Raw genomic sequence first — 144179 nt, 5'->3', positions numbered from 1 at the left:
TTCCCGGGTGGCCAGCTCTAGGAAGACTCTTGGTGGTTACAAACTTCCTCAATTTATGAATTATGAAGGCCACTGTGTTCTTGGGGATCTTCAATGCTGCAGACATTTTTGGTACCCTTCCCTAGATCTGTGCCTCGAAACAATCCTGTCTCAGAGCTCTACGGACAATTCCTTCAACCTCAAAGCTAGGTTTTTGCTTTGACAGGTGTGTGCCTTTCCGAATCATGTCCAATCAGTTGAATTTACCACAGATGGACACCAATCAAGCTGTAGAGACATCTCAAGGATGATCTATGGAAACAGGATGCACCTGAGCTCAATTTCGAGTCTCATAGCAAAGGGTCTGAGTACTTACGTAAATAAGGTATTTCTGTTTTATACTTAATACATTTGCAAACATTTCTAAGAAAACTGTTTTTGCTTTGTCAATATGGGGTATTGTGAGTAGATTGATGAGAAAAATATATACAAAAGCTTTAGAACACCTATTCATTCAAGGGTTTTTCTTTATTTGGACTATTTTCTACATTGTAGAATAATAGTGAAGATTATCAAAACTATGAAATAACACATATTGAATCATGTCGTAACCAAAAAACTGTTAAACAAATCAAATATATAGTTTTATATTGGAGATTCTTCAAATAGCCACCCTTTGCCTTGATGACAGTTTTGCACACTCTTGGCATTCGTTCAACCAGCTTCATGAGCTAGTCACCTGGAATACATTTCAATTAACAGGTGTGCCTTCTTAAAAGTGCATTTGTGGAATTTCTTTCCTTAATATGTTTGAGCCAATCAGCTGTGTTGTGATAAGGTATCGGGGAGTATACAGAAGATAGCCCGGTTTGGTAAAAGACCAAGTCCATATTATGGCAAGAACAGCTCAAAAAAGCAAAGAGAAACCACAGTCCAACATTACTTCAAGACATGAATGTCAGTCAGTCAATCAGGAAACTTTCAAGAATATTGAAAATGTCTTCAAGTGCAGTCGCAAAAAACATCATGCGCTATGATGTAACTGGCTCTCATGTGGACCACCACAGGAAAGGAAGACCCAGAGTTACCTCTGCTGTAGAGGATAAGTTAATGAGGGTTACCAGTTTTAGAAATTGCGGACCAAATAAATGCTTCACAGAGTTCAAGTAACAGACACATCTCAACATCAACTGTTCAGAGGAGACTGCGTGAATCAATACATACCAATAATAAGAAGAGACTTGCTTGGGCCAAGAAACACGAGAAATGGACATTAGACCGGTGGAAATTTGTCCATTGTTCTGGAGTCCAAATTTGAGATTTCTGGTTCCAACCGCTGTGTCTTTGTGAGACATGGTGTGGATGAACAGATGATCTCCACATGTGTTTTTCCCACAGTAGAGCATGGAGGAGGAGGTGAGATGGAGTGGGGGTGCTTTGCTCGTGACACTGTATGTGATTTATTTATAATTCAAGCCACACTTAATCAGCATGGCTACCACAGCATTCTGCAGCGATACACCATCCCATCGGGTTTGGGCTTAGTGGGACTATACTTTCTTTTTCAACAGGACAATGACCCAACACACCTACAGGCTGTGGAAGGGCTATTTTACCAAGAAGAAGAGTGATGGAGTGCTGCATCAGATGACCTGGCCTCCACAATCCCCCGACCTCAACCAAATTGAGATGTTTTGGGATGAGTCGGAACGTGGAGTGAATGAAAAGCAGTCAACAAGTGCTCAGCATATATGTGAACTCCATCAAGACTGTTGGAAAAGCATTCCAGGTGAAGCTGGTTGAGAGAATGCAGAGAGTGTGCAAAGCTGTCATCAAGGCAAAGGGTGGCTATTTGAAGAATCTCAAAATAAAATATACATAAAATATATTTTGATTTGTTTAACACTTTTTTGGTTACTATATGATTCCATATGTGTTATTTCATAGTTTTGATATATTTTGATACAATGTAGAGCATAGTAAAAATAAAGAAAATTCCTTGAATGAGTAGGTGTTCTAAAACTTTTGACCAGTAGTGTATAATTAGGCATATTTAAAATAAGGCTGAAACGTAACAAAATGTGGAAAAAAGTCTGAATACTTTCTGAAGTCACTGTATAGCTGGATCTACACAACCAATGGCACGGTGTGTACACTGTAAGTGCACTGTAAATGCACACCGAATGCACTGTAAGTAGAATTTCACTTGGTGACTTTCACTTTTACTTCAGTCATTGAGATAATTTACCATTTTTTCCACCACTGCCTGTTTTTAGTACTCAGTGTGGCTGTGCCTGTGTGCTGCAAGGCTAACGGCAGACCAGGGGGTATGAGAGGTAACAGTGATTAATGGCAGACCTGGTCTCAGTGTATTGATTAGGGGGAGATTATTCTTCCAGTGATTGACTCCTGAAGACCTTATTACTGAGAGGCATCGAGCCTGTCAGGCCTGTCACACGGGAGTAACTTGGCATTAGCAACTCTGGAGCTGAGTACCAGCATCATGGACAACTGAAGTCTTGAATTCCCCAGTCATGTAATGACACACCTTCTGTCTGACTTACATCATCATGACTCCAATCTGATAACTCCATTCTGATGATAGTACTTTGTGCTTTTAGAGCTGTACATTTTTTCCAGGTCGGTTACATGTTATCTGAGGTGTCAACAACATTATGGTCTACATACAGAAACTCCCATGTTGCTATAAATTGCATCCAAGTGCATGTAATGATTGAAATCTTGCAGACATTTTAATTGGATATTGACGCAAAGCCATTCCATCATAAAAATATTTTTGTTTGAATCGCAACCTGAGTAGGGGAATTTGTGTTGAGGTACAGTGACAGAGTGACACTGTGTTTACGTTTTGTTTTGTGTATTTTGAAATTGCAATGCTTTGTATTTTTAGCAAGCAAATTCTGCACGCTTTGTTAACTAGCCATGTGGCAGCATACCCAGGTCTGAAAAGGCTCTTCAGTTACTGTCTTAGCTAGCAGCACTAAGATCCACACTGTATGTTAAACGAATCGACTGATCCACAAATTATTACCTCAGTGGTTCATAAAGTCTTTGAAAAATGTCCTTTGTTCTGTGTTGTAGTTACCTCAACATTCATGACATAGCTTTTAAAACAGTACTTTTAAATTGAGCCCGAGAGGGCTTGTAAAATGGGCTTTATTTAAAGAATGTATGAGCAAAGCCCCCATTTATGGCAAGGACAAGGTTCACAAGAGCCTCTTGCCCTTTTACAGCACATGTTCACTAGAATAAATCACCAATAACAACCAATCTCGTTTTCTTTCATGATATTGTAAGGTCAGCAAAAATTCTGTTGCACACTATTATACTCCCTCTGTGACATGGGCATTTTAAGATTGTGCCACAACTCTTGGCTGACCCTAGTGTCAGAGAAAAACATGCAATAACCAAGCAGGACTGTCTTCTGTCTGGGGTTTAGGTGAATGTTGGGTACCCAGAATACATCAGTGCAAAGAGAGACACAGCAGCCAGCAGAGTTGGACAATTGCATCCTGTTCCTCCCAATTGTAAACCAAATCCTCTCTCCACCTGGACCTGGGCATTTTCATGAAATAAACCAAGACAGACAGACAGCAAAGGAAACATGCAGGGATCCAACACCCGCTGTCTGGACTCTCACTAACTCCTCTCCATCTGACCGGCATCACGGCTGCCTGAGAGTCAACACCAGGCACCGCTATATTAAATGATAGAGCTATGTGGCTCACTTCCTGCTTCCTGACAAATCCCTTTCTGCTTCCCCTGTGGCAGATGAAGGAAAGTCCTGATACAGATGTAGGATCTATGAGCCAGTTTGCTACAGCAGGAAAATCATCAAACAGGAAATTATAGTTATTATGTGAATTATAATTAATGAAATGTTTTGTAGGGGTTAATACATTTTTCATTGGGGAAATGTCAAAATGGAAATGTCAAACCTTTTTAAACTTCAAATACACTTCAAGTTTGCATTTTCTCCTGTGCAGGAAAATTCTCAGATCATACGTCTGTATATACCACCAATTCAATGCAATGTGCCAACGAACTTGAAAAAAAGCACAATGAAAATATAATTACAAATTGTCACTCTGCATGTGTTTGCCTGTCGCTCATAGTCAGAAGAGCCAGGAGGGCTTCTGGACACAGCTACTATGATTCCTGCAGTCCCGTCGGCCTAGACATGATTATAATAAATTAAGTCAGGAAGGCAGCAGGTGAATTCCAAGATTCTCTGCCAATGTGTTGTGAAAGAGGGGCCAAGTGCTGATGGGTCTACGTGGTCAAATCGGGATTTCACTCCATAAATGAGTGAAGGGAGCCCTGTGGGTGTTCAGTAATCATTATCATTCCAACGATTACAACTAGACTGGGTTTATCTGTCCTTGCTGTGACAGTGACATCACTTCAAATTACAACTTTGCTGAATAAATGTTGTGACAGTTGGCACAGGAAAAAGGACTTTTGTGTTGGTAAATTTATATTGCTTGGATAACTTTTGCCATTTTCTCTCTTTGGGTATTTGATTAAAAATGTCTCGCAAACCTCATTACTAACTTGGCCCTGTAATGAAGTGGCAGTATTGCCAGAGTTTTGACAGTTAAACTTTATATCTCTATTTCTCCTCTTTCCCCCAGAGCAGCAGTACATCAAGGAGGTGTCATGACATTGCCCTCTTTGGGTACAGTGAGCACCATCCCCCTCTCTCTGTCTCCTACAACCAGGCTGCTGTGGTCAGAGAGGTTGTAAATTCCTGGAGGAGATTATCTCCTCATGGCCACAGTATAGAGAGAGAGTGAGTTTTCATAGAGTTAAACTCCCTTTGGAGTTTAACTAAATCAGAGGACCGCCCATGAGCACAGTTATGGTCGGGCATCATGGGACAGGCCCTTTTCTGCTCTTCCGAATAAAACCCCCTCCCGGGTTTTCTATTAGTAGACCGAGCTTCCCTCAATTACGAGATGGCTAAAGGTTGCAGACGAGCTTACCTTGATAACGAGAGGGCCAAGGTTTGAGAGGAGACCATAAACCTAAGGTTTGAGTAGATGGCTGAATCTTTTAACCATACCACGTGGTTAAACTCTTAGACTATCGATACCGACAGAATAAGAAGAAGTCTTTGATTTTAATTACTAGTCTGCAGCTAGGAATTCGGTATCATTGAACGCGAAGACTGACAACCGGCAAAACATCTATTCTATAACAACATGAAAGAATGTCACTTTGAACTATCCAGATAACCAACAATTTACGACATTTGGAATGAGACTAACGTGAGGTAAATAATAATTCATTAATTTGAAGACTAATTGATCAGATATTAATATATCTGAAAGTTATATTAGGAAAATTATAACTTTGTAATCTGAATATTTTCCTTGGTGCCCCGACTTCCTAGTTAATTACAGTTACATGATTAATCAGTTTAATCGCGTAATAATAATAATTACAGAGAGTTATTTGATAAATAAGTCTTCAGTTTTAATGATGTCAAAGACACGACAGAGGAAAATGTGAGAAAGTTTCTGAATGATCCTTTGATAGAAACAAATGTTGATCCCCATCCAGGGCCAGGCAGAAAATAACCTCTATCCACATCCAGGATCAGGTTACTGAACGGGCACGCAGGGAATGTGCCCCGGGCCCACTGTCACACCCTGATCTGTTTCACCTGTCCTTGTGATTGTCTCCACCCCCCTCCAGGTGTCGCCCATCTTCCCCATCATCCCCTGTGTATTTATACCTGTTTTCTCTGTTTAGCTGTTGCCAGTTTGTATTGTTTGTTTGTGTCAACCAGCTTTTTGTGTCTCAGCTCCTGCATTTTCTAGTCTCTCTTTTCTTTCCCTCACGATTTTGACCCTTGCCTGTCCTGACACTGAGCTCGCCTGCCGACCTGTACCTCTGCCCTCTTCTGGATTACCGACCACTGCCTGCCTTGACCTGTCTACTGCTTGCCTCTGTTGGAACATTAAACCATTGTTTATTCGATGTGGACTGCATCTTGGTCTTCCCTTCATACCTGATACCCCCAATCAAAATGTATTTTTGTATTTTATTTTTGGGCGGGTTATGGGCCCCTTGGAGGTCAGGGCCCACCCAGAGAGCATATGATTGGAAAATGTGTACAATTGCAGAAAAGTTGCTTGAGAACAGCACAAATTTCTTTCTGACCCGTGGCAAAATGTGTAGAATTGCAGGAAATTTGCTTTAAAACTACTAAGTTTTCTCATAGCCTCATGACAAAATGTGTAGAATAGCTTACATATTAACCTATATTGTCACATCAAAAGTATCCTGCAGCAACAGGATTTGAACATTTAGTTCATTGTGTTGTTTGACCAGTGGTAAGGCTATTAGCTATCTAAATGTAGGCTACATGAAAAGTGCAATGCTGTTAATAATAGTGTGTGTTAGTATGGATTTTCATTAAGCTTTGTGATTTACATAAATTAATCTGTATTTCCTGTGGTACAAGACAATTCTCAGCAACAAAAGAGTGATCAAATTAAGATCCTACACCGGAAAAGTAGACCTGGACAAGGTGATGAAGGCACTTCGATCCTGAAAACAGTAAATCCACTCCTCTGTTGTTTAGGCATTGGCAAACTCCTGTCAAAAGCTGTTATGTATGTTCCATATGTGCCATATTTTTCATGCACATGTATTGGCTGCTGATGAAAAGGAATTCCTCAGAAAGTGGGCAGAATTCTCTGCAGCCATCAACTCTCAGTGGGGCCCATCATACCTAGAGTAGCTTGAATGTACAATCTTAATAGAAGATGTGTGTGTGTGTGCGTGTATTCTCATTGTCAGTTCTTCACATTGTCTCTCATTGTAGTACAGTTCCTACAAGCAGAATGCCACAGGTGAGGCATCCCAACAATAGGCTGTGGTTGCAGGGTGACCCCCCTATTACACAGACAACTGGAGCATGTATCAGAGCTACGTCAGCACCATAACATACCCTGGGATAGACAAGCTTCTCAAGGCTTAAAGGGACATTACACTACTAAATTAGATGTCAGAGGTTCAGACTGATTCAGTCTGATTTCGAGAAGAGTTTACACCCCAAGCCATTGGTGTATATCCAGCTATACAGTGACTTCAGAAAGTATTCACACCCCTTTACTTTTTTCCACATTTTCCAAAAACTGATTAAATTGAGATTTTGTGTCACTGACCTACACACAATACCCCATAATGTCAAAGTGTAATTGTGTTTTTAGAAATGTTTAGAAATTTATAAAACAATTCAAAGCTGTGAGTATTCAACCCCTTTATTATGGCAAGTCTAAATAAGCCTAAATAAGTTCATCAGCAATCATTTGCTTAACAAGTCACATAAGATGCATGGAATCACTCTGTGTGCAATAATAGTGTTTACCATGATTTTGAATGACTACCTCATCTCTGTACCCCACAAGCATTGGAGTCAACATGGGTCAGGATCCCTGTGGAAAGCTTTCGACACCTTATAGAGTCCATGCCCCGGCGAATTGAGGATGATCTCAGGGCAAAAGAGGGTGCAACTCAATATTAGGAAGGTATTCCTAATGTTTTGTGCACTCACTGTATAAAAGTACACTAAACATGATGACAGATTCACCATGACTAAAACTAAACATGGTGACAGACTAACCAGGAAGTGAACTAGACTGAGGATAAAAGCTAAGACAACAGAGAATCTGTGTAAGCCTGTGTGAAGAGGTGTCTTTAGTGTGGACTAGAATATCTGTATGGATTGTGAGGTTCTGACATGGAGAGGGAGGGAGTTCCAGAGTTGGGGAGCTGCACTGCTAAAAGCCCCGTCTCCCTTGGAGTGGAGGCTGGTGAGAGGGAGGGTGAGGAGGCCAGTGTCAGAGGAGCGCAGTGAACAGGTGGGAGTGTAGGAGGTCAGTTTCAGAGGAGCGCAGTGAACAGGTGGGAGTGCAGGATGTGTGTAGATTGCCGAGGGGAATTTTTTTTAAAAATCCATTTTAGAATAAGGCTGTAATGTAACAACATGTGGAAAAGGGGAAGGGGTCTGAATACTTTCCACATAAACTCTACACTGGAGTTGCCTTCCAAAACAACATTGAATGTTCCTGAATGGCCTAATTGACTTAAATTGTCTTGAAAATCTAATGGCAAGACTTGAAAATGGCAGTCTACCATTGATCAACAACCAACTTGACAGAGCTTGAAGAATTGTTTAAATAATAATGTGCAAATATTGTACGATCCAGGTGTGCAAAGCTCTTAGAGACTTAGCCAGAAAGACTCTGTAATCACTGACAAAGATGATTCTGACTCAGGCGTGAATACTTATGTAAACACAAGGGAAACTAAATCAAAGCATAGATTGATGTCATACCTTGTTTAATTTTTTTTTAAATTATTCACCTTTATTTAGCCAGGTAGGCAAGTTGAGAACAAGTTCTCATTTACAACTGCGACCTGGCCAAGAATAAAGCAAAGCAGTTCGACACATACAACAACACAGAGTTACAAATGGAATAAACAAAACATACAGTCAATAATTCAGTTGAAGACAATCTATATACAGTGTGTGCAAATGAGGTAAGAAAAGGGAGGTAAGGCAACGAATAGGCAATGGTGGCGAAGTAATTACAATATACCAATTAGACACTAGAGTGATTGATGTGCAGAAGATGAATGTGCAAGTAGAGATACAGGGGTGCAAAGGAGCAAGATAAATAAATACAGGATGAGGTAGTTGGATGGGCTATTTACAGATGGGCTATGTACAGGTGCAGTGTTCTGTGAGCTGCTCAGACAGCTGGTGCTTAAAGCTAGTGAGGGCGGTAAGAGTCTCCAGCTTCAGTGATTTTTGCAATTCATTCCAGTCATTGGCAGCAGAGAACTGGAAGGAAAGGCAGCCAAATGAGGAATTGGCTGGAATTGGCTGGGGGTGACTAGAGAGATATACCTCCTCAAATCAAATCAAATTTTATTTGTCACATACACATGGTTAGCAGATGTTAATGCGAGTGTAGCGAAATGCTTGTGCTTCTAGTTCCGACAATGCAGTAATAACCAACAAGTAATCTAACTAACAATTCCAAAACTACTGTCTTATACACAGTGTAAGGGGATAAAGAATATGTACATAAGGATATATGAATGAGTGATGGTACAGAGCAGCATAGGCAAGATACAGTAGATGATATCGAGTACAGTATATACATATGAGATGAGTATGCAAACAAAGGCATAGTTAAAGTGGCTAGTGATACATGTATTACATAAGGATGCAGTCGATGATATAGAGTACAGTATATACGTATGCATATGAGATGAATAATGTAGGGTAAGTAACATTATATAAGGTAGCATTGTTTAAAGTGGCTAGTGATATATTTACATCATTTCCCATCAATTCCCATTATGAAAGTGGCTGGAGTTGAGTCAGTGTCAGTGTGTTGGCAGCAGCCACTCAATGTTAGTGGTGGCTGTTTAACAGTCTGATGGCCTTGAGATAGAAGCTGTTTTTCAGTCTCTCGGTCCCAGCTTTGATGCACCTGTACTGACCGCGCCTTCTGGATGATAGCGGGGTGAACAGGCAGTGGCTCGGGTGGTTGATGTCCTTGATGATCTTTATGGCCTTCCTGTAACATCGGGTGGTGTAGGTGTCCTGGAGGGCAGGTAGTTTGCCCCGGTGATGCGTTGTGCAGACCTCACTACCCTCTGGAGAGCCTTATGGTTGAGGGCGGAGCAGTTGCCGTACCAGGCGGTGATACAGCCCGCCAGGATGCTCTCGATTGTGCATCTGTAGAAGTTTGTGAGTGCTTTTGGTGACAAGCCGAATTTCTTCAGCCTCCTGAGGTTGAAGAGGCGCTGCTGCGCCTTCTTCACGATGCTGTCTGTGTGAGTGGACCAATTCAGTTTGTCTGTGATGTGTATGCCGAGGAACTTAAAACTTGCTACCCTCTCCACTACTGTTCCATCGATGTGGATAGGGGGGTGTTCCCTCTGCTGTTTCCTGAAGTCCACAATCATCTCCTTAGTTTTGTTGACGTTGAGTGTGAGGTTATTTTCCTGACACCACACTCCGAGGGCCCTCACCTCCTCCCTGTAGGCCGTCTCGTCGTTGTTGGTAATCAAGCCTACCACTGTTGTGTCGTCCGCAAACTTGATGATTGAGTTGGAGGCGTGCGTGGCCACGCAGTCGTGGTGGAACAGGGAGTACAGGAGAGGGCTCAGAACGCACCCTTGTGGGGCCCCAGTTTTGAGGATCAGCGGGGAGGAGATGTTGTTGCCTACCCTCACCACCTGGGGGCGGCCCGTCAGGAAGTCCAGTACCCAGTTGCACAGGGCGGGGTCGAGACCCAGGGTCTCGAGCTTGATGACGAGCTTGGAGGGTACTATGGTGTTGAATGCCGAGCTGTAGTCGATGAACAGCATTCTCACATAGGTATTCCTCTTGTCCAGATGGGTTAGGGCAGTGTGCAGTGTGGTTGAGATTGCATCGTCTGTGGACCTATTTGGGCGGTAAGCAAATTGGAGTGGGTCTAGGGTGTCAGGTAGGGTGGAGGTGATATGGTCCTTGACTAGTCTCTCAAAGCACTTCATGATGACGGATGTGAGTGCTACGGGCGGTAGTCGTTTAGCTCAGTTACCTTAGCTTTCTTGGGAACAGGAACAATGGTGGCCCTCTTGAAGCATGTGGGAACAGCAGACTGGTATAGGGATTGATTGAATATGTCCGTAAACACACCGGCCAGCTGGTCTGCGCATGCTCTGAGGGCGCGGCTGGGGATGCCGTCTGGGCCTGCAGCCTTGCGAGGGTTAACACGTTTAAATGTCTTACTCACCTCGGCTGCAGTGAAGGAGAGACCGCATGTTTTCATTGCAGGCCGTGTCAGTGGCACTGTATTGTCCTCAAAGCGGGCAAAAAAGTTATTTAGTCTGCCTGGGAGCAAGACATCCTGGTCCGTGACTGGGCTGGATTTCTTCCTGTAGTCCGTGATTGACTGTAGACCCTGCCACATGCCTCTTGTGTCTGAGCCGTTGAATTGAGATTCTACTTTGTCTCTGTACTGACGCTTAGCTTGTTTAATAGCCTTGCTGGAGCGAGTGCTACGGGTGGGTGCTGCTATGGTGACCAGTGAGCTGAGATAAGGCGGGGCCTTACCTATCAGAGACTTATAGATGACCTGAAGCCAGTGGGTTTGGCGACGAGTATGAAGTGAGGGCCAGCCAACGAGAGCGTACAGGTCGCAATGGTGGGTAGTGTATGGGGCTTTGGTGACAAAATGGATGGCACTGTGATAGACTCCATCCAATTTGTTGAGTAGAGTGTTGGGGGCTATTTTGTCAATTACATCGCCGAAGTCGAGGATCGGTAGAATGGTCAGTTTTACGAGGGTATGTTTGGCAGCATGAGTGAAGGATGCTTTGTTGCGAAATAGGAAGCCGATTCTTAATTTTGTATTGGAGATGCTTAGTGTGAGTCTGGAAGGAGAGTTTACAGTCTAACCAGAGACCTAGGTATTTGTAGTTGTCCACATATTCTAAGTCAGAACCGTCCAGAGTAGTGATGCTGGGTGGGCGGGCAGGTGTGGGCATCGATCGGTTGAAGAGCATGCATTTAGTTTTACTTGCATTTAAGAGCAGTTGGAAGCTACGGAAGAGGAGTTGTATGGCATTGAAGCTCGTCTGGAGGTTAGTTAACACAGTGTCCAAAGAAGGGCCAGAAGTATACAGAATGGTGTCGTCTGCGTAGAGGTGGATCAGAGAATCACCAGCAGCAAGAGTGACATCATTGACGTATACAGAGAAGAGAGTTGGCCCGAGAATTGAACCCTGTGGCACCCCCATAGAGACTGCCAGAGGTGCGGACAACAGGCCCTCCGATTTGACACACCAAACTCTCTCAGAGAAGTAGTTGGTGATCCAGGCGAGGCAGTCATTTGAGAAACCAAGGCTGTTGAGTCTGCCGATAAGAATCTGGTGATTGACAAAGTCTAAAGCCTTCGCCAGGTCGATGAATACGGCTGCACAGTAATGTGTCTTATCGATGGCAGTTATGATATCGTTTAGGACCTTGAGCGTGGCTGAGGTGCACCCATGACCAGCTCTGAAACCAGATTGCACAGCGGAGAAGGTACGGTGGGATTCGAAATGGTCGGAAAACTGTTTGTTAAAACCTGTTGATCCTACCCCCTACTTTTTCGAACTATCTGTTAAAAATCGCGCAACATTTCGGCGTCCTGCTACTCATGCCAGGAATATAGTATATGCATATGATTAGTATGTGTGGATAGAAAACACTCTCACGTTTCTAAAACTGGTTAAATCACGGCTGTGACTATAACAGAGCGTCTGTTTCATCGAAAAGCGCAAGAAAAACTGATCACTGAAAACTGAAAAAAATATCCATGCGCCACTTGCATGTATTGTTCAAGGGGCACGAAATTAAATGGGGCCGAGATTGCAAGTCCTACAGCTTCCACACGATGTCACCACTCTTGTCAATTGCCTTCTCGTTGTTTCTTGGTCAAGCGAGGAAGAGAGACCACTTTCCATCCGGTCTCCAACAGGAAGTTTTGGAAGTGAGTTTTCGGAAGATGATTTGAAGACGTGGAGCTATTGAATACACATCGCCTCGTGATCAATTTGATAGATTATTAACGTTTACTAATACCTAAAGTTGGATTACAAAAGTATTTCGAAGTGTTTTGTGAAAGTTTATCGTCGACTTTTTTAATTTAAAAAAATGACGTAGCGTTTCGAAACAGTGTTTTTTTCTGAATCCATAGATGGATATTTTGGGTATATATGGACCGATTTAATCGAAAAAAAGACCCAATAGTGATGTTTATGGGACATATAGGAGTGTCAACAAAGAAGCTCGTCCAAGGTAATGAAAGTTTTATATTTTATTTCTGCTATTTGTGTAGCGCCGGCTACGCTAATTCTTTTGTTTACGTCGCCTTCAGGTATTTCGGGGTGTTGCATGCTATCAGATAATAGCTTCTCATGCTTCTCATACTTTGCATGCATTTTAATAATCTGAGATTAAGTGTAGCTTTAATTCAATCTCATGCGTTTGAGTTTTCTCATATTTTTAGCGCATTTGCATTTCCAGATGCCATTTTATTAACTTGGCTTTCGAATACCTTAGAAAGGCAGGGTTGGATAGATATAGGTCTGTAGCAGTTTGGGTCTAGAGTCTCTCCCTTTGAAGAGGGGGATGACTGTGGCAGCTTTCCAATCTTTGGGAATCCCAGACGATACGAAAGAGAGGTTAAACAGGCTAGTAATAGGGGTTGCAACAATTTCGGCAGATCATTTTAGAAACAAAGGGTCCAGATAGTCTATCCCGGCTGATTTGTAGGGGTTCAGATTTTGCAGCTCTTTCAGAACATCAGCTATCTGGATTTGGGTGAAGAAGAAATGGTGGGGGCGGGTTGCTGTGGAGGGTGCCGGGCAGTTGACCGGGGTAGGGGTAGCCAGGTGGAAAGCATGGCCAGCCGTAAAGAAATGCTTATTGACATTCTCAATTATTGTGGATTTAACAGTGGTGACAGTGTTTCCTAGCCTCAGTGCAGTGGGCAGCTGAGAGGAGGTGCTCTTATTCTCCATGGACTTCACAGTGTCCCAGAACTTTTTGAGTTTGTACTACAGGATGCAAATTTCTGTTTGAAAAAGGTAGCCTTTGCTTTCCTAACTGCCATTGTATTTTGGTTCCTAACTTGCCTGAAAAGTTGCAAATCAAGGGGGCTATTCGATGCTAATGCAGAACGCCACAGGATGTTTTTGTGCTGGTCAAGAGCAGACAGGTCTGTAGTGCACCAAGGGCTATATCTATTCCTGGTTCTAAATTTTTTGAACAGAGCATGCTTATTTAAGATGGTGAGGAAGGCACTTTTAAAGAATAACCAGGCATCCTCTACTAATGGGTGAGTTCAATGAGTTCAATGTCATTGAACCAGCCAGGTCGCCAGCCAGGTCGATTATAAAGGCCTGTTCGCTGAAGTGTTTTAGGGAGCGTTTGACAGTGATGAGGGGTGGTCGTTTGACCACAGACCCGTTACGGATGCAGGCAATGAGGCAGTGATCGCTGAGATCTTGGTTGAAAACAGCAGAGGTGTATTTGGAGGGCGAGTTAGTTAGGATGATATCTATGAGGGTGCCCGTGTTTACGGATTTGGGGTTGTACCTGGTAGGTTCATTGATAATTTGTGTGAGATTGAGGGGATCATGCTTAGATTGTAGAATGGCCGGGGTGTTAAGCATGTCCCAGTTTAGGTCACCTAGCAGCACAAGCTCAGAAGATAGAAGGGGGGCAATCAATTCACATATGGTGTCCAGGGCACACCTGGGGAGGGAGGGTGGTCTATAGCAAACGGCAACGGGGAGAGACTTGTTTCTGGAAAGGTTCATTTTTACAAGTAGAAGCTCGAATTGTCCATCAACTGCTTACAGGGTAACGAAACCAATATGTCATTTGGGTGAACTATCCCCTTAACCATTTATTTGTGGATTTTGATGTGTGCTTTGGTTCATTGTCTTGCTGGAAGATCCTCTTGCGGCCATGTTTCAGCCTCCTGGCAGAAGCAACCAGGTTTTTGGCTAAAATGTCCCAGTACTGGGTAAAGTCATTGATGCCGTTGACCTTTATAAGGGCCCCATAACCAGTGGAAGCAAAACAGCCCAATAACATCAAAGATCCACCACAAGATTTTACAGTAGGTACAGTATGAAGTTTTTTTCTGCATATGCTAATTGAACTATTCTTCTATTTGTTTCAAATGCAGTAGTGTTTTACAGTGGTAAATAGGAAAATAAAAGCTCCAAATGAAGCAAACACCTCTCTTTCATGGTTTAAACCATTCATTTTTATGTGACAGCGCAGTAGGGCTGAATTTCGGGCCTCGGCTGAGATCCTTTACTCATCGATTTTCATTTGTACTTCCTCATTTTTCTATTTGTTTGCTATGCGTCCTTGTTAACAAAAACATTGCTTTTATTCCAAAACATTCAATTTATCCATTTATTTATCATTGTTTGCTTTTTCACTTGCTTGTGGGTAATGATGTTCTCCGTGCCGTCCATGGCCAGAAGTAGTAGAACCATTTATTTATCTTTATAATCTTCTAGCAATATTTGGTTTCTTTCCTTGATCAGCTGATGATGATCGACAAATGTCACTAGACAACTAGTCTACAGCTAGACACCAACGCGCACCCATCCATCCAACAAGTATACATTAATGACAGTAGGCCTATAGTTGACTCTTTCGGCTACCTGTTCTGCCTGGGCTTAGAGGGTAGGCTACCTGTTCTGCCTGGGCTTAGAGGGTAGGCTACCTGTTCTGCCTGGGCTTAGAGGGTAGGCTACCTGTTCTGCCTGGGCTTAGAGGGTAGGCTACCTGTTCTGCCTGGGCTTAGAGGGTAGGCTACCTGTTCTGCCTGGGCTTAGAGGGTAGGCTACTGGCATCGGTCTAGGACTACAGCAGGTTAAACACAATTAAACACTGTTCACCAACCCTTTTCAGAAAAATTCATTGAAAGTTTAGGGAGTGTTGCTTTTTTCACCGCGATCGGCAATCAGAGTTTACCCACCTATTTGTTTTACCGCTACTGGCTACCAGCAGGCCTATTTGAAGTGCACTGTAATACACATTGTAGCCTAGTCTAGTAAATTGACCATGTGTGTTAGGGTGACCATCCTGTTTTTTTCCCACGAGACAATTTCAGCCCGAATTCAGGTGTCCTGACATTTCAGGCTGAAACAAAAGGTACATTTGTCAGCAAGACGTATTTATGAATGTAGACCTAATCAATGGCAATCGCTGAACATCATTAGGTAGAATTTGTAGTGTTTTGTAACAGATGTCTATTTCTATTAATCAACTGGCACGAGTAAAGGCCTACATGCAGTTTGGATGGTTTAATTACTTTGGAGTGGATGAACATGCACAGGAAGACTACTATTATAAAGTAATTTGTTGGATGAAAATATCATGATTGGTTCTGTTCATGCCACATTAAAACGTAATTAATTTTAACTGTTTAAATGATGTGTAAATTATTAGACCCAATAGAGACGCCCCCCAAATGTCATGGTGTAATTTGCTACGCCTACTATGCTATGGTGTTATATTTAGTTCCGTTATCTAAATTGCCTAATGAATCATTATGTGATCTCGTGAGACATTGATTCAGCTTTGGTTTAACTTTACTAAACGAGCAACATTGTGAGAAGTGAGGAATTTCTATTTGTAATAATAATAATAATAAGTAATAAGTAGGACTATTAGGCGTAGGCAAGGGATCATTTTAAGCGATTGGAGCGCTCTTTGTGGTTCTTAAAGGATAGCTGAAGGATAGCTCTGCAATTCAGCCAATTCAGGAACAAACAACAATAATTTGCAGTAGGCCTATAGCCCATTAGGCCTACGACTACGTGGTATAGCTATTTGTAGGCTATAGTAAATATGAATACACTACCGGTCAACAGTTTTAGAACACCTACTCATTCAAAGGTTTTTCTTTATTTTTACTATTTATACATTGTAGAATAGTGAAGACATCAAGACTATGAAAAAACGGGGATATTGGAAATTTAATCAAAGTTTACTGGAGGACAACTTATTTTTAACTAAGACAAAATAATTTATAACTGAATTTTTCCAGTATAATATAGGTTCCGCAAATCCCCTTATTGTTTGGGATACCTTTAAATGTACCTTCAGGGGTCATTCAATTCAATATTCATCAATTATAAAAAAGCGGTTTCTGGCTAAAGAGACAAGAGTAACAAGGGAAATCCATGAACTAATAGTACAGGTAGATAGCAATAAAAACGATACTACAGAGATACAAAATAAGTTAGAGGAAAAACAAAAAGATCTAGAGGGACTTATTCAAGAACGATCGAATGTAATCTATTACACAAATAAAGCAAACTGGATGGAATATGGAGAAAAATGCACAAAATTCTTCCTGAATCTCCAATACAGGAACGCTCACAAAAAGAATTTGCAGAAACTCGTTACTGTAGATGGAGTCATCTATGATTCTCTGAATGATATTTTAAAAGAGGAAGCTAATTATTTTAGGTAGATGTTCTCTTTTCCGTCTCATCCTTTCCCACTGAATGAAGATTACGGTAAGGAATTCTTTCCAAATAATATAAAAAATTGAAAATTAACAAATGTACAGAAAGACCAGTGCGAAGGCCAAATTACAGAGGAACTTTTTGATGCAATTAAATCCTTTCAGTCTGGAAAAACCCAAGGACTTGATGGCATACTTGTAGAGGCATATCAAGTATTTTTTGATATACTAAAAGCTCCATTGTTAGATTGTTTTAACTACTCCTATAGAAATGGTAGTCTGTCAGGTACTCAGCAGGAAGGTCTGATTTCTCTATTATTAAAACAAGACTCAGATGGCAAATATAAAGACCCAGTCAATCTAAAAAAACTGGAGGCCTATTACACTTCAATGTTGTGATGCAAAAATACTAGCAAAATGCACAGCACCCAGAATTAAAAGGGTTTTTACCAGGTATTGCTCATCCTGATCAGACAGTTTTTTTTACATGGACGATACATTGGAGATAATATATGACAACTACTAGAAATAATAGAACATCATGATTCATCATTCACCGGACGTGCTACCTGTCCCAGACCTGCTGTTTTCAACTCTCTAGAGACAGCAGGAGTGTTAGAGATACTCTCAATGACCGGCTATGAAAAGCCAACTGACATTTACTCCTGAGGTGCTGACCTGATGCAGACAACTACTGTGATTATTATTATTTGACCATGCTGGTCATCTATGAACATTTGAACATCTTGGCCTTGTTCTGTTATAATCTCCACCCAGCACAGCCAGAAGAAGACTGGCCACCCCTCATAGTCTGATTCCTCTCTAGGTTTCTTCCTAGGTTTTGGCATTTCTAGGGAGTTTTTCCTAGCCACTGTGCTTCTACACCTGCATTGCTTGCTGTTTGGGGATTTAGGCTGGCTTTCTGTACAGCACTTTGAGATATCAGCTGATGTAAGAAGGGATATATAAATACATTTGATTTGATCATGAAACATATAAGAAGCCAGGAATAGTATTTGAAAAGGCATTTGATCAAGTAAGACTGGATTTTATTTATAAATAAATGCCTGGATTTTTTTCAATTTCGGTAATTTCCGTATAAAGAAATATTTAACATATAATGTATAGCAACCCCAGGTTTAAAATAGTAAATAATGGCTACTTCTCAGAAAGTTTTGAATTGTCAAGAGGAGTTAAACAAGGGTGTCCGCTGTCACCATATCTATTCGTTATGGCCATCGAAATGCTATTAAAATCAGATCCAGTATCAATATTAGATTATTAGAAATCAAAGGCTTAAAAACAAAGGTGTCCATGTATGGCGATGACTCAAGTTTTATGTTAAGTCCCCAAGCTAGATCCCTGCAATGTCTCATTAAAGATAACTTGTCTGTACTCTCTGGACTAAAACCTAATTCTGAAATGTACAATATTACATATTGGATCCTTAAAAAATACAACTTTTAGATTACCCTGCAGCTTACCTATAAAATGGGCTGATGGTGAAGTAGACATACTCGGTTTCCATATCACAAAAGATATAAATAAGCTCTCCACAATGAATTTCAATAGAAAACTTGGAAAATTAGACAAGATCCTACAACCATGGAGAGGTAAATACCTGTCTGTTTATGGAAAAATTGCCCTGATTAACTCCTTAGTCATATCTCAGTTTACTCACTTACTTATGGGGCTGCTTACTCCTGATGATTGGTTGTTTTTTTAATCATATGAGCAGAAAATATTTTGCTTTATCTGGGACACTAAACCAGACAAAATAAAATGAGCCTATCTATATAGTGAATATGAATTGGGTGGGTTGAGATGATTAAATATAAAAGCACTAAACCTCTCTCTAAAAGCTTCACTCATTCAAAAGTTTTATAAGAAAAGCTCATCCATTGTTTAAAAATGGCATTTTTGCCTTTGTGCATGTCTCTTTCGATTAATTGAAAATTATACTTTTTCAAAGTATCTGTCTGTTTCAAACAAGCATTGCAGAGCTGGCTACAATTTAAATTTCAATCCCCCTGACAAGATAGAACAAATATTACAACAAATATTATGGCTGAACTCAAATGAGCTGGTTGATAAAATACCTGTATTTATGGGAAAGACATTTAGAAAAGGGTATTTTGTTCTTAAATGATATTGTAAATTGTAATGGTAGAGTTATGTCCTTCATGGAGTTATCAGAATTGTACAGGAAGGTCTTCTCAATCCAAGAGTACAACCAATTGATTACAGCATTGCCCCAAAAATGGAGGAGGCGGGTGGCAGCGGGAGGAGGTAGGGAACTGGCCTGTCTGCCCAATATAAAGGATCAAAACTGTCGGAGGAATAAAAATAGCATAAATAGGAAAGTATACCAGTTTCATTTGAGGACCAGGATGTTGACAACTGTGCCATACAGATTGCAAAATAGTTGGGAAGAGATTTTTGATGTACCGATTCCATGGTACAGGGTGTATGAGTTGATATATAAAACAACGCAAGATTCAAGACTTCGTGCTTTTCAGCTGAAATTATTATATAGAATTCTTGCCACCAACAAAATGTTGAATATTTGGGGCATAAAAACATTGAAGCTCTGCAGATTTTGTTGTGAGGATACAGAATCAATAGACCATTTATTTTGCTATTGCCATCAGGTAGCCTGTTTCTGGTCTCAGGTTCAGGAATGGCTGAAAATGCATAGCATTGATCTAAAATTGACCCTAGAAATAGTACTGTTAGGAGATCTGGAAGAGACCGGGTCAGTCAATTACTAATATACTAATACTCTTAGTAAAAGTATTTATCTTCAACACGGAATCTGTAGATTCTATTCGATTAGATTAGACAAGAAGCAGTACGGCTGGTTGGGTTGTGTATCGGAGGACGCATGACTTTCAACCTTCGTCTCTCCCGAGCCCGTGCGGGAGTTGTAGCGATGAGACAAGATAGTAGCTACTACAACAATTGGATACCACGAAATTGGGGAGAAAAAAGGGGTAAAATTCAAAAACAAAAAACAAAAACAAAAAACACGAAGTGGGTGGCCAGCAGAGAGATGGGATGGGCTGAGGGAAGCTGAGGGTTGGAATGGGCTGAGGGTTGGGATGGGCTGAGGGAAGCTGAGGGTTGGTATGTGGAAATGGACTCTGACTGTGTGAGAGAGAATGATGGTCAAAAGATAAAGGGGAAAAAGTCCAAATAAAACATAATAAAAGCACATTTGAATGACAATAAGTGGCAGTGCTTTTTGGCACATTCTCATTCAAATAAACACATACAAGAACACACACATACATGTAATAGTGCCAGACCTGCACACAAACATATACAGTTGGCATTGCTGTTATGATTTCAGTTATCCTTGTTGTCCTTTGTTTAAAATGTACTATTTCAGTTTCAGTTTTTTTGCATTGTTGTTAGCTGTTTTCTTCTGTCTTTTCCTTTTTCCTCTTTTCATTCTCTTGGTTGTTGGCGCATTGGGGGTTTCTTTATGGAGGACTGTGGGAGGTGTCTTCAATGTTTGAGGGACAGCTATTGGGGAACTGTGGGGGGGATCTTGGAAGGTTTGGGTTTCACAAGATTGATCCTGAAAAAGGAAACTATGACATATATTTTATATAACTATCATGCACACGCATCCTCACACATAAGGATGGCTCTGTTGCGGAAAGACTGATACATGTTTGATACGGTCTTGAAGCTATATTGTTTTACCTTCATGTTCTAATACATTACTGATACCCCTTCCTTGTGTTTTTTGTAATACATTTTTTTTAAAGACTATGAAATAACACATATGGAATCATGTAGTAACCAAAAAAGTGTTAAACAAATCAAAATATATTTTATATTTGAGATTCTTCAAAGTAGCTGTAACGATGTGCGCTGAGAGTTTGGGAAGCAAGTTCAGGGAGTGAGTGCTTTAATAAATAAATGAAACAGTATACAAAACAAGACACACAAACAACGCACATTCTGACCGAGTGAAACAACAGCGCTATGAATTTGTACAAGTAAGCAATACTATCCTGTCATTGGTACTGTATTCCAGTGTATTGTGCTACATATTGACTGCTGGTACAGTATGTCTATTCATACTGTCATACAATAATGTTTTGTCTTGTCTGTTTCAGAGAGTTATGGAACTAGATGCTACTGCAGAGCGTCATGATTTTGTCTACGTTGATGAGGTCGGCTTTAACCGAGCCAAAACAAGACGCAGGGGAAGAAACCTTGTAGGACACTGCGCCATCGTCAATGTCCATGGACAACGTTGTGGCAACATCACAATGTGTGCAGCCATTAGTCAGAATGGTGTCCTTCATCATCATACCACTCTTGGTCCTTACAATACTGCCCACATTATCACCTTCCTTGACACCCTTCCTAATATCCTCATTCCCAATGACCAGAGGAATGGGCCAGAGCAGTCCAGGTTTGTTGCCATCTGGGACAGCGTACATTTCCACCCGGCTGCTCTGGTCCGCAATTGGTTCATTGACCATCCGCAAATTTTGATGCTTAACCTGCCACCATATTCTCTGTTTCTAAACCCAATAGAATAGTTATTTTTCAGTGTGGCGTTGGAAGGTATACGATCACCAACCCGACCAATGCATACCCCTTCACCAGGCGATGGAGGAGGCCTGTGGTGACAGAGATGAGGAGGCATGCCAGGGCTGGATAGGCCACTCCAGACGCTACTTCCCCCGCTGTTTAGCCAGCGAGAACATCGCTTATGGTGTTTATGAGGTGCTGTGGCCAGACCCAAATAGGAGACAGGGTGAACCCTAGTTGGTTTTTTCTTTATAGTAACAAACCTATTTGTTTATCTTCTACTGTATTTGTTTTGTCTGTTACTGTTCATCCTGAAATCTGGATGAAAATACAATATTTTATTTGTTTATAGTGTAAATATATATACTTAATATGCATACATACTGTATATGTTTGTGCACATACATGTACATGTGAGTGCTATGACAAAATGATGTGGACTCCACTGAACATGCCAAAACCACAAGATAGTAGTGTTTTACATTTGTCACATCCGTGTGTAGTTGGCGTGTATAAGAGCTAACCATTTGATGGTTTGTGTGCAGAATTTTGATGCAATAATCCAATTTTGAGAAGAGTTTAAATAGTTTTGAATTAAGTGTTTGGTTTTGTAAGAAATGTGTGACATTTTGCATGTGTTTTGGAGTTTTGTGTGTAGAGTCTAGAGAAAAGGACCTATAGTTTCTGAATTGATGAGTAAGCAATTGTCGAAAACTGTACTGCATTTGAGCCAATCAGTTGTGTTGTGAAAAGGTAGGGGGGTATACAGAAGATAGCCCTATTTGGTAAAAGACCAAGTCCATATTATGGCAAGAACAGCTCAAATAAGCAAAGAGAAACAACAGTCCATCATTACTTTAACACATGAAGGTCAGTCAATACAGAACATTTCAAGAACTTTGAATGTTTTTTAGGTGCAGTCGCAAAAACCATGAAGTGGTATGATGAAACTGCCTCTCATGAGGACCTCTACAGGAATGGAAGACACAGAGTTACCTCTGCTGTAGAGTACACAGCCTTAGAAATTGCAGCCCAAATAAATGCTTCACAGAGTTCAAGTAACAGACACATCTCAACATCAACTGTTCAGAGGAGACTGTGTGAATGAGGCCTTCGTGGTTGAATTTCTGCAAAGAAATCACTACGAAAGGACACCAGTAAGAAGAAGAGACTTGCTTGGGCCAAGAAACACGAGCAATGGACATTAGACCGGTGGAAATTTGTCTCCAAATTGAGGATTTTTTGTTCCAACCGCCGTGTCTTTGTGAGACATGGTGAATGGATGAGCTTCACATGTATATTTCTCACCATAATTCATGGAGAAGGTGGTGTTATGGTGGGGGTGCTTTGCTGGTGACACTGTCTGTGAATTATTTAGAATTCAATGCATACTTAACCAGCATGGCTACCACAGCATTCTGCAGTGATACACCATCCCATCTGGTTTGGGTTTAGTGGGACTATCATTTGTTTTTCAACAGGACAATGACCCAACACACCTCCAGGCTGTGTCTGGACTATTTTACCAAGGAGTGTGATGGAGTGCTGCATCAGATGACCTGGCCTCCACAATCCACCGACCTCAACCAAGTTGAGGTGGTTTGGGATGAGTCGGACCACAGAGTGAAGGAAAAGCAGTCAACAAGTGCTCAGCGTATATGGGAACTCCTTCAAGACTGTTGGAAAAGCGGCCTCCCGAGTGGTGCAGTGGCCTATGGCACAGATATTCATTGCATAAAGTCAAAATTGCAGCGCTAGCTGTGCCACTAGAGATCCTGGTTCGAGTCCAGGCTCTGTCGCAGCCGGCCATGACTGGGAGACTCATGGGGAGGAGCACAATTGGCCCAGCGCCGTCCGGGTTGTCCCATTCCGCACTAGCGACCCCTGTGGGGGCACGGGCGCAATGCACGCTGACACGGTCGCCCGGTGTACGGTGTTTCCTCCAACACATTGGTGCAGCTGGCTTCCAGGTTAAGCAAGGCGTCATGTTTGAGGGGTCACGCATGACTTGACCGTCATCTCTCCTGAGCCTGTTGGGGAGTAGCGATGAGGCAAGATCATACTCAGAAAATTATCAGAACAAATTTTCCTGCAATAGTTTTACCAGCCCCGTGCGCTCAAAATGAAAAAAGTGACGCCAAAGCCTCTGCGCTCTGGCAGCACTACACCCCTGTTTGCATGGTCAAATACCTTTTATTAGTCTCATCTGAGCATAGCACCCGGGTTCCAAAGCAAGTGCCAATGCCGTTTAGCGAACTCCAAGCGTTCACATTTGATGGTTGCTCTCAATAAAGGATTTTTCTCTTGCAACCCTTCGAAAGGGCCTATTGACATGGAGGTGGTGTCTAATTGTTGATTTGGAGACTTGGTGACCCCAACTTGCGACCAAGTTCTGTGACTCTTTCTGTGACCCTTCCAAACCATCTTTCTCACTGTGCGTAGGGACAAGATGCATGTGCGTCCTACACCAGGCAAGTTTACCACTGCTCCAGTGGTTTTAAGCTTCTAACTTATTGCCCTAATAGTGGTAAGTTGTGTATTTATTTTTGTAGCTATTTTTGGTACCCATTGCCTGATTTATGAAGGTGAACAACCATTTGTCTCTTTTCATTTATGAGTTATTTGACTTTCCCCATGGTGATGGTTGAGAATGGATTTTACATGTCTTACCTAATTTTTATACCACAGTGAAACAGGAAGTCACGGAAGGCCTTGGAAGTTCCTTATGCTGACACATCTTTACAAAAACCAAAAGTATTACTTGTTAAACTAAGTCTCTTTCTCTGAGCAATTAATTTAAAAGAGAAAATAATTGTCCAAAACTTTTTTAAATCTCCTGATTTATTTTATACAGTCGTTTTTTGCTCATCTTTATCAACGGTGTCAATAGTTTTGAAGGTGACTGTAGTTCCTGACAGGCTTGCTTTGGTAATGAGGTTTTTCATTTTCAATTTGGCTAGCTGAATATTCATAATAATCCAATTTAGCAATTCTTCAGTGATTTTAAGTCCTTGCTCTGGACATCCTGTATTGATAATGAAAGCCCAACGTTACAGCCCAGAGCAATATTCCCCACATTATATTCTGATTAGTTAGATGTTTTCCCATTTTGGAAGACAAAGCCTAGAACTGAGAGGGGAAAATAACATGGTTAGGGATGTACTATAAAATGGTATTGCATGCTGTCCCTTTCAATTCATTGACACTTACCCTGCATTATCTGTCCAGCACAAAATCAGCGTTCATTCTAGTTGACACATCTCTTTGGGGATTCCCTGAGCTCCAGTTACCCCATCACGCCTCCCACGACCCCCAGCCAACCCTGGGCCAAACAGCTGAGGCAGTTTGCTGACCTTGAATATTTACAATACCATTCATTAACTTTGATGAGGGCTGTGCTCAGAGGCCAGGGGAGAGAACATGTATGGGTTTCATTGTGAATTCAACTGGGAGAGGAGGACAGTGTGACACAATTACCAAGATTTGGATATAATCCCACAAGAGACGTATTCCAAGACGAAGAAGGCCATATGATCATATGGACCAGGGGACCATGTAAGCACCAGCCACAAGCCTGAAATAGAACTGCTTCCTAAGAGAAACTGACTGAACCAGAGGGGAGGGAAATCTCTCTAGATGTCTCACTGGCCAGCCACAGCTAGATAGATGTCGGAATGAACTACATTGTTTTCTCCTATTGCTCTGGCCATGCACAACATTACTCCTGTCCTCCAGAATCCCAAGCTCCCTCACCTTGTGCCTTTTTAACTCCCTCTGAGCATGGCTATTCATCAGTTTTCCTGCAAGTCTTCCCTCATTTTTTTATCAAGGGGCCAGCTCCCAAACTCAGTGAGGTATTCAGCCATGAACCAAGATATGAAGAGGGTGTTGTTGCTAGCGATACTGGCTGTCCCCAAATCCGCTTGTGAGGCCTTTGGAGAGGTGTGTACACATGAGGGTATTTTAATACATGTCTGTTTTACCATTTATCTGTTTACCAAGCGTATCTTCGATACAATTACTATTCTCCTCTCTCACTTAATTTTTATTACATACAGAATGATGGGTGCATGATGTAAAATGTAAATGCAATATGATATATAAAATATATATTATTATATACAGTATGATCATACATGTGCACTTTTATATCTCCCTTGCTGAAACAAGGGGGGGGTCTACTAATGTAGGCTATTTGGTTGGGAGAGTAGTTTGATCTATTTAAAAAGTGAGTACATTTCGATAGCGGCACCAATTTCCTTCTGCTCGCTGGGAATAATCATCCCCAGCTTGGAATTCATTATAGTCGACAATGAACATTGTGACCGAAACCTCCATCATGCTTGTGCATCAATGACTCCCAAGATTAACAAGTCAACCTTAAACATGTTGTCCCCTACAAATGATTTAGCGCCCCCCCTCGCAACATGTGCACCAAATTGTGTTGCAATACGAATACCCTTGACTGATTTATATGCATTTATGTGCCAGACCATGTGAATGTTTATTGGTCAATTGTGGTCATGTTGTTGTAGGTACTAGTCTGGAAAATATTGCTTTGAGAGACATTTGTCCATAGATTCCACAGATCAAGGTTTAGTGCAGATCGGTCATTCGGTGTCAGAAGAGTACCGTTTAATTTTTTTCCACAAAATTCTGAATGGGGGAAAATCCATCATGGATCCCTGAGGTAATTTTTTTCCTTGTGAGGAGAGGGACCTACAGTATGTATCAAATTTCATGACTTTAGGTCAAACGAGGGGATGCGCGTGACCTTTCAAATTTAGCATTTTCAATCTGTTGTTATAACGCCACCATCTGGTCAATCAGTGTAATTTAAAGTATAAATGCCGGATCTCTGCCAAGACGCATCATTCACCCAGGTTTCGTCAAAATCTGGCTAGTGCTCTCTGAGATATCGCGTGACTAATGAACGAACGGTAAGAAGGACGGCAGAGACAGAACCAGTCCCCTCCTCAATTTCATTTTGGGGGACAATTATCTCCCACATTGACTAAATCAGAATTGTATGATGATATTGTAATCACAATGAAATTAAAACCTGCCTCCCCTCACTTTCTCACTTTCTCCTTCTGTGGGGGAATGTTCTTGAAAAGCCATTGAAGTATCCTAGAGAGTATCCATCCCTCCTCAACTTTACCTTTCCCAAGAGCAAATGAAGCACTACTTTACCCGACCACAGTCTCAGAGCCTCATGATAACTGTATACAGTTGTCTTGATTTACAGACATACTGTAGTCACTATATCTATTTGATATTCCATACGATCAGTATAACGATGTTGCATACTGCCTGTTATTTTTGCCTCTGCAGTATAGCGTCTAGTAATCTCACTTTAATTTCTATGACACAAACAGAAGCGCTGAGTAATATAGATTACTATGGATTATCTTTCAAGCCATTGTCTCATCCATTCTGTTATATAGCAATTTTCTTCAATTAACCCCTTAGAAACGATGTCTGCGCTCCAGCAGAGATTCGGATTAGCATAATGAAAACATCTGTCTGTTTAAGATAGAGATATTTGTTTCTTTGCATGGGCTGTGTCTCAATCCACCACTTCCTCCAATGGCAGCCTTCCGCATCTGCAGTGGAACGTAGACGAACTACAGCTGTCACGCCATATAACTGATTGGAGACAGGCGCAGGAATACGTAATAGGGGGTTTTAATACTCCACCCAAAAATAAACATGCCATGAAAGGCATGTGGATGAAGCCCAAAACAAAAACCCAAACAAAAGAGCGAGGTTAAACCTCTAATAAATACACGAGACGAGACCCGTAATAACAACTGCACAACAATACACAGGACGAGACCCTTAATAGCGAGTGCACAATACACGCAGCATGAAATCCGAAACAACAAAGCACAGGTACTGACAAGACCAACGGACATGGGAACAATAACCAACAAGACAATGTTGAACAGAGGACACATATATACAATTACTAATCAGGGGAATGGAACCAGGTCTGCGTAATGAAACCGACCTAGAGGCCTGTGACTTAGACCTCCGGAACTGGTGCACGGAATGAGCAGCAGTACCGGGGGAATCCGTAACAACAGCAGTGTTTGTCACACCATAAAAATGTAAATTTTTCCATGTATGACTCTGTGATTGAATGCATTTCTATGGGCTAATAGCAGTAAGGCCAAATTCAATGTTCCATCAAATCATTTTCATACATGCCTGAACGGGTCCTAAAATTCCAAATCAGATAGCTAAGTGATCCTTGGTGTGACCATCCACAATCAACCAACATCTTCAGTTATCATATAGCATCTGGCCCGATCTTATGGTATTGTATAATGTTGTAAGTTCCAAGTAAATGTCTCTCCCCAGATTGATTAAGCCTGGCTCGTCGTCTCCAATATTTTGGTAGTATCTCTGGAAATCATCTTCTGGAGCAGACCGTTGATGTTTACTTTATTTTACACAGATCATGAAATTAAACACCTGCTGATTATTGGAAATTTAGTAAAAATGATTACTGTTGAAAATGTGCCAGAGGAAATATTGGCTAACTGACTCACTGTCTGCTGACGCAAAAATTAGTAATGATGGGAGGGAAAGTTTCAAATATATAATATAATATTTAACCTTTGAAAGGTAGTTAGAGAAAAGGGAAAAGTTCTTGAACCTATGATCTAAAAATTAAATAATTAAAATCCACTCGGGAGCCCTAAGGATCTAAAGGACATAACAGCACTGAAAGACACCCAAAAGGGACTTTCAGATTTGTATAATATAGCTTTGTGGTGAATTTCCATGAATATATGCAGTAACAACAACCACCAGTATTTATGCTATTTATCAAGCTTTTCAATATGCACAAAGTGATAGTGTTTCCATTTTCAGAACTGAGCTAAGAGAAAGGTTGTCAAACTCATTAGTTAGTGAATTTAAACTGTCTCTCCTGGCTGCATTCAAAATGTTAATGCTTGAGTGCAAATTAGTATTCCCAAACTGTATTTGAAAAAATGATACACGCTGAGCCTGTAGAGACTGTATAAGACGTGAAGCACTGCCTCTCACGCAGCGGGAGAAGAGACCTACAGTTCCAGGATGTTGATTTATTGCAGCAGGCACCATGGATTAGGTAATAGTGTTCCTCTTTATATATAGAACGCAATATGTCTGCTCCCAATATGCCGCCAATACTCTCTCAACACTCGACAGAAGCTGAGACTAACTCATTACCATTTTATTTGTCAGTTTGAATACCAATCACATTTCAAACACAGTATCATACTTCAATGCAAGAGTGTTCTCATCGTGGGTTTGTAAATATCACCGATCCCAAAATGGCAACGCTAATGAAGAATACCACTACGACATGAAAACAATATTGTTTACCTCAATGGGATATATAAATGTCTCCGTGAGCAGCACCAAGTCCTTTGATTCTTCCCAACAAACACTAACAAGCCATTCCAAGCCTCATTAATAATGACCATAGGTTTATCTCCACTTCTGGACTACAGCCACAGGGAACCAGCATTCAATGGCACAATGAGGAAGAGCCGCAACAATTGGAGCATAGACAGCTGTGGTAGGCCTGATATAGTGTGATATATCCTAGTGTTAATAGTGACAGAGGATAGACTAGCCTTAGAAATGGCCCACAGTGTCTCTGCTGTGTGAGGACATATCCTGGCCAGATCATGTATTTCGCCTGCCCCATACATTGCTTTTCTCTTAACTACCATGTAATAACTGCATTATCATGTTGGATCACAGTGCACCAGGTGATATAGGAACTCTTTCTTTGCCATCAATTCCTGTGAAAACAGAATCTTCATTATCCTTAGCCAGATCATTGCTGTAGAGTTTTGTAGGTGGCACACCAGGATTATAGCAGTACACAGTGCACAGGTGTGCATTGACCGTGAAGGGGGAAATCTCTTTAACAAACAATCATGTAATATGATGTGCCAGTGACGGTCAATTTTACTGCTGTATTCCTTGTTTTGTGGCTAAGAATGAGCCTCAAATTTGCATTGTCAATGTCATGCAAATGCTGCCATTTAAGCAATATATGAAATGTTATAGATGTTTACGAGTGAATTCACCATATGCCGGATTTCAACGTATTTGATAACCAAGAAGCACGAAGCAGAAGCGTTTCTAATGTAAAACAGTTATGACATGATACAATCTTCCACAAAAGCTACACCGATTTAACCCCCGGAAACCAAAAGCCAGCATTTAATCATTCTGACAGCTCTCTGAAAACTTTCAACTTGAAAAAGATGGCCCCTTTCATGTTGATCTGTAAAAAGGCTTGCTGGGGTTTCAAACGGGGTCTTTCTTACGTTTTTATTAATTGGGGAGGGGGATTAAATCAACCAGGAAGGAAGAGGCGATGTATCCCCATGTGTTGAAGCGTACCTGCTTTTCCAAGCATGATGACACCATCATTTAGCTTTGAAAATGCAACCCAAGGGTGCTGCTTTGTTCCTGTCACTATCTGTTAGTAAAGATGAAAAGATAGATGGAGGGCAAAAGGCCAAACCTGATTGAAATGATAGAGTATCTGCATATCATCGTAGGGGTGACTCTATGCACAAGAGAGTGGCATATGGAGTGATTGACAACAAGGATGAGAGACGCATCACACACACACAGAGAGAGAGAGAGACAGAGAGAGAGACAGAGAGACAGAGAGAGAGACAGACAGAGAGACAGAGAGAGAGAGAGAGAGAGAGAGGGGAGAGAGAGAGAGACAGAGAGAGAGAGAGAGAGAGAGAGAGGAGAGAGAGTTTTAAATCATCTTTATTGGGTCTGGGGGCCCACCACACAATAAATACTCATACAGAACCACAGTTTCACATCAATTAAAAACTCCAATTCCTCCTCCACAGTAACTAAACACAACAGCCTCTGAATACCCCATATACTCAAAAACAGATCAATATTGTTGACAAGTTTATAATAGGCAAACTCAACCCTTAGTCTCGCTGCCAACATTCCCTCCAGCATTCCCACCACATCCACAGACCCCTGTCCCCGAATACTGTTCTTTCGGGTCTTCCATATCGCTAGTTTTGCTGCCCCTAACACAAAATTAAGCAACACAACTACACCCTTTTGACTGAACCTGTACTTTGGCCCAAATATACAGTGGGGCAAAAAAGTATTTAGTCAGCCACCAATTGTGCAAGTTCTCCAGCTTACAAAGATGAGAGAGGCCTGTAATTTTCATCATAGGTGCACTTCACCTATGACAGACAAAATGAGAAAAAAAATCCAGAAAATCACATTGTAGGATTTTTAATTGAGGGAAGCGAAACGAGACGTAATCAAGACACCCTTCACTCTTTCATGCAGAAACAACCTCAGTTCATGTCTCTTGTCCTGTAGGTTCATGACTATTCCAGGGTCGTTCTGAGTGAGCAGCTTCAATTCAATAGACTTGATGTCATGTTCAAGGGCCTTGATAGTCTCTTTAACTTCAATTTGAGACAGAGCAGTATACTGTTGACAAAATACTCGTATTTGGGCCTTCCCAACCTCCCACCATTGTCTCAAGGACTCAAAATTCCCTTTTGTAACCCTCCATTTTTCCCAAAACAACAAAAAACAAAACATGACATCATGTAACAATTTAACATTAAAATACCAGTAAGGTGATGACCTTCTTGGACAGGACAAGTGAATATCAACAGTAACAATATGATGATCAGAGAAACCCACAGGAGTAATGGCACACTTCCCAACCCTACTACAGTATTGCTCAGATACATACAACCTGTCTAACCTTGCTGCACTGACACGACCTTCATAAATTTTTAGCCATGTGTACTGCCTAACTTTGGCATTCCTTACTCTCCGCACATCAGAAAGCTCAAACTCAGTTAATAGGCCAGACAGGCAAGTGGCTGACCGCAGGTGAGGTTCTTCAGCGGTGCGATCAACAGTAAAATCCACTGTACAGTTCCAGTCACCCCCTAAAACCATACACCCCTCTTGATCACACTGTCTTAAGGTTTCCTTTATTTGATCAAATATAGCAATACGCTCTGTACCCTCATTAGGAGCATAAACATAAAAATAAAAAAAATAAAAAACATAACATCCACCTTGACCAATAAAACCCGACACTTGACAATCTCTGTTGTAGATACCACAGTCACCCCTAAGCCTGAGGAAAACAAGATTGCCACCCCAGCACTGAAATTAGTACCGTGACTGAGTATATGCCCCCCCCCACCACATACCCTAGTCAACCTCATTTTCCTCATCACTATGTGTCTCCTGTAGGAAAACTACATTAAGCCTTTTCTGTTTTATTACTTCTTATACCCAAGCCCTGTTATTCCTGTCCCTTCCCCCATTAATACTGAGAGAACCTACCCTTAGTACCTCCATATAGAAAAGAGAAAAGAAAAGCAGAAGAAAGCACAGAGAAACCAATGAGAAAAAAGGGAGCCTAGCTCCACATGAACCCCCTCCTTTACACCAGCACTCGTACTGGGCACCTCCTCCACTACCTGGGAGCCTGGCTCCACATGAACCCCCTCCTTTACACCAGCACTCGTACTGGGCACCTCCTCCACTACCTGGGAGCCTAGCTCCACATGAACCCCCTCCTTTACACCAGCACTCGTACTGGGCACCTCTTCCACTACCTGGGAGCCTAGCTCCACATGAACCCCCTCCTTTACACCAGCACTCGTACTGGGCACCTCCTCCACTACCTGGGAGCCTAGCTCCACATGAACCCCCTCCTTTACACCAGCACTCGTACTGGGCACCTCCTCCACTACCTGGGAGCCTAGCTCCACATGAACCCCCTCCTTTACACCAGCACTCGTACTGGGCACCTCCTCCACTACCTGGGAGCCTAGCTCCACATGAACCCCCTCCTTTACACCAGCACTCGTACTGGGCACCTCCTCCACTACCTGGGAGCCTAGCTCCACATGAACCCCCTCCTGCACCCCGTTACTCGTAGTGGGCATCTCCTCCACTACCTGGGAGCCTAGCTCCACATGAACCCCCTCCTGCACCCCGTTACTCGTAGTGGGCATCTCCTCCACTACCTGGGAGCCTAGCTCCACATGAACCCCCTCCTTTATCCCAGCACTCGTACTGGGCACCTGCTCACCAGTCTGAGGAACTGGCTGTTCAGATCCATCCTTACCTTCTACAACAATACTTTTCTGCTGCATAGCATTCTCCTCTGGTACAAGTTGCAACTCCGTGCCCTCATCACGGATAACTTGTTCCTCAGCAACAGGTGCTTGTGGCTGCTCTACCGCTGTCGGTCCACCGCTCCCTACATCAGTGGGCCCAGGCGTTAAGAGGACCACCTGCGCCCCTCCCTCGGTCTTCTCCCTTTTTGGGCAAGCATGTCACTTATGACCAATATCCCCACACTCAAAACACCATTGACTACCCGTACTAGCATAAGCCATATACATTCTATTGTCATACTTGATTTTAAACGATAACTCAAGACACTCTTCTTTAAGAAGTACGCCATGCTCAACCATACGATCAACAAGACACTCTTCTTTAAGAAGTATGCCATGCTCAACCATCCGATCTACAAGACACTCTTCTTTAAGAAGTACGCCATGCTCAACCATACGATCTACAAGACACTCTTCTTTAAGAAGTACCACCACCTCTTTATTCATAAGCAACATTCTCATAGCCTACCTTCTCTCCTACGGCGACCAGAAACTCCTCCACCGTGACGGTAGCTTTAGTAACACACCTAAAGCCGTGCCGAAGTGACAGGGACAGCATCCGTATACGGGCTGCCATCCCCGCCAAAATCAGGGTAATATAACCTTAATCAAATAATAACCTTAATCATGCACAGAAGAAACCCCAAAAAAGCCACCAAGAAATAGAAAACCGAAAGAAAGTTGTGAATATCTAACTCGCCACAACACACGCACTCCTTCACTCATACAATTCCCAGCATGCACCAAACACTCCCAGCATGCAGGCAGAGAGAGAGAGAGAGAGAGAGAGAGAGAGAGAGAGAGAGAGAGAGAGAGAGAGAGAGAGAGAGGCTTGAGCATCCAAAGGAATAACAACTGATTTCAGGCACAATCTCTCAGTGTGTGAATAGGGTCGTCTGTTGCAAGCTAAACAAACGTGAACAAATTGAGTAGCCCATGCATTCATGGCTTTTGTTAACCTCTATAATTGATACAATTAACATCCTACACCGTACAATGATTTCATGGCTCACAACAAATTACACAGTGCCCATATCATCAGATGAAGTGGAGCAATAGACTAGATGAAAGACTATTTCAGGGATGAAAAACGCTCAACGTCTAGTTTTGATTTACATTTGGTTGAGTTGCAACTAACATTCAATGTGAAATCAACATAAAAATGTCAGATGTTTATTTGGATCCCCATTGGATATGATGAGGCGGCAGCTATTCTTCCTGGGATCCACACAAATGTTTATTTAACCAGGCAAGTCAGTTAAGAACAAATTCTTATTTTCAATGACAGCCTAGGAACAGTGGGTTAACTGCCTGTTCAGGGGCAGAAAGACAGATTTGTACTTTGTCAGCTCGGGGATTTGAACTTGCAACCTTTCGGCTGCTAGTCCAACGCTCTATAATCACTAGGCTACCCTGCAGCCCCATAAAAAACATTAGTTTTTTACAATCACTTTGACACTAATTTCGGAACCTTGATGTCATTTTTCAAAACACTAGACACAAAACTCACAACCAATGATCAGAATGCACATTTTTCAAAACTCTAACACTTTTTCCAATTGCTTGGATACAATACACATAAAGCTAAGATCATTTGTTCACTGAACTAAAACCACCTGTTCAAAATGACGCAACTTAACATCAAAGTATTACCATTTCAAAATGCTATTCACACATTACATCTGAGATGACTGTCTATTCATTTCATTGTAAAGATCTAACTATCAATTGATACAACTGCTCAAAATGATAAGTAACTGTTGCATTACTCTTAATGCATAGTTTTACGGAAACTGACAAACGATATTCCATGTTTAGATCATGAAAGTTTCAGGATAACGAGATCCATTGACACCAATTACCGTGGAATATGAACTAATTGGACTACATGATCTATGGATGTAATACTTCATCATCATTCTTTATCAGACACTGTTTCTATGGTCCCATGTACCACTTTTCCAGACCATGTTTTTAGATTTGGCATTACTGTACACTCACCGGCCACTTTAATAGGTACACCTATCTAGTACTTTTGCCTCCACAACCGCCTGAATTATTCACAGTGTTGTACGTTAAGAGATGCCCTTCTGCACACCACTGTTTTAAACAGCTGTTATTTGAACGTTTGTGGCCTTTCTGTTAGCTTGAATGAGTCTGGACATTCTCACAGAACTGCCGCACACTGAATGTGTTTTGTTCATCGCACCATTCTCTGTAAACTCTAGAGACTGTAGTGCATAAAAATCCCAGGAAGGCAGCTGTTTCTGAGATGCTGGAATCACCATGTGTGGCATCAACAATCACAACCACGGTCAAAGTTGCTTAGATTACGCATCTTACCCGTTCTAATGTTTGGTCGAACAACATCTAAAGCTCTCTACTCTATATACTCTATATATTCAGTTGCAGGCAGCCACATGATTCGCTGTTCGAATGTAACCGTCTTTGATGAGCTAAATCAGGTCTGTAGAGCTGATGGCATGACCTATGTCATTGTGTGGGATAATGTCAGGTACCACCATGCTCAAATGGTGCAAGCATGGTTTCAGGCCCATCCACAATTTACCACCCTGTGCTTACCCCCATACTCTCCTTTCCTTAACCCGATTGAGGAATTTTTCTCCACATGGAGGTGGAAGGTATGTGATAGGCGCTCTCACGAACAGGCCCGCCCTTCTCCAGGCCATGTATGACGCATGCAATGACATCACGGCAGACCAGGGTCAGGCCTGGATTCGCCATGCACGAAGATTCTTCCCAAGATGTTTGGCTAATGAAAACATCCATTGTGATGTGGATGAGAACCTGTGGCCAAATCCACAAGACAGGGTTGATGGAAATATAGAAGTAGTAATTCATCTTTTGTTTTTCTTTTTACAGTAAGCCAGGTGAGGAACACTGCAGTGATGTTTTACAGTAAGCCAGGTGAGGAACATTGCAGTGATGTTTTACAGTAAGCCAGGTGAGGAACACTGCAGTGATGTTTTACAGTAAGCCAGGTGAGGAACATTGCAGTGATGTTTTACAGTAAGCCAGGTGAGGAACACTGCAGTGATGTTTTACAGTAAGCCAGGTGAGGAACACTGCAGTGATGTTTTACAGTAAGCCAGGTGAGGAACACTGCAGTGATGTTTTACAGTAAGCCAGGTGAGGAACACTGCAGTGATGTTTTACAGTAAGCCAGGTGAGGAACACTGCAGTGATGTTTTTGAGGAACACTGCAGTGATGTTTTTAAGCCAGGTGAGGAACACTGCAGTGATGTTTTACAGTAAGCCAGGTGAGGAACACTGCAGTTGACCTTTAACTGTTTTTTCTTTTTTTGTAGCTAATTATTTTTGCTTTGATTCAAAGAAACCTATGTTGTGATTTTATTGTATTTCATCAATAAATGTAATATTTTGTTCAATGATTCTGACGAAGAGGAGTAGTAGGAAGGATCGGAGGACCAATGCGCAGCGTAAGTGTCCATAACAATACTTTATTTACATGAACACTAAACTACAAAATACCAAAGTAAAGAACCGAAACAAACTAAACAGTCCCATGTGGAACAAAGACTGACATGGAAAATAATCACCCACAACTCAAAAATGAAACCAGGCTACCTAAGTATGGTTCTCAATCAGGGACAACGAATGACAGCTGCCTCTGATTGAGAACCATACCAGGCCAAACACAGAAATCCCAAATCATAGAAAAAATAACATAGACAACCCATCCAACTCACGCCCTGACCATACTAAAAGAGATGCATTTACTTGTAGTAGCATAATGAAACAAGTATCACATATTTTGTACAACAATATTTAATGATTGTATGAACAACTACACAGTGAAACTATCTGTATCTTGTGTGTGGGTGATCTACAGGAATGTTCCTATGGTATTTCATGATAAATGAGTTATTTGACCCAATGATTCTGCAAGTGCAAGGTTTCTTTAAAGGTATGAATGCACAATGCAATGTTTTGAACATTGGACAGCCTGTGTTACAGGTGATGACCGTTTTGAGTTTTGTGTCTAGAGTTTTGAAAAAGGACCACAAGGTTCTGAAATTAGTGCCAAAGTGATTGTTAAAAACTGTAATAGACAAGGACAGTAAACACAAATGTAAAATACAACAATATACAAACAATATAAAAATATATAATTAATAAAAACAATACAACAAAAATGTGTGTGTCTATGGTGTGGCTGTGTGTGTTATTGTGTGTGTGTGTGTGTTATTGTGTGTCTATGGTGTGGCTGTGTGTGTTATGTGTGTGTGTGTGTGTGTGTCTATAGTGTGGCTGTGTGTGTTATTGTGTGTATGTGTGTTATTGTGTATCTATAGTGTGGCTGTGTGTGTCTATAGTGTGGCTGTGTGTGTTATTGTGTGTCTATGGTGTGGCTGTGTGTGTTATGTGTGTGTATGTGTGTGTGTCTATAGTATGGCTGTGTGTGTTATTGTGTGTGTGTGTGTGTGTCTATAGTGTGGCTGTGTGTGTTATTGTGTGTGTGTGTGTGTGTGTCTATAGTGTGGCTGTGTGTGTTATTGTGTGTCTATAGTGTGTCTGTGTGTGTCTTTTATTTTTTTATTTATTTAATTTCACCTTTACCTAACCAGGTAGGGTAGTTGAGAACGAGTTCTCATTTACAACTGCAACCTGGCCAAGATAAAGCAAAGCAGTGCGACACAAACAACAACACAGAGATACACATGGAATAAACAAGCATACAGTCAATAACACAATAGAAAAAAATAAAGTCTATATACAGTGTGTGCAAATGGCGTGAGGAGGTAGGCAATAGATAGGCCATAGTAGTGAAGTAATTACAATTTAGCAAATTAACACTGGAGTGATAGATGAGCAGATGATGACGTGCAAGTAGAAATACTGGTGTGCAAAAGAGCAGAAAGGTAAATAAAAACCATATGGGAATGAGGTAGGTAGATTTGGTGGGCTATTTACAGATGGGGTATAGTGTGTCTGTGTGTGTTATAGTGTGGGTGTGTGTGTTATAGTGTGGCTGTGTGTGTGTTATAGTGTGGCTGTGTGTCTTTAGTGGGGCTGTGTTTGTCTCTGGGTGTTATAGTATGTCTGTGTGTGTGTTATAGTATGTCTGTGTGTGTGTTATAGTGTGGCTGTGTGTGTGTTATAGTGTGGGTGTGGGTGTGTTATAGTGTGCTATATTGTGGCTGTGTGTGTTATAGTGTGTTATAGAGCAGAAAGGTAAATAAAAACCATATGGGAATGAGGTAGGTAGATTTGGTGGGCTATTTAGAGATGGGGTATAGTGTGTCGGTGTGTGTCTGTGTGTGTTATAGTGTGTCTGTGTGTTATAGTGTGTCTGTGTGTGTCTATAGTATGGGTGTGTGTGTGTCTATAGTATGTCTGTGTGTCTCTATAGTGTGTGTGTTTGTTATAGTGTGTCTGTGTGTTATAGTGTGTCTGTGTGTGTTATAGTGTGGATGTGTGTTATAGTGTGTTTGTGTGTGTTATAGTGTGTCTGTGTTTGTTATAGTGTGTGTGTGTGTTATAGCATGGATGTGTGTGTTATAGTGTGTCTCTGTGTGTTATAGTGTGGCTATGTGTGTCTATAGTATGTGTGTGTGTGTCTATAGTGTGTATCTGTGTGTTATAGTGTGTATGTGTGTCTCTGTGTGTTATAGTGTGTCTCTGTGTGTTATAGTGTGGCTGTGTGTGTGTGTGTCTATAGTGTGTCTCTGTGTGTTATAGTGTGGCTCTGTGTGTGTTAGTGTGTTATAGTGTGTCTGTCCCCACATAGTCCTCTCCGTTCTATGTGTGTGTTATAGTGTGTCTCTGTGTGTTACAGTGTGTCTATGTGTTTTATAGTGTGTATATATTGTGGCTCTGTGTGTGTTATAGTGTGGCTCTGTGTTTGTTATAGTGTGGCTGTGTGTGTCTCTGTGTGTGTTATATTGTGGCTCTGTGTGTGTTATAGTGTGGCTCTGTGTGTGTTATAGTGTGACTCTGTGCCCGTTATAGTGTGTGTGTGTCTATAGTGTGTCTCTGTGTGTTACAGTGTGGTTCTGTGTATGTCTATAGTGTGGCTCTGTGTGTGTGTTATAGTGTGGCTCTGTGTGTGTGTTATAGTGTGGCTCTGTGTGTGTTATAGTGTGGGTGTGTGACTTTAGTGGGGCTGTGTTTGTCTCTGTGTGTTATAGTGTGGCTGTGTGTGTTATAGTGTGCTATATTGTGGCTGTGTGTGTGTTATAGTGTGTTATAGTGTGTCTGTGTGTGTCTATAGTGTGTGTGTGTTATAGTGTGTCTGTGTGTTATAGTGTGTATGTGTGTTATAGTGTATATGTGTGTTGTAGTGTGTATGTGTGTTATAGTGTGTCACTGTTTGTTATAGTGTGTTATAGTGTGGCTGTGTGTGTGTTATAGTGTGGCTGTGTGTGTCTCTGTGTGTTATAGTGTGGCTCTGTGTGTGTTATAGTGTGACTGTGTGTGTGTTATAGTGGGGCTGTGTTTGTCTCTGTGTGTTATAGTATGGCTGTATGTGTGTTATAGTATGTCTGTGTGTGTTATAGTGTGGGTGTGTGTGTGTTATAGTGTGTCTGTGTGTGTGTGTGTGTCCTCACAGTCCTCTCCATTCCAGGAGATGTTGTTTAATATTTTTTAAGGTCATTTTGTTGTTTGGTTCAGTAATTTGAGATGGAAGGGAGTTTCATGTGATCATGGCTTTCTTTGTATGAAACTGGTGTTGCTGTGAATTTGTCTTGGATTAGGGCACTGTGAAGAGACCCCTGGTGGCATTGTGGGATATGTATGGGTGTCTAAGCTGAATGCTATTTGAATATGCAGACAATAATGTCATTGGATTTAGGTTAAAAGTTGGGTGAAAAAAATATTAAATTGCTTTACATTGATGACTTTTTGCACGTTGATTCAACGTAATCACACATGTTTTGGGATGAAATTACGTGGAAATTACATTGATTCAACCAGTTTTTTTTCCCAGTGGAAGAGAGCTGACAAACTAAAGGGGGTTGGCCAATGGATCGGCTTTGTCATCAACAACATTGCTACATTTCACACATTATCGTTGACAGCAGATTAGGGAAAAGTCACACGGGCGCGAAAACACCTCTCAGCTGGCTTTATGGAGCATTAAAGTCGTAAGGCTTGTTTTAGATGAAAGAGAGCATGGCACTCAGTGCACACAATGTACTTGTTTATCTATTGTCATTTGAATAGACTGGTCAACCTTGTAACATTTTTAGTAATTCCAGCTCAGTGTGCGTACATTTACTATGCAGGAGTTATTGTACATTGAAACATTGCATGCTATCAATACTCATGAGGAAAAGGATCATCCATGCTTCTCCAGAAACACAAGACACATTTTTTTTAACCTTTACTTAACTAGGCAAATCAGTTAGGACCAAATTTTATTTTCTATATCTCTTTCTATAGCCAGTTCAAATCCACAACAAGGTGAAAAATCTGTTGATCTGTCCTTGAGGAAGGCACTTAACCCTCATTGTGCCAGGGTCACTGTCAATAATGGCTGATGTCTTTAACCTCACTCTCGGAGGAGTTGGAAAATGAACAAAAACACATTTCCATTTCACACCTCGTACAAGTTACCCACTTGAACACCCTATTTGACCTTTTGAACTATGTATTAGAGCTGATACAGTTCCATCAATGATGTGAAGGAGGAGAGCAATATATAGGGGAAGATAGTGAAGAAGAAGAAGTTCTACTGGATGGAGTGTCATGCTGTGAGACCATACATTTCCCCCAGTAACCTGTCTTTTTAATGGTGGTGTCGTGTCTGTGACTATCATTAATGCGATGACATGCTATTTTATCAAATCGATTACCTAATGTTTAATTGATTACGTCATGCAACAATTAACTCATTGATAACCTGTGGCACCACAGGGAAGTCTTTTTAGATCTAAAAATCGTACATTTCAGTCATTAATTATTCTTTACCTTCTATCAGTCTCATCTGAACGTCGTAAAATTCTTGGTTATCTGCACGAACCCTAGTTTCCATAATGAATCAGCAATATACAAATTAACTAACACAAAAATACATAACAAACAGTAGATATTGGTTACTAACAATGATAGACAAGTCCCTAGTGGGCTAAGCCGATATGACGGCTTGGTAGACAAAGGAAAGAGAATGTGGACTGAGAGAGAGCGGGAAAGACTAAATGGATTCACTACACACTGTCTATAATTATATGAATTGAAATGCTAATCCTTTGCACATGAACGGCCGGTCATTCGAGAATAATTGCAATTTAAATATTTAAGCCCGTATGTTGTTGTCTTCTCTGTTGGAATCCTTGTTCATCCTGTAGGGTTCATCAGAGTCTCTGATTAACTTTCACAGAAGTCACAATGTCTTTTCTGGTTTTAGGTGGTTAGAATGGATACTTTAGAGTACCATTCGGAAATATTATCATAGGATAGATGCTTCGGAGGTTGTCTGTATTCTCATTCTAGACTTTCGGAATTTCTAGCTGCAGACTAGTCTAAGATATGTCTAAGATTTGCTCTTATTCTGTAGTGATCGATAGTCTCAGAGCTTAACCATTTCCAGCCGTGTAACCAATGCTCCACGTGGTATGGTCTTTTCCTTTGGAAGAGTTGTAGTGCCAATTATTTCAACATGCTGCGTCAACTGCACATTTTCTAGTCTCAGAACTTCAACCATTTGCAACCTTAGCTTACACTGTGGTTTGCATATTCTGGTGTGAATTTACATCAGGAGTGGGTTTTATACATTTCAGTAGAAAAGGGCAGTTCCATGACACTGACATAATGTCTATGCTTACGTGGGCGTGGCCACTGACTAGTTCATCTTTATTTGAAAATTCATACTCTCATTTAGAATGTTAACATCACATTACATCTTTTCACAAATAGTTTCTTGCTTAATCACATACGTTTCACAATATTCAGATGTAAACCTGACAGCTGGGAAATGTACACTTTAAGAGATACCATTATGTGTGTTTCCTGTACTTCATGAGATGTCCAAATGAAGCACACTCATCATAACTGTCCCTTAAGTGTCCACGGACCATTCCCACATTCTCAAAAGTGGAAATATTGTTTAATTCTCCCAATTTGGAGATTTAGGAGTTTTGCAAAGAGAGGTATTTGTTCTCATCGACTCTCTCAATACTGCATGGCGGTATTTATGACCTTTCGTAAAGTCATGAAACTGTGGCAAGAGAGATAGGGAGGAGGGGGCTATGATCCTCCCCCCAGGGCACATCATGACAGTGGCTTTACAATATGTAGATGATACATACATAGATTATACATACATACAGTATCCCTCACTATTGGAACAGTACTATTAACAATATTGAATTGTTCTCTCTTCGTTCTGCCTCCTCTTGAGATGCATACATTTTGCAACAACTGCTTAACTTGCAATGCTCCATCCCATATCACCTTCAATTGCCCCTGAGTGTGTCACTGGGAAAAGAGGAGAAGGACAGGACACAGTCACAGACGGACAATTTGTGTGACAGGACACAGTCACAGATGGACAGATTGTGTGACATTGTGTGACATTGCGTTCACATGTACTGCATGTGGATAAATGAAACCTCTGGAGAGAGAGATGGTTTCTGACACTGGTGAGATAGCATGTTTGGTTCCATGTGTTCAGAATTCCACTCATATCAGCTTGACTCGTTCGGCTTCGAATTGTCAAATCCGTTACGAGAATACTATTTCTCAAGATGGCTTTCTTATAAAATCAGTAAGCGTGCAGGGGGTAAAACCGGATTTAATCTCCATGTCAGTATATCTACTCTGTGCTCTGTCGTTTTAAATATACTGTGTATCATTTGTCATGCATCCAAAGCTAAATATGGTTTTGACTACCTACACCATTGGTCTACCTACACCATTAGACTACATACAGTGCCTTCAGAAATATTCACACCCCATGACTTCTTCCACATTTTGTTGTGTTACAGTCTGCATTTGTCACTGGCCTACACACAATACCCCCCCAATACCAAAGTGGAATTATGTTTATCTTTTTTTTAAACTAAATAATAAAAAATGAAAAGCTGATATGTGTTGAGTCAATAAGTATTCAACTCGTTATGGCAAGCCAAAATAATTTCAGGAGTAAAAATTTGCTTAACAAGTCATAATAAGTTGTATGGACTCACTCTGTGTGTAATAATAGTGTTTAAATAGTGATTTTTGAATGACTGCCTTATCTCTGTACCACACACATAGAATTATCTGTAAGGTCCCTCAGTAAAGCAGTGAATTTCAAACACAGATTCACAAAGACCAGGGAGCTTTTCCAATGCCTCACAAAGAAGGGCACCTATAGGTAGATGGGTAAAAAAAATGACATGGAATATCCCTTTGAGCATGGTGAAGTTATTAATTACACTTTGGATGGTATAGCAACACACCCAGTCACTACAAAGATACAGGCATCCTTCCTAACTCAGTTGCCCGAGAGGAAGGAAAGAACTCATGGATTTCACCAAAACAGTTACAGAGTATAATGGCTGTCTAGGTCCTAAAGGCTTCTTAACAGCTTCTACCCCCAAGCCATAAGACTCCAGAACAGCTAATCAAATGGCTACCCAGACTATTTGCATTGACCCCCCCACCCTCATGTTTACGCTGCTGCTACTCTCTATTTATTATCTATTCATAGTCACTTTACCTACAGCTACATGTACATATTACCTCAATTACCTTGACTAAACTGTGCCCCTGCACATACACAGGTACTCCCTGTATATAGCCTCACTACTGTTATTTTATTGTTGCTCTTTAATTATTTGTAGTTAATAGTTAAAAAATTATATTTAAAAAATGTTTTACTTCCCTTTATTTTAGTAAATGGGCTACCAAGTAGTGCAACGGTCTAAGGCATCTCAGTGCAAGAGGCGTCACTACAGTCCCTGGTTCGGATCAGGCTGTATCACATCCGGACGTGATTGGGAGTCCCATAGGGCGGCTCAGCATCGTCCGGGTTTGGACGGTGTAGGCCGTCATTGTAAATAAGAATTTGTTCTTAACTGACTTGCCTAGTTAAATAAAGATTACTTAAAAAAAATGTAAATACTTTCTTAAAACTACATTGTTGATTAAGGGCTTGTCAGTAAGCATTTCACTGTAAGGTTGTATTCGGTGCATGTGACAAATACAATCTGTTTGATTTGAATACAAAGCATTATATTTGGGGCAAATCCAACACAACACATACTGAATACCACTCCTGTCACATCTTCTTCTGCTACTCCCCTTCCGGCATACGACGTAGCCAGAATACTAACCACCTGTCCAGGGGTCCATCATTACGCACACCTGGCACTCATCATTACGGGCACCTGTTAATCATTATGATTCACACCTGGATGTCATTACCTTCATCATTTCCTCGCCTTTATGTCACTCTCTTATGTTCACTCACCAGATGGTATTATTCTTGTGTACGGTGTGTAGCCACATGGAATTGTCTCGTTGTTTATTTAAATGGTTCACATGCTTCCTACTTCCCGACTCACAGCTCCATTATTACAGAATACCAACTCCAACTATGGCAGCAGCAGGAAAGTTGGATATCTCTCAGACGGTCGAAGAACAAGGGTACCATCTACGTCAACACCATGACCAGCTGGCTCAACTGGGGACGGCCATGGAAGAGGTTCTCCGCAGTCTGCAGCATCTCAAACACCCCCACGAGACGTTGCAGCCCAGCAGTGGAGGATACTCTAGAGTCAGTTTACCCAGTGAGCCAGCGGAACGGCCCATTCAGCAACCCGCTCAGGTCAGCGATGCCCGTCTGTCCCTCCCGAAGTACGACGGTACACCATCCAAATCCTGTGGCTTCCTCCTTCAGTGCTCCCTCTATTCTTCACATCAGTTGGGAGCCCCCAACACAGAGAGGTCTAAGGTTGCCATGGCTATTTCTCTGCTGACCGGACAGGCATTGGAATTACCTACGGCCGTCTGGGAGAGACGAGAGGAGGAACTAGATTCTTATGAGAAGTTCATGGCTCTGTTTAAATGCATTTTCGATCAACACACGGAGGGCAGGGAGATAAGTGTCTGCTTCAGCTACAGCAGGGGAATCAGACGGCTGCTGAGTATGCGCTCACCTTCTGGACAGTAGCAGCTTCCAGTGGATGGAATGAGCCGGCGCTTCACACTCTATTTAGAAGAGGTCTGCGCTAGGAGGTCCAGAAGGAACTGGCCCGTCGGGACGACAACCTCACCCTGGACGCACTTATTGCGATGGCCATCTCTCTGGATAACCTTCTCCAGGAGTGTCGGCATTCTCATCGCTTCTCTCCCTCGGGATCAGAGCCTGAACCCGTGGAGGTCGAGGTCACACCTTTCCACGACAGACGGATACAGCTGGGGCTATGTCTATACTGTGGGCAAGGAGGGCACAAGCTCCAGCGGTGTCCAATATTACAGAATCCGGGATCCATTAGAGGAGAGGAACGGTCACTTGATGTTCCATCCCCTGGACCAGGAGTAAGTATTCCGGATTCAGCTCTTCCTGCTAGACTCACTGTGGCTGATTGTCCCTAATGTACTGTGTCTTTAGCTTTAGTGGATTCCGGCGCCACAGGGAACTTTATGAACCTTGTCTTCCGGCGCCGACAGAGATGGCCGCCCGCTCGCGTTCCTAGGAAACTATGCAGTTTTTTGTTTTTTTACGTGTTATTTCTTACACTAGTACCCCAGGTCATCTTAGGTTTCTTTACATACAGCCGACAAGAACTACTGAATATAAGATCAGCGTCAACTCACCATCAGTACGACCAAGAATATGTTTTTCGCGATGCGGATCCTGAGTTCTGCCTTACAACCAGTGTAACCGAGTGGATCACATGCAGCGACCAAAAAAAAAAAACGACTCAGAAAAAGAGGGAAACGAAGCGGTCTTCTGGTCAGACTCCGGAGACGGGCACATCGTGCACCACTCCCCAGCATTCTTCTTGCCAATGTCCAGTCTCTTGACAACAAGGTTGATGAAATCCGAGCAAGGGTAGCATTCCAGAGGGACATCAGAGACTGTAACGTTCTCTGCTTCACGGAAACATGGCTCACCGGAGAGACGCAATCCGAAGCGGTGCAGCCAGCGGGTTTCTCCACGCATCGCGCCGACAGAAACAAACATCTCTCTGGTAAGAAGACGGGCGGGGGCGTATGCCTTATGGCCAACGTGACATGGTGTGATGAAGGAAACATACAGGAACTCAAATCCTTCTGTTCACCTGATTTAGAATTCCTCACAATCAAATGTAGACCGCATTATCTACCAAGAGAATTCTCTTCGATTATAATCACAGCCGTATATATCCCCCCCCAAGCAGACACATCGATGGCTCTGAACGAACTTTATTTAACTCTCTGCAAACTGGAAACGATTTATCCGGAGGCTGCATTCATTGTAGCTGGGGATTTTAACAAGGCTAATCTGAAAACAAGACTCCCTAAATTTTATCAGCATATTGATTGCGCAACCAGGGGTGGAAAGACCCTGGATCATTGTTACTCTAACTTCCGCGACGCATATAAGGCCCTGCCCCGCCCCCTTTCGGAAAAGCTGACCACGACTCCATTTTGTTGATCCCTGCCTACAGACAGAAACTAAAACAAGAAGCTCCCACGCTGAGGTCTGTCCAACGCTGGTCCGACCAAGCTGACTCCACACTCCAAGACTGCTTCCATCACGTGGACTGGGAGATGTTTCGTATTGCGTCAGACAACAACATTGACGAATACGCTGATACGGTGTGCGAGTTCATTAGAACGTGCGTTGAAGATGTCGTTCCCATAGCAACGATTAAAACATTCCCTAACCAGAAACCGTGGATTGATGGCAGCATTCGTGTGAAACTGAAGGCACGAACCACTGCTTTTAATCAGGGCAAGGTGTCTGGTAACATGACTGAATACAAACAGTGCAGCTATTCCCTCCGCAAGGCTATCAAACAAGCTAAGCGCCAGTACAGAGACAAAGTAGAATCTCAATTCAACGGCTCAGACACAAGAGGTATGTGGCAGGGTCTACAGTCAATCACGGACTACAGGAAGAAACCCAGCCCAGTCACGGACCAGGATGTCTTGCTCCCAGGCAGACTAAATAACTTTTTGCCCGCTTTGAGGACAATACAGTGCCACTGACACGGCCTGCAACGGAATCATGCGGTCTCTCCTTCACTGCAGCCGAAGTGAGTAAGACATTTAAACGTGTTAACCCTCGCAAGGCTGCAGGCCCAGACGGCATCCCCAGCCGCGCCCTCAGAGCATGCGCAGACCAGCTGGCCGGTGTGTTTACGGACATATTCAACCAATCCCTATACCAGTCTGCTGTTCCCACATGCTTCAAGAGGGCCACCATTGTTCCTGTTCCCAAGAAAGCTAAGGTAACTGAGCTAAACGACTACCGCCCGTAGCACTCACATCCGTCATCATGAAGTGCTTTGAGAGACTAGTCAAGGACCATATCACCTCCACCCTACCTGACACCCTTGACCCACTCCAATTTGCTTACCGCCCAAATAGGTCCACAGACGATGCAATCTCAACCACACTGCACACTGCCCTAACCCATCTGGACAAGAGGAATACCTATGTGAGAATGCTGTTCATCGACTACAGCTCGGCATTCAACACCATAGTACCCTCCAAGCTCGTCATCAAGCTCGAGACCCTGGGTCTCGACCCCGCCCTGTGCAACTGGGTACTGGACTTCCTGACGGGCCGCCCCCAGGTGGTGAGGGTAGGCAACAACATCTCCTCCCCGCTGATCCTCAACACTGGGGCCCCACAAGGGTGCGTTCTGAGCCCCCTCCTGTACTCCCTGTTCACCCACGACTGCGTGGCCATGCACGCCTCCAACTCAATCATCAAGTTTGCGGACGACACAACAGTGGTAGGCTTGATTACCAACAACGACGAGACGGCCTACAGGGAGGAGGTGAGGGCCCTCGGAGTGTGGTGTCAGGAAAATAACCTCACACTCAACGTCAACAAAACTAAGGAGATGATTGTGGACTTCAGGAAACAGCAGAGGGAACACCCCCATCCACATCGATGGAACAGTAGTGGAGAGGGTAGCAAGTTTTAAGTTCCTCGGCATACACATCACAGACAAACTGAATTGGTCCACTCACACAGACAGCATCGTGAGGAAGGCGCAGCAGCGCCTCTTCAACCTCAGGAGGCTGAAGAAATTTGGCTTGTCACCAAAAGCACTCACAAACTTCTACAGATGCACAATCGAGAGCATCCTGGCGGGCTGTATCACCGCCTGGTATGGCAACTGCACCGCCCTCAACCGTAAGGCTCTCCAGAGGGTAGTGAGGTCTGCACAACGCATCACCGGGGGCAAACTACCTGCCCTCCAGGACACCTACACCACCCGATGCTACAGGAAGGCCATAAAGATCATCAAGGACATCAACCACCGAGCCACTGCCTGTTCACCCCGCTGTCATCCAGAAGGCGAGGTCAGTACAGGTGCATCAAAGCTGGGACCGAGAGACTGAAAAACAGCTTCTATCTCAAGGCCATCAGACTGTTAAACAGCCACCACTAACATTGAGTGGCTACTGCCAACACACTGTCAATGACACTGACTCTACTCCAGCCACTTTAATCATGGGAATTGATGGGAAATTATGTAAATATATCACTAGCCACTTTAAACAATGCTACCTTATATAATGTTACTTACCCTACATTGTTCATCTCATATGCATACGTTGATACTGTACTCTATATCATCGACTGCATCCTTATGTAATACATGTATCACTAGCCACTTTAACTATGCCACTTGGTTTACATACTTATCTCATATGTATATACTGTACTCGATATCATCTACTGTATCTTGCCTATGCTGCTCTGTACCATCACTCATTCATATATCCTTATGTACATATTCTTTATCCCCTTACACTGTGTATAAGACAGTAGTTTTTTTTTTGGAATTGTTAGTTAGATTACTTGCTCGTTATTACTGCATTGTCGGAACTAGAAGCACAAGCATTTCGCTACACTCGCATTAACATCTGCTAACCATGTGTATGTGACAAATAAAATTTGATTTGATTTGATTTGATTTGACCTTGCCTCATCCCTCAACATTAACATGTACCCGCTCTCCTTTTCCGGTTCAAGGTCTCGATTGTTGGCCATTAGGATCTGGAACAATCACACATATCACTCAACCTGAAGCTGGTTGAGAGAATGCCAAGAGTGTGCAAAGCTGTCATCAAGGCAAAGGGTGGCTACTTTAAAGAATCTCAAATATAAAATATATATATTTTTGGTTACTACATGATTCCATGTGTTATTTCATAGTTTTGATGTCTTCACTATTATTCCACAATGTAAAAAATAAAATAAAAACCTTCAATGAGTAGGTGTCCAAACTTTTGACTGGTACAATGTATATATGCATTGATTCTTGAAGAATATAACTTATAAATGCCTCATGATCTTAATTCAACTGTCACACTCCATGAGAACCCCCCCCCCCAAAAATAAATAAATATAGAAGCTTGTTTTTCTCCAATGTTTGTAAACATTGCAAATGTAAATAAACACTGTATAGCCTCATACCATGGATTTCCCTTTAAACGACTGCATATTATCAAGATATAAAAGTGTCACCAACAAAAAGGTAAACAATAGGCCTATAGCAAATGCAGCACATAGCATTCATTTTTCACATGTAAAAAGCACTTTCAGTAGCGCTCAACACATGCCATTCCATGAGCACAGCATGCATTTTTCAACTCGAATCAATGAGACCAATCAGTCCTCCATGATAACAGAGTACGGCTGGCTAATAAGTCCTTAGTTTAGCTCAGGTGAAACAATTTGGCTAATCTATACTTCCAAATTTCCAAATCCAATACTTGGGGCTCCCGAGTGGTGCAATAGTCTAAGACACTGCATCTCCATGCAAGACGTGTCACTGCAGTACCTGGTTAAAATCCAGGCTGCATCACATCCGGCTGTGATTGGGAGTCCCATAGGGCACCGCATAATTGGCCCAGCAGTCATTGTAAATAAGAATTTGTTCTTAACTGACTTGCCTAGTTAAATAAAGGTAAAAAAATATAATTGAAGTGTATAACATTTATTGGAATTCTGATAGACTTTGGTTTTAAATGTAAAGATATAAATGAATCGTATTATTATATGTACTGTAAAGTTTAAGTTGGAAATGTACATACACATTGGTTGAAGTCATTAAAACTTGTTTTTCAAACACTCCACAAATTTCTTGTTCGCAAACTATAGTTTTGGCAAGTCGGTTAGGACATCTACTTTGTGCATGACACAAGTCATTTTTCCAACAAACAGATTTTTTCACTTATAATTCACTGTATCATAATTCCAGTGGGTCAGAAGTTTACATACAGGATAATATAGGCTAATTGACATAATTTGAGCCAATTGGAGGTGTACTTGTGGATGTATTTCAAGGCCTACCTTCAAACTCAGTGCCTCTTTGCTTGACATCATGGGAAAATCAAAATAATTGTCGACCTCCACAAGTCTGGTTCATCCTTGGGAGCAGTTTCCAAACGCCTGAAGGTCAAACAATAGCATGCAAGTATAAACACCATGGGACCACGTAGCTGTCAAACCGCTCAGGAAGGAGACGCGTTCTGTCTCCTAGAGATGAACGTACTTTGGTGCGAAAAGTGCACATCAATCCCAGAACAACATCAAAGGACTTTGTGAAGATGCTGGAGGAAACAGGTACAAAAGTATCTATATCCACAGTAAAACGAGTCCTATATTGACATAACCTGAAAGGCCGCTCAGCAAGGAGGAAGCCACTGCTCCAAAACTGCCATAAAAAGCCAGACTACAGTTTGCAACTCCACATGGGGACAAATATCGTACCTTTTGGAGAAATGTCCTCTGGTCTGATGGAACAAAAATAAAACTGTTTGGCCATAATGACCATCGTTATGTTTGGAGGAAAAAGGGGGAGGCTTGCAAGCCGAACACCACCATCCCAACCGTGAAGCACGGAGGTGGCAGCAACATGTTTTGGGGCTTTGCTGCAGGAGGAAACGGTGCACTTCACAAAATAGATCATCATGAGGGTGGAAAATTAGGTGGATATATTGAAGCAACATCTCAAGACATCAGTCAGGACGTTAAAGCTTGGTCGCAAATGGGTCTTCCAAATGGACAATGACCCCAAGCATACTTCGAAAGTTGTGTATTGGAGTGGCCATCACAGAGCCCTGACCTCAAACCTGTAGAAAATTTGTGGGCAGAACTGGAAAATCGTGTGCGAGCAAGGAGGCCTACAAACCTGACTCAGTTACACCAGCTCTGTCAGGAGGAATGGGTCAAAATTCACCCAACTTATTGTGGGAAGCTTGTGGAAGGCTACCCCAAACATTTGACCCAAATGTAAAGGCAATTTAAAGGCAATGCTACAAAATACTAATTAAGTGTATGTAAACTTCTGACCCACTGGGAATGTCATGAAAGAAATAAAAGATGAAATAAATCACTCTCTACTATTATTCTGACATTTCACATTCTTAAAATAAAGTGGTGATCCGAACTGACCTAAGACAGGGAATTTTTACTAGGATTAAATGTCAGGAATTGTGAAAAACTGAGTTTAAATGTACTTGGCTAAGGTGTATGTAAACTTCCGACTTCAACTGTCGTCGAAAGTGATGGGTTAGAAGAAGCCTACATAACCAACCCATAAAGTAAAATGTAACATCCATATATGGCCCACTATGTTAACTTTAACATTGATCGATCCTGCAATAGATGTTGTTCAATTGGTAACATACATTTTTGTCTTCTTCTAATGCCTCCTAAAGGGGAAAGTCGGGTCCTTGGTCACCTCCCTGACCAAGGCACTTCTCCCCCGATTGCTCAGTTAGTCCGGGCAACTTCTTCCATTTAAGAATGATGGAGGCCACTGTGTTCTTGTAGACCGTCAATGCTGCAGAAATGTTTTGGTACTCTTCCCCAGATCTCTGCCTCGACACATCCTGTCTCAGAGCTCTACGGACAATTCCTTCAACCTCATAGCTTGGTTTTTGCTCTGACATGCACTGTCAACTGTGGGACTTTATATAGACAGGTGTGTGCCTTTCCAAATCATGTCCAATCAATTTAATTTACCACAGGTGGACTACAATCAAGTTGTAGAAACATCTCAAGGATGATCTATGGAAACATGCGGTCTCTCCTTCAATGCAGCCGAGGTGAGTAAGACATTTAAACGTGTTAACCCTCGCAAGGCTGCAGGCCCAGACGGCATCCCCAGCCGCGCCCTCAGAGCATGCGCAGACCAGCTGGCCGGTGTGTTTACGGACATATTCAATCAATCCCTATACCAGTCTGCTGTTCCCACATGCTTCAAGAGGGCCACCATTGTTCCTGTTCCCAAGAAAGCTAAGGTAACTGAGCTAAACGACTACCGCCCCGTAGCACTCACATCCGTCATCATGAAGTGCTTTGAGAGACTAGTCAAGGACCATATCACCTCCACCCTACCTGACACCCTAGACCCACTCCAATTTGCTTACCGCCCAATTAGGTCCACAGTCGATGCAATCTCAACCACACTGCACACTGCCCTAACCCATCTGGACAAGAGGAATACCTATGTGAGAATGCTGTTCATCGACTACAGCTCGGCATTCAACACCATAGTACCCTCCAAGCTCGTTATCAAGCTCGAGACACTGGGTCTCGACCCCGCCCTGTGCAACTGGGTACTGGACTTCCTGACGGGCCGCCCCCAGGTGGTGAGGGTAGGCAATAACATCTCCTCCCCGCTGATCCTCAACACTGGGGCCCCACAAGGGTGCGTTCTGAGCCCTCTCCTGTACTCCCTGTTCACCCACGACTGCGTGGCCACGCACGCCTCCAACTCAATCATCAAGTTTGCGGACGACACAACAGTGGTAGGCTTGATTACCAACAACGACGAGACGGCCTACAGGGAGGAGGTGAGGGCCCTCGGAGTGTGGTGTCAGGAAAATAACCTCACACTCAACGTCAACAAAACTAAGGAGATGATTGTGGACTTCAGGAAACAGCAGAGGGAACACCCCCATCCACATCGATGGAACAATAGTGGAGAGGGTAGCAAGTTTTAAGTTCCTCGGCATACACATCACAGACAAACTGAATTGGTCCACTCACACAGACAGCATCGTGAGGAAGGCGCAGCAGCGCCTCTTCAACCTCAGGAGGCTGAAGAAATTCGGCTTGTCACCAAAAGCACTCACAAACTTCTACAGATGCACAATCGAGAGCATCCTGGCGGGCTGTATCACCGCCTGGTATGGCAACTGCACCGCCCTCAACCGTAAGGCTCTCCAGAGGGTAGTGAGGTCTGCACAACGCATCACCGGGGCAAACTACCTGCCCTCCAGGACACCTACACCACCCAATGCTACAGGAAGGCCATAAAGATCATCAAGGACATCAACCACCGAGCCACTGCCTGTTCACCCCGCTGTCATCCAGAAGGCGAGGTCAGTACAGGTGCATCAAAGCTGGGACCGAGAGACTGAAAAACAGCTTCTATCTCAAGGCCATCAGACTGTTAAACAGCCACCACTAACATTGAGTGGCTGCTGCCAACACACTGTCAATGACACTGACTCAACTCCAGCCACTTTAATAATGGGAATTGATGGGAAATGATGTAAATATATCACTAGCCACTTTAAACAATGCTACCTTATATAATGTTACTTACCCTACATTATTCATCTCATATGCATACGTAGATACTGTACTCTATATCATCGACTGCATCCTTATGTAATACATGTATCACTAGCCACTTTAACTATGCCACTTGGTTTACATACTCATCTCATATGTATATACTGTACTCGATATCATCTACTGTATCTTGCCTATGCTGCTCTGTACCATCACTCATTCATATATCCTTATGTACATATTCTTTATCCCCTTACACTGTGTATAAGACAGTAGTTTTTTGGAATTGTTAGTTAGATTACTTGTTCGTTATTACTGCATTGTCGGAACTAGAAGCACAAGCATTTCGCTACACTCGCATTAACATCTGCTAACCATGTGTATGTGACAAATAAAATTTGATTTGATTTGATTTGAACATGATGCACCTGAGCTCTATTTGTAGTCTCATCGCTAAGGGTCTGAATACTTGTGTAAATAAGGTCATTCTGTTGTTTTTTTTAATACATTTGCAAAAACTTTTAAAAACCTGTTTTGCTTTGTCATCATGGGGATTTGTGTGTAGATTGATTATGAAAAACATATATTTAATCCATTTTAGAATAAGGCTGTAACATAACAAAATGTGGAAAACAGGTCTGAACACTTTCCGAATACACTGTATATCAAAGGTTGTTTTACTCTCCCATAACACAGTGTAGACGTTGAATATCACATTTAGCCTGCTGGGATATTGGGATACTGGGATATTGAGAAAAGACCAACAACTAATCAACATTCAGGCAGCCTTCTTTTGCCCTAAGTTGTCTGTGTGATGCCAAATACCGAGGTAACTGGCAATCAATTACAGCTGAATTTCCCCCTAGGTTTTAAGACCTGAATTATTTAAACATTGTAGATGATGTCTCAAAGGCTGTCAAATGCAGTCAATTAAATTGAATTGCTGTTTTATTGACAATTATTTATTGTATGTCACTGTGTGCTTCGTCTACTGGAAGGAATGGATAACCTCACTCAATTGAGAGCTGTGTGTGTGTGTGTGTGTGTGAGTGTGATTGTGTGTGTGTGATTGTGTGTGTGTGTGTGAGTGTGAGTGTGTGTCTGTGTGTGTGAGATTGTGTGTGTGTGTGTGTGAGTGTGTGTGTGTGTGTGTGTGTGTGTGTGTGTGTGTGTGTGTGAGTGTGAGTGTGAGTGTGATTGTGTGTGTGTGTGAGTGTGTGTAAGTGTGCGTGCGTGTGAGTGCGGCATTCATTTTCATGGTCCTTCGAGCTGGATAGAAACAATTGTTTCTGATTTAAAGATATGACCTGTAGAAAACATTATGGAAATCTTCTGTTGACAACAAATATGGCGACGTGTCATCCCAAGGAATTCATCTGAAAATGAAAGTCTCTTCTAATGCATTTAAATGGTTTTCTGTTAGACAGAACACATTTAGCCTTTTTCAAAGGCGTTATGTCCCCCACCCCCCCCAAAACCACTGTGCAATACAGGTACCTTGGATTCCCTTCTATGTATAAAGCATATCTCTAAAGTTTAATCAATGTTCTATTACTTGGTGAGACTTTTGGGTAATCAGTCAATAAAATGAAAGGGTTTTAGTAACCTGCTATGAACTAACTCCAACATCCGTTATTGTCCCCCTGTGACTTTTGTCGTCTTCTCTGACCTAATGGCATTTAATGTAATCTACTGATGTCAAAGCGACCAATATCATTCAATGAAGGACATCTTTAATTTTCCCACCTCTGATCTCTCCCACCGATTCTCTCAGTTTTCCATTTTGCACAACAAGTGTTTTCAATTGTCTCTGTTCAGGAATAAATACCTTCTCAGTATGAGAAATTTCTTCCTTAGCTTGCTATGGATTCATATCTCTGAATGCAACCTGTTTCCCAATAACTGCAAAGACACAGTATATAGTTCAATAACAGACACAAGAGGTATATTGAATTCCTTTTTATGGAGTACTAATCAAAAGGAAAACAACAATGAAGATTTCAGACATTCTTGCATCGGATATTCTTCAATTATTACTGTTTTGAAGCAGAACAAACTGTGGACGTGGTGTTTTCAAGCTGAACATTCAGCATTTCTGATTGACTATGTTTATATGAGGCTCCTCATGGTTCCGAGACACAGACAGCTGTGACACAGAAAGACTGAAAAACATGAAAGGGAGTTTGGTAACCTGCATCTTTCGTCATCGCCATGTTTTCTTATGGTTACTCCAAAGGGAACAATAGACCTATTCAGAAGGGTCTCCATGTTCTTTCCCCTGTGTGCGATGATTAAAGTCTTCCCCTGACTCCTTTGCCCTGCTCCTATAAAATGTCTCTACTGCAGTCCAATCCCAAACATACTGTACATCCTGTATGTTGGTAAATTCCACCTCAACAATTGATGTCTGTAGGGCCTTTGTCACAAAAGTGGAAAAAAGAATGCAAACATCAAAAGTTTCAGAGGCTCTCTCAAACCAACTATGAGGATATAGCAGGCTATATGCAGGAGGAATACTCTGAGGACATAGCAGGCTATATGAAGGAGGAATACTCTGAGGATATAGCAGGCTACATGCAGGAGGAATACTCTGAGGACATAGCAGGCTATATGAAGGAGGAATACTCTGAGGATATAGCAGGCAACATGAAGGAGGAATACTCTGAGGACATAGCAGGCTACATGCAAGATGAATACTCTGAGGATATAGCAGGCTACATGAAGGAGGAATACTCTGAGGATATAGCAGGCTACATGCAGGAGGAATACTCTGAGGACATAGCAGGCTATATGAAGGAGGAATACTCTGAGGATATAGCAGGCAACATGAAGGAGGAATACTCTGAGGACATAGCAGGCTACATGCAAGATGAATACTCTGAGGACATAGTACATGCAGGAGAAGTACTCTTTGTGACTCCAAAATCAGTGTTTTTTTAGGTGTGGAAATGTTTGGGGTAGGATACTACAGATTAACAGACAGATTGGAAAGATTGCTAAGATTTTTCATACTTTTGTGTTAGGGTTCTGTTATGTTGGTCAGTAGCACTGACTGAGGTGGAATGAATACAGTACACAAAAATTGGATGTACATTTCAAAATGTTGCTGTAGTACATTCCCTTAACACAAGCCCTTTTTCAGATATGTTTGGGTTGGATTTGGTCGTCCTCCACTCCCTACGTACCTCTCTGTTGTGCATCCCCAAAAAGAGTTTTGTGCTGCAACACAGCAGCTTTTATCTTGGTGAGAAATAGAGAGGAAGAAGGTAGTCTCAGGAGGGCTCTGTGTGAAACAGATAATCAGGAAAGAAGACGATCCATTGAGTTTTGGTAAAAAGCTGAAGGAGGGCCTGGAGAAATGGAACAACTCTCAAATTCATAAACAGAGTTATGGATGCAAGGACTGACCATCCATAATATAGAATTATAGTTTTAACCATGTTTTGAGGCTGTACAGTGTTTGTTTATATTTACTTTGTTTGCAAACATTGTGATAAAACAAGCTTATATTTTGGGTTCTGTCACGACTACCACCGAATTCGGCTCCCCTCCTTGTTCTGGCGGTGTTCGGCGGTCGAAGTCACAGGCCTTCTAGCCATCGCCCCTCCATTTTTCATTGTTCCATTTGTTTTGTCTTGTTCCCCGCACACCTGGTTTACATTCCCGAATCAACTGCATATATATATATTCCTCTGTTCCCCCCATGTCTTTGTGTGGGATTGTTTTGTTACGTGTTTTGTATTGACGCACCTTTTCCCCCAGGTACTATGTTTCAACCCGGAGTATGTTTAATTGGTATACATTTTTGCTTATTTGTGACTTTGTTGCGCTTTGCACTTTTGCCTTTGCCTGGAGGTTTGTTGGACACTGTTGCATCCGTCTGTTGTTTGCTTCTGCCGAATAAAGTGTGCGCCTGATCACAACTCTCTGCTCTCCTGCACCTGACTTCTACTCCAGTAGATCACAACTCTCTGCTCTCCTGCACCTGACTTCAACACCAGTAGATCACAACTCTCTGCTCTCCTGCACCTGACTTCAACACCAGTAGATTACAACTCTCTGCTTTCCTGCACCTGACTTCTACACCAGTAGATCACAACTCTCTGCTCTCCTGCACCTGACTTCAACACCAGTAGATCACAACTCTCTGCTCTCCTGCACCTGACTTCAACACCAGTAGATCACAACTCTCTGCTCTCCTGCACCTGACTTCAACACCAGTAGATCACAACTCTCTGCTCTCCTGCACCTGACTTCTACACCAGTAGATCAGAACTCTCTGCTCTCCTGCACCTGACTTCAACACCAGTAGATCACAACTCTCTGCTCTCCTGCACCTGACTTCTACACCAGTAGATCATGACTCTCTGCTCTCCTGCACCTGACTTCAACACCAGTAGATCACAACTCTTTGCTCTCCTGCACCTGAGTTCTACACCAGTAGATCACAACTCTCTGCTCTCCTGCACCTGACTTCAACACCAGTAGATCACAACTCTCTGCTCTCCTGCACCTGACTTCTACACCAGTAGATCATGACTCTCTGCTCTCCTGCACCTGAATTCAACACCAGTAGATCACAACTCTCTGCTCTCCTGCACCTGACTTCTACACCAGTAGATCACAACTCTCTGCTCTCCTGCACCTGACTTCAACACCAGTAGATCACAACTCTCTGCTCTCCTGCACCTGACTTCAACACCAGTAGATCACAACTCTCTGCTCTCCTGCACCTGACTTCTACACCAGTAGATCAGAACTCTCTGCTCTCCTGCACCTGACTTCAACACCAGTAGATCACAACTCTCTGCTCTCCTGCACCTGACTTCTACACCAGTAGATCATGACTCTCTGCTCTCCTGCACCTGACTTCAACACCAGTAGATCACAACTCTTTGCTCTCCTGCACCTGACTTCTACACCAGTAGATCACAACTCTCTGCTCTCCTGCACCTGACTTCAACACCAGTAGCGCATATGCTGACAGGTTCTGATGGGGTATGACAGTTAAACTATGCTCATGAGAAAATGTGTAAGTTATTTTTTTCAAAAATCAAGGGGTACATATTAATTTACGCATCCAAAAATGGATGTAGCAGCTGCAGATTTCCCCTTCCAACTACTGTGTGTGGTGGGTACGTTTGTGTGTTTTTTGGCTGTGGTCCACCACAACAACATCCATATGGAAGAGATGAGAATATAATGTTCCTATCTGAGTTTGGGTTTGTTTGTTAATTTATTAATCCAACTCGGTGAAATGCAGGAGGTGTGATACCAGAGAGAATGTAGTTAAAATAAACCTGAGTTTTCTTTTGCTCTGTCTCTTCTCTCCTGGAGTCTTGTAAGGGTAGTAATAGTCTGTCTTCATTCTCATCATGTAACCCCACTCTCCCAGACACTCCCTCTGGACGTGAGTGGCATTTAAGCTCTGTAGAAACGGATGGGATCCGAAGAACTGAAATGACTGCCGAGATGCTGCAGTGAGGGAGCCAATGGCTCTGTGTCTGGGGAGAACTCATGTCGCTATTGGACAGTCATCTGATTAGCTCATCCTTTGCGCCTCGCTCCAACCTCATCCACCTCTCCCAAAACACTGTCTTACAGGCAGTGTGATCAAACATGCACTGATTACCTCTATTCTCCTCAGATGACTGAACATGTACCCAGGGTGAACAGACACAGTTTGATGCTGTTTTACTGGGGGTCAAACTGATACATTGTTAGGAACAGAGGCTGCGTTTAGACAGGCAATCCAATTCTGATATTTTTTCAGTAATTGGTCTTTTGACCAATCAGATCAGCTCTGAAAACGATCTGATGTGATTGGTCAAAAGATCAATGTGGGGAAAAAAATCTGAATTTGGCTGCCTGTCTAAACCCAGCCTTCATGGTCTGTTTCTTTTTCCCTAATTGGTTTCTCCTGCAGTCGCACCATTGTGCACACAAGCCAAACACAGTCAGAAGAAACATTAAAAAGGTCCCTAGGTCTTTGTTCCCAACTTCACATACTACATCGGAGTCCTAAGGACTCCCTAATGACAGAACTTAGCTCCGTACACAGACAGTTGCGTCAGACCATCCATTCCTCCACCGAAGTCACTCAAATGTGATTGCAAATACTGCCTCTGAAGGAAGCTTTAGCTTTTTACCATGCCTCTCTTTTCTCCCAGCAGACCTAGTGGCAGTAATATATGTGCATTACTCATAGAGCCGTTACATTAAGTAATATTGAATGTGCCAATGTGCAAAGCTACTTTGACTTCTCGCCGGCTAATTCACCCTCAAGGGAGATTGAGTTTTTCCCTAATAAAAGAGCACTAGAGATGTGGGGCAAAAGGACTGAGGGGTCTGGAAAGGGGTGTTTTACTAAGGAATCATGAATACAATTCTGAGCTAGTCACACATTCTTAGGGCTCTGTGAGCACTTCAAGTCCCTGTGGAAGACTGGGAAAATATATCTCTCCAATTTGGCTGGGGTGTATTGCATTTTGCGAAGAGGTATTTCAACCAAATTACAATACAATATCACCTTATCTTATGGATATCTTATTCATATCCTTCCTCAATCTAAGCAGTCTTACTATTAGTCAACACATCAAATTGTGACTTTGTTAGTCAAAACATTGGTGCATACAGTGCCTTTGGAAAGTATTCAGACCCCATCCCTTTTTACACATTTTGTTACGTTACAGCCTTATTCTAAAATGGAGTAAATAAATGTTTTGCCTCATCAATCAACACACAATACCCCATAATGACAAAGAGAAAACATTTACATACGTATTCAGACCATTTGCTATGAGACTCAAAATTGGGCTTGGGTCCATTCTGTTTCCATTGATCCTCCTTGAGACGTTTCTACAACTTGATTGGAGTCCACCTGTGGTAAATTCAATTGATTGGAGATTATTTGGAAAGGCACACACCTGCCTATAAGGTCCCACAGTTGACAGTGCATGTCAGAGCAAAAACCAAGCCATGAGGTCGAAGGAATTGTCTGTAGAGCTCCGAGACAGGATTGTGTCAAGGCATAGATTGGGGAAGGGTACCAAAACATGTCTGCAGCATTGATAGTCCCCAAGAACACAGCGGCCTCCATCATTCTTAAATGGAATAAGTTTGGAACCACCAAGACTCTTCCTAGAGCTGGCCGCCCAGCCAAACTGAGCAATCGGAGGAGAAGGGCCTTGGTCAGGGAGGTGACCAAGAACCCAATGTTCACTCTGACAGAGCTCAAGAGTTCCTCTGTGGAGATGGGAGAACCTTCCAGAAGGACAACCATCTCTGCAGCCCTCCACCAATCAGGCCTTTATGGTAGAGTGGCCAGACAGAAGCCACTCCTCAGTAAAAGGCACATGACCGCCTGTTTGGAGTTTGCCAAAAGGCACCTAAAGGACTCTCAGACCATAAGAAACAAGATTCTCTGGTCTGATGAAACGAAGATTGAACTCTGGCCTGAATGCTAAGCATCAAGTCTGGAGGAAACCTGTCACCATCCCTATGGGGAAGCATGGTGGCGGCAGCATCATGCTGTGGGGATGTTTTTGAGGAGCAAGGACTGAGACGAGTCAGAGATCCTGGATGAAAACCTTCTCCAGAGCGCTCAGGACCTCAGACTGGGGTGAAGGTTCACCTTCCAAAAGGACAACGACCATAAGAGCACAGCCAAGACAACGCAGGAGTGGCATCGGGACAAATCTCTGAATGTCCTTGAATGGCCCAAACAAAGCCCGACTTGAACCCGATCTAACATCTCTGGAGAGACCTGAAAATAGCTGTGCATCGAGGCTCCCCATCCAACCTGACAGAGCTTGAAGAATGTGAGAAACTCCCCAAATACAGGTGTGCCAAGCTTGTAGCGCCATACCCAAGAAGGTGCAAGGCTGTAATCGTTGCCAAAGGTGCTTTCACAAATTACTGAGTGGGTCTAAGGGTCTGAATACTTATGTTTTTTATTTTTTTTAATAAAAACTTGTTTTTGCTTTGTCATTATGGGGTATTGTGTGTAGATTGATGAGGGAAAAAACGACTGAATCATTTTAAGAATAAGGCTGTAACATAACAAAATGGGGGAAAGTCAAGGAGTCTGAATACTTTCTGAATGGACTCTAGTAACTAGCAACTTGACTTTTTTCCAGCCAGGTGGACGGTCCAGTGAGTGTCACCTCTAATCCATGCCAGCCAGGTCTGTTGTGACTCCCCGGGACAGTTGGCCACTGGAGCGTGAATGCTGTGCCCACTTGAACGCCTTTCAGAGCCCAAGAGACGCCATCACATTTGTGCACTGAACCGCTGCCCGCTCGCCTGTGTGCCATAGAACTAGGGGGCCGAATGTCGTCTGAGGTTCCATGATTCTGTCAGCCTGCCACAGATCATCTAGACTCTAGAACATCCCCCCCACCCCCTTGCCCATTCACCCTCTGAATGGCACACATACACAATCCATTTCTCAGGGCTTACAAATAGTTTTTTTACCTGTAACCCTCCTCTTCATCTAAACTGACTGTAGTGGATTTACCATGTGACATCAATAAGGGATCACAGCTTTCACCTGGATTCACCTGGTCAGTCTATGTCATGGAAAGAGCAAGTGTCCTTAATGTTTTGTACACTCTGTGTATGTCAAGTAAGTTCTTTGTAAATATCCTCTTCCCAGCTTGAATCATCTCACCCTAGAATGACTGCGTTACATTCAATTAGGTCCATTTTTATTTGTGAATGTTTCAATTGTGCAAGCTACAAACAGATAACAGTTTTAAGCACTATGTAACTATAGGTAACCACAGTGGTGGAAAAAGTACCCAATTGTCATACTTGAGTAAAAGTAAAGATACCTTAATAATGGCTCAAGTAAAGGTGAAAGTCACCAAGTAAAATATTACCTGAGTAAAAGTCTAAAAGTATTTTGTTTTACATATACTTTTTACATATCTAAGTTTGACATATATAAATGTAAATAGCTAAAAGATACTTAAGTATCAAAAGGAAAAGTATAAATCATTTCAAATTCCTTATATTAAGCAAACCAGAAGGCACCATTTTCTTGTTTTTTAAATTTATGGATAGCCAGGGCCACACTCCAACACTCAGACATAATTTACAAATGATGCATGTGTGTTTTGTGAGTCTGCCAGATAAGAGTCAGTGGGGATGTTCTCTTGATAAGTGCGTGAATTGGATCATTTTCCTGTCCTGCTATGCATTCAAAATGTAATGAGTACTTTTGGGTGTCAGGAAAAATATATGGAGTAAAAAGTACATCATTTTCTTTAGGAATGTAGTGAAGTAAAAGTAAAAGTAGTCAAAATATAAATAGTCAAGTGAAGTATAGATACTCCAAAAAACAACTTTAGTACTTTTAAGTATTTTTACTTAAGTACTTTACACCACTGGGTAACCACTCTGTAGTTTCAATGTAGCCTACCTGCCTATGTAATTACTATGTAAGTACATGTGTTTTTCCCCCGGTTCATTGTAAAGTGGGACCAACTTTTCCCCCAAAAACACCTTTTGACACGTACCAGATTTCAGATTTGAGTGTATATTTATCAACTGGAAATCTTACCATCTGCCAAAGAGAGGAACAGTGAACAGGAACCTGAATGTGAGAAATTCGTGACTGTTTTTTTGAACAGCTAGACACTTCTCAGAAACAGACGTCCACAAGCTCCATCGGCTTAGTCGTCCTTATTATTAAAATGCTCCAACTCTCATCCGAGAGTGAGCACTTCTCTTTTTATTAACAAGAAAATAGAGAAGGAGAGAGAGTTACTCTCCCCTCTTTGCAAATATGTCAGACAAAATGTGGTCTTATTTGATGAGGTACCATAAGGATATTTCTTCCTGTGACCTATGGAAATGCCTGCAGGAAGAACCGGCAGAGAAGCAAAAAGGGTAGTTGGATGTCCGACTGTTTTGGTGCGTGCAGCTGGGCTATTGTTGAGGAGGTGTTTTTGTGAGCACAGCTTTACCTTTATTAAGTTTGACTGCGGTTTCACCTCCCCTGAGTAATAATGGTAAGCAATAATATAATCCAGTTTGTTTGGAGTAAGCCAGGCTTTGGTGTTCACTTTAACAAAGGGAGGTAATTGGCAGTTTCGTCATTGGAGGTTGATAAGTGCCCGAGTGAACATACATCACTCACACCTGGGAGTCTGGCAGAATGGAGATGTGACTGAGCATTAGGCTCATTGGTCCCTTCAAGTCCTGCATTCATAAGAGCTACCTACACAAATGGTATAGAAACTCGGCTGAGTGCTCACAAAACACACTCTCTCGGGTACGCTGTACTGTATATTGGTGAAGGGTTAAATTGGATGAATATGAGCAGAACAGAGTCCAACAGTCCCTGGTTATTGTACCATTGTAGTGGCCATAGAATGCAACATAATCAACAGCTATTGTTATATTCTCATCACGGACATACAGTATATGGTACTGTCATCACTTCAGTGCTGAGCTGGGAGGCCTTACTATAGTTTGGAGAGGATTCTTGACTCAACTTTACTGGAGATTAAAAAAAACTTTAAAAAAACAATAGCCTCAGAAAAGAGACGGAAAAACTCATTAGTCTTTCCTGATGTTCGTCATTCATTTGCGGCTCAAGAGCTTCCACCTCTCTTGCCCCAGGTCACCTTGTTGCCTCCTTAAATGACAAGCTCCTCGCTACAAATACCTGTCACATCATTTGATCCATGTTCTTATTGCTGAACTTACCATCGAATCATACTACAGTCACCTGAGCACTCAAAATCCTCGAAATCCATACATTGAATAAAAAGAGTTAGAGCAGGTTTTCAATGTAATCCTTCAAGATTGATGTCAATGTTGAGTCACCCCTCCAAACAAGGTGCTATCTACCATATCTCCTGTATGGCCCTGATTATGCTAATGATGATTGCTCCAACTGTCAGTTTCGGGCCCCCTGAAAGCTCCAAAATGGCCACCCTACAGTTTCCTTGATAGCTGTGGTTAACTCTGCCATTGTGTGCTCAGCGGCCCAGGGTTGGCTCTGCTCATTTGGGCACTGTCATTAGTTCACCCCGTGTGTTGTCTCTGTGGTGAAACCCAGAAGACCACAGTGACCCCAAGACGTGAAGAAGAAGACTCCTCTCTGCCACCATTTTAACAAGGACGAGGGAAAAAAAATACATCTGAGAGCGCAAACATTTAGTCCCCCTAGATAACACTGTTTGAGTTGGACCAGCTCTCCAGTAGCCAATTAAAATCTACAAGAAAAACATTGATGGTGATATATAGTTTGTTTACTAAACTTATGCTAAATGAATGCAATGGTCCAGAAACCATTTTCACCACTGGCAATTTATTTAAATATATTCAAATATTATATTAGCACTCCACACCATGTTTAAAATTGATATTATTAATTATTCACTCCTCTTAGGGTCTGAGCTGTGTCTCAGTCATTACTTTTAATTAAGCCCAGCATCTGTAAACACTAAAGAGTTGCTAATCGAAAATCCACAACGCAGCCAAGCGCCAAAATGTAGCATATGCCAGGATTTCTTCTGGATATGGTTCAAATGTGCTGGATCTCACACTTCACGTATCCCACTTCTAAACAACTCTCCCACTATACAAAGTATTGGAAATGCTGCTTTCGCCTCCAGCTTTTGAACTAAGTAAGTGAATCCAGCCAGTGGACTGGATATTGATTGCAGTTACAGCTGAATGTGAGGGAGAACCTCGAGGTAGGTTAGAGGTGAAAACAGATGGTGTGAAGTGGAGAAGTACATCGTCCCTCAAAGTCTGCATGTTACACCTTATGAATTCAGATGAGTATGTTTATGCTATTATACTATATGGTCAGCCAAACATGCAAGATGTACTCTTTTCCCTTTGTTGGCAGCAGTGGTCTGAGCAGAGCTCAGGCTAAGAGAAACTTTTGCAGTTTTAGAGCTAATGTAATTCTAATGCTTTTTTATGGTTTATGACGTATTCATTTTCTATCATTTTCTATCTGGGGGGCATGACCTCAGAGGAGACCCCAGTGGCTGTAGTCAAAACCAATTTATGTGTTTTTTATTTAACCTTTATTTAACTAGGCAAGTCAGTTAATAATCTACAGATCCGTGTCCCACCCTCGGGACGGTTGAGCTAATGTGCGCTAATGTGATTAGCATGACGTTGTAAGTAACAAGAACATTTCCCAGAACATAGATATATCTTATATGAGCAGAAAGCTAAAATGCTTGTTAATCTAACTTCACTGTCCAATTTACAGTAGCTATTACAGTGAAAACATACCATGCTATTGTTTGAAGAGAGTGCACAGTTATGTACTTGAAAATGTATATATTGACCAATTAGGCACATTTGGGCAGATTTGATACAACATTTTGAACATAAATACAATAGTTCATTGGATCAGTCTAAAACTTTGGACATACACTGCTGCCTTCTAGTGGCCAAAATCTAAACTGCACCTAGATTCCTAGGTCAGATAATGGCCTTTCTCTTGCATTTCAAAGATGATGGAACAAAAAAAATATACAGAAATCTTTGTATTACCTTTTACCAGATCTAATGTCTTATATTCTCCTACATTAATTTCACATTTCCACAAACTTCAAAGTGTTTCCTTTCAAATCGTATCAAGAATATGCATATCCTTGCTTCAGGTCCTGAGCTACAGCCAGTTAGATTTGGGTACGTCATTTTAGGCAAAAATTGAAAAAAGGGTCCGATAACAAATTCTTATTTACAATGACGGCCTACCCCGGCCAAACCCTAACCTGACTACACTGGGCCAATTGTGTGCCACCCTATGGAACTCCCAATCACGGCTGGTTATGATACAGCCTGGAATTGAAACAGGGTCTGTAGTGACGCCTCTAACCATGAGATGCAGTGCCTTAGACCACTGCGCCACTCGGGAGCACCAACAATGAGTTAGCGTACCAAATCAAGTTGGACAAACAAGCTCACACTTGGAACAAACACACACACTCACTCTCCTTTAGCTCTCTTACATCCCACCTCGTATTTGCAGTAGTTTTAAAAGATTTATAGCGTGTAAAAACAAAACAAGGAATATGCTGTGTTGAAGGTTTGTGTTGAGGTTGATGCTTTTTGACTGTTGATAGCAGACTTCCTATTTGCGATGTGGCATGAGCTGGGAACTATGACAGCTATTGACCCAAACAATATGCCCTAAGCATTCTGGACAGGCAGCACATTTATTTGTTGAGGGTCACAGAACACACACACACACACTCCTAGGAAGTTGCCGTGAAACTACAAGAGGAGGCTGACGAGCTTGAGATCAGAGGATATAGAAAAAAATATGAATCAACACGTCAAGCCACCTTGGTGTGGAAACGGTTATTGTGCCATGGCCTTTAACTGTGACAGCAAACATTTTCCCCTGGCGCTGACCTGATTACATCATCCCCATCCTACAGGTGGCCCTCCTCACTACAGGTGCCCCTCCTCACTACAGTTGTTGAGCCACAGGTGTTTGCTGTGTCTTGACAGAAGCATGGGAGAAAACCAACAGGCTTATTATCGTAATTGTAACCTGTTGCAAATGTCAATATTTCCAGGGTGAACAAGAGGAGTATTAAAATGACATATTCATATTCATACACAATTCCTTCGGGAAGTATTCAGACCCCTTGACGTTTTCCACATTTGGTACGTTACAGCCTTATTCTAAAATTGATTAATAAATCAAATTAATAATAAATTGATTAATTCATTTAAAAAATCCTCAGCAATCTACACATAATACCCCATAATAAGAAACAGAAATACCTTATTTACATAAGTATTCAGACCCTTTGCTCTGAGAATCGAAATTGAGCTCAGGTGCATCCTTTTTCCATAGATCATCCTTGAGCTGTTTCTACAACTTGATTGTAGTCCACCTGTGGTAAATTCAACTGATTGGACATGATTTGGAAAGGCACACAGCTGTCTATATAAGGTCCCACATTTCACGGTGCATGTCAGAGCAAAAACCAAGCGATGAGATTGAAGGAATTGTCTGTAGAGCTCCGAGACAGGATTGCCTTGAGGCAGAGATCTGGGGATGGGTACCAAAACATTTATGCAGCATTGAAGATCCCAGGAACACAGTGGCCTCCATCACTCTTAAATGGAAGAAATTTGGAACCACCAAGACTCTTCCTATAGCTGGTCGTCCAGCCAAATTTAGCAATCGGAGGAGAAGGGCCTTGGTCAGGGAGGTGACCAAGAACCCGATGGTCACTCTGACAGAGCTCAAGAGTTCCTCTGTGGAGATGGGAGAAACTTCCAGAAGGACAGCCATCTTTGCAACAGTCCACAAGTCAGGCCTTTATGGTAGAGTCGCCAGACAGAAGCCACTCCTCAGTAAAAGGCACATGACAGCCCGTTTTGAGTTTGCCAAAAGGCACCTAAAGACTCTCAAACCATGAGAAACAAGATTCTCTGGTCTGATGAAACCAAGATTGAACTCTTTGGCCTGAATGCCAAGCATCACTTCTGGAGGAAACCTGGCACCATCCCTACGGTGAAGCATGGTGGGGGCAGCATCATGCTGTGGGGATGTTTTTTGACGGAAGGGACTGGGAGACTAGTCAGGATCAAGGCAAAGGTGAACGAAGCAAAGTACAGAGAGATCCTGGATGGAAATCTGCTCAAGAGCACTCAGGACCTCAGACTGGAGCGAAGGTTCACCTTCACACAGGACAATGACCCTAAGCACACAGCCAAGACAACGCAGGAGTGGCTTCGGGACAAGTCTCTGAATGTCCTTGAGTGGCCCAGCCAGAGTCGGGACTGGAACCCAATCAACAATTTCTGAAGAGAAATGAAAATAGCTGTGTACCTGAAATTAGCTGCGCAGCGACGCTCCCCATCCAACCCAACAGCGCTTGAGAGGATCTGCAGAGAAGAATGGGAAAAACTCCCTGAAATTGTGTGTAGATTGATGAGGGGGAAAAACTATTAAATCAATTTTAGAATAAGGCTGTAAGCTAACAAAATGTGGAAAAAGTCAAGGGGTCTGAATACTTACCGAAGGCACTTGTATGAAGTCTTTACTGTCCCTAATCATTGACAATCCTATCCCCCCATATTTACCCTGTGCACATTTTTGTTGAATAATCAAGTTGGCAGTGCAAATGTGTAAATAAAAGAAAATCGATGCGGCACAATGAACCTGGGCCATTATAAACCAAGTCTGAGTACAAACAGTCATTTCTGTTTCATTTTCACTGCAGCCACGTTTTTGTCATTAGAATTTCTCAAAACACCCAAAAAGCCTTGTAGCAAAGCAACTGTTTATAGGTCATGCATGTTTTACAATCACCAATACCCCACGCTCTCGACTTCTCCTTGCGCCACATAACCAGCTTGCAGATTCATTATTCCCAGACAGGCATTAGAATCGACTCCAGTTTCTTTCATAAATACCAGCTTGACACTAGGCAGAACTGAGCAGTGCTTGGACTGTCAAGATGCTGTGCTGTGCACTGCCACTGTGTGTATCACCCCTGTCAATCAATGTGGAATTGAGAGTCGCTACATGGAATCCAACAAGAAAAATCATAAAATGATAAGTCATATTAGCTAGCTAGCGATCAGTCACTACTCTCATTAACATAATAACATTATCAGAGTCACACCCAGTACCTCAAAAAGTATATATAAAATAGAGAGTAAAATGTTACTCTCAATTTGCCAATGAACCTGTTTTCCCCAAAAAGGTAGCTGTTGCATTAGGCCAGGGAGTGGACGCGGACCAGCAGAGAATATTAATTATACGATTTAAGACTTACAAAGTGTTCAGCCGCACCAAGCAGCCAAACACTCTGCTGACTGATGCATGACAAGAAAGAGAAAACATTCTGAGTGCCTAATGAACCCAATTAAAACACAACTCAGCCTTAGCATATGCTGCTTTAATGAGCCTAATTGGGATCTGGGTTAAAACAATAGGGAGGTGGTTGTCTATTGATGTTTTAGGTTGCATCAGATGCCATTGCTGCTATTTATAGACTCATGATAAAGTTAGACATGTAGGCCTAGCAATTTACCATGGCAATGCTTTCCTCTTCCAATCCTAACAATGTTGCCAATGAATGTAACAACATTGCCCTTGTGGGCACAAGACTGTGTTAGCCCACTGAGATAAAGCCTAGGCATTCACTCAGGAAGCTAACACAAGTCTTCAAGTCTCAGGCAGAGTTACTCATCATACAAGTGTGGTTTAGAGAACCATGTCCCGTTACACCTCACTACTAGTTTGCAAATTTGATGATATCCAATACTGCCCCAGTGAATCTCTCTCCCTAATCACTGACTGACCACCAAGAGGTTTGTTTATGCCAGAGTCTGAGATCTCTCATGCAGAAACTTAAAAAAACACATGATTAAAAACCAAGTTCAAGAAAAGCTAAAATATCCTGTTGAGAGACTAAATCAAAATCCACAGTGAGAGAACATGGTAAGCATGCAACTTAACCTGCTGCAGTAGATTTTATTTTTTGATTGCTTTGAATTAATGTGCCAAAACGCATCACCTACTTGAATTTTAAGTTTATTTCTTAAATCATGGCCTTCCTTTCTAAGCTACCACATGAGCCTCCACATGCATGCTCATTAAAAGAGCATCTCTGGACAGACGAAAATAGTCTGCCAACTATTGAGATTATTAAGGGGATGGAGAAGGATCAACCCCCCCCCCATTCTACCCTAGTGTGAACTGTCCCATCATCACTGTACAGTCGTGGCCAAAAGTGTTGAGAATGACACAAATATTAATTTCCACAAAGTTTGCTGCTTCAGTGTCTTGAGATATTTTTGTCAGATGTTACTATGGAATACTGAAGTATAATTACAAGCATTTCATAAGTGTCAAAGGCTTTTATTGACAATTACATGAAATTGATGCAAAGAGTCTATATTTGCAGTGTTGACCCTTCTTTTTCAAGACCTCTGCAATCCGCCCTGGCATGCTGTCAATTAACTTCTGGGTCACATCCTGACTGATGGCAGCCCATTCTTGCAAGTTCACAAGTTCTCAATGGGATTAAGGTCTGGGGAGTTTCCTGGCCATGGACCCAAAATATTGATGTTTTCTTGCCCGAGCCACTTAGTTTTCACTTTTGCCGGAAAAGGCATTGTTCATCACCAAACTGTTCCTGGATGGTTGGGAGAAGTTGCTCTCGGAGGATGTGTTGGTACCATTCTTTATTCATGGCTGTGTTCTTAGGCAAAATTGTGAGTGAGCCACTCCCTTGGCTGATAAACAACCCCACACATGAATGGTCTCAGGATGCTTTACTGTTGGCATGACACAGGACTGATCGTAGAGCTCACCTTGTCTTCTCTGGACAAGCTTTTTTCCAGATGACCCAAACAATCGGAAAGGGGATTCATCAGAGAAAATGACTTTACCCCAGTCCTGAGCAGTCCAATCCCTGTACCTTTTGCAGAATATCAGTCTGTCCCTGATGTTTTTCCTGGAGAGAAGTGTCTTCTGTGCTGCCCTTCTTGACACCAGGCCATCCCGCAAAAGCCTTTGCCTCACTGTGCGTGCAGATGCACTCACACCTGCCTGCTGCCATTCCTGAGCAAGCTCTGTACTGGTGGTGCCCCGATCCCGCAGCTGAATCAACTTTAGGAGACGGTCCTGGCGCTTGCTGGACTTTTTTGAAGCCTTCTTCACAACAATTGAACCGCAGCAATTCAAGTTTTTAATGATCCAATAAATGGTTGATTTAGGTGCAATCTTACTGGCATCAATACCCTTGCCTGTGAAGCCCTTTTTGTGCAAAGCAATGATGAGGGCACGTGTTTCCTTGCAGGTAACCATGATTGACAGAGGGAGAACAATGATTCCAAGCACCACCCTCCTTTTGAAGCTTCCAGTCTGTTATTCGAACTCAATCAGCATGACAGAGTGATCTCCATCCTTATTCTTGTCAACACTCACACATGTGTTAATGAGAGAATCACTGACATGCTGGTCCTTTTGTGGCTTGGCTGAAATGCAGTGGAAATGTTTTTTTTTTGTAGATTCAGTTCATTTGCATGGCAAAGAGAGACTTTGCAATTAATTGCAATTCATCTTATCACTCTTCATAACATTCTGGAGTATATGCAAATTGCCATCATACAAACTAAGGCAGCAGACTTTGTGAAAATTAATATTTGTGTCATTCTCAAAACTTTTGGCCACGACTGTACTGCCTAATACCTGTGAAATTAGCCCTCCATTCACCACTCTGACAAGAGGCAGGGCCATATCTTGCCATGTAAGACATAGCTCTTATTGCTCAAATTCTAATAATCTTGAGTAAATATTGATATGTGACATTTGTGCATTGTGGCTCAATATGTTTTCAATACATCAACAGTATAATATACTGAGATATCAGCCATATATCCCACCTATAGTTTACTATGGTGCACCCCACTCTATTTTAATATGAGAGCTTTCAATATGCAAACTTCAATAGAAATACAATAACACTTGAAACCATAGGAAAATACAACCCAATTCACAAATATTGACTTATAAACCACTATGAGATTGAATCAAATGTGAGTCAATAAACACTGTAAGGTGTTTAAATGTGGTAGGTTCTTATGACAGTCCCACTGAAATGCATGGTGCAATGATGTCTTGCAACAAATAATCATAGTATGGCAGTGAAAATTCAAGGTCCTCCAAGGAAAAGGCATATTTCCTTACGGATGTCCTTGGTTCGGGCAGCTCGCCATCCTTGGTGGAACAAAATCCCCAAAACCTGACCTGTTTTACAAACAGGATCACACAATATATATACCATGAGTATCTTTTCACATAAATATTAATATAGTGCTTAGCTTTAATCTCTTACAGGAATAAGAAAATAAAACGTAGTCAAAATGCTTTACACTTTAACTACAGCACCAGGCTCAATAGACAAGACAATAGACTAGCCCGGGCAAATGGTAAATACTAGTGCTTACAGCTATACACCATTTCTTATAAAGTAATTTATGATAATAGCTAATCACATTTTATAAAAGTATGAAGACTAAAATAGTTTGTCATGCATGATCACTAACGTTTGCTATTTCAATTGACCGATAGCTAAGGTAGCCTAAATGTTAACAGCTTGTACTTATGCTTGGTTCAGTATGAACACGCACAAATTGCTAGCAATAGCTTAGCTAGCCGAATTGCTAGCAGCTCGTTCTCCTTATGAAAACTCACCAAATCCTGGCTTCAATCTTTCCCTCAACCCCTTCACATCATGTTCAGATATATAAGTGAGTGTTAATATCCAGTTTTCTCTTTTTAGTTAAGTTTTATACAACTTCTCATGACGATTTGAAAGTTCGTTTTTCGTCCATAGAATGGCGGTAGCTCTTCACGTTCCGTTCCAGCTCCTTTTCAACATGTTGGCGCCCACTGGTGTACAACGTGAGGTTAGGAGAGAGACTAACAGAATATAAACTGCTTTTCGTGCAGCTTCTGACAACTGATTTGTAATAGCTGTCAACTTTTAAACATATCACTATATAATATAATATGATTGGTTACTGGAATCTCACTAGTAACGATTAGTATTCAACATTAGTTGACCTGCGCTACCTGCTGTTTGGGGTTGTAGGCTGGGTTTCTGTATAAACACTTTGTGATATCTGCTGATGTAAAAAGGGCTTTATAAATAAATGTGATTTGATTTGAGAAAGAGAGACAACACTGTAAATAACCAATAATATAATATTTGAAATGTCTATATAATTTTGAAACTTTTGTGAGTGTTCTGTTTACTGTTAATTTCTGGTTGTTTATTTTTTGGCATTGCTTTGGCAATGTAAACATTCCTATGCCAATAAATCTTTTTAAATTGAGAGAGAGAAAGAGAAGAGAGAGAAAGAGAGAGAGAGAGAGAGAGAGAGAAAGAGAGAGAAAGAGAGAAACAGAGAGAGACAGAGAAGAGAGAGAAAGAGAGAAAGAGAAAGAGAGAGAGAGAAAGAGAGAGAGAGAAAGACAGAGAGAGAGAGACGGAGAGAGAGAGAGAGATGTTTATCTCCAGTATTATGATTGCTTGTCTGGATTCCTGGCTCCTGGCCATTGCCGATTTAAATTTGTGACCTTCTGGACAATACTTAGTAAAAAAACAATATCCCACATCAGCACATCCTACGACTACGTTGGTTGGCCTAAGCATGTGACTAAGGATGACAATATTGAAGTCACTCACCTATGTTCTAATTCTATAATTCTAAATCATAATTCCATTTTGGAATATGACGATCAGATGAGCTACATAATCATTCAGACTTGGTCATGAAAATGCATAAACCCTCACATGAACACATGAATGTCATGCATGGTCTTGCATCAACACCTTAAGCAAGGCTGTGGAATGAACAGTGTGTGTGTCTTGCTGTCTGGGTTGCAGATACTGCAGAAAGAGAAGGCTGAGATTAATGTATTTCCTTAGTTAGCCACTGAAGGTAATGAGCCATGTGAATGACAGAGAAGAGGGGGTATATTTACAATGTTTTAGACTGGTAGGGATGGTCTCAGATTCTATGTGAGGTGAGAACGCAGCTCTGAAGCTGTCTGAATGAATCCACCTATGGAAAAACAAAGAAGATGATGACTCAACAATCAATACCCAGATGGGCTGACTAAAGAGCCTTTCAGCCTAAAAGAGACAGAACTATGGATTCAGGACCTCTGTAGCTCAGTTGGTAGAGCATGCCAGGATAGCGGGTATGATTCCCAGGACATATGCACATATGACAGTACGTCGCTTTGGATAAAAGCATCTGCTAAATGGCACATCATATTAGGACTGAGGAGTTGGCTCATTGCCATATGCCACGCCTTCGAGATATTGGCTTGAGTCGTTCTCCACTCCAGCAGAAGCCAATTGCTTTTCTCTTTCAGTGTTGGTCAACTTATAAATTGGTTTTGTTTCAGTATCCACATCTCTTAGACTGACGTTTGTCAGTGGTGGTGAGAAGACTTGGTTTTTACAGTCTGTGTTATCTCAATACTCTGCATTTGTCATGGAAACTGTCTGATACAAGGTGCATGCAGTTGAAGTCAAAGTTTACATTCACCTTAGCCAAATACATTTTCAGTTCTGCCCACAAATTTTCTATAGGACTGAGGGTCAGGGCTTTGCGATGGTCACTCCAATACCTTGACTTTGTTGTCCTTAAGCCATTTTGCCACATCTTTGGAAGTATGCTTGGGGTCATTGTCCATTTGGAAGACCCATTTGCAACCAATCTTTAACTTTCTGACTGATGTCTTGAGATGTTGCTTCAATATGTCCACATAATTTTCCTTCTCATGATGCCATCCATTTTGTGAAGTGCACCATTCCCTCCTGCAGCAAAGCACCCCCACAACATGATGCTGCCACCCTCGTGCTTCACGGTTGGGATGGTGTTCTTCGGCTTGCAAGCTTCCCCTTTTTCCTCCAAACATAACAATGGTTATTATGGCCAAACAGCTCTATTTTTGTTCCATCAGACCAGAGGACATTTCTCCTAAAAGTACGATCTTTGTCCCCCTGTGCAGTTGCAAACCGTCGTCTGGCTTTTTATGGTAGTTTTGGAGCAGTGGCTTCCTCTTTGCTGAGCGGCCTTTCAGGTTATATCGATATAGGACTTGTTTTACTGTGGATATAGCTACTTTTGTACCTGTTTCCTACAGCATCTTCACAAGGTCCTCTGCTGTTGTTCTGGGATTGATTTGCACTTTTTGCACAAAAGTAATTTCATCTCTAGGAGACAGTACGCGTCTCCTTCCTGAGCGGTTTGACAGCTACGTGGTCCCATGGTGTTTATACTTACATACTATTGTTTGTACAGATGAACGTGGTACCTTCAGGCATTTGGAAATTGCTCCCAAGGATGAACCAGACTTGTGGAGATCTACAATTGTTTTCTGAGGTCTTGGCTGATTTCTTTTGAATTTCCCATAATGTCAAGCAAAGAGGCACTGAGTTTGAAGGTAGGCCTTGAAATACATCCACAGGTACACCTCCAATTGACCCAATTGACATAAATCATAAGATTCTAAAGCCATGACATCATTTTCTGGAATTTTCCAGGCTGTTCAAAGCCACAGTCTACTTAGTGTATGTAAACTTCTGACCCACTGGAATTGTCATACAGTGAATTATAAGTGAAATAATCGGTCTGTATACAATTGTTGGAAAAATGACTTGTGTCATGCACAAAGTAGATGTCCTAACCGACTTGCCAAAACTATAGTTTGTTCACAAGATATTTGAAAAACAAGTTTTAATGATTCCAACCTAAGTGTATGTAAACTTCCGACTTCAACTGTAAGTGAGAACTGCCTCTGTAACTACTTTAAAACCCATTACATAAGAGGTGATTATGGGAACACCCAAAACCCTGAATTGTGGCAAAATTGGCATTGGTTGACCTTTGGTATGAAACATAGTGATTTGTAAAATAAAAAATAAAAGCTGGACATCTGACAATAACATTTCAGATCACTGGGGGCCTGATGGGTTAGATAAATGAGTTGTTTACCAGGCCAACTGCAGCATGCTTACTACTACAAATGTCACAACGTTATTAATGGCATTGTTCAGTGTAAGCATGCTCTCATTCCTCTTATGATGTGTGGGAATAGTTAGGCTGCCCTGCTCTTGAACCTATATAAATACAAAGACATGGGACTGAAAATCTTTAACACAAAACCTTGGGAGGAAGATCCATGCATCTACTATATAAGAGTCAAGTCAACAAGAATGGCTTCTATCTTCAAGTACAATTGAGTAGTTTTGGAAATAGGCTTCTCTCACATTCAATTTTGCTCAAGTTGTTAATGCGGTGTTGGAGGTGCCAAATGGGTTGTCTGACATACCTCAAGCCACTTCTTATCGTGTCCCTGTGTACTCAAATATCTCTTTCATACAGACTAAAATCCCACTCATTTACCATGCCTGCTCTTTTATACCAGCTTTTTCATATATCTGAAAGGGGTAGGAGGTTAAAAAAACAACATGGTAAATTAAAAGCCACCTAAAGACCTAAACGGTCTGTGAACATTTTGTATCTTCTTTTTTTGCAGGTAAATTCATTAACACTTCCATTGTTTAACACCACCCTAATTTGAAATGCAAATAGCCCCCATGGTTTAAACGCTCCCCCACAACCCTCCCAATTTGCCAGTTACCCACTGACATGTATAAAATATGACTTCCACATGTTGTTGTGTCACAGCATTAATTTAAAAATGATTAAATTGAGATTTGGTGTCACTGATCTAGACACAATAACCCATACTGGATTTGTTTTTTGAAATGTTTTACAAATTTATTTAAAAAATAAAGCCTAAATAAGTACAGGTGTAAAAACTTGCTTAACATGTCGAATAGTAGTGGTTAACATGATTTTTGAATGACTACCCGATCTCTGTACCACACACATACAATAATCTAAAAGGTACCTCATTTGCGAAGTGAATTTCAAGCACAGATTCAACCAGGTAATATAGCACATATAGCACATCTTCTGTCTGAAATGGGTAAAATTGTTGAAACTTTCTGTACTATTCAAAGCGTTTGCATTTTTTTTAACAGACTAAGCTATTTGTTTTGAAAGCATTTGTCTGTATTATGTCACATGTTTTGCAGTTTTATCTTTTTGAGGCATCAGTGGCTTCCTGCCCCTCGGGTGTCACAGGCCACTGGGTGTCTGTAGCCACACCATCACCCTGGTAGTAGTCTCCTCCATAGTAGTAGTTGTAATAATCCGTTTCTGATGCCTCGCGAAAGACACCTATTAGAAGATGGGTGAAGATGAAAAAAAGTCAGACACTGAATACCCCTTTGTGCATGGTGAAGTTATCAATTAAGTGTGTGATGGTGTATCAATACACCCAGTCACTACAAAGATACTGCAAAAAAATTTGCCAAATAAATGTACTTTTTGCCCTGAATACAAAAAGTTATGTTTGGAGCAAATCTAACACAACACAACAGAGTACCACTCTTAATATTTTCAAGCATGGTGGTAGCTGCATCATGGCATGGGTATGCTTGTCATCGACAAGTTATTTAGGATAAAAATAAATGTAATAGCGCTAAGCACAGGCAAAATCAGCTTTCCAACAGACAAATTCACCTTTCAGCAGGACAATAACCTAATACTCAAAGCCAAATGTACTCTGGAGTTGCTTACCAAGACGTCATTGAATGTTCCTGAGTGGTCTAGTAACAGTTTTGACTTAAATCTGCTTGAAAAATCTATGGCAAAACTGTCAAGCAATGATCAACAACCAACTTGACAGAACTTGAAGAATCTTTAAAAGAACAATGGGCAAAGATTGTCCATCCAGGTATCCAGGTCTTGAGACTTACCCAAAAACACTCACAGCTGTAAATCCCTGCCAAATACCATTATAACGTATTGACTCAGGGGGTTGAATCAAGATATATGCAATGCGTGTGGATCATTGACAAAAAAGGACAAATAAATCCATTTCAATCCCACTTTGCAACAAAACGTGTAAAAAGTAAAGGGCCATGAATACTTTCTGAAGGCAAGAAAGTGGTAAATAAGGGGCTGTTTGAAAGGGGGTCATATGAACATTGCCTTATATGTTTTACAGGTAATATAGCACATCTTCTGTCTGAAATGGGTAAAATTCTTGAAACTTTCTGTGCTATTCAAAGCGTTCGCATGCTGGACTTAATATATTGTACAAGCACTGAAGTCTGACATTCAATTTCTCTCAACTTGTTCATGCGGTATTGGAGGTACCAAATTGTGTTATGGCTGACATACTGTACCTCAAGCCACTTCATATCGTGTCCCTGCGTATTCAAATAGTTTAAACTTCATTGTACAACAACAAGCACTGAAACCATATTTTTACGTGACTCACTTTTACAGTATCCCTCCATCATTGAGGGACTGACTGTCCCGACTTCCGCCAAGTCGGCTCCTCTCCTTGTTCGGGCTCCTCTCCTTGTTCAGGCGGCGTTCGACGTCACCGGCTTTCTAGCCATCGCCGCTCCATTGTCATGTATCCATTTGTTTTGTTCCCTGAACACCTGGTTTTCATTCCCCAGTCAATCTACATGTATTTATTCCTCTGTTCCCCTTCATGTCTTTGTGTAAGATTGTTTGTGTTACGTGTGTATTGTTGACGTGCCAAACTGGCTTGTTTTTTCACAAAGATGTTTATTGTTAAACAAAATTCTTGTGACTGTTTTGCACTTTTGCCTAAATAAAGTGTGCGTGCACCTGTTCAAAAATCTCTGCTCTCCTGCACCTGACTTCGCTACCAGTACGCACACAGCTGACACTGACCCAACTCTAATTCCAGGAGGGGCGGGCTGTGATTGTTTAGACCATCATAGTCTGGCCTGGAGGAGACACTCATACACTCCATGGTCTTTTCAATCTTTCTCCAGTGGTAGCCTTTGGTCAGAGAGTTCAATAGCAACACCATCTAAAAACAAATCTTTGGAGTAATCAAGGCACTTTCTCCATCTGTTTCCTCAGATTTCCCTCTTAAGTCAGGTAGAGTTCTCCTGCTCAGATTTCTCCACTTCTGCTTTGAAGGCCTGAGCACCTGGCCACCCAGGTGTTGGCATGTGCGTCGCACACACAATCCTACACAGGCCTTAATTACAAAGACAAGTTCATGATCCAGTTGGAGCCACTTGAAATTAAAACAGTCATAAAAAAACCACACCATGCCCACACAATCTGACCCATAATCACATTAACACATAAACGCTGTGTTCCTCTCTTCTCACAGAGGCAGAGACTCAGATTTTCTGCCGTCTTTTTTTGGCAGGACATGCTCTAGGCTCTTGTCAATGTCACAAATCTAGCACAAGCCAAAAAAGATGGTGAGCTTTAAACTCTCGTGTTAATTAAGAATAAGATTTGCGTGTGCTTGTTTAAACACCAGGGGATTGAACCTCTAAAGCAAGCAAAGGACACAGGAGACCAGACTAATGTTTCATTTTTAAGCTGTTATTTGTTCAAGGTGTTTTATGCTGAAATGAGATTTGGAGGAATGAGACATAGCCACTGAAATCCGACGATCAACATCAAAAACACATTTGACTTCTTGATTCTTCATATGGCTCAAATGGTCTCAGTAAAAATAAAGCACCAGCACCATCACAAACACACCAGCACCATCACAAACACATTGGGTAACAAATCTGTACCAATTTGACTTACATTTAAGTTATTTTAGTATACTCTGGTACAGATTCCTTTTGATATTGTAGAGGGCCAGGTAAAAGTGATAGCATGAAGAAAGTACAAGCCAAGCACTTCAAAGGTGAGGTGGTCCTACTACTACTAAGAAGTATCCTCAAAAGAAGCATTATGTTCCTTCTCAAAGGGAGGCAGTGAAGTGTTTTGCTAGTCAAAGTTTATGGCCTCATTATCATCTTCAGCTGAAGGGGAGTGGTTATCTTCACTTCCCAGTAGCCAAGCACAGAGACAGCGTAAAACAATTAGGAGTGTATTACTGGTGTACTGAGATAGGAAAACAACTATTATGAATATGCTCATAACACTAAGGGTTTGGCCGTGAGTTTACTGCTCACTGTTAAAAAGAAACCGCCTAAGAGAGCAGTCTAATGACCCACTTAAGAGCCTAGTTCTAAATCTTCATTTTAACCATGGAGTCACTCATTCAATAACAAGTATTTTATAAATGGTCAAATGTTTCCTAACTGTACATTGAACACATAGTGAGGTGAAACTATTCATGTTTAAAAAAGTTCAGAAGGAAGAAAAGCTGGACCCTCCATCTCTACTACAAGCAAGTATTTCACTGCCCTCAAGTGGTAGCAAAAGGCAACTTATTTTGAGTTCAAATCAGCTCCAGACATCTATAGAACTGCCCAAAATGAAGCTAATGAACATGTTACATCAGCCTAATTCAAAGTTTGAAGCCCTTATTGGGTTGGGTAGATTTGGTATTCACTACCCAAAACAGCTGGAATACAATTACACACACTGAAATGATTCAGCAATAAACCCAGCTTAGTATCAGTCCATGTCTACTGCCTGCTGTAAGTTGCAAAATTCCCGAAACATTCATTAAATTCCCTGTTGTTCCCAAAATCCCAGTTGGAGGATTCCTGGAATCAGGAGGGAATATGCAAGAAATCCAGAATCCTCCAACCAAGATTCCTAGAAAACCAGGGAAATTATTTAAAGTTCCAGCCTTATGACTGGTCTTTGCAGTCAGATCAGTCTAGCAGTTTGTCAATAAAGTCGCACTAACATTGATGCCCGACAGATCAACCAATCTCAACTCATTAAAATGTTTCACATTACAATATTTTGAATGTGGACTGGGACATGAAGTAATAACCAAGTAGATGTAAACAGCAGGAAGTAATAACCATGTAGATACTTGTGTTTGTAATATGTAATAAAATGATAATTAAATCATAAAAGATGGTACGTCAGTACCAAATCTCAGGACATAAAATGATGCCAGGAATTCACTGAATGTTTCACCTTAAACCCTAAAATATTGGGTAATAATATGAGTTTAAATCACCATACGTGATACACAGAACAAGAACAGAGTAGACAAAAGTCAGACACAGCAGAGTTACATTTATTTTTTATTAATGAATGACTTATGGCTTTCACTCTGACTTGAATAAAAAACAGTCTCCTCTCAAACTGGACTTTGTGAGTACTGCTAAATCTGTTCAACATTTTCATGAAGGACATTCGAGTTTGGCGAGAATCGTGGGAAAGACCCCCTCCCCCACCCACCCTTCGGAAAATCAGATCACCCCTCCATTCTGCTCCCCCCCCCTGTAGGCAGAAACATAAAAAGGAAGCACCCGTGGTAAGGACTGTTCATTGGTCTGAACGATCAGAATCTATGCTTCAAAATTGTTTTGATCACGTGGACTGGGAAATGTTCCGGGTCGCCTCTGAGAATAGTATCGACGTATACAGACTCAGTGACGGGGTTCATCAGAATGTAGAGGATGTAGCTCTCACTGTGACGATTAGAACTTATCCAAACCAAAAACTGTGGATAGATGGCAGCTTTCACCCAAAACTGAAAGTGCGAACCGCCACATTTAAAGGTTCCGAACAGTCATTCTGATTCCCATGTAAAATAAGCCTTTTGACTGACTAAAATATCACCCATAATCATTTGGCATGTGTCTTGTGATGCAGTTCACAGCAGCACTGACGGATGTGTTGATATGAAAACAGCGTCAGAGTTTTGAATGACTCTTTCCCCCTTTTGTTCCATGCTGACTGAAGACCTATCTAGCCAGTAACTAGCTAACACCAAACACAGATGAAAGGCGAGACATATAATTACAGAATCTTTACCATGGATGAATAGTGTAAAATTTAAATTATATTTGTTGACACCCCACAGTGAAATTTTGGCACCAGTAGAGTAGCTATCTAGCTATATAAACCCAGACCCTCCGCAAACACACCTTCTCTGATGTTGGTTACAAGGCAGTACTTATTTAAATTAGGTAAGGGAATATCATGTCACTATTGGTGTATTAAAATGAGAGTTAGGGTGATGTCACCCTATCCCCTTAATAATCCAGCCTCCTGAATCCAAGTGTTTGACATGGGGGAGGGGACCAGTAACTTTATGATAAAACTTTATCAATGAGGAAGCAATAGTAATTTTTCATACTTTGGTCATCATACTTTATTTGATCTGGTTTCATCCAAATATCATCAAACTTCATGAAAAACACGATTTTGACTGTTCATGACCTTTAACCATGGCAGGGTGACTGGGAACATGGACGTGTACAAAAAGACTAACTACGAGCTCCATAAGGCAATCAAAGAGGCAAAACGACAGTACAGGGACAAAGTGGTTGCAATTCAACAGCTCAGACACGAGACGTATGTGGCAGGGACTCCAGTCAATCACGGATTCTAAAGGAAAAGGCAGCCACGTTGCGTTCCCTTGCCCACTTCGAGGAAAACAACATTGAGCCACCGACGCGGAGCCCTCTGATGCTGACAAGGACAGTGTGTGTTCTTAAGAGACCACTGCAAAATGATCAGTTTATCTGGTTTTACTATTTATAGGTCTGTGTTTGGGTAATATGAACATTTTTGTTTTATTCTATAAACTACTGACAGCATTTCTCCCAAATTCCAAATAAAAATATTGTCATTTAGGTCATTTATTTGCAGAAAATGACAACTGGTCAAAATAACAAAAAATATGCAGTGTTGTCAGACCTCGAATAATGCAAAGAAAATAAGTTCATATTCATTTTTAAACAACACAATACTAATGTTTTAACTTAGGAAGAGTTCAGAAATCAATATTTGTTGGAATAACCCTGATTTTCAATCACAGCTTTCATGCACCTTGGCATGGGGTTCAGGTCTGGAGACTGGGCTGGCCATGACAGGGTCTTGATCTGGTGTTCTCCATCCACACCTTGATTGACCTGGCTGTGTGGCATGGAGCATTATCCTGCTGGATCCTCCACCAAATTTCACAGTGAGTGCGAGACCTGGAGAGGCCTACAAGCCACAGTGTCTCACACCCACTGTGAAATTTGGTGGAGGATCGGTGATGACCTGTGGGTGCTTCAGCAAGACTGGAATCGGACAGATTTGTCTTTGTGAAGGACGCATGAGTCAAGCCACGTACAAGGTTGTCCTGGAAGAAATCTAGCTTCCTTCTGCTCTGACAATGTTCCCCAACTCTGAGGATGGTTTTTTCCAGAGAAACGGATCATTTTGCAGTGGTCTCTTAATTTTTTTCCAGATCTGTATTTATATTAGGATCTCTGACATTGCTCCTTCTGCTACTTTTTTATGCGTGTATCGTTGTTGTTTTTGTATTGCTAGGTATTACTGCTCTGTAGGAGATAGAAACACAAGCATTTCTCTGCACCTGCGATAACATCTGCAAATCTGTGTACGCAACCAAAAAACTTTGATTTGAGATTAATTGAACATGGCATTATCCAGGATACAATGTGTACCAGTCTATGTGGTCTAAAACTGGATTTAAAAGCTTCTGTTCCTGTTCTGGATCTGCTTCCAGCAGTTCTGACCTACATTCCTAATCTACATTTAAAGAGCTTTAATTAATGCAATTGGATTCATGCAAACCATGCAAGTCATAATTGAAATTAAATTTAAGTAATTAAAGCTGATAATGTCTCAAACATAATAATCTGATCTTCATGCACAAGTGCCATGCATGTATAGCCGTGGTAAAAATGGTAAAACTATGCAAGGGAGTTCATTTTTCCACAAGCCTTTTTCTCATGACAAATTAATTCAACTGTAAACACACTCGCTAGCTAGCATTCTCGAGCCAGTAGCACACCGGACAACTAATTGAAATGTTTAAGCCTGTCTTCTCGTCTTAACGGAAAAACACTTAAGCCTACTTGAGTTGTAAGGTAGCCTACCTAATTTGCTGAATGAAGAACTGCAAATGCCATTTGAGTTGAGCCACGACTCGTGCTACCGAAACAGGTGTGACTTTCTCATCAATAGGCCTACAACTATTCACCGTTTACTCCCTTTTAACAGGGTGTAATTGACTTAATATTGGTATTTGAGACATACAGTTCAGCATTAGAAAGGTCAAATTCTTTCCTTTTTAACTATTACATCCTCTGTGTTTGATTTGTGAGCTTAAACTTGGTATGATGGGCAGGCTTCTGTTAAACATGAAACAAAGTAGTAGACTAATGAATACGCTATTTGCCTTCATCAAAACATGATTTTTGTTGCATATTTTAGTCTGGATCTTGCCCAGGTTTAGGGGGGTTGTAACCAATGATGTATATAAACCCTAGATTGTTGATGCTATGTATTGGCCAGTGACATATACTGTATATATATTGAATTCCAGAGATTCATAGAGCAACGAATTGAATTCCAGAGAATCATAGAGCAACAAATTGAATTCCAGAGATTCATAGAGCAACAAATTGAATTCCAGAGAATCATAGAGCAACGAATTGAATTCCAGAGAATCATAGAGCAACGAATTGAATTCCAGAGAATCATAGAGCAACAAATTGAATTCCAGAGAATCATAGAGCAACAAATTGAATTCCAGAGAATCATAGAGCAACGAATTGAATTCCAGAGAATCATAGAGCAACGAATTGAATTCCAGAGAATCATAGAGCAACGAATTGAATTCCAGAGAATCATAGAGCAACAAATTGAATTCCAGAGAATCATAGAGCAACGAATTGAATTCCAGAGAATCATAGAGCAACAAATTGAATTCCAGAGAATCATAGAGCAACGAATTGAATTCCAGAGAATCATAGAGCAACAAATTGAATTCCAGAGAATCATAGAGCAATAAATGTAATTCCAGAGAGAAAAAACTCCAACACTGGGAGCTGATATGCAATTGGAGTAAGCTCTAACAGCTTCAAGCTCGACCCCAAAGCATTTATAATGGGGTCTGTAGTGCTTTAGACTAGAGACAGAGCTCTTGTTTTCACCTCTAAAAGGTAATTGCCACAGGCAGCTACTTTTGCTAATCCTTATGACACATTACATTTGATAAAAGTAGTGTTTAGAGTAAGTTTCTGTAAACTAAATGAACAGAATTACTATTTTTGGTATTCTGTATCGTATACTGTATTCGTTCTCCAAGTAACATTTCTTCCAACTCCAAAGTTAACTTCTCTAACTGTGTATTGAGGGATACAGTACTTTTCTCTCTACCTAAACTCACCCAGACACTGACGTTTTCTTTCCACATCTTAATCCCCACAGGGATTTGGTGAGACCTGAATCAGAGGGAGAGAAAGACAGTGAAAGAGAACAATGGTTTGGGAAGAAAACATCCTAAACTTACCCCGTAGTCCTTACAGCTGCCTCTGTCTGGGAGCCCCACCTAGCAAGTCCACATCGTGACAAGACTGGGTCGGGGCCACCTCGGACACGCACCCTGATAGATAAGCCAGGTGACAAAAGCAAGGAGTTAAAATACGATAGAGAAGTACCTACATCACTCCTCCTGGAAGTCATCTGAAATTAATCAGATTCTTTTGTCGATTCCTTTTTGTTTTTTGGAACCACAGGGTTGAGAATTAAAACGGTTTGGTCGTGAATTTCTAAAGTTAGGTGTAGCTAGTGCATTGGCACCATTTGGTTGTTGAATCTTTTGTAGCATGGTAATAATCTATTGTATTTGGCTTCTGGTTGAGAGATCATTTGGTTCTAATTGCAAATTTGCATTGCATTGCAAATTGAGCATAAAATATATATTCTGTATATGATGTTATCCAGTGTTTATCAATTAATTTGAAATTAGCAACATTCAGATCCTTATTCAGAGATAAGGGTGCTTGTGTGAGCCAAAGTTTGATGAATTTACATAGGACTTCCATTTCATAGTCATGTACAGCATCAACAAGACAACTCTCAAAATCTTACATACAAGAGATAACAGGGCAAAATACATGTGGAACAATATACAGAACCAGTCAAAAGTTTGGACACACCTACTCATTCAAGGTTTTTTCTTTCTACATTGTAGAATAATAGTGAAGACATCAAAACTATGAAATAACTCATATGGAATCATTGTAGTAAGCAAAAAAGTGTTAAACAAATAGCCTTGACAACAGCTTTGCACAGTCTTGGCATTCTCTCAACCAGCTTCAAGAGGAATGCTTTTCCAAGGCTTGAAGGAGTTCTCACATATGCTGAGCACTTGTTGGCTGCTTTTCTAGCTTTTCCTTCACTCTGCGGTCCAACTCATCCCAAACCATCTCAATTGGGTTGAGGTCGGGTGATTGTGGAGGCCAGATCATCTGATGCAGCACTCCATCTCTCTCCTTCTTGGTCAAATAGCCCTTACATAGCCTGGAGGTGTGTTGGATCATTTCCTGCTGAAAAACAAATGATAGTCCTACTAAACCCAAACCAGATGAGATGCCGTAACGCTGCAGAATGCTGTGGTAGCCATGCTGGTTAGTGTGCCTTGAATTCTAAATAAATCACAGACAGTGTCACCAGCAAAGCACCTCCACACCTCCTCCTCCATGCTTCACGGTGGGAACCACACATGCAGAGATCATTGGAACCAAAAATCTCAAATTTGGACTCATCAGACCAAAGGACAGATTTCCACCGGTCTAATGACCATTGCTCATGTTTCTTGATGAGCAATGTAAGGGCTATTTCCAAGCAAGTCTCTTGTTCTTATTGGTGTCGTTTATTAATGGTTTCTTTGCAGCAATTTGACCATGAAGGCCTGATTCACGCAATCTCCTCTGAACAGTTGATGTTGAGATGTGTCTGATACTTGAACTCTGTGAAGCATTTATTTGGGCTGCAATTTCTGAGGCTGGTAACTCTAATGAACTTATCCTATGCAGCATAGGTAAATCTGGGTCTTCCTTTCCTGTGGTGGTCCTCATGAGAGCCAGTTTCATCATAGCACTTGATGGTTTTTGAAAAAACTTGAAGAAACTTTCAAGGTTCTTGATATTTTCCCAATGACTGACATTCATGTCTTAAAGTAATGATGAACTGTCGTTTCTCTTTACTTATTTGAGCTGTCCTTGCCATTATATAGACTTGGTCTTTTACTAAATAGGGCTATCTTTTGTATACCATGTCACAACAAAACTAATTGGCTCAAATGGATTAAGAAGGAACAATTCCATAAATTAACTTTTAACAAGGCACACTTGTTAAAATACATTTGGATTTGTTTAACACTTTTTTGGTTACTACATGATTCCATATGTGTTATTTCATAGTGTCAATGACTTCACTATTATTCTACAATGTAGAAAAAAGTACAAATAATGAAAAACCCTTGAATGAGTGGGTGTGTCCAAACTTTTGACTGGTACTCTATAGGTATACAAATTTCACATAAAAATGCCTGGAGCCATTTGTGTGCAGGGACCATCATGTATTTCTTTTAGCATAAGATAACACTTGCGCAGACGCACATTAGGGTACGGGTCAAAACTATACGATACGGAACGGTGGAGGGCTGATATGTCAGGAATAACACTGAGTAAAAATTCAAAGCCCACTCCAGGATATGACTCAGGATATGAGAGCAGCCTGAGATCTCCATTGAAAAGATAAATAAATAAGCATATCCAATAGATTGCCTCACAGTTGAATCAAACAGCAAAAGGTACAGCAACAGGATTTACTCTGGGGTTGGGTACGGTCAGATACTTAACTACTTTTCATTTTACTTTTGAAATGTATTAGCATTGCTAGCTGTGAATGAGAGGACGTGAGTATCCAGCCTGGAGCGCTGTAAGCTGGATAATCAATTATAATAAATGTATTATGTAATATATAATACATTTCATTTTTGAACATTCAAGTCTATATTAATAATGAACAGAATGTGATTATATTATCACAGTTGGCTCTCTTATAAAAGTCAACCATCAACTGTATTAGGAGAAAAAAACTCATGCCAGACGCCATTGTATTGAAAACACTAACACATCAAATATCACTATTCACTAAACTCCAACATGGTGATAAACACTAGACAAGTGGTCCTATTCTAAACAAAAACCTATTCTGTCTATAATACAACAGTAACTGGCTTTATTCCGTCCAGCTAAATCAGCATGGAACTCTATGCCCAATAGTCTGTCAGAAAACAGCTATCTGATCAGTTAAGTAATGTGAGTGTATAAACAGATGACTTAGGGGGGGTTGTTGGTTCAACTCCAAGGCAAATTGTAATTTCTGTGCCCTTAAACTGATTATGTTTAGCAAATTTGAATAGATGTATATCTGAATAAGCCCGAGACAGGGTGCCAGAGTAGAGACAATGAACAGTGATCATGAAGTCCATATGTACTTCCAAAGATCCATTATGGGGCAACAGTATCCAATCTGTCAGTACAAACAGACTAGCCAATCGTGTGGTTCTTCCACGAGATGTTCAGTGGACATAAGATTCCAATTGCATTAGTCCTCCAGATTCCAAATGGTGAGCAGGAAAACATTTAGCTCTATCTTCAGATTTGTTTTGCCAAATTTAGACATGAGCATTTGGAACATGAGACCATGATAGGTCTATAAAGCAGGATTGTCCCAAGTGCAGGAACGCAGTTGAATGTTGGCTTTAATTCACTCTTTTCAGGTGAACCCAAACAAAAAAAATGGCTGACGCAGCACTTACACATAATCACAGGATAGTCTTTTTCATCTGCCCTCTTTTATGAATCTCATTCAGGATGGCAGTGAGCTTTTGACGTTCAACAATCAAGTGATATGCTAATACAGCATATACACACAGACTGATCCTTTTTCATCTGCCCCCTTTGTGTTTTTGTTTAGGACAGCAGTGAACTTTTGACTTTCAACAAAAGGTGACACCTAATCTGCATAACCTGTACCTACAATATGTCTTTGGTCTCTGGCAAGGTAGCCTAATAAAGGCAGCGCTAGTTTGGGGAAGCTTTGTGACTGTAGTCCTCATACGAGGAGAGCGCTATTTTCTATGTTCTGCTCAGTAAACACACCACTGCATTATCTGTGTCACGCATAAACCTCTAAGTATTTTCCATTCACCTTACCACAATTTATTTTACTAGAGGTGTTTACCAGAAAACTAATTTAGTCATTTTCAACATGAGTTAACATCAGATACCAGCTGATGTAATAAAACTGGTGGATTATTTTACTGAGCAAAACAAGTGAAGTGGGCTGAGGCCCCTCAGCAGAGGAGTGTAGCGCCAGTTTAGCGGTGAAGAGGTAAACCAGGCTCACCCTTCTTTGGGGAAGAACACAGCAGAGAATAGATGTGTTCCTCACTCACTCAACCCGCTGCCGTTCTCGCGTCTTCACCTGGGGTAATTCGGAATAAAAGGAGAAACTTAAACAAACAAAACACAAAATAAAACTGTTAAGTTGTAATAAAATGGGAGAGTAGCTAAATAAGAAATCAAAAGGATAAAATATCAGAAAAATATGCTGTACTATTTACATTGCCGGGAAATGGAGGGGCCAGGAAATAGCACATTTGCGTGAATTGCCAGGTGTACGGTGTAATTGTTTTGATGTCACTTTACACTATTTGGTGTAAAGATTCCCAAATTGGAATAGCAAAACATCAGTCAAATAACTATATGATCTTAATAAAAGCAGTTGCTTTGTGTCTTTCATAAAAAAATTCAGATCACTCACATTCAAGGCCAAACATGGAGGTCAAAATTAGTCTAATCATGACACGACTTGACACAACTGAATTTGAAATTGCTGATAATTGAATGAAGTATGGTTGAGTTTTATTGAAATGTAACAAGAACATTTTTATAAATACAAACACATCAAAGAGCAAATTGTCTTGGCGATTAAGGTTTTGCCAGACCCATTATCTAAAAGGGCAAATTTGAGAGAGCTGTAGTAATACGTTTAGAAAAACACAGTTTGTCTACTTCTACGAATGCTTAACATACAACTTTTACGTAACTATTCCGGTACATGAAAAAGTGCAATTTTCCTCTCCTTTTTCCCCCACCTCTGCAACAAAACTGAAAATAAAGCCTTCAGTTTAAAGCCTTTATGTACAAGCAAAGTCCTATGCCTACCTATCAGAAATCTGGGAGGGAAAATGTCCAATGGGGAGAGGGGTCTGGGAATGGGTTGCTGGCCAGTCACTGAACGATTCTCATGATTGCAAATGCTTTCTCAAAGAATTTTTCTCTTCTTTTTTTTATGATCGTCCAATTTTTCCTGTAAATGCCAGCTTAAAAAAGCTAAACAAAAAAATCTTAAATTTAAAAAAATAATAAAATAATGGTAAAAAATGTCCCAAGTAGCCACAAGCAAAGCAAAAAAGGATTAGCACAAATTATTAAGCAAGCTTATGTATGTACATTCATATTTTGCTCCATATTGGTACTGTAGTGCAACAAATCCATATTTCTAATGTTATTTATGCATTTTGATTCATTTTTTATTTTGTTTCTATTTCTTTTGAATGTGAAGGGCGATATATACACACAGCCAATCAAAGGTTGCTGTCAAAGCCCAATCCGTTCATGTTTTGTCTACTTCCATTGGTGCCCATAAGAATCTTGGTAAAACTCCTGGTTGTCATTATTGTAACCATAGTTACCAGAGTAGTCGCCACCTTGTTGCAGGGGTTGCTGGGCAATGGGTTGGGAGCCCCAGTTCTGGTTGTTGGTCTGCCGGCGCTTGGAGTCCGGTTGGTTGTAACCGTCAGCCTTCCTCTTCCCGCCCAAGTTGTCCCCGCGGTTTCCCCTGGCCCCTCTGATGCCGCGGCCCCTCTGCTGGGGCGGACCTCCCCGGCTCCCACGGCTTCCCCTCGGTACACCCATAGGAGCCCCCCTTTGGACGTAGCCACCTCTGCCACGAGGGGGTGGTGCTCCTCTGCCTCTAGGGGGAGGGGGGGCACCTCGACTCACCCTGCCCCCCCTTCCTCTCGGCACGTAGACGTCATCGTATCCCCCGTAGTAAGGGTCGTCGTAGCCACCTCGGTAGTCATGGTAGTCGTAACCACCCCCGTAGTAATCATCATAGTAGTCCTCGTAACCGTAGTAGTCTGGAGGGTAGGCATAGCCACCTCTCCCACCTCGGCCCCTGCCTCGCATGGGAGGCGGCATGCGTGGAGCAGGATAATAGTAGTAATCATCATATCTGTGACAACAACAAAGCAAACAGGGACATACGAAATAAGACAAATGGCAAAAAATACAGTCATACCAGCCACTCCAAGCGGACTGGGCGTGGCTAGGTGCGGTCAACCTCTACTCACCCTGTGGTCCTAGTTGGCTGTCTCTGGGCCTGCCGCTCTTTCCTCTTCCTGTCCGGAGGCTTTGCCAGAACAATCTCTATCTCCTCGCCTTCCAATTCTTTGCCATTCATTTGTTGCATTGCCTAAACAGTGATGGGTTTCCCCAAGTGAATATCCCAGAGATTCTCTACAAGCACAAGGCAAACACATAGCATGCATACTCCAAGGAGGTGTAGAAGACACCAGTACTCACCTTCACGGCAGCATCTCTGTCCTCAAAGTGAACAAAGGCATAGTCTTTCAGCTTCTTGACCCGCTCCAACTTCCCAAACTGGGAGAATGTTTTCTCTAGGAGCTCCTCTGTGACCGGTGTGGCCAGGTTCCTCACAAACAGCACCTTTACCTGGTGGAAGACCAACACAGTGAGTTTAGAAGTTGTTCTCTGGCATAGAACGGCCAGTTCTCTCAGTGTAATGTTTCTACATGACAGATATCTGGGTATTTCCTCTACTCCCCAGTATCTGTGATTTAACATCCTTTGCTGTAGTCAGACACTAGCTTGACTGGGGGGGGGATCTTCAGGACCTTACCTTTGCCATAATCTCTGGGTCCGGTTCGTCTACTGGATCTGCCCACTCAACAGTAACAGGGTTCCCCCACACCTTCACCTTGCCACTCATGAGGCGGCGACGGGCCTGGGCTGCAGTTTTGTGGTCCTCGTATTCTAAGAAGCAGAAGCCACGGTTCTTCTTCTTATCATCTGGCTGGTGGTAGAGTATCACCTCCACGAGGCCCTCTGGTGGAGGCACACATATGTGCATGGTCAAAAAGCATCACAGGAAAAGCCTCCATTACACTGATTATATAATATGAGTGTAATATGATCGACAAGGACATGAGGTCACTGGTAAGAATAGATTCATGAAATCATTTGGGATGAATGTCAGAACACACAGGGCTGCACCAACTAATATACGGTATGAAGATAGGGAAAGAATGGCAGATCTTTATATCTAGGTGGGGTAGCCAGGTATTCAAGCATGAATCAGATAACTTAATAACTTGTTGAAAATCTCTATGAAAGTATGTAAGAATCTCCAATTTCCTTGTACTTGTCAGACGATGTTTCAAATATAAAACCTTATTTAAATTGAGGGCACCAAAAAATATGATATAACAATGGTACTGATTTTCTCTAACCTGTGACTTTGCTGAAATCTTCCAATATGCTTTCTCTTGTCTTGTTCTTTGGAATTGACCCAACAAACAGCCGATTGTTTGCGACAGAGATGCAGACACCCAGGTATTTGCCCGACCGGATTTCATAGTTATCACACTAGAACAAAAATATAAACAAAAAGTCTTCTCAAAATGGACCCCCACACAGATAAGTCATGCAGTTACACTTCCCAGATAACTCTGGCATGATGAGACACAGTGACCAACCTGTCTACAACGTTCATGGCTAGCGAAGCAAACACCATAAATTACCAAGTCATGCTCTTTACTTGTGGCGATTAAAAGGGGAAATCTTACAAGCTTGACGGCCTCTAGGGCAGCATCTTTATTGCAGAAGGTGATGAAGGCGTATCCTCTGTTCTGACCCGAAAGGAGGGGGTCCATCATTAGACGCAGGTCCCAAATGGGCCCGGCTTTCTCAAACAGAGGCACCAGCTCATCCTCATACAAGTCTCTGGGGATCTTGCCAACAAATACCTGCATTGATAAGATCAAATTGGCAAATTACAAGCATACTGTGTAGCTTTGATTGTATTCAATGCATTTTTGACTTGGACAAGATGGAGCACTCTAGGAACTTAAGAGGTCGATTTGTGAAAAGGCATATTAGATAATATCATAACTTTAAAGGCTGAGTTAGATGTTTCAGAAGCTTGTAGATTCATTACTTACCAACAACAGCTGCAAATCCCAATAAAACTACATCACGTTTTAAAGTTGACTTTCCTTCCTTTGTCTACCTATACTAAAAATGTTGTGGTTCAAAGTGAGGTATTTATTTACTTCCAATAGCACCAATGTTTGCTAGCAAGTTTCTAACTGCATTGTGGCATTAACTAACCATTAATTATTTACATATAACAGATTTTAATTTGCATATATTTGTGGACGAAAATCGGACATATTGCACCTTAAAAATGTTGCATTCATTTCCATAAGGTTGCAAATGTTTTTTTCAACAGCCCAAAATTGAGAGGAGGACACCTCCTTAACAGCCAATAGCCTGCATGAGAAGACTGACAGACAATAGAAAATAGGTTGTGTTTCTTGCCTCTGTTCCGATTCCAGGCTGGGCCCCTGAGTACACCTCGTCAGGTGGAGGACCCCCATACTTCCTCTGTCCTGTGGTGACGTCCAAAGTGTAACCTGTTCTTTCCAGAAGAGCCTAAACAGTATCAACCACAGATACATTCACTCAGAGACCTTTAGAGCCTAAACAGTATCAACCACAGATACATTCACTCGGAGACCTTTAGAGCCTAAACAGTATCAACCACAGATACATTCACTCAGAGACCTTTAGAGCCTAAACAGTATCAACCACAGATACATTCACTCAGAGACCTTTAGAGCCTAAACAGTATCAACCACAGATACATTCACTCAGAGACCTTTAGAGCCTAAACAGTATCAACCACAGATACATTCACTCCTCGACTTTTAGAGCCTAAACAGTATCAACCACAGATACATTCACTCAGAGACCTTTAAAGCCTAAACAGTATCAACCACAGATACATTCACTCAGAGACCTTTAAAGCCTAAACAGTATCAACCACAGATACATTCACTCAGAGACCTTTAAAGCCTAAACAGTATCAACCACAGATACATTCACTCAGAGACCTTTAGAGCCTAAACAGTATCAACCACAGATACATTCACTCAGAGACCTTTAGAGCTTAAACAGTATCAACCACAGATACATTCATTCAGAGACCTTTAGAGCCTAAACAGTATCAACCACAGATACATTCACTCAGAGACCTTTAGAGCCTAAACAGTATCAACCACAGATATATTCACTCAGAGACCTTTAAAGCCTAAACAGTATCAACCACAGATCCATTCACTCAGAGACCTTTAGAGCCTAAACAGTATCAACCACAGATACATTCACTCAGAGACCTTTAGAGCCTAAACAGTATCAACCACAGATACATTCACTCAGAGACCTTTAGAGCCTAAACAGTATCAACCACAGATACATTCACTCAGAGACCTTTAAAGCCTAAACAGTATCAACCACAGATACATTCACTCAGAGACCTTTAGAGCCTAAACAGTATCAACCACAGATACATTCACTCAGAGACCTTTAGCGCCTAAACAGTATCAACCACAGATACATTCACTCAGAGACCTTTAAAGCCTAAACAGTATCAACCACAGATACATTCACTCAGAGACCTTTAGAGCCTAAACAGTATCAACCACAGATACATTCACTCAGAGACCTTTAAAGCCTAAACAGTATCAACCACAGATACATTCACTCAGAGACCTTTAAAGCCTAAACAGTATCAACCACAGATACATTCACTCAGAGACCTTTAGAGCCTAAACAGTATCAACCACAGATACATTCACTCAGAGACCTTTAAAGCCTAAACAGTATCAACCACAGATACATTCACTCAGAGACCTTTAAAGCCTAAACAGTATCAACCACAGATACATTCACTCAGAGACCTTTAGAGCCTAAACAGTATCAACCACAGATACATTCACTCAGAGACCTTTAGAGCCTAAACAGTATCAACCACAGATACATTCACTCAGAGACTTTTAGAGCCTAAACAGTATCAACCACAGATACATTCACTCAGAGACCTTTAAAGCCTAAACAGTATCAACCACAGATACATTCACTCAGAGACCTTTAGTCCATATGTCCATCATTGTTAAAACATAAGCTTATGGAACTTAATGAGAAAAGAAGAAACAATTTGTTCACCTTTATCTTAGTCTCATCAGGACCCTTTGTGGATTCTTGAACTTTACTTCCTTGCTTTTCTCGCTGTCGGTATGTCTTCATCACACCACAGAGAAATGCACTTTTGTTCTGAGAGAGGACCAATAGCGTTTAGTGTAAATCACTTGTATACCTTGTTGTGTCTTTGTATGACTACTCTTGAGCGACAGTGTGGACAGGTCACTCACCTGCACATGTGACAGGTCACTCTCCCTGAACTGCTGTAACACTGACAGGGCTCCCTCCTCATTGAACTCCCTCAGGGCGTCGATGGCTCTCTCATCCAGGTCAGCGTAAGCCACCAGTCCTGGGATGCACACACACGACCACACAACACACAGACAGAGAGAATTCTATTTAGGCGGAGTCTGCGGATCCGTAGGTAATCACCATGCCCCCTTGTTTTTTTTGCCCAGAGAGCTGAAGATCCAATTTACGTTCTTTCGCATGTATTAATTTACGGACACATTTTTTTTTAACATAGCTGCTTCTCAACCTCCCCCCTCACATTTCTCTCTTTCCCCACCCTCTTATGAACCCTCAACCAATTTTATCTACATGATCATGTAGGCTACGTCTCTGCCTCATATTTCTGAACATGCGGCTATTAGAATGAACTTTTTTTTTTAAATAAAAAAAGTAGGCTAATTTAGGGTGCAGGCTACAACCTTCTCTGTCTGTTGAAACTAAGGATAATGCCATAGCACAAGCAGGGGCGCAGTTTACACAACGCCTTGGGGCAAAACAATCTGCGTTTTAGTCACGCGTGTACATTTCTGATAATGTCATCTTTATAGTTATGCTTCCATAACGTAGCCTGAGAAGCTAAAAAAAAAAACACTGCTACTTTGACTGCTTGTCTGCCCCCTGCTTTGCAAATGTTTGCAGTGATGGTGAAAAAACTAACATTAAATTGCTATATAGACTGCGTGTCTGTGTCTTGCTGTCTAAATTGTCGCATGTACAGCCTCCTGAAAAAAGAACATGAAATCGTTACTTAGACTGCCTTTTTGTGTTGTGCTTATGTTTGCAATAACCTACTGTTACAACAGACAAAATGTTTTGTTGTACAATAAGTCAATCATGTCTATTGTACAACATGTCCAAGTCTGTAGAATACACCAGGCCAAGATGTCCGATCATCGACGCGGAGAGGAAGGGGCAGCGGCAACATAAAAAAAATCTACATAGAGCATCCTGTACATGCGCAGGCCCTCTCTGACCTTTAGTTGTCGGGAAGAACGGTTCAGGAAAAGTCGGATCGGCAGCCACTCTGTTCTATTTATAGGGTCACAACTAAGTCATACATTCCTGGTGAGAGTCACTGAAACATGATGATGACGCCCGGGGGAGAGGCCTCTCTCTGTAAGTCACCATTACACTGCTGTGAGCTCAATGCTCACTGACTCCTTCACTCAACGTGATTTACATCATACCGCTGACCAAGGTGGAATCTTTTGGTTGATAGTCTTCTTGAGCTTGCAGAAATATACATTATGATGTCTTAAGAAATATCATGCAATGCAATCAAGAAGTAGTGTGAACAACCCCCGCCCTTTGCACTTACCAGTCTGAAATATCTTATCCAGGCTCTCCGCCACTTTCTGTGGAAGGCCTGCGTCTATGAGTGTCTGGTAGTTCTCTGTGTGTGTTACTGTTATGTCCATTGGTTCGTCTTCCTCCTTAACTGGAGCAGAACTGCCATTCACTTCAGCTGCCATTCTCCTTTGGGTCAAATGATGTGAATCAAAAGAGATACCAGGGGACTAGACACCACATGAAGAAGCAGGCCTATACATCACCTATGCTGCGCATGCACAAACAATATGTAAGACATAATAATACAATACCAGCTACTCTACAATGAGTAGAATACTATTTACTGCCCAATTATGGATATGAACATGTTAGGTATTGGGTAAAATGCAACTGTGATGCAATAGGCCTATTTATTTGCCATTGCCACCTGACCCACCGTTAGCTAGCTAATGTCATCGTCATGCAAGAGTCCAATAAACCTCCACAGCAGGGGAAGAATTATCAAGCCTACGTCGACAGAAATTCAGTGGATACATTTTTAAATGTGAATCATAGAAATACGGAAAGTTCAGCTTGGTAATAAGTTAGCTAGCTAGCTGGCTATCTATCTACAGAGCATTGTTATAGAGCCAACCACTGATGTCTGACAGGGGGCACAGTACTGAAGCCACCAAGCAGCCATTCATACTCCTCCATTGTAAAATGTTTTTTGTTTTTGTTTTTAAATAATAGATTTTGGAAGCTATAAAGACGTGTTTATTAATGTCTACAGTCGTTTTTGCAAAGTATATTCTATTACAAACACCTTAATGCATATTTTTTTATTATATTATGTGAACTAAACAAATAAGTAAAAATAAAAAATATATATTTCAAGTAGGTTACTTTTAGTCAGTAGTTCTGAAAGTAGCACTCACGAGCCAAAAGTGGTTCCCAAAGTTGTGTACTACATCACATATGTGCATCGCAATATGTGCACATGTCATTGCTCTCTCACTCACTCTGATGTATGTGCATCTTGCTAGATGTCACTCAAATGGCGAGGGGCTGAAGCTCATTGGCTAGAACTCGAATTGCTAGGGAGCTGGCCCACGTGGGGGGAAATGTAGGAAAATGGTGCAGAGATTTTGTGGCTAATGGGGAACATGCATAAAGATGGCAAAATTCAGATATGACGTCATTGGCCTTGTTCGAGAAGACCAAAACTGTTATGTATCATGGGCAAATTGTGATTGACTGACCTACAAATAATAATGAGTAGTTATTTATGGTTCGAGGTTCTTTGTAGATCAGTCAGTCGAACAAGCTCATTGTCTTAGCACTATCTACTGAGTTTTTAAACTACTGCGCACGATATGGTTCAACGTGCCAATAAATCAGCACAATCTACATTTTAGTTTTTCCAAATTGCTGGTGTCTTGAAGCTAAAATTGAGATCATGTATACTCTAATGACCATACAAAAAAAGCACAATGGAGCAAAACGAGGAATTTGTGGTAAGTACATGGGAAACACCATCTTTATGCAACTCCGCTATTGAGGTAAAACAGTAATTCTGGTCATAGATTATGCACTCATGAACTACACATCCAGACCAAAGCGGGTGGTTTAAAAAATACTTAGTAGTCGCCAAAGTTCCGGGGGATGTCTTTAAAACTTCTTTGTGATCGGTGTCCAGTCCAGGGAACAGTTGAGCTAATGTAGGCTAATGTGATTAGCATGAGGTTGTAATAACAAGAAAATTTTCCAGGACATAGACATATCTGATATTGGCAAAAAGCTTCAATTATTGTTATTCTAATTGCACTATCCAATTTACAGTAGCTATTAAAGTGAAAGAATACCATGCTATTGTTTGAGGCGAGTGCACAGTTTTGAACATGAAAGTTATTAATAAACAAATTAGGCACATTTGGGCAGTCTTGATACAAAATTTTTAACAGAAATGCAATGGTTTATTGGATCAGTCTAAAACTTTGCACATACAGTGCTACCATCTAGTGGCCAAAATCTAAATTGCAGCTGTGCTGTAATAACACATGGCTTTTCTCTTGCATTTCAAAGATGATACCAAAAAATAAATAAAAGGTTGTTTTTTTCTTTGCATTATGTTTTACCAGATCTATTGTGTTATATTCTCCTACATTCACATTTCCACAAACTTCAAAGTGTTTCCTTTCAAATGGTTACAAGAATATGCATATCCTTGCTTCAGGGCCTGAGTTACAGGCAGTTAGATTTGGGTATGTCATTTTAGGCAAAAATGTATCCTTAAGAGATTATAGTATTTTTTTTAAGGAGTACTAATGTTACTGTACCCAGAACAACAAATACTTAAATACATGTAATTTTGTCCTTGTAACATCTGAACTACTGTGGAACTCAATTCATTCCTGTGGATGACTGCTGCTGAGGAGTACCAATATGGCAACCGGTGGCGTCAAAGCCTCTCATTGGCTATTACATTGCATCCGCAATACAGACTTTACACATCATTGTAGCCAACCAAGCAGGAGTTAAGTGCCAGTGTAATGTGATGTGTTATTTTACCCCCTAGCCCAACTGTCCATTGTATACTCTTTATACACACACACACACACGTGTTCACCATGTACCTTTGTATTGATTTGTCAATAACGGTTGCATACTGTGAAACCACACACAAAAATGAGTGCCAGTGTCGACCAGACAGGCACCTGGATACTTTTTCGCGCGCTATATTACAAGTATGAGGTAATACACCATTCACGTGCTAGATTGCTAACCGAGATGCACTTCAATCTATGAAATTCAAGCACGATATTACAATAACGTTACTTTTAACTGAAAAGTGCGACAAGTAGCTAAGCTAGTCGGTTGAAATATATTTTGCATGTGGGAGGTACATCTGGCTAACGTTACTACTAGCTGGGTTGCACGATGCATGTCTGGCTGGTATGTCTGGGACGTGGGCTCGTCTGTAGTACACAAAGCTAAGCAGACCCGCCCCCCTCGACTGAGCATAATTGGCCATTCGCTTACATTAATACCAGTACATATGCAATTACAAATGAAGATCAAAAGGCATCGATTACATTCCATTTGATTTCAGGTGTTTCCCCCCATAATTAACTAGTGTCCAACACTGGGGCCTAATCGCTCTAGCTCTAGTTGCTACAGTATCGCAATTTCAACAGCCCATTTTGCTAATCCTTCCCGATCATGAATAACAAAACCTGGAAGCACTTACCGCTCCACAAATCCCAGTATTTAAAAAAAAAAGTTAAAATTGTCACGAAATGCCAAATGTGAACAAAAGTGTCCCGAGAAATTGTGATTCTTGTTTATTTGGGTTTGCACATCGGAGAATGACCGCTCTGGCGCTCGTTCACGCCCCTTTCTCGCGGTCAACCCGACCCTGCCAGCCGCGCGCACGCATCTGATCCACGGGGTTTCCGACAGCATTTCACAAGGCGTGGAACAGGATTAACGCCATAGAAATATGTTACATTATTAACGCATTTAGCACTGGTTAATAAGCACTTATTACACGCAAAATGTGTCAGTTTTGACAAATATACAACCTGGATGTTGCTTCAATTGTAAATAAACAGCATTTTGTCGAGGCGTTGCTTTCATTGTGTTCTAACTTTGATTATAAGTAATACTGTTCATCTCTAGCAGTAGAGCGGCATCTCAAGATTCATTACTCTTTTTTTCACCTTTATTTAACCAGGTAGGCTAGTTGAGAACAAGTTCTCATTTACAACTGCGACCTGGCCAAGATAAAGCATAGCAGTGCTTGCACTCTACATTCCCTTCAACTTCATGCAACTCAAACACAACAAAAAATGAATCAAGCGAGTCAAACATTCTATAAACATTTATTTATCTTTATTGGCCACCACAAACTAGCTCAGACAAGGACCCCATATTGTTTCAGGACAGCAGTGTACTTTGAAATCTTGCTCTCCACGTTCTTCTCTGCCAGCTTTGACAGCTTGGTCACGGTCTTTTTCTTGGTGTACCGGATCTTGGCCTTCTCCTTCCTCTTCTCCTCCAAGGTGGCTGTGATGGCTTGGTACTTCCAGCCAACCTCGTGGGCCAGACGCCCGAGGAGGGCAAACTGGGGAAGGCAGGTTCACACAAAGTAGCAACAATATCACAAATCAATCATAAGCCCAACAACCCATATAAAGGTCATAAGAATAGTTTCCACTACTTCGGGTTCTAATTATTCTTTGGCTGTTGTCTCAGATGGTAGTGCATGTAAAGTATTCTCATGGTCGTTAAACTCGAATATTTACTGACGTAAACATCACTGACAATAAGAATAGATGGGTACCTGGCTAAATACATTTTGGCCAATGTCTGGCTAGCAAGAATGTAGCTAAGCATTAGCTCAACTACAGTGCTGCCTGCAACTTTTGACAACTACCTACTAGTCAATGAACAGTTAATCAATTCAGTGGTGTTATTTGCTAAACTGATTTTAGGCTTACCTTGCGAGTGGGCTTCAGACGGACAATTTTCAGGGCAGCAGGTACGACCATGCGCTTCCTCTGTGGAACAAAATAAATGTCAGCTCCAAAAGCAACAGCAAGTCCATTAAAAGTGGAAGACATTCACTTCTCATATTCTCAAAGTCAATACTCAAGAGTATTAAAAAAGGTAGCATCATTGACAGCACAAGATCAGAGTTATGCTGGATGATTGAGACACTCACCTTGTCATAAGGAGGTGGGATACCATCGAACACCTTCAGCCTCTCCAGTGCAGCCTGTCCCCTCTTGGTTTTGTGAGGCAGCATGCCTGTTGGGTTCCAAGGGGATCAATAAAGTTAGGCTGTTACTAGGCAATTAGGTCAACCCACATTGGATAGGCAATAGTCTAGCACAAGGGAAGCCAAGGGAAAAAAAAAAAATCTATATATACACTTATGGAGATAGGTTCCATGCCATTTTTAGATTGTAAATATGAAATAGGTATAAATCCCAAATGTGCATAAACTTCCCTGTAACTGTTAACAAGACACCAGCACAACATTGTGGCCCTGACTAAACTCAGCAGTCAGATCCGAAAGTTTGTCTCATCAAAACGATCAGCTTCGGGATAAGTGTTCATCACAGTCCAAGTAGGAACCATATGTTGTGCAAGGTGGAGTTCAGAATGTGCATACTTCATGCCACTGACTCACCTCATAGGGATCATTTAAATCAATGTCCAGAAAGGTGAGGTCCAAGCAAGCCCCAGGACTAGTAAGACATGCAGCTGAAAACAATCCCAGTTTAAAAGGGACTGTGATCTTACCCCTTACGGTCCTCCAGAAGATTCTGCTGGGCGCTCTGAAGTGATATGGTCCACGTGAGGGGTTGGTGTTCATCCTCTTACGCAGGAAAGCCAGGTACTTCACTATTCATAAAGATGGGCGCAATACATTCAAGCTATACCAGTGTCTAAACCGTTTCACAACAGCCACAATTTCACAACTCTGGTCATACCATATTGCTTTATGTCTCAGATGGTAGTGCATGTAAAGTATTCTCATGGTCGTTAAACTCGAATATTTACTGTGGTAAACATCACTGACAACAAGCAAATCTTAAGATTTAGCTCAAAATAGTTACTATGAATCAAATGTAGGACATCAGAATCACACAACACATTACAATTACATCAAATGGGTTAACCTGAATATATACTAAGTGCCAATAACTTACATTTGTTACGGTAGAAGTTTCCAGAGATGTTGATACCCTCACATCTCACAACTACCACCTTGTGGCCTGAAACAGGAGAAATCATGACTTACATATTGAAATAAGTACAGGCCCCATTGTATAATATCCACTGTTTCGGATGATAATGCGAGTTATCGTTGTGGTTACTCGAGCAATGTAGGTTAAAAAGCATCACTGACCGTCGTAGCAAGCTAGTCAAACATAACAAGGACCAAATCGAGGTGCAATTACACATCAGGCGACATGAAATTCTTGGATTGAATATTGATCAGTCACAAGATGGGTATTAATTTATTGTGACATGACTCACCAAGCAGAACTTGCTTCGCCACAATGGCAGCGAGACGACCAAGTAGATGGCCTCTGCCATCAAGCAGCAGAACCTGGAAAGGTAAGAAGCACATCAAGTAATTGAGAATAGTTGCCCCCCCCACCTGTGGTTCAAATGATTCAACAAAGTTGCCTACGTCTCAGATAGTAGTGCATGTACAGTATTCTCATGGTTGTTAAACTGACAAGCAAAACAAATTAACTTGGATAAATACATTATAGCTAAGGTTTAGGGCCAATATGACCAAATCTGGCTGGCAGAAGCATCCTTCAAGTGAAGATGTAACATTCAAAATGGGTATTATTTTTGTGCAGCGTTCCAGCGATTCCTTCACAAATTTAATGTTCACGTGAATCTGAGTTACTGCTATTCAAGCAGGGAGAAATTAGGCTCGTATGACGTAGCTTTGAGATGAAGCCACTCACTAAACTGTTAACACTGCGACTTGTATGCTCTAGTCGGCTGGCCCTTGCTACATATTCGTCGCCAGACCCACTGGCTCCAGGTCATCTACAAGTCCATGCTAGGTAAAGCTCCGCCTTATCTCAGTTCACTGGTCACGATGGCAACACCCATCCGTAGCACGCGCTCCAACAGGTGTATCTCACTGATCATCCCTAAAGCCAACACCTCATTTGGCCACCTTTCGTTCCAGTACTCTGCTGCCTGTGACTGGAACGAACTGCAAAAATCGCTGAAGTTGGAGACTTTTATCTCCCTCACCAACTTCAAACATCAGCTATCTGAGCAGCTAACCGATCGCTGCAGCTGTACATAGTCTATTGGTAAATAGCCCACCCATTTTCACCTACCTCACCCCCATACTGTTTTTATTTATTTACTTTTCTGCTCTTTTGCACACCAATATCTCTACCTGTACATGACCATCTGATCATGTATCACTCCAGTGTTAATCTGCTAAATTGTGTTATTGACTTGTTAATTGTTTACTCCATGTGTAACTGTGTTGTCTGCTCACTGCTATGCTTTATCTTGGCCAGGTCGCAGTTGCAAATGAGAACTTGTTCTCAACTAGCCTACCTGGTTAAATAAAGGTGAAATAAAAAAATAGGAAAACAACTTTTAGATCTAAAACGTCCATCATACATGTCAGATTTCAATATTGGCCAATGTCATAATGCAGGAGGTTGTTCTCTCGAATGAGCCATTATTCATATTTTTGTTGCATTCCTACCTCGAAACGTCTAATTCAATAGGGGGTTTAAAACATTTCTCCCATTTGTTTGCATTTTCAGTTCCGGTTGCATTGCATGGCGCCGTTGCGAATGCGACTCCACTCTGAGGCACATCGATCTTCATGCTGAAAATCGTGAAATTGTAGAATCCTAAATTGACAGTACAGTTTGGGCTATTTTACTCCACAACACGCCGATAATGACTTGGGTATTATAGTATGTTGTTACGTTTGCTAGCTAGCCGTTAGAGAGCATTGCATTGTGGGGTTAGTAGTTGATTTGAGCTGCAACAGATATCCACATGTTGCTACCAACCGTATCACCACAAAATGAAACATTTGTTTACAAAAAAATGATTGTTCTCACAGTGTTAAGTGACCCTTTAAATTATAGGAATGGGTGGTTTTCATTTTAACTGGGTTAACTTGCGCAAACGTGGCCTGTAGCTTACCCAACTAATGTTCTATAGCTAACGTTAAATAGTAAATTAATTGTTAAGAAATCTTCAAAAACTTGACTCATTTGACCTCAACACTTCACCAAAAATGCCAACGAACCAAGGATTTATTCTGAAGAGTTTTTGTAGCTAACTATCCAGCCTAGTCGGAGTTAACTAGATAGCCGCGTCGCATTCATTTAGCGAAGTTGCGTTAGCCAACACATGACATCCTGGTTGTGTCAAATAATACGAAAAATGCTACGAAATTACCTCCACTAGTCTTCATTTACAATGCACAGAGATATATTTAACAGGAGTCAAATTGATCTATATGGACTTATTATTTACAAATGTAGATATGTTAGTTCTTCCGCGCTTACACACCTTATTGAACCGGTCCGCCATGATGTGCGAAAAGAAAGACAGACGGGTTGTCCCGCTGTAAAAGACAGGGGTTTCTAGGTGGAGCTAAAGTTTTAGAGGAAATGACGAGGATGTTCATTCTTTTTTTTTTTTTTCATTCTTCTTTACGGGATTTATACATGGCTTTATACACAGTGCACAATGTGCTAATTGCCAACCTCTGGACAGCGTGAGGATTACATAAATCGTGTGTTCGCTAGCTGAGTTCAAGTGAATTAACTCTCCCTAGACATTCAATGGTCCCTCTTTATCTGGGTCCATTGGACACTCTTACTGACTGTTGTGGCTGCTTTGATTGATGTATTGTCTCTACCTTTTTATACCCTGTTTTGTGCTGCTACCATTTTGTCATGTTGCTCCCATGCTGTGTTGCTGCCATGCTATGTCTTAGGTCTCTTTATGTAGTGTTGTCTCTTGTCATGTGTTTTGTCCCATATTTTTATTTTATTTATTTTTAATCTCAGCCCCCATCCCCCCAGGAGGCTTTTCGGTAGGCTGCCATTGTTAGATTTTTTTTAACTGACTTGCCTAGTTAAATAAATCCATACAGTCAATGAGTTAGATGCATGTAAATATCAGAAATAGACACATCTCAAATGATTAATACTCCACAACAAGAATCTCCTTCACAACTGTTTTCATGAGTGTCAGCTTCATGGTTTCATCGATTAACATGACTATTGTTGATGATAAGATTTGAGGAACTAGACTCAGTCATGAACCAGGACACGGTGGAATAAAATATATGTAGGCTGTTTATTCAGTGAAAAAGTATTGCTCAGGCGTGCACGGGCTCATTCACACTTGACTCAGAGAGAGACAGCTGGAACGCGCCCCGAAGACAAAGCGTGCATCAGAATTAATACATAGAATGACATAGGTAGATTCTGGTAGTCCTGGCTTCTGGTAGGTTGCTTGCAGGTGATGGACAGTCCTCTCCAGCCTAGTGTCAGTATCCCATTGGTTCTTGACAGAGTTCTTTGTTCTCTATGCTGGTGTGTGTGGTTAGAGAGTTTCAGTGTGTGTGTTTGGATGTGTTATCGTAGCCAGCGACTTGTGCGGGGGGATGCCAGTGCAGTTAGTATCTGCTGGGAACAGGGGGAGAGGAGGTTATGAAACAGAGAGCATTTATTAGTGCAAGCTATAATTACATGGTTAAGGCCACAGGCAGACAACAGTCAGTGAATGCTTTATTACATGTGTCAATATGTTATTACACTATTGTGTCTCTTTCAGGAAATGTCTTGCATAGCAACAGCACAGCATCAATACAATGAAAATCAAACAATATTACAACATGTGGATAAGGTTAATGGGGGGGGATTTCTGTGCTCTGGTGGATTTGTGTACATGGGATCTGTATCTGCGGCCTGATGGTAATAGCTGGTATCACCTTCAATTAGCAATGTTGCATGATTGTTTCTTCAATGGAGGATGTTATGGCACTGGCAAAACAGAGAGTTGTGTACAGACACCAATTCATGGGATAAGTTTCAAAAGACATGGCATCAAATTTAGTCTTCTCTTTGCCATTCATATTGCCAGAATCCATTTAGACAGTACAACTACACTAGCTGTAATCATCCTTCTGTAATGCGGCAAACAGTCATCCTCCATAATGGCACCCCACATCTCAAATCTTAATTTTATCACAAACAATAATTGAAAGTAATAACCATTTCAAATAAATGTTTAATAACCTCAAGCATATACAGAACAATCAATCACATATACACAGAGCTGCCCAGAGACAGTGCAGGTGATGACTAGGATTTGGCAATAGAGAATCGCTGGCCTTTATTCTAATGGAGTGAGTCTCAGTCATCATGCTTCAGTTTCCTAATTTTTCCCTTGTGACGGTCAATCTCACTCTGCAGCCTCGATATCTCCTTCTTGTGGTGGTCAATCTCCTCTTGGTGATGCTGCTTTAGTGCAGCCAACTGTTCTTGCTCTTTACGCCTGTAGAGGGAGATTGGTGTTAGGTACAGTGAGGACACAGTATGAATACAGGCCAGGCAGACTGCCACAAAGCCTCAATAAATAAATATACAGTGTCAATTTAGGCAAACAAATAGGTCTACAACCTACTGGTCGTACAGTATACTGTAAGTCACAACTAACCGGAAGTACATTTCCTCCTCTGCTGCCTGTTTCTTTCCGAGGGCTCCTCCTGCCTCTCTGACAGATCCTCCGCCACCACCTCCTTTCCCTGCACCTTTGCCCAACTCACCCAGCTGGTACATGGAGAAGATTAATTAACAGGTGAACATATAAGAACAACAAGATATACATAGTCCTACTAAGGAACGAGATTGGTATGTTGTGTTATGCACAACTTTTGTTACAGAAACAAACATGACCTTCACATTGCATAAAGCTTTCATTTTAAAATGGTAAAGGCTAGGCTGTTATCAGCATATAGTATATAGAAGAAAAGGGTTCTCACAGAGATAGAAAGAGGTATAATCTTGGCATCTGTGCCATTATGGCATCTGACAGCATGGGCAGAGACAATGAGCTATCTCCATTTTAAAGTAGTCAATTATTTTCCTGTTTGAAAAAAAGTGCAAAGCTAATATTTGTGATTAACTGCCACCTGCAGTGCTGGAGTCCTGAACCAAATCTTGTCATTCATATGTTGTGGCCACTAGATGCTGGTATCATAGTGGAGATCATTTCATAGCACCCCATTTGAAGAAGACAATGCTCTGATCATTGACTCTCTGCTCCGAAACCATATAAATCCCAGCCCAGTTTACTACTTTAAAATGGTGGAAGCCTTCAATGGCAATGTCCATGCTAAAACTGTTATTTCCAAGTTGAGTCCTTTATACATCTCTATGGGTTATCCTCACGTGACATGCAGCTGAACTAGCTAAAGCACATATTGAAGTGAGGAGCTTTTTGCACGTGGACACTGTAATCTATGTCAATGCATTGCAAAGTGTTAGGCTATGTAGCCTCAAATCATTCATACACTAAATGTTCATGTTCCAATGAAAAACTTCCCCGCTTTAATGTTGACTGAAAAGACCAACAGAATTGACCAGAAAATCTAAACACTGCCTTTAAAAAAAATACTCTGACCATTGTGGGCAACAACTGTAGCGTCAGAGACTGGCTTCAATGACCATTCATAGATGGGAAGCGTTCAACCAAATTCCACACACACATTAGACCAAAGTGTATGATTGAGCTGCTTACAAAGCCATTTCATCTTCATAGAACGGCGTCAGTAGAGTCGTTTGTTACAATTTGTATCAGAACGTTCCAAATACCAGCTTAACATTGTAACATACTGACTGACATAGTAACAAGAGCATTACAAATTGTCCAAGGCCATCGCGAAATCACTAGACAATTGAATACCACTCGTTTCATTTTAACTTTGGACTGTATTAGCAGCTAAACGTGGTGGTCTAATCATATGTGGTGCGTTTTTACCTGGTCAGATGCCATCCTTAGCTGTGTGGTGAGGAGACTCCTAACATCAGCTCTCAAAAACCTTGCCATTTCGTCCCAAAAACAACTGAAACTAGACCGTCTGCCCTTGTCTACCAAAATAAACCAAATTAGGGCCTAACCATTTAATACAATGGGGGTGTTTGTGGATGAGTATGAACTGAGTCTTTATTATTTTTCTATGAAGGATCAATAACATACAGCGAAATAGATGATCATCTGTGAAAAGTGGGGTTTTATCAGTAAGAACGTTTTAATAAATGGTGATCGGTCTCAAACAATTATATTTGAAAAAACGTTCACCCCTATGCGTAATGGTACGGTCTCATTACGGACAGTACACCAAAGATGTTTTATCATATTGACAAGATAGAGGAGTGACCGCTTTTACAAGGGAAATACATGTCCTCAAAATGGAAGGACGTCTGAATGACGCAAGATCAGTTGGGACCATTTTGTAAAGTCGTTTTTTATCAAAGTTGCCGAAATGCACTTACACGTGCATTCATAACAACCTAACCAATACACAACTTATATTCGATAAAATAAGCTTCACTTAGAAAATGAGCAATTACATGTTTTGTTGAACAAATTGGACACTCATTGATCTCCATAAAAAAATTATTTACTTTCAGGGCGGAGTAAACTCCTTCGCTTTGCCTTTCTGATGACACCGCTATAGCTAGACCGTTTGATATCGATGGACTGACTGCGCACTACGTAGTGGCGTCTGGAGTTGCCTTTTGTTGATTGTATTCGTCTACTGTGAGCACTTCTGCTAAATTATGGCTTTGATGACAACACACAGTAGGCCTACACCACAACTATTTGACATTTCAAAATTAAGGGATTGTATTTATAGCCTACTATTATACAAATTCAGTCATCAGAAAGCAAGCAGGAAAGCCATGCATGCCTCTTTACCCAGTAGTAAATCGTTTGGGTAACTGACATTTTCCATGGCCAACATTCCAAGTATCACACTTTAGAGGCAGTGTAAAAACAAAACGTTTGTTTTATGCTGTAAGAAGTGGTCAGTTAAAAGGGCAATCAGCAGGTGCTACAGCAATTTTGGGCCTTGAGTATATTAATGATGGACCCATTGATTCTTAAAGAATTAACTTGTGCCTCATGAGCTTAGTTCAACTGCTGTACTGCATCAGAACCCAAAATGTAAGTTTGTTTACAAACATTGGAATTAAACAAACTAAATGTAACACTATGTAGCCTCAAAACATGGTTAAAACTGTACATTTAATATAATGTATGGCCAGTCCTTTGAGAGTGGTTACATTTCTCCAGAGCCATCCCTCAGCTTTTTACCAAAATAGATGTGGGGATCGAGAACACTTTGTTTCAGGTGCTGACTGCCACTTTAAAGTCAGTAATGATATTATGTGGTCTGTAATTTACTTTAATTGGTCCCTTATGCAGGCTATGCTTACTATGTGTAGACATAATTATTGTTTTGATAGCCATAATCTACTTCGCTATACAAGATATTGGGCTAAAATATGTACCCTCAGCCTGGTCTCATAGACTAGACGTAACATAGTAAATGTAAATCCAGGATACTCATTAGTATGATATGTTACGTTTGGCATGGTTACATAAGATAGGTCACGAACAAAAGTAGGGTGGTTGGTCGTGGTGGGCATAATGCAAATGTCTAGCAACCCAAAAGTTTCAAGTTCAAATCATCACAGCTAACCCTTCCCCCAACTCCTAAACTTAACCCCAAACGTAGTTAACGTTAGCCACCTAGGTAGAATTCATAACATATCACACGGTTTGAAAATTCATAACATATCATACAAAATGTCATTCGTAACATATCACACAAAATGGGTGATGGACATCCACAAATAAATACCAACGAAACATCAAACTAAATGAGTGTCTCAAATTTACATACACAATAATATGAAAAGCTCAGACCAAGTTGGCAGCGATATGACTATACAAATGGGCTATATTACAGTTAGTGCAGTAGTGCATCTGTCACTATATGTGACTCTCACTACCCATAAAAAGGCTGAGACACAAATAGGAAAAGGCAGCTGCTGTGAGGGACTTTATTCACAATGCTGCAAGAAAAGTATGTCCTTCTATAACAAACCAAACACTTGATTCATCTGATGTAGCCTCCCCCCCTCCCCCTTTCAGTCAAAACTGGGTTCACTATCACACCTCACACACACAGGCACCGGAAGAAAAACATTAACAGGAGTCCAAACCACATTCATATATTACAAATGTATTCACTTTTCTCCCTTTGCCATTAAGCTATTCAATGATTTACAAGTATAGTATGCTCAGACCATTAAAAGTGCATTAAAAAATATAAATTGTGTTGTAAAAAGAAAGTAGGAAATTTAACCTAAATTGAAAATTCCTTTGGTCCATCATTGGCCCAAGTATTACTTAAAAACTTTCACCACAAGTGACAGATCCCTGGGAAGTCACATGCACTCAAACCTTAATATAGGTAACTGCCAAAATAAAAGGAAACACCAACAAAGTGTCTTCATAGGTTAATAGGGTGTTGGGCTACAATGAGCTGCCAGAACAGCTTAAATTCACTTTGGCATAGCTTCTACAAGTATCTGGAACTCTATTGGAGGGACGCAATACCATTATTCCACAAGAAATTCCATAAATTGGGTGTTTCAATGGTGGTGGAAAACGCTGTCTCAGGCGCCTGATCCAGAATCTGCCACAAGTGTTCAATTGGGTTGAGATCTGGTGACAGACGGCCGTGGCATATGGTTTACATAGTTCATGCTCATCAAGCCAAGTCTAGGTCCAAAAGGCTCCTTAACAGCTTCTACACCTAAGCCATAAAACTACTGAACAGTTCATCAAAAGGCTACCCGGACTATTGTCATTGAGCCCCTTTTTTACAATGCTGCTACTCGCTGTTTATTATCTATGCAGTCACTTTACCCTTACCTAAACTCAGCAAAAAAATAATTCCCTTTTTCAGGACCCTGTCTTTCAAAGGTAATTCGTAAAAAATCCAAATAACTTCACAGATCTTCATTGTAAAGGGTTTAAACACTGTTTCCCATGCTTGTTCAATGAACCATAAACAATTAATGAACATGCACCTTTGGAACGGTCGTTAAGAGAGTAACAGCTTACAGACGGTAGGCAATTAAGGTCACAGTTATGAAAACTTAGGCCACTAAAAAGGCCTTTCTACGACTCTGAAAAACACCAAAAGAAAGACGCCCAGGGTCCCTGCTCATCTGCGTGAACGTGCCTTTGGCATGCTGCAAGGAGGCATGAGGACTGCAGATGTGGCCAGGGCAATAAATTGCAATGTCCATACTGTGAGATGCGCCTAAGACAGCGCTACAGGGAAACATGACGGACAGCTGATCGTCCTCGCAGTGACAGACCACGTGTAACAACACCTGCACAGGATCAGTACATTCGAGCATCACATCTGCGGGACAGGTACAGGATGGCAACAACATCTTCCCGAGTTACACCAGGAACGCACAATCCCTCCATCAGTGCTCAGACGGTCTGCAATAGGCTGAGAGAGGCTGGACTGAGGGTTTGTTGGCCTGTTGTCAGGCAGATCCTCACCAGACATCACCGGCAACAACGTCGCCTATGGGCACAAACCCAACATCGCTGGACCAGACAGGAATGGCAAAAAGTGCTCTTCACTGACAAATCGTGGTTTTGTCTCACCAGGGGTGATGGTCGGATTCGTGTTTATCATCGAAGGAATGAGCGTTACACCGAGGCCTATACTCTGGAGTGGAATCGATTTGGAGGTGGAGGGTCTGTCATGGGGCGGCAGGTAGCCTAGTGGTTAAAGCGTTGGACTAGGAACTGAAAGTTTGCAAGATTGAATCCCCGAGGTGACAAGGCAAAAATCTGTAATTCTGCCCCTGAACAAGGCAGTTAACCCACTGTTCCTAGGCCGTCATTGAAAATAAGAATTTGTTCTTAACTGACTTGCCTAGTAAAATAAAGGTCAAATAAATGTTCTGGGGCGGTGTGTCACAGCATCATCGGACTGAGCTTGTTGTCATTGCAGGCAATCTCAACACTGTGCGTTACAGGGAAGACATCCTCCTCCCCCATGTAGTACCCTTCCTGCAGGCTCATCCTGACATGACCCTTCAGCGTGACAATGCCACCAGCCATACTGGTCGTTCTGTGCATGATATCCTGCAAGACAGGAATATCAGTGTTCTGCCATGGCCAGCGAAGAGCCCGGATCTCAATCCCATTGAGCATGTCTGGGACCTGTTGGATCGGAGGGTGAGGGCTTGCGCCATCCCCCCCCCAGAAATGTCCGGGAACTTGCAGGTGCCTTGGTGGAAGAGTGGGGTAACATCTCACAGCAAGAACTGACAAATCTGGTGCAGTCCATGAGGAGATGCACTGCAGTACTTAATGCAGCTGGTGGCCACACCAGATACTGTTACTTTTGATTTTGAACCCCTCCCTTTGTTCAGGAACACATTATTCCATTTGTGTTAGTCACCTGTCTGTGGAACTTGTTCAGTTTATGTCTTGTTAAATCTTGTTATGTTCATACATATATTTACACATTTTAAGTTTGCTGAAAATAAACGCAGTTGACAGTGAGAGGACATTACTTTTTTTGCTGAGTTTACATATTACATCAAACATGGTCCAAGCACACCAAGACAGTTGTGAAGAGGGCACGGCAAAACCTATTCCCCCTCAGGAGACCGAGAAGATTTGACATGGGTCCTAATATCCTCAAAAGGTTCTACAGCTGCACCATCGAGAGCATCCTGACTGTTTGCATCACTGTCTGGTATGGTAACCGCTCGGCTTCCGACCACAAGGCACTACAGAGGGTTGTGCGATTGGCCAAGCTTCCTGCCATCCAGGACCTCTATACCAGGCGGTGTCAGAGGAAGGCCCTAAAAATTGTCAAAGACTCCAGCCACCCTAGTCAAAGACTGTTCTCTCTGTTACAGTACGGCAAGCGGTACCGGAGCGCCAAGTCTAGGTCCAAGAGGCTTCTAAACAGTTTCTACCCCCAAGCCATAAGACTCCTAGACATCTAATCAAATGGCTCCCCAGACTATTTGCATTGTCCCCCCCTCTTACTCTGCATTGTTGGTTAAGGGCTTGTAAAGAAGCATTTCATGGTAACGTCTACACCTATTGTATTCGGCGCATGTGTCAAATACAATTTTATTTGACCACTCATGCCCTGTGGATAGGGGCATCGTCATCCTATGGGGGCATTGTCATGGTTTTTATACATGACCCTAAGCACGATGGGATGTTAATTGCTTAATTAACTTAGAAACCACACCAGTGTGGAAGCATGTGCTTTCAATATACTTTGTATCCCTAATTTCCTCAAGTGTTTCATTACTTTGGCAGTTACCTGTATAACTTCAACAACGATCCAGCTTAAGCATAGTCTTGACTAAATCTGAAATGGGGTGTATCTTTTAAAGTTCTAGTGTTCACACACACCTCTCATAATAAACAGTTGTAGATGGAGCCAATCGACCAGCAGGATATACTACTAATGATAAAATGATGGCCCATTCGCTGTACATCCTATTGACACTCCTGATATTTTTTTCTCAACCCCCCAAAATGGATTGGATAGGGATAGTTCCACTCCTAACTGGCCAGGGATAGTTCCACTCCTAACTGGCCAGGGATAGTTCCACGCCTAACTGGCCAGGGATAGTTCCACGCCTAACTGGCCAGGGATAGTTCCACGCCTAACTGGCCAGGGATAGTTCCACGCCTAACTGGCCAGGGATAGTTCCACGCCTAACTGGCCAGGGATAGTTCCACGCCTAACTGGCCAGGGATACATCCAGGTTCCACGCCTAACTGGCCAGGGATAGTTCCACGCCTAACTGGCCAGGGATAGTTCCACTCCTAACTGGCCAGGGATAGTTCCACCCCTACTGGCCAGGGATAGTTCCACCCCTACTGGCCAGGGATAGTTCCACCCCTACTGGCCAGGGATAGTTCCACCCCTACTGGCCAGGGATAGTTCCACCCCTACTGTACAACAAGGTTTTATGAGAAAACATTTGGAATTACAAATTCTTAGGGGAGTAAATAAAATTCAAATAAAACTTCAGTAAAAATGTAAACCTTGCTGAAATATGAGAAATCCTTGATCAATGTGACCTGTACTAGTGGCAAGTGCTTAAACTAAAAATGTTCAGGTAATTATTTATGCCTACAATGGTATTGCATGTTCATCTTTGCCTATGTTACGGACGTCACGCTGCTTGCTTAGTGAGTACAGGTTCCTCCCGATTCGGCTCGCACTGAGCTCGAACTCAGGACCTTTGCCTGGCTAACACACGTGACCGCTCTCCTTGACAACTTACCAACCGTTTGAGCTATTGGGAAAATGTATAAATCGATAGCTCCATCAGCAACATGTACCATAAGCTCACAGCTAGCTTGACATTCTTAACTACATTACACCTAGAATAAGCATAGCTGATAGATCTGGTCTCACACTAGATTTCTGAAAACTTCTGGTATTGTGCAAGTTTGAAACTGGGAAAAAAATTGAACCAAAAAAGGAACATAATGGCAAGGATAAAGGAGAACAAAAATAGGGAAACAGAGAGGAAAATAGGGGAGACTACATCAGAGTGCCAGAAGAGGCATGTGGAGACCCTTTGGGAGAGGCAGCGGGCGTGGCTCTCCTTTTGGGACTCGTCAGTCCTGCTTGGTGCTTCCCAGGGCCCGTAGGCGCTCCAGGAGGGGAGGGTGGGAGTAGTGCCACATGGAAAAGAGCCAGTCAGCCACAGGGAAGCCCAGGTTGTCTTTGTTGAGCTTGATGAGTGCAGAGCAGAGCTCCGAGGCTCGACCCATGCCCCGCGCAAAGGAGTCCGCCTGGAACTCAAACCTGCGGCTCAGGACAGTCAGACAGAAGGACAGGACCTGGAGGTAAGAATGGGAGAAATGTCAGTTTTCCTCAGCGGGCTGTAGCAGGTACTCATCTGCTAAATCGCCATCTCAAAAACACTTTCTGTTTAAGCGGAGTTAAGAAATATATTGTAGCTTTAGATGTATATTTCTTTGGCCAATATTTACTACTAGTACGCTCAAGGTATTTTCGCCAAACAAACACTGGACACAATGAGAATAGCTGCCACAGCACTTGTAGGGCCAACAGATAAGGCCTCCACTGAAGTGTATTAAGAGGTCACATATACACAGAGTGTACAAAACATTAAGAACACATGCTCTTTCCATGACAGACTGGCCAGGTGAAAGCAATAATCCCTTATTGATGTCACTTGTTAAATCCACATCAAAATCAGTGTAGATGAAGGGGAGGAGACAGGTTAAATTATTTTTAAGCCTTAAGACATGTATTGTGTCTTTGTGCCATTCAGAGGGTGTATGGGGAAGACAAAACACATAAATGCCTTTGAAAGGGGTACGGTAGTAGGTGCCAAATTTACCGGTATGAGTCAAGAACTGCAACGCTGCTGGGTTTTTCACTCAACAATTTCCTGTGTGTATCAATGATCTACCACCCAAAGGATATTCAGCAAACTTGACAACTGTGCATTGGAGTCAACATGGGCCAGCATTCCTATGGAATGCTTTCGACACCTTGTAGAGCATGCCCTGACGAATTGAGTCTGTTCTGAAGACAGAAGGGGGATGCAACTGAGTATTAGGAAGATGGTCTTAATGTTTTGTCCACTCAAGTGTAAATGCATTGTTTAGGAGATGGAGTCACTCACCTCATTGTATGGGGAGAAGATGAACTGGAATATGATCATCAACCCAATCAAAGTGGGCTGGCTGTTATAGAAACCAAAGGCCATGAACAGCTCCTTCTGTCCAATTAGCACAGCAAAGAGGAAGAAGCACAGGAAGGAGTTCATCTGCAAGGACAGAGGCAGGGGAGAAAATTGTATCGATTACATTTCTGCATCAACATGAAAGTGGCCTATTGGTATAGAGGTGACGTGCAGATGCATATCAAGGGAATTCCCAAACAAACCTGACTGATTACTATGTTTTTCACAGTGTGGCCCAACTTCCAATGGCCCAGCTCGTGGCCCAACACCGCCAAGACCTCTGGATTGTTGCAGCCTTGCTTCTTGTTCTGAAAAAAAAAAACACACAAAAAAGTTAGAACATAACTGGTTTGATTTTTAAAAGAATTATGCATGAAATATTGACTACAACTTCTAGTACACCATGTTAAGTTTCTATGATAGGACCACCACAACAAATTAGATGTATAACATGAAAGTTGTTATGTGCTGGCAGTGCTCTAACCAAGACTACAGGAATGGTATGTATGGCCGAAGTGGTGCTCAGTAATACTGGAGACCTTTGAAGAAGAAGCTTGCTTCAGCAATAAATATTATTGAATGGAATCAAGTTGCCTTCCTGAATCTTTTTTCAATATTTTATATTTATAACATTTTGACACCCAGTTCTCTGCGTAACTGAGTAAGTCTGACCTTGAGCTTGGATTTGTCCTCGGTTAGTGTGTCAATCTCTGGCTCGCCGTCCTTGTTGAGGGGAGAGTAGTCCTCCAGCAGGGTGTCGAACAACACTATGCGCTTGTTCTTGAAGAACCCATAGAAGTAAGCGTTACTGTGAGAGGAACGCTTGGAACCTGGAAGAGTAGGTCAAAATGGATCATTACAATACAACTTTATAGTCCATAAGTAACAGCGAACATCGGAAAGGTGTTTCTGCTATGTTTTCAACCCCCACACAGTTGAGACGAACACAGGGTCAAGCTGCAGAGTAGCGCCCATTATCCCTTGCTCTCCTCTGATGTTAAACAATTATAGATACAGTCTAAGGTGTTACATCTTTGGGACAAAACAAGTTATTACCTTCTACAACATAGACCTTAGTGAGAGGGAAACTGATAGACTTCGACATGCTTTCAATCTCTTCCTTCAGCTCACCCTCTGGCAAAGGGGTGAACTTGTCAAATAGGGGCGCAATGTAGTCCGCATAGATGGTTACCAGAACCTAGGAGAGAGAAGGAACGACCAGAAAGAAAAACATTTGTAATCTATTAGGATATATTGGATATTAGTTAAGCTCCATTAATTCCTCCCCAGAGACTAAACAACTGTTGTTTGAATATTCCCATCCAGCCAGTTACGAGGTGAAAGGACTGACAAGCGAGACACCCAGTGTGAAGAGCCAGGCGTAGATGAAGAAGAAGTCTCCACCAATCTTGATGATGTAGAGGAGCAGTGAGGTCACAGGCAACAAGATACACTGGGTCACAATAAACTTCTTTACAGCATCCTTTAGGAAGAACCCCAGTGTCTGGAAGGAGGACCATCGACAACAACAAAAACAAATAAACAGTGTTACAAACCATGCCAGTGAAAAAAAAGTGTAATTGATTCAATCTAGGAAACTGTCTGTATAATAAGAATGTCCTCAGAGAGTTGACAGTCTACCTGCTGGTTGAAGCCATGCTTCTCCTCAATAACAAATGTGTTGTAGATACTCCAGGGAAGACCAGTGAATGCACTGAACAGGGTTGCTAGTATCAGAAACGAAAGAGACTGGAAGATCTAAAAGAAAAGACAGAGCCATGGAATGATTGAAGAAAATTGCCAAAACATTTGTAATACTGGACTGCCTATTTTAACCGTGGACCATGCACACACCTCATACTCTGGACCCAATCCAAAACGAGCAGTCACTGTCCCAGCAACTTTCCAAACGAAAGGGATTCCGCCAAACAGCAGGATCAGCTATGAGAGAACACAGCAGTGTTATATCGGGGGAAAAATGAAATTCCCTCTGTGTGGAGGTGATACTCTCTGTCAGCAGATAAATTGAGGTAGACAACTAGGTTGTAATATAGCAAAGTAGGTCCTAACAAATCAATGGATATTTTAGTTGTACCCACCGTCCCCTCAGTTTCTGAATACAGTCCAGACCAGAAACTGAAGTTGCTCTTGTCCAGTTGATAAAGGCGTGACTTCTCAAAGGTGTCTGTGTCCATGATCTTTCCCAACTCTTGTGGTACGTGCATGGTCAACCTGTATATTCTCCGCTGGGTGTTAGAAGAGACACTTAAACATGTTTTTATATTCAACTTAGCTAATCAAAAAAAGAACTGTCAATGTTACAGAATGATTAGTGGGACCTCGAGTTGCAGTAGGGCAATTCCATGTTTGTGGAATTACACCAAACAAAAACCATTGATTTCAAAGTTTAACAAACCATATAACTCTACTCACAATGAGTACTTTAAACAATTGACACAGTAAATTAAATAACATTTACTGGAAAAACTGCAGATGCAAAGTTTGGTAACAGAATTAAGGTAACATCTCCCTCAGTTTTATTATGTTACCAAACGTTGTATGTGCAAAGTTTATTCTGTAAAAAAAAAATTTAAAAAAATCTGTGGAAATTGTTAAAAGTAGTTCTTGTGGATAGAGTTGGATGGTTTGTTAAACTTTGAAATCAATGATTTTTGTTTCGATGTTTTATTTTATTTAACTAAGCAGTTAATTCTTATGACGGGCTACACCGGTCAAACCCGGCCGACGCTGGGCCAATTGTGTGCCGCCCTATGGGACTCCAAACCACGGCCGGCTGTGATACAGTGTGGATTCGAACCAGGGTGTCTGTAGTGACGCTTCAAGCACTGAGATGCAGTGGGTTAGATCGCTGCGCCACTAGCGAGCCCAGTTTAGAATACATTTTAGAGCGAAAAACCTGTCTCAGCGTAATTCTGTTACCATGGAATTACACAGTAAAGACGACGTCACTCCCGAAATCAGCTTTGTTCTTGGTAAAAATATTGTAGACAAACAATAATGAAAAGAGTCAGCATGCAGCTAGCTAGCAAGCATTGAAATGCACTAAAGAAAGCCTTCTTATTGACAAAGATGACCGTTACGAAATAAAGTAAAGTTCAACAATTACCTGTCTGTAGGCAAGGTAGGCCTCCCATAGATACACCGTCCATGAGAACACCAGAACAGCATAAAATATCTTATTTTCGATTGGTAGGTTAAGTATTGTTTCCATCTTTATTCTGGCCTTGGTCTCTATTTAAAGTTAGCAAGCTAACATGTGTTGCTAGTTGGACTCACTGGTTGAACAGCCGCCCGTTCACACGCCTTCCAGTCTTTATTCAGAAGATACAACTGTTTATATTTAAATAACTTAGTATGGTTTATATCCCCAGATTAAATTGACTAGCATTCACCGGTCCACTCAAAATGATAGCAAGCTCATTCACATCCAGTTTCCATTCATACTAAATGTTCTTCTTCGATAACGTTTAACGGCGGTTGCCATGCTAAATGTCAGTGCAGCAGTTAATTTTGTTCCCAGTGAAACTGAACCAGTCGTCTAAATAACTAAGGTTCCATGGTCACTGTATTATCTCTCAAAATATACTGAACAAAAATATAAACGCAACAATTTAAGTTGTTACAATTACAGTTCATATAAGGAAATCAGACCATTTAAATAAATTAGGCCCTAAGCTATGGATTTCACATGACTGGTCAGGGGTGCAGCCATGGGTGGGCCTGGGATATGCATATGCCCACCCACTTGGCAGCCAGGCCCAACCACTGGTGGGCCTTGGCCAGGCCCAGGCAAACATAATTAGTTTTTCCCCACTAAAGGGCTTTATTACAGACAGAAATACTCCTCAAAATGCATGTGTGTGTGTGTTTTGTGTGTGTGGGTGGGTGTGTGGGAGTGTCAGTGTAGTATGTGTGTGGTTAGAGTCCAGTGACTATACATCGAGCCTGTGCAAGAGAGTCAGTGCAAGAAATAAAAAATAAATTATAATAAAACAATAAAAATAGTCATTTGATTAACCGTTCAGCAGTCTTATGGCTTGGGTGTAGAAGCTGTTAAGAAGCCTTTTGGTTCCAGACTTGGCACTCCAGTACTGCTTGCTGTGCGGTAGCAGAGAGAACAGTCTATGGGTGGCTGGAGTCTTTGACAATTTTTAGGGCCTTCCTCTGACACCACCTGATATAGAGGTACTGGATGGCAGGAAGATCAGCCACAGTGATGTAATGGGCCGTACCCACTATCCTCTGTAGCGCCTTGCGGTCGAATGCCAAGTAGTTACCATACCAAGCGGTGATGCAACCACTCAGGATGCTCTCGATGGTACAGATGTATAACTTTTGAGGTCCCATGACCAATCTTTTCAGCCTCCTGAGGAGGAATAGGCATTGCCATGCCCTCTTCATTACTGTCTTGGTGTGTTTGGACCATGATAGGTCCTAAGTAATGTTGACACCAAGGAACTTGAAGCTCTCGACCCGCTCAACTACAGCCCCGTAGATGTGAATGGTGGCATGCTCGGCCCTCCTTTCCTGTAGTCCACGTTCAGCTCCTTTGTCTTGCTCACGTTGAGGGAGAGGTTGTTGCCCTGCACCACATTGCCAGACCTCTGACCTCCTCCCTATCGGCAGTGTCGTTGATCAGTCTAACGTAATGATGGTGTTGGAGTTGTGCGTGGCCACGCAGTCGTAGGTGAACAGGAAGGGATTAAGCACGCACCCCTGAGGTGCCCCCATGTTGAGGGTCAGTGTGGCGGATGTGTTGTTGCCTACCCTTACTACCTGAGGGAGGCCCTTCCGGAAGTCCAGGATCCAGTTGCAGAGGGAGATGTTCAGTCCCACGGTCCTTAGCATAGTGATGAGCTTGGAGGGCACTATGGTGTTGAACGCTAAGCTATAGTCAATGAACAGTATTCTCATGTAGGGGTACCTTTTGTTCAAGTGTGAAAGGGCAGTGTGGAGTGCAATAGACTGCGTCATCTGTGGATCTGTTGGGGCGGTATGCGAATTGGAGTGGGTCCAGGGTTTCTGAGATGATGGTGTTGATGTGAGCCATGACCAGCCTTTGAAATAATTTCAAGGCTACAGATGTAAGTGCTACGGGGAAGTAGTCAATTAGGCAGTTTACCTTAGCATTCTTGGGCAGAGGGACTATGGTGGTCTGCTTGAAACAGGATCAGGGAGTTGTTGAAAATGTCAGTGCAGGGCCTCCGAAGTGGCGCAGCGGTCTAAGGCACTGCATCGCATCACTACAGACCTGGGTTCGATCCCGGGCTATATCACAACCGGCCGTGATCGGGAGTCCCATAGGGCGGCACATAATTGGCCCAGCATCATCCAGGTTAGGGGATGATTTGGCCGGGTGGGCTTTACTTGGCTCATCGAGCTCTAGTGACTCCTTGTGGTGTGCTGGGCACCTGCAAGCTGTCATCAGTTGAACAGTCTTTCCTCCGACAGGTTTAACGGGCGGGTGTTAAGAAGTGCGGTTTGGTGGATCATGTTTCAGAGGACACATGACTTGACCTTTGCCTCCCGAGCTCGTTAGGGAGTTGCAGCAATGAGACAAGATCCTAACTGGGGAGAAAAAGGGGGTCAAATACAACAACAAAAAATATCATACTTGCCAGCTGAGTATGTGTCCTGGTAATCCATCAGGCCCTGCAGCCTTATGAATGTTAACGTGGTTAAAGGTCTTACTCACATCGGCTACAGAGACCGTGATCAGACAGTCATTCGGAATTACTGGTGCTCTCATGCATGGTTCAGGGTTGGTTGCTTCAAAGCGAGTATAGAAGACATTTAGCTGGTCTGGTAGACTCGCATCACTGGGCAGCCCGTGGCTGGGTTTCCCTTTGTGATCTGTGATATTTTGCAAGCCCTGCCACATCTGAGCAGAGCCAGAGCCAGTGCTGAAGGATTCAATCTTAGTCTTGTATTGACGATTGCCTGTTTGATGGTTCGTCGGTGGGCTTAGCTGGATTTCTGATGAGTCCGGATTTGTGTTCCACTCCTTGAAAGCAGCACCTCTAGCCTCTAGCTCAGTGCGGATGTTGCCTGTAATCCATGGCTTCCTGTTGGGATATGTACGTACAGTCAATGTGGGGACGACATTGTCGAGGCACTTATTAATGAAGCCAGTGACTGATGTTGTATACCCCTCAACGCCATTGGATGAATCTCTGAGTATATTCCAGTCTGTGCTAGCGAAACAGTCCTCATAATAATGAGTGACATGTTTATATGTTTGTCAGATTTTTTCCCTGTATGCATTGCTGTACCTTTTTTGGTACTGTACATGTGTATATACAACTCATGGGGAGGGCGGCAAAAGTGTATTATTAAAGCAACTAATGGCGTTGTGATGACATTTTATCTTCTTACTTTACACATGCTAATAAATACATTTATATAAATATATATATAATAATACCATGAATGTAAAATGACTGAAAACAAAGTCATTTGGAAAGTAACATGATTATGAGCTTGATAAACCAAGTCAACTGAGTAGGTAAACCTATTTTGGATTTATTCCATGCTATGAACATTACAGATAATCAGTAATAATCTCCTGTGGGAATCCATTGATTTCAAGCAATTAGAGATGTATCCGATGTATTTGTTGTAGTACGGCTGTATGACCGATTACTTAGCCCTTTTAAGTGGTTCCTATCATTTTGTTAGTCCAAGAATGAAAGAGATAGCAGAGATATTATTGAAAGAAAATATATTTAGAAAGTGTTTTCTCATGCCAATGAAATGCTGTATACACATAGGTATCCTGCAGTCTAAACTGCAGGGTCAATGAAATAACCATTTAAATTTCTCCTTTGGAGTAGAGTCCATGTTATCTTTATGACCTATGCAGCACTCTCCCAGTGTGAAGAGCTGTTGGCGTGTACAGAGCCCTTGGTCTGGAGAATGTGTTGAGAGCAGTGTGGGGAGGAACAAGATGGGGAGGTTCGATGTGAACCATGTTTCATCAAGGTTCTCTTCATAGCAGTCACTTTCAATTCTAGCCGCTTGACTTTGATCAGCAGAGGGCTTTGCTGTCTTTTACTGGACCTTCGCTGCTCCATCTTCTCCCCTGAGTTCTTCCAGCTAGCTGGACATTTGGTCACCCAAGTCCAGGCAGCCTTAATGAAAACGTTGAGAATGTAATACATCAGTAGCCTATAAAAGGATAATTACATTTTAAATTAACACATAACTATTAATGGACAAAACATGAACATGGGATAATGAGTGGCTGAATCAAATATTTGGTTACAGAAAAAGAGTTTGTGGCCTCCTTTCATGATCATTTGACTGCTAAATCATTCAATAATGGTAATTCATTTTGATTAAACATAGCATCAAGCTGCTTGAAGTAGTCAACTGCCACTCTGATGGTGGTGGTGATGCCCACTGGGCACACACTGGTTGAATCAATGTTGTTTCCACGTCATTTCAAGGAAATTCCGTTGAACCAACCGCTGAATAGACATTGAATTGTCTTCTGTGCTGTGGGTGATGATGATGGTTGAGACAGAAGTTAGGACCACACTTACCTGTGAAGCAAGTTCTATTCTGTCCAAGTAGATATAACACAGGTAGGAGAGAGCAGCCACAAATAAAGCTGTGAAGCATTTCCATCCTTCAAAGACAGTCTGCGGCGCCGGGACAACCATATTGAAAGTTGCATGTCTGAATCTGTTGCTACCAGTGAAGCCTGTCGTTAATGCACAACGTATCCTTGACCACTCAGATGATTGGGGTTCAGCTCCTTCAATCCAATCCATTTCAATCAATGTTTTGACATTTTAAATGGCTAGATGGATGAAATGCACTGATAAAACGTGTTGTGGCGAAATTGAATTTCCCACAAATTGGTTGACATTCTAGCATCTAAAATGAGATTCTAGTAATTCTATAGCATGACTTCACAAACGCTGCAGATAATTATGACAGGGCCTTATTAGGCGTCTTTCTCCACAACATTCCATCCATTATTTCCATTGAATGTGTTTTTCTTAACATCATGTCCACACATTTGTGCTTAAGGCCTTTGTTATCCAGAAATAAATGGAAATATCTGACATCTTAAAACGTCCCCTGAATATTCGGATATGGCGTAGACATAAAAGAAAGAAATGGGTATTGAAAATAAAATCCAACTGACACTATAGGCGGAAATAATAGCCTAAACTTGAAACCAAATAATCTCAGAATTTCTGTTGCACAGATTCAGGTCCCCGTGATTTGACGTTGACATATTTGTTTGGAGGTCCCTATAGCAACCATCTAAAACGTTCGTACGCCACAGGACCATGGACGAATTTCAATTATCTGAAGAGGTAGGTTTAAAGAAAAAACGCGACATTAAATTATCTTCGGGAAACATTTGGAGTTCTTTCCCGGCCTATATTGTTGCATTGTATCTTTTTTTGTTGTTGCATTGTATCACATTTCCTACATTATGTTGCTGTGACGTTATGTCTATTATTTGAGCGGGCCAGATAAATTGACCTCTAAAATCCGGTGGCTATATACTGTATGTGGGAAATAAAACAAGAGACAAAAACACCAAATGTCGTGCTGCAAATGTTACTTTCCTAGCTAGAAAAAATGATATTTTCACTCCCTTTTCAGACAGCATTTGTCGTTGATGATATAACTACAATCATAAAAGATGTAAGTATTTGCGCAATTGGTGATATTACTACAATCATAAAATGTATTTGCAGTTTCCTAAACAAGTGGTGATTGACATGTCAGTGTTAACGAAAATAAATACTTAAGACTGTGGAGACAACTATTGGAAGCAGTGCCTATCAACAAAATCGAATTAACCAATGGACATCCAGTGTGGTGGAAACAAGTCTGAATCAACTGTCCAAACTAGGAAAACCCTTTAAATACATAGGTAACCCTTCTTGTTATGTTGTGTACAGTACATTTGTAAAATGTAAAAGTATGGCAATGAAAGGACCCAACAAAATCAAGTAATGATTTACGCATCTTTACTGTGTTCATCATTAGTGACTTGCATCATACTGCAGAAAAATGGAGCAGGCCTGCACACTGCCAGCTCTTGCTTCTGGGACAACACTATGGACAGTAAGCAACAATGTTTTGCAGACAGTGTCTACAAAGCAAAGTAACAGCAGAGGCCCACAATGGTTTTTCATAATCTGTAGAATGTTGGAATGGGAACTATCACAATCTGTGTTTGTTTCTCTTCCAGGAAGCTGTACGGTGAGATGGGAGAACAAAACCACGTACTGTATAGTCTGTGTCTTTGGGTTGGCTGTCTGACTTGAACAACCACCATCTTCTATCTTCCCCTGTTTTGTAATCAGACATTTTCCCAACCCCAGTGAAACCAGTCTAATAAATGTAGCCCTTGGTTTTGAACACAACTGGTCAATCATTGAATACACCCGTCTTATTGCTTATCACGTTAAGCGGTTTAGCTAAGTTCAACAATCTGCAATAAACAGTTAAAAAGACATTGAAATTATTTTTTCTCCTTTCTTCCCAAATGATGACTGCACATTACTGCAAACTGATCATTGCAGATTTAAAATCACTGAATAATGAACAGTTTAATACCACTTATATGCCTTTTTACAAATATACCTTAAAAGATAGTCTCAGCGATATGACGTAGATGCAGAAAATAAACAGCATAGTGGGTCAATTTACACATCAACTAAGAGCATTGACGTGTAAGGCTCAACTTCTCCCTTGTTTTGGTCCTGTTCCTACCACACTAACCAGTGTTTGTGCATCTGAAAACATAGTTGAAATAGTCACTTAAGAACAAATTCTTATTTACAATGACGGCCTACCCCGGACAACCCTGGGCCAATTGTGCGCCGCCCTATGGGACTCCCAATCACGGCTGGATGCGATACAGCCTGGATTCAAACCAGGGACTGTAGTGACACCTCTTACACGGAGATGCGACTTAGACCGCTGCGCCACTCAGGAGCCCAGTTTACCAAGCCACCAATTACTTCAACCTGGAAAAGTTCAGCTACCCTTAAGAAACAGTTTACTTAAAGTTATTTTGAAAAAGTACACTTTACAAAATATATATGCAACATGCATCAATTTCAAAGATTTTACTGAGTTACAGTTCATATAAGGAAATCCATCAATTGAAATAAATAAATTAGGCTCTAACCTATGGATTTCACATGACTGGGCAGGGGTGCAGACAATCATAATTAGTTTTCCCCCACAAGAGGACCTTTATTGCAGACGTGCTCCCTCAAAACATCTGTGGCATTGTGTTGTGTGACAAAACTACACGTGGCCTTTTGTCCCCAGCACAAAGTGCACCTGTGTAATGAGCATGCTGCTTAATCAGCTTTTTGATATGCTACACCTGTCAGATGGATGGATTATCTTGGCAAAGAAAACTTTCTCGTTAACCTGGATGTAAACAAATTTGTGCACAACATTTGAGAGAAACAAGCCTTTTGTGCATATGGAACATTTCTGGGATCTTTAATTTCAGTTAATGAAACCAACACTTTACATGTTGTGTTTATATTTTTGTTCAGTGTAGTTCACTACAACCAAACTGCTTTGTGAAAAATGATCATTCCTAAATCTGAAAAGTCAAACCAGGTTTTCATTCAACCGTATGCAAGTAAAGTACCTCATGACAGGCCTGACAGAAACAGACATGGTCGCTAAACTTTCCAAATGTGAAGAAAACCCAACTAGTGTCGATAAAATGAATTATGTGAGAGAAGTTGGTGGAAACGCTTTTATGCACAAATATTGATATAACCATAATATTGAAGAAAACTTGGGACGCGATGATGTGTGGTCCTTCTACTACGACTGGTCGGGAAATCATGCAGTTTATTAGGCTACAGATGAAATAAATTACAATAAACTTCACAGGGCGGTGAAAGTGCAAGCTTGATGCTCATTTCCAATAAATAGAGGGTCTTATTCTGGAGACATTATCATTGGATGCTTAGCTGCCATTTGACAAATAAAAATAATCTTGATCTTTTATCCATAATAATCTCACCATATATGCTATACGTGCTTTCTAGTCAACAGTGTGCAGGTACAGAACTTCACCTGCACGCTTTTTTCTAGAGCGCACGTGCCACTTTGCTAGTGGGCACACTCGTTATTGAAACACTTTCTTGTGAGAAAAGCCACTCTATAAAGTAAAATGTGTTTATTTTCATAGATAGTATTAAATAGTCCACTATATTTTCACTGACTAGTTCCCTGAAGAGTTTAAATTCTAATCATTGTAAAGGCATGACAAGGAAAATAAAGATAGACAATGCAATTTCATATTTTTGAAAGGGCCTATTCAAACATTTATTATTCTTATAAAGCATTACACATCTGCCCACTGCATTGAAAAAAAGAAAGGGGTCTTAATATTCAGAGGGGACAACATTTTTCCTCAAGTTATTAGTGGGCAAATGAGATGTTCCTGTCCCATGAAAGCTATTTTTCAGACAAATTAATAGCATTGAAATGGTACAATGAGCTACACCGTTCTAAATAATATTTGAAAATGTTTTATAAAACTTCATTTTGTAGTGAGAAGACGCATATATATATACACATTAGAACGTTCATCACCTGACAAAAATGTAATACAAATACTCTAAAGAAGTTTTTAAAAAATCAGGGGAAGGATCATTTTACACACGTATCTGTTGTATGTCAATTAAGGTACTTGAGCTAATCAGTTTGGCAACTTAAAAAGATACTGATAACATCAGAGTAGTAATTACATTAGAAAAAAAACACTGGGATAGTCTTTATATTGGACACAAAGGTACTCAGTTCTACGAACTGTCGAGAAGTAGCTTATCATTAGTTTTTGTGGGGAAGAGGTCAAGCAAGGAGGTGGAAAACCTTGGCCTCTCAAGAACTACCACGGGCCTGAGGTACTGCAGCTGCTTAATGGCTAGGTCACCACAACCCGTCAGAGCCTTGTCCAAGATGAGGCGCAAGTTCTGGACTGATGTGTATTCCCCTGTCCTGGGAAGAGGTTGAAGTGGGGAAGATCGAGCCCGCCTGCTACGGGTAGTAGAGAGGCCCATCTGGCTGTTCTCCTTTACAGAACAGTTACGTCTGTAGGAATCCCGCCGCCGAGCAGACACCACAGGTGGTTCAGGCCTGTGGCTGTTGCAGTGAGAAGCCCGGGGCCTCACATCATCCTTAGTGCTCTCCTGTATGAACTTCAGGAAAGATGACTCGAATCCCATAGGTTTATAAGCAGCCAGGTCAAATGAGCGAAGGGGAGGGCTGTGAGGCTGTGAGTCCTTTGGGATGGGAAGGAGCTCAGAGAGTTCGTTCTTACGTTTAAGTGGCTGGCGGGCTTGAGGGGAGGGCAATGGCACAGAAATTGTTGGTTTGCCACCATCTTTGCTTGAACTGTCCATGAAGCCCTCATCAACACTGAATCGGAGGGAGGATGGTGGAGAGAGATCAAGAGCGGGCGGGTTTGAGGATTTTCGCCTTGGTCTCTCCTCTTGGCTGTTTTGAGTAACAAGCTCTTCAGTGTGCCCACTAGGTTCTCCATAAAGCAAGTCATCGGCACCCACCAAAACATTCCTCTCAGCAGGTGGCTCCTCTTTGAACCCCAGTGGGTCATGCTCATCAAGTGTGTCTGCTTCGATGGAGTGCAGACTCATAGGGACAGATGGACCACCAGGGTTATCTGGTTCTGCTTGATACTCCATCTTCAGAACTCCGTTAGGTGCCCTCGTCATATCAGGGCAAGCAGATAATACAGTATTCCTCTGAATCAGCTCGTCCAGTTTCTCTGCACTAAACACAAGCTTATCCTCATTCAATTCAAAAGCATGATTGGTTAATTTGTGGCAATTCAAATAGTGACGGCGCATACTACGTATAAATTTGACTACAGAATCACAACCTTGCACCATGCACGGGAAGGCTTCACGTTGACAACGATCTTGGCACATCTGCAAGGCCTCCTCATGGGAACGGAATACCATATCTTCAAACCTTCTGGATTTCTTTTCAGTTGACACATTTTCAACGTCATCTTCATCTTGCTCTTCACTAGTTTCTTCAGCCTTAACATCTTCAGGAGACTTTGGGCAGTGTCTTAGAGATTGCCTGAGGGGTAGCTTGGTTTCATCTTTCTGTGGCGTAGATGTGATGATCAGCTTCTTTTGGCATCCAGTGGCTGACGTGTCCTTGTGAGTATTCTGGAGACGTAATACGAGTGAATCATAATAATTGAGGTGGCTAGAGAGTACATGTTTTTTCAGACTACTGCTTTGGGTGAACTCTTTTGTACAGCCGTCATACTTGCAGCACAAGGTCGCCTGGTAAGGATGATCACTTTTTCTGTGACGCTTCAAGCTACTGGTCGCCTGGTTAGGATGCTCACTTTTTCTGTGACGCTTCAAGCTACTGGTCGCCTGGTTAGGATGCTCACTCTCTGTGTGTCGCACCAAGCTACTGTTCAGGAGGTAAGAAGCATTACAGTTGGCGTAGCTGCACCTAAACTTCTGTAAAGCTGGGTCTTCTGAAAGCACGGAAGGATGTCCCATCACCTGCGAATGTAACTTCTTCTGGTGGCGATAAAGACTGGAGGCGTGGGAGAAAATAATCCCACAGTCCTTGTGCTTGCACATATAAATGCCGCCTTTGCCTCTTCGCATACCTCTGTCTTCACTTTCCTCCTCTTCGAAGTGATCCTGCACAGATGGAGCATGACTGCATTTCTTACGCTTGTCTCCAGATTTAGCAAATTGTACAATATTTTGTCGCATTATTTTCTTTTTTTGGTACTTCTGCTGCCAGGAGGGGTGTTGCCAGGTAGGGGTCTGAGATTTTTGTGTAAAGGAGGATGTTTGCTCGGTGTCATCTGGGGGCTGTGTAAAGGAGACTGTTGGCTTGGTGGGTTCTGGGGGTTGTTTTATGGAGACGGTTGGCTTGGTGGGTTCTGGGGGTTGTGTTATGGAGACTGTTGGCTTGGTGGGTTCTGGGGGTTTACCCTCAACCCGCTTTTTAGACCAACAGCTCATTTGCTCCACAACTGCCTCGCTAAGTCTATGCGTCTGAAGATAATGAACCCTCAAGTCCGTCTTCTCTCTATGGCATTTGAAGCAGAGGTGACACTTAAATGGCTTAAATGTCAGTGATTTGAGGATCTTCATTCCTTTCGCCTTCTTTTCTGAGAAATTATGCTTGTTCATGTAGTGGCGCATTAGGGTTGTGCTGGTCACACTTCTAAAGTTGCAATCATTAAGCTCACAGAAGTATGGTTTAGTAGAGGCTTGCAAAACAAAGGGGCTGACCTGGTCTGCATCTAAGTGTTGCTCTGTGGGTAGACTGTGGGCTACTGATGGTTCAGTGTTTGATGTCAGTTTCACCCTCTTGCCAACAGCGGGTTGCGCTCTCTTTTGCAAAAACACAACTGGGGACCTGGTACCAAGACCCTGATGGCAGGATATCTTTGATGTGGATCCTGAGATTGGATGGAAGGGCTCACAAAATCCATTTGTAGAGCTGGAGAGAGTCAGACTAAGCTGGCTAAGCCCAATCAAAATCTCTCTCAAAGGGTCATTGTCCAGGCTTGAGGGAGATGTTGCTATGTTCTTAATAGGACAAGCATTTTCCTGGCTTGACCCCTTCATTAGCAGACAAGTTGCAAGTTCATGTTTGTTCTTGTCATTGTTGTTCTTCTCTGTTTTTATCTTTAGACCTTTTGATTTCAAGCCCTTCTCTTTGACAAGATTTTTGCGTTCCTTATTCTCAGACTTGAAATGTTCTGGATGAACACACCTTAGGTGTTGGTGGACATCTCTAGCTTTGGAGAAGGTCAATCCACACCTTTCGAAACCACAAGTGAACTTTTTTCCATCAAAGCACACAGCAACAGATGCCATTGTGCCCTTGGGCTCCTTGCAACTCTGTGAGGAGGAGGCACTGCATGTAGAGAAAGTAACATTGTTTTCCCCGTTGACTACCTCCTCCAGTACAGTCTTTATGTCACACGACTTTTTGGGGCTGGCTATCTCCTCTGTTATGGAGTCAAGATGTTTTCTTTTGGCCTTCCTCTGTGCCTCAAAGTCTTCCTCAGAGAAGGTAATGCCGTGTGTGGCTAAATGCCGGGCAAATTCTTTTTTAGAAAAGTAGAACTTCTTGCAATCAAGGCTAGTGCAGCTATATGCTGCATCACGAAAGTGCTGTGCTTCATGGTGGTATACCTGCCCCAAGTCACAGAAAGAAAGACTACAACCTTTGAGCTCACACTGGTAGCTAAGTTGAAAGCCATGGCTCTGCTTATGTGTGACAAGCTCATTGGAGGTGCTGAAACGAGCACCACAATCTGTGACCATACACATGTAAGGCAGGTCACCGTAGTGCACACGCCGATGCCTGCGGTGGTGATAGGCAGACATGAAGTGGCGCCGACAGTAAGTGCACTTTTCCCTACGGTCTCTCATTTCACAATAATGTTTCACGTTCTCGTCGCTAACATGGTCTTCTGATTTAAGGTGCACACCCAGGTACTTGGAATGCTTAAAAGTCTTTGTACAGTGAGTAGCAGGGCATGTGTATATGTCACGATTCTGCAATTCAAAATGAACGTTAATGTATTCAATTGTGATGTTATCCTCATGACCAGGCTTCCTGGGTGCAGATGAAGCTTGTTCTAGAATGTGCTCCAGAACATCAGGATCATGTGTGGACTGGTAGTACAGCATTAAGGATGGGTCAAGGGCAATCTCACCAGGCTCCAAGTCATCCAAGTCATCCTCCTCCATTTCCTTATCCAAATCAACCCTCTTTTTGTCCTTTTTCTTCTGTCGAGTGCTTCTGGATGGCATCTGAAGGTGTAGTTTGGTGTGTGGGATAAAATCCTTTCTGCTCTTAAACTTCTTCAGGCAGACAGGGCAGGTGGAAACACCGTTTTCTTCATGCCTCTTAGAGTGAAGAAGGATTCGAGTCTCAGTAACAGATTTCTTACAAATCTTGCAGAAGAACTTGTATTTCTTCTGCAGTGAACCCTGCTCTGAGGTACCCTCAGCATCTGGCTTTGAGGGTGGTTTACTGTCCCGGTCATTTTCTTCATCTTTCTCATGACCATCAATGCTTCCACTTGTCCCATTTACGTATTCTTTTGGCATATCAACAAATCCCCTCTCCACCTCCTCCTTTACATCCTGCTCAAGACTAACCTCCTCCTGCCCCCTCCCTTTCTCTTCTTCCTCCTCCGGCTCAGGTTCAAGCCCCAGCAGCATGATGCACTGATGCTTGAGTGTCTTCCAGTCCCAGAATTCAGGGTCAAAAGGCCAGTGGGCTTTAAGTGCCAGGAGCAGTTCACACCGCAGCGAGTTGGGGATAATGGCATTTTCCTGGTCATACTTCTGATCGGGCCGCAGATAGAGCTCTTGAAGGGTGCTGAAGGCCACATGAGAGAGGCCTAAGAGAAACTCTGTCAGCTGGCAGGCCCGCAACACCTCAAGATCGTCTGGTAGGAGGCAGGATACAGTTTTGCACACAGATATCCTTGTTTCTGTGTCTTCTTGCTTTGGGAGCTGTAGTGCTTTAACACATAACTCCACAGATGAAGCCAGACCCAGCTCCTCTGCCTGTAGAATAAACATGAGATCGTTTTTTCCATTGATGTGACAGTGGCATACAATTTAAAGTAACTGTCCAGTGAAAATTCCACTTTAAAAAAATGATTCTGTTAAGTCATATCCAACCGTTGTTGACCCGTCATATACTCCTGGCCAAAGTAAAATAAATAAATAATTAAAACACTTCAAAACCCCCACCTCAAACAGACCATTTTTCAAAATGCTGCTATTTCCTCAGAACATGTCATCTCACTGAGGATTGAGCTGACCAATTAGCGGTTTACTTACAAGAATATTTAATGACCCGTATAGACGGGTTGGCTGACAACGGCATTAAAATGATGCGTGCATTGATGTCTAGCAACAATGACAAAATCTTCCCTGTGGGAAATTGCAGATGGCTCATTTTGTATCTTGTTTTGAGGTGTTTTGACTGATGTCATGTCTTACGCTAATATGGCTCAAACTCACTAGCTAACCAACAATTGTAACGATGTATTTCAGAGACAATAAGCACTCATTGAGCAAATGTATTTATGTTTTCATTAAACATTGAGACTAATTATATAGTTTACATGTTGTCAACAGTGTAAGCCATACCGTCCGTTTTACCCCATAGTTACGCACGTGTTGCTTTTGTCGCTAAACAACCAACCCGTCTATACACCCACACCATTCTGTTGGGGTACGTTGACATCATTCCAACACAGAAAAGTTGCTTTTTAACATACTTAATTACCATTTTTTTGAAGGAAAACCATTTCACTCATATTGTAAGTAATTATAGGTCATATTTCATAGAAATCTGCAAACACTGGACAGTTACTTTACATTTTGGGAAATTGTAACTGATATTTTACGAAAATAAGTTTAAACTTTACATTGCAATGACATATCAAAATCAGAGGTAGAAAAGTCTATTCTCCTACCTCCGTCCGGATGACACGCACAAGGAAGAGCAGATGGTAGACAGTCTTAGCAATGGCACCTAGCTGCAGGCAACGCTCCAGCAGTGACTCCAAAGATGGGTCAATCCTTCTCTGCAGCTTACTCCACAACAGTGTGAGCTCCCTAAAAAGACAGAAAAGATGAAATAGCATAGAAAAATATAAAATTGGAACAAGACCCAAAAACACACACCAGCGCAGAAATAAGAATTTCAATTTATCCATATGCTTTGCAAAACTCTTGACATTGACCACTGAAAACTCACCAGGAACAGTACAGGCTCTGCTGCTGCAGCTGTTGAGTTAGGAAGGTAGTACACAGGATGAAGGCTGTGTTATCCTCCCCCTCAGTCTCCAAATTGCATGTAATATCCAGCACATCCTTACAGTCCAGTCTGGATATCTGTGGGATAAATAAATACAACGCCAAGTCGTGGCCTTCAGAAAGTATACACACCCCCTGACTTGTTCCACATTTTGTTGTGTTACAGCCTGAATTTTAAATTGAGATGTGTCACTGGCCTACACGCAATACCCCATAATGTCAAATTGGAATTATGTTTCTAGACATTTTAACAACTAAATGAAAAACGAAACGCTGAAATGTCTCGAGTTAATACGTATCCAACCCCTAAATAAGTTCAGGAGTAAAAATGTTTTTAATACGTCACCTAAGTTGCATGGACTCACTGTGTGCAATGAGTGTTTAACATGATTTTTGAATGACTACATCATATCTACATCACCCCACACATACAATTATATGTAAGGTCTCTAATCAAGCAGTGAATTTCAAACAGATTCAACCGAAGACCAGAGAGGTTTTCCAATTCCCAGCAAAGGGCACCTATTGGTAGATGGGTAAAAAAATAAAGCAGACATAGAATATCCCTTTGAGCAGGGTGAAGTTATTAATTACTGCAAATATATATAATGACACTGACTCTACTCCAGCCACTTTAATAATGGGAATTGATGGGAAATGATGTAAATATATCACTAGCCACTTTAAACAATGCTACCTTATATAATGTTACATACCCTACATTATTCATCTCATATGCATACGTAGATACTGTACTCTATATCATCGACTGCATCCTTATGTAATACATGTATCACTAGCCACTTTAACTATGCCACTTGGTTTACATACCCATCTCATATGTATATACTGTACTCGATATCATCTACTGTATCTTGCCTATGCTGCTCTGTACCATCACTCATTCATATATCTTATGTACATATTCTTTATCCCCTTACACTGTGTATAAGACAGTAGTTTTTTGGAATTGTTAGTTAGATTATTTGTTCGTTATTACTGCATTGTCGGAACTAGAAGCACAAGCATTTCGCTACACTCGCATTAACATCTGCTAACCATGTGTATGTGACAAATAAAATTTTATTTGATTTGATATTGTACAATCCAGGTGTGCAAAGCTCTTAAAACATCTGGATTAGTGCCACTTCCACGGGACGGTTGAGCTAACATAAGCTAATGAGATTAGCATGAGGTTGTAAGTAGCAAGACCATTTCCTAGGACATAGACATATCTGATATTAGCAGAAAGCTTAAATTCTTGTTAATCTAACCGCACTGTCCAATTTACAGTGGCTATTACAGTGAAAAAATACCACGCTATTGTTTGAGGAGAGTACACAATTTTGAAAATGAAAAGTTATAAACAAATGAGGCACATTTGGGCAGTCTTGATACAAAATCTTGAACAGAAACGTAATGGTTCATTGGATGAGTCTAAAACTGTACACGTACACCGATGCCATCTAGTGGCCAAAAGTTAAATTGCACCTGGGCTGGTTTAATAAATTATGGCCTTTCTTGCATTTCAAAAATGAAAAAAAAAACTAACATTTTTTTGTACCTTCTTTGTATTATCTTAAACCAGATCTAATGTGTTATATTCTCCTACATTCCTTTCTCATTTCCACAAACTTCAAAGTGTTTACTTTCAAATGGTACCAAGAACATGCATATCTTTGCTTCACAGCCTGAGCTACAGGCAGTTAGATTTGGGTATGCCATTTTAGGCAAAAATTTTAAGGGGCGGATCCTTAAGAGACTTACCCAGAAAGACAAATTTGATTCTAACATGTATTGACTCAGGGGTGTGAATACTTATGTAAATGAGATATTGCTGCATTTCATTTGCAAAATGTTGTAAAAATCATGCTCCAATATGTAATTATGGGGTATTGTGTCTAAATCTATTGAATCCATTTTGAATTCAGGCAGTAATAAAATGTGGAATAAGTCAAAAGAGGTACGAATACTTTCTGAAAACACCAACTATAGTATTGTGGAAAATATCACTTACATTTTAAGGGCAAAGGAGTTCAAACAAACAACACTGTCAAATTCACTAAGCCATCACATTTATTTCCTTACATAACAGCATTCTCTGAAAGCTATTTAAATAGCAGTATGAATAATAATGCAACTGAGCTGAGCTCAACAACACACTGACAGACCTCCATGATGGCCTCCTCGCCCGGCAGCAGTTGGCAGAGGAGAGAGACATAGGTCTGGCGGAAGGTGGTTTGGTTGGAGACAAGATGGCATTCAGCACAGGCCTTAGCCAGTACCACAGCCTTCGCCACCTCCCCCACTTTCTCCAGGTGTTTAACCCGCATCTCCATGAAGCCCTCCCCCTCCAAGGAGATGTACGCGTCAACTACAGGAACATGACAAAGCAACAGATGCTAGTTGATTGGCTGACCGGAATCATAGTAAAATGTATAAAATTGATTTATTATTGCACTGTTGACAATAGAGTAAGGTTGTGATACTGACCTTCCTCTGCGGTTGTGGGATGACCGGTGAGAAGGGCGCTTAGGACAGGGTTACTCCACGCTCCACCCTCCCCTGTGATTTGGAGGAGGGCTTGTAGATCTATGCTCCCATATTCCAACAAGGCATCATGTGCCACCTGCAAAACCGTCAAGAACACACAAAAAGGGGGTTGTGTCACAAATGTCAGGTGAGGTAACAGTGAGAGCATGGTAAAGTAATAGGGCTGTGACGATACCAGTATTGCAATATTTTTTTCCACAGCAAAAAATTAAAACATGAAGCAGACCAAACTCTTTGGTATTTTAAAAACATGCAATATATAAAATATTGTGTGCTGGTTGGAAAATAAATGTGACTCTGGGTGACAACATGTTTGTTTCTAACATTAGGGACGTTTTCCTAAAGAAGTTATAATCCGCTGTGTTTTATTTCCTTGCCACGATACTAATGAGTATCGCGATACTGGTATTGTCCCGGCCCAATAAAGTACAGTGCCTTGCGAAAGTATTCGGCCCCCTTGAACTTTGCGACCTTTTGCCACATTTCAGGCTTCAAACATAAAGATATAAAACTGTATTTTTTTGTGAAGAATCAACAACAAGTGGGACACAATCATGAAGTGGAACGACATTTATTGGATATTTCAAACTTATTTAACAAATCAAAAACTGAAAAATTGGGCGTGCAAAATTATTCAGCCCCCTTAAGTTAATACTTTGTAGCTCCGCCTTTTGCTGCGATTACAGCTGTAAGTCGCTTGGGGTATGTCTCTATCAGTTTTGCACATCGAGAGACTGACATTTTTTCCCATTCCTCCTTGCAAAACAGCTCGAGCTCAGTGAGGTTGGATGGAGAGCATTTGTGAACAGCAGTTTTCAGTTCTTTCCACAGATTCTCGATTGGATTCAGGTCTGGACTTTGACTTGGCCCTTCTAACACCTGGATATGTTTATTTTTGAACCATTCTATTGTAGATTTTGCTTTATGTTTTGGATCATTGTCTTGTTGGAAGACAAATCTCCGTCCCAGTCTCAGGTCTTTTGCAGACTCCATCAGGTTCTTCCAGAATGGTCCTGTATTTGGCTCCATCCATCTTCCCATCAATTTTAACCATCTTCCCTGTCCCTGCTGAAGAAAAGCAGGCCCAAACCATGATGCTGCCACCACCATGTTTGACAGTAGGGATGGTGTGTTCAGGGCGATGAGCTGTGTTGCTTTTACGCCAAACATAACGTTTTGCATTGTTGCCAAAAAGTTCAATTTTGGTTTCATCTGACCAGAGCACCTTCTTCCACATGTTTGGTGTGTCTCCCAGGTGGCTTGTGGCAAACTTTAAACAACACTTTTTATGGATATCTTTAAGAAATGGCTTTCTTCTTGCCACTCTTCCATAAAGGCCAGATTTGTGCAATATACGACTGATTGTTGTCCTATGGACAGAGTCTCCCACCTCAGCTGTAGATCTCTGCAGTTCATCCAGAGTGATCATGGGCCTCTTGGCTGCATCTCTGATCAGTCTTCTCCTTGTATGAGCTGAAAGTTTAGAGGGACGGCCAGGTCTTGGTAGATTTGCAGTGGTCTGATACTCCTTCCATTTCAATATTATCGCTTGCACAGTGCTCCTTGGGATGTTTAAAGCTTGGGAAATCTTTTTGTATCCAAATCCGGCTTTAAACTTCTTCACAACAGTATCTCGGACCTGCCTGGTGTGTTCCTTGTTCTTCATGATGCTCTCTGCGCTTTTAACGGACCTCTGAGACTATCACAGTGCAGGTGCATTTATACGGAGACTTGATTACACACAGGTGGATTGTATTTATCATCATTAGTCATTTAGGTCAACATTGGATCATTCAGAGATCCTCACTGAACTTCTGGATAGAGTTTGCTGCACTGAAAGTAAAGGGGCTGAATAATTTTGCACGCCCAATTTTTCAGTTTTTGATTTGTTAAAAAAGTTTGAAATATCCAATAAATGTCGTTCCACTTCATGATTGTGTCCCACTTGTTGATTCTTCACAAAAAAATACAGTTTTATATCTTTATGTTTGAAGCCTGAAATGTGGCAAAAGGTCGCAAAGTTCAAGGGGGCCAAATACTTTCGCAAGGGACTGTATGTAATGTAGGACAGGTCCTCACTATATCAAGATTTCGATTGGAATTTTTTTTTTAAATCCCAACTGCAACTTGTTTCAATTCCCCCTGCTAATGTGTTGTAACGCTTTCACTCCCTTCTTCCAGAACACATTTACTGAAAAACCCCTCTGGTGGATTCCCAACTTCCTATCAAACAGGCCCCCAGGTGGTCAAGAACCACGGTACGTTATCAGACAGCACCAGTGTATAACGTAGTATTGTCCAGGGAACATTGCTTGGGCCACTGCCATTCATCAACAACACAGCATGTCAATAGTACCACCAAGCAAAAGTAAATAAACCTCTCTTTGAACTATAGAGAAGTGGATGCAGTATAATCAGTCAACCAATCATTATTTTTCCCTTCCATCTTCTCTCTCTCATTAGCTACTATTTCTTAACATCTCACAGCCCATCCATTACCTGAACAGAGCGGTGAAATTGAACCCAGGCCTCATAAGGGATTTCGTTTTCAGGCACAGAGAGCAACAGTTCAAAACAGCTCCTGGAAGCAAAATAACAGAGACAACGAAGGACAACTTGTGAAACTTCATGACACAACGTTATCTATTTCTAACATGCAGCACAAAAAACAACAACAATGAAGCCATGTCAACAACAAAAGAAGGCTATGCATTGGAGCACACAGTAGAAATGTGGTGATCACTATACTTCTCTGGCTTCAAAATAATAATCTAGGTACAACCCTAACAGTGTAAAGCACTTTGTTACTGAGTTGACTCACAGTGCTAGTCTCTTCAACACCAGGGCAACAGTGTCAGAGTCTGCAGTGAGATGTGGCCTTGCAGCAGCAAAGCAGTTAATGGCCAGGCAGTAGACCTCCAGGAGAGGAAGACCATGTTCCACAGAATTCCTGCTCCCAGCATAGTCCATCAGTGCCTGCAAAGACAGACATGGAGAAGTCAAAAACACTTTCAATTACAAAAAAAAATGACAAAAAAAGCAGCTGGGTTGTGGTTATTAAAAAATATGTTTTTGCACTTTCACTTTCATTAGGATTAAGACAACAGCCATCTTATTTAGTTACGGAAAACACCCTGAATGCCAAAGACATTGTGTTGATGGCAGGCAGGGCAAGCACCATATGTCACTGTTAATTAGTCTTCCTGTGAGGTGTGGCAAGGCTCATTGAGGACAGGCTACAGAGCGTTTCCCCTAGGATTTATTTTATTCTCCCTCCTAAATTGCGTGGAATTTGTTGTTTCAGTTTCTGACAAAAGGCCCATTACTTTTTGTCCAAAGTGATGAGTCTTGTTTTTACACCATCTATGTGTAGAAAAGTCAATCTAAAAATAATATATATAAAAAGTGTATATATATATATAATATATATTTATTTGAATTGCCATGGCGGGGGGCTGTCTGATTGGTCCCAGCTTGCACTCTCTTTTTACCTTGATTGGGCCTGGGGGAGCAGCCTACGTATTTGACGGCTCTAAGACAAGGTGTACCTAGAGAGCTGTGGACCCCCAGTCTGTCACATCAACATTTCCCCAAAGCCCCTCTTCAGTGTGCACTTCTCTACCACCATTACAGTGGGTTGGCTAAATTTAACCTCCATCTAGGGTAAATATGAGAGTCGCTCCTCCAGAGAATAAGCTCCAGCCTGAGTATATCTAACACCCAATTAACTTCCAATTAATGGTTAGCAGCTATAATTAACCCAGTTTAGGGTTTTTGGTAAAATAGTTAAATGGGAAATCTGCAGTTCAAACAATTAAGTAATCTCCCCACCACTGATTCTGTAAACAGCTGAGGAATGGGGCTGGAGAAAAGTAAGCACCATCAAATTCATAGACAGAGCTATAGATGCAAGGACAATCAATTATATCAACATAGATTTAACCATGTTGAGGTTATACAGTGTGTGTTTAAAATTACATTGTTTACAAATACATTAGTTTAGAAAAAGTCTATAAAACAAACAAGACAGTTAAATTAATATTGAGGCATTTAAGTTATTCAAGAATGAATGGCTATATCATGAATTTACAAGTAAAAAAGGTATGTATAGCAATCTGATTGTCCCTTTAAACTCAACTTCACGAATGTAGATAAAAACAGCATAGCAAACTGATACTACAGAAGTCAGTTAAAAACAAAATAGTCTTAATTTTCAAATGATTTATACTTGAATATTGATTTTAACACAAGTGTTACTTGGTGTTAAAAACAAAATGAACGTGGATGAACCACGTTGCCATCAACTAGCGAGAAAGCATGTTTTTGTAGAGTGAGGGTCAAATAAACTCCTTAACTCGATAATGAAACAAGTAAGGTTTAAGTTGTAGTTAACAAATAAAATGGCTAATAAATAAACTAACTAGGCTAATTGATAAGTAGGCTGACGAAAAACACTTGCACTGCAGGCCTATTTACATGCATGCCTGCAAGTGCCTGAAACAAAACGTGAAACACCCCGCCCCGCTTACTTTAAATATTCTAAACGTTGCAAATAGCAGCACGATAAACTAGTTAACTACTAGTTTGTACAGACTGGACATAGTACTAAAATGTTTTGCATGCCTGGTTGTCGTCCTGGACCACTGCATCCGTCTCTCTCTCGGACAAGCTTGCACAACAACCATGACAACATTGGTTGCTAACGTTAGCTAACTGGCTAACTATTAGGTAGCCCAACTGATGATAGCATGGCTATGTTTTGCACATCATTGGTGGTTATGTCATGCAGTTATGTTATACTTTGCTGGGATCGTTAATTGTGCATTAGATGCATATTGTTTGCTTATTCTGATCAAAATGTTCCAGCTAGCAGCTAAAGGCCATATTGGCGCTGGCGCATACACAGCCAACATCGCTAGCTAGTTAAGCTATGCGAAAAAAACATTGCTTTTCCTTTGAGTTTTGCATGCACGCACGCTTAGCTACCTGGCAGAAGTTGTCGCAATATTCGGTGGATGATATTTCCGAAATGTCTTGTTGCCTGAGCGTTGCTTCAAGCGCTCTCAAGGTGGTGAGCAAGCATTCCATGGCGACGAGAGTGTCCTCGGCAGTGTTGGAAGGCCGATTACTCCAGTCGGGCTCTGGTTCAACATCACTATCCGCCATCTTCAGTCCCCGCCACCGCGCGTATGCATCCCCTTCATGTGACGCGCGTGCACCAGCGTGCGCTCACCACTTCTTCTTCGTGTTGTTTTCCGACAGACTAGATGCTTTGTGGCGTATTGCTGCGTTTTTCAGGTCGGAGTGGAAATTGCAGATTTTGTTCACAAAAAAATGGAAATTAGGAAAAAAAATGTGCAGCACAATCTAACCCTGCAAATACGCCACTATCCCCAACAAAACCACCACTTTGTTCCTAACAGATCCACCAGGCAGTTGGCCTGGGAGGCTGGAACTCCTTCTGTACAATATAATTGGGGTGGCAGGGTCACCTAGGGGTTAGAGTGTTGGTAACTGAAAGGTTGCAAGTTCAAATCCCTGAGCTGACAAGGTACAAATCTGTTGTTCTGCCCCTGAACAGGCAGTTAACCCACTGTTATTTGTTCTTAACTGACTTGCCTAGTAAAATATAAAATAATGGATGACTAGAACAATGAACACCGAGAAACTGAACTTACTAAAAGCACAATTTTGGGTCACTCTCAGCGGGCCTACTCGGCCAACCCAACTAGCACATTTGTTTCATTGGAAGTTGTGGGAAGTACGTTTTTGGTTTCCCACTGGTTTTTGGAATGAAGTCATATGTTTCCTGACGGGTAAAACTGAACCTTAAAAAAAAAAAATCTGGGAACAGAAGGGAAAATTTGGGTTGCAGGATTTTTAGGTGGCAGGGAGGTTCTGAGAACATTTTACTATGGTTCCCTGAAAGCTTTCCTAGTTGGTTTTATTAACATTCTGAGACATGTTTCAATAAAACTGTTAGAACTCAAAGTACACACGGAAATTAATTTGCTTTGGCATTAATTACACAGAGACAATCCTTTTTTTATTGTGGCACAGCATCAGTGAGATTCAAACCTAGACTCTTCTGTTCTCTATCCATGAAATTAGCCCACTGCGCCACCAGGATGGAGCTAGCATGCCAAGCAAAGTGGTTAATTTTTGCCTATTCAAACAGACCCCATTTCAAAGGAAAAAAAGCACCCATTAAGATCAGGTGTGACCAATTAGTGGCCACTGGCCAGCACATCTGAACACACTTAACAAGATAGAGGACAGAGTTTTGCTGATGCTGAAGAATGTATGTTTTTAAAATAATATTCTTACTAAAGTTCTTGTGTTTTTTTATGGGAAATGTTCTTCATGTTCTGAGAACGGAATTGAAAAATACTACGGGTCTGTCCTGGGAGAACCATGTAGAACCAGTATAGAGCTCTAGGTTCCATTGGATAAGGTTCAGTCACCACAGGTCTGCCCGGCAAGAACAAGTCAAAGAAATCTTCAAACAGGTTTATTCAGATAATGTGGTTCACCACAACAAACTCCTTGTACTGACTGCTCAAAAAGAAAGCATGAGTGTAAAAGTGGTTCTATGGAAAGATAAGGAAATAACCATGGGTAACAGCTTACATACAATATACAGGCCCAGTGTACTGTGGAGATATATCTGATAGGATCTAGAATACACATAATGACAGACATCGAGTTCCCAAATCATTAAGAACACCTTCGTAATATTGAGTTAAGCAAACCAGACGACACTGTTTTCTTGCTTTTTTTCCATTACTTATGGATAGCTAAGGGCACACTCCAACAGTCAGATATAATTTACAAATGATGTGTCTGTGTTTAGTGAGTCCACCAAATCAGAGGCAGGAGGAAGGACCAGGGATGTTCTCTTGATAAGTATGTGAATTTGACAATTTTCGTGCCCTGTTAAGAATTCAAAATATAACGAGTACTTTTGGGTGTCAGGGAAAATGTATGGAGTGCAAAGTACATTATTTTCTTTAGGACTGTAGTGAAGTAAAAGTTGTCAAAAATATAAATGGCGAAGTACATATACCCATAAACACGACTTAAGCATAACTGTAAATAAGAATATGTTCATAACTGACTTGCCTAGTTAAATAAATAAAAGTATTACTTTAAAGTAATATTACTTCTATACTTTACGCCACTGTCTGCAAGGTGTTGAGAGCGTTCCATAGGGACCCTGGCCCATGGTGACTCCAATGCTTCCCACGTTTTGTTTTTCCCCCCACCTTATTTAACCAGGAAGGCCAGTTGAGAACAAGTTCTCATTTACAACTGCGACCTGGACAAGATAGAGCAAAGCAGTGCAACAAAAACAACAACAGAGTTACACATAAACAAACGTACAGTCAATAACACAATTGAAAAATCTATGTACAGTGTGTGCAAATGTAGAAGAGTAGGGAGGTAGGCAGTCAATAGACCATAGAGGTGAAATAATTACAATTTAGCATTA

General features: G+C 41.6%; 6 protein-coding genes and 3 non-coding genes across 14 annotated transcripts; 1 reads left to right on the top strand and 8 right to left on the bottom strand.

The window, feature by feature from the left end:
* Positions 1-83067: 83067 nt before the first annotated feature.
* On the bottom strand, positions 83068-100250 carry LOC112262059 (heterogeneous nuclear ribonucleoprotein R). 2 transcript variants are annotated; one of them, XM_024437737.2, is made up of 13 exons: positions 100091-100250; positions 96890-97047; positions 95511-95629; positions 95305-95412; positions 93619-93732; positions 92865-93044; positions 92529-92664; positions 91919-92124; positions 91582-91731; positions 91350-91471; positions 90690-91231; positions 89339-89416; positions 83068-85520 (listed from the first exon to the last, which is right to left on the bottom strand). In XM_024437737.2, the coding sequence occupies exons 2-12, from the start codon at positions 97041-97043 to the stop codon at positions 89388-89390; spliced, it is 1860 nt and encodes a 619-aa protein (XP_024293505.1). In that variant the 5' UTR covers positions 97044-97047; positions 100091-100250; the 3' UTR covers positions 83068-85520; positions 89339-89387. The 2 variants fall into 2 exon arrangements, with proteins under 2 accessions (XP_024293505.1, XP_024293504.1); XM_024437736.1 differs by lacking the exons at positions 83068-85520; positions 89339-89416 and having other exon boundaries at positions 89835-91231; positions 100091-100249.
* Positions 100251-100708: 458 nt separating this feature from the next.
* Positions 100709-105022, bottom strand: rpl13a (ribosomal protein L13a). The gene is made up of 7 exons (XM_024437735.2): positions 104932-105022; positions 102892-102964; positions 102561-102626; positions 102151-102252; positions 101567-101652; positions 101343-101402; positions 100709-100966 (listed from the first exon to the last, which is right to left on the bottom strand). The coding sequence occupies exons 1-7, from the start codon at positions 104950-104952 to the stop codon at positions 100757-100759; spliced, it is 618 nt and encodes a 205-aa protein (XP_024293503.1). The 5' UTR covers positions 104953-105022; the 3' UTR covers positions 100709-100756.
* LOC112262463 lies at positions 101088-101169 on the bottom strand. The gene has a single exon (XR_002955350.1). It is a non-coding gene; the product is annotated as a small nucleolar RNA Z195/SNORD33/SNORD32 family (small nucleolar RNA).
* LOC112262469 lies at positions 101901-101972 on the bottom strand. The gene has a single exon (XR_002955355.1). It is a non-coding gene; the product is annotated as a small nucleolar RNA SNORD50 (small nucleolar RNA).
* LOC112262464 lies at positions 102352-102433 on the bottom strand. Its single transcript, XR_002955351.1, has one exon. It is a non-coding gene; the product is annotated as a small nucleolar RNA Z195/SNORD33/SNORD32 family (small nucleolar RNA).
* Positions 105023-105707: 685 nt separating the features above from the next.
* Positions 105708-108562, bottom strand: atp5if1b (ATP synthase inhibitory factor subunit 1b). Of its 3 annotated transcripts, none has more exons than XM_024437732.2 (4): positions 108415-108562; positions 107092-107204; positions 106841-106929; positions 105708-106058 (listed from the first exon to the last, which is right to left on the bottom strand). In XM_024437732.2, the coding sequence occupies exons 1-4, from the start codon at positions 108481-108483 to the stop codon at positions 105976-105978; spliced, it is 354 nt and encodes a 117-aa protein (XP_024293500.1). In that variant the 5' UTR covers positions 108484-108562; the 3' UTR covers positions 105708-105975. The 3 variants fall into 3 exon arrangements, with proteins under 3 accessions (XP_024293500.1, XP_024293501.1, XP_024293502.1); XM_024437733.2 differs by having other exon boundaries at positions 105708-106055; XM_024437734.2 differs by lacking the exon at positions 105708-106058 and having other exon boundaries at positions 106144-106929.
* A 6377-nt stretch (positions 108563-114939) lies between these two features.
* Positions 114940-119847, bottom strand: zmpste24 (zinc metallopeptidase, STE24 homolog). 2 transcript variants are annotated; one of them, XM_024437730.2, is made up of 10 exons: positions 119371-119843; positions 118343-118489; positions 118098-118184; positions 117885-118001; positions 117595-117747; positions 117300-117441; positions 116916-117073; positions 116447-116551; positions 116184-116327; positions 114940-115368 (listed from the first exon to the last, which is right to left on the bottom strand). In XM_024437730.2, exons 1-10 carry the CDS (start codon positions 119473-119475, stop codon positions 115144-115146), a joined length of 1383 nt encoding a protein of 460 aa, XP_024293498.1. In that variant the 5' UTR covers positions 119476-119843; the 3' UTR covers positions 114940-115143. The 2 variants fall into 2 exon arrangements, with proteins under 2 accessions (XP_024293498.1, XP_024293499.1); XM_024437731.2 differs by lacking the exon at positions 117595-117747 and having other exon boundaries at positions 119371-119847.
* Positions 119848-124356: 4509 nt separating this feature from the next.
* On the top strand, positions 124357-125761 carry LOC112262343 (dynein light chain Tctex-type 1-like). The gene is made up of 5 exons (XM_024438015.2): positions 124357-124594; positions 124890-124931; positions 125040-125163; positions 125280-125357; positions 125485-125761. The coding sequence occupies exons 1-5, from the start codon at positions 124568-124570 to the stop codon at positions 125553-125555; spliced, it is 342 nt and encodes a 113-aa protein (XP_024293783.1). The 5' UTR covers positions 124357-124567; the 3' UTR covers positions 125556-125761.
* Positions 125762-127571: 1810 nt separating this feature from the next.
* rlf (RLF zinc finger) lies at positions 127572-141946 on the bottom strand. Of its 2 annotated transcripts, XM_024437729.2 has the most exons (9): positions 141674-141946; positions 139509-139663; positions 139187-139268; positions 136628-136763; positions 136306-136508; positions 134076-134212; positions 133792-133933; positions 129658-132871; positions 127572-129609 (listed from the first exon to the last, which is right to left on the bottom strand). In XM_024437729.2, exons 1-9 carry the CDS (start codon positions 141851-141853, stop codon positions 128078-128080), a joined length of 5781 nt encoding a protein of 1926 aa, XP_024293497.1. In that variant the 5' UTR covers positions 141854-141946; the 3' UTR covers positions 127572-128077. The 2 variants fall into 2 exon arrangements, with proteins under 2 accessions (XP_024293497.1, XP_024293496.1); XM_024437728.2 differs by having other exon boundaries at positions 127572-132871; positions 141674-141945.
* Between the last annotated feature and the right edge of the window lie 2233 nt (positions 141947-144179).

This window comes from Oncorhynchus tshawytscha, linkage group LG11 (genome assembly GCF_018296145.1).
Source record: "Oncorhynchus tshawytscha isolate Ot180627B linkage group LG11, Otsh_v2.0, whole genome shotgun sequence".
Lineage (NCBI taxonomy): Eukaryota > Metazoa > Chordata > Actinopteri > Salmoniformes > Salmonidae > Oncorhynchus > Oncorhynchus tshawytscha.
The sequence above is the reverse complement of the archived record's forward strand: the minus strand, read 5'-3'. Positions and strand labels throughout refer to the sequence as shown.

Coding starts and splice junctions, on each gene's coding strand:
- LOC112262059 (XM_024437736.1), bottom strand. CDS start 97,043: ATGGCAGCTGAAGTGAATGGCAGTTCTGCTCCAGTTAAGGAGGAAGAC. Junction 92,125..92,528: donor AGATTTCAGCAAAGTCACAG/GTTAGAGAAAAT, acceptor TGCCTCCACCAG/AGGGCCTCGTGGAGGTGATA. Junction 91,732..91,918: donor ACCCAGAGATTATGGCAAAG/GTAAGGTCCTGA, acceptor GTCTTCCACCAG/GTAAAGGTGCTGTTTGTGAG.
- rpl13a (XM_024437735.2), bottom strand. CDS start 104,952: ATGGCGGACCGGTTCAATAAG. Junction 102,253..102,560: donor AAACTTCTACCGTAACAAAT/GTAAGTTATTGG, acceptor CTTTATGAATAG/TGAAGTACCTGGCTTTCCTG. Junction 100,967..101,342: donor GTCTGAAGCCCACTCGCAAG/GTAAGCCTAAAA, acceptor TGCCTTCCCCAG/TTTGCCCTCCTCGGGCGTCT.
- atp5if1b (XM_024437732.2), bottom strand. CDS start 108,483: ATGGCAAGGTTTTTGAGAGCTGATGTTAGGAGTCTCCTCACCACACAG. Junction 107,205..108,414: donor TAAGGATGGCATCTGACCAG/GTAAAAACGCAC, acceptor TCCATGTACCAG/CTGGGTGAGTTGGGCAAAGG. Junction 106,059..106,840: donor GGAGATATCGAGGCTGCAGA/GTGAGATTGACC, acceptor CCCTGTTCCCAG/CAGATACTAACTGCACTGGC.
- zmpste24 (XM_024437730.2), bottom strand. CDS start 119,475: ATGGAAACAATACTTAACCTACCAATCGAAAATAAGATATTTTATGCT. Junction 118,490..119,370: donor CCTACCTTGCCTACAGACAG/GTAATTGTTGAA, acceptor TCTAACACCCAG/CGGAGAATATACAGGTTGAC. Junction 116,328..116,446: donor AAAACATAGTAATCAGTCAG/GTTTGTTTGGGA, acceptor CTGTCCTTGCAG/ATGAACTCCTTCCTGTGCTT.
- LOC112262343 (XM_024438015.2), top strand. CDS start 124,568: ATGGACGAATTTCAATTATCTGAAGAG. Junction 124,595..124,889: donor AATTTCAATTATCTGAAGAG/GTAGGTTTAAAG, acceptor CTCCCTTTTCAG/ACAGCATTTGTCGTTGATGA. Junction 124,932..125,039: donor TAACTACAATCATAAAAGAT/GTAAGTATTTGC, acceptor TAAATACTTAAG/ACTGTGGAGACAACTATTGG.
- rlf (XM_024437728.2), bottom strand. CDS start 141,853: ATGGCGGATAGTGATGTTGAACCAGAGCCCGACTGGAGTAATCGGCCT. Junction 139,664..141,673: donor ATTGCGACAACTTCTGCCAG/GTAGCTAAGCGT, acceptor CTGTCTTTGCAG/GCACTGATGGACTATGCTGG. Junction 132,872..133,791: donor TGCGTGTCATCCGGACGGAG/GTAGGAGAATAG, acceptor TTTATTCTACAG/GCAGAGGAGCTGGGTCTGGC.